General features: G+C 37.6%; 1 protein-coding gene across 2 annotated transcripts; it reads left to right on the plus strand.

Annotated features, from left to right (window-relative positions):
- The first annotated feature begins 1912 nt into the window (after positions 1 to 1912).
- On the plus strand, positions 1913 to 108867 carry PHIP (pleckstrin homology domain interacting protein). 2 transcript variants are annotated; one of them, XM_065833506.2, is made up of 40 exons: positions 1913 to 2105; positions 2244 to 2302; positions 2480 to 2509; positions 2655 to 2714; positions 13054 to 13204; positions 13315 to 13413; positions 21695 to 21855; positions 29552 to 29773; positions 30399 to 30499; positions 35386 to 35456; positions 36249 to 36349; positions 36467 to 36507; positions 37617 to 37715; positions 39793 to 39946; positions 40836 to 40970; positions 55948 to 56076; positions 61122 to 61347; positions 64351 to 64488; positions 65615 to 65798; positions 66474 to 66597; positions 74704 to 74844; positions 75595 to 75671; positions 76336 to 76567; positions 80545 to 80664; positions 84340 to 84447; positions 84851 to 84975; positions 85164 to 85246; positions 90492 to 90603; positions 90818 to 90879; positions 92431 to 92586; positions 94536 to 94656; positions 96147 to 96272; positions 98214 to 98286; positions 98687 to 98737; positions 99029 to 99178; positions 100770 to 100922; positions 102987 to 103150; positions 103627 to 103907; positions 104247 to 104408; positions 106482 to 108867. In XM_065833506.2, exons 1-40 carry the CDS (start codon positions 2060 to 2062, stop codon positions 107123 to 107125), a joined length of 5472 nt encoding a protein of 1823 aa, XP_065689578.2. In that variant the 5' UTR covers positions 1913 to 2059; the 3' UTR covers positions 107126 to 108867. The 2 variants fall into 2 exon arrangements, with proteins under 2 accessions (XP_065689578.2, XP_071662945.1); XM_071806844.1 differs by having other exon boundaries at positions 106485 to 108867.
- The last annotated feature ends 4058 nt before the right edge of the window (positions 108868 to 112925 follow it).

Genomic DNA, 112925 nt, shown 5'->3' on the forward strand with positions numbered 1-112925 from the left:
CGTTTGTGCAGTAAAGCAGACGGCTGGCTGCAGCAAGCGCTCTCATCACGTCAAGCACAAAGCTCAGGCAGTAAGCTTGCAAACTGAGTTCACGGACCTTGGAAACACACATATAAAAATGCTCAACTCAACCTTCCCTCAGGGGCACAGAAATACAGTTTAAATTGAATTTTGTTAAAAGTTATATAGTGGAGAGCTTTCAGGGTCTTTACACGCAGAATATTCTTTGTCTAGTTGCTATACAATTTCAAACATACTTTTGGTTTTTCTTCACAAATTACATTAGTTAATAATTGGGGCAAAATAAATATTAAAAACGTGAGAGCTTTTTCTGTTTATATCGATTCTAATTAAATTCATTGTCGTTGTTACAAACACATCTCGCAAGGCCCCAACTCGACCTGAAAAAGCATAAATGCATTGCAGACCATAAAGACAAGTCATTATGCTTATTTAAATCTCTTCTTCACCTGATACGTTTGTTGGTTTTTTTTTTTTTTAGAGGTAATTATCGGTGGATGTTTGCTTTATTTTCCTTTTTGACTATAAGGAGCAAGTAAACAGCTACAGCACAAATAAGAGCGTTTATTCGGTACCGTCGGGCTATCAAAGCATTTAATAAATAAAGGATTTAATTGTTAAGCAGGCTCCGTACAACACTGCAGCCTTTCAGGAACGTTCGGTAGGTTATTGATCCGATGAATTACCTCAGGCTCAGCCATAGGGTGCAGGCACCGCCAGCCCTCGCTCGTCCTCGCCTTGACAACGCTCCTCTCGCCACCGCTCCCGAGAAACCCATCAGATTCGCGAGTCCCGCGCGTCTCATCCGGTTGGCCGCAAGAACGATGAATAAAATCATTATTAGCCGTCTGTTTGTTTGGGTTTTAAAGGGAAAGTTCTCACAGCGAGCACCCTGCGCGCCCTTCGCTCGCCCGCCCTCCCCGTGGCGACACCCAGACCCGAGGCGGCCGCGCCGAACAACGGAGAAAAGCGCTTTTCTGCTCGTTTGGGGCTCGTTGAGGTTTCCCCCCCCCCCCGCCACCTTAAACCCAAGGCACGAACCGGGCCCAGGGCACAATGTTGCAAGAATAAGAAACAACAACGCGTGACACCGGCACTTACGCGCAGATGCCAAAGCCGCAGCGCCCCGAGGCCCCCGCGGAGCTCTGAGGGAGCCCGGGGCAGCCGCAGCCCCGCGTTCCGGAGGGGCCTGGCTACGGTGGATGGGGGAGCCGCGGCGAGCAAGTGGGGGGGGAGGTCGGTCTGGGCTTCCTCAGCCCGCCTCCCCCGCGGGGCCGCGCTCCCCAGGGGCATTTTGGCTTCGCTCGCTTCCCATTTCTGCGACACTGAAACTCGGTAACTTCCAGCCTCCCCGCCGCCGCGAATCGCCGCTGCCCCGCCGCGGCCCCTCCTCCCCGTGCGTCGTATCCCTCCGCGCGCCGGCCTCCCGCACCTCGCAGAGAAAGCGCCTTTCAGCCGCCAAGCCCGCCGCTTCCCGCCCACCCAGCCGCTGCCGCTCCGACATCTTCTGCCTCAGCCCGCCCGCTAATAAACACGTAGCGCTCGCCCTCGCCCCTTCTCCCCTCAGCCGGGCAGCGCCAGGGGCCGCCGCGGCGGCGGCGGCGGGGCGGGAGAGGGGGCAGGAGAGCCGGGCTCCCCCCTTCCCCGCTGGGCCGCCTCCACCGCCGAGGACCGAGGGGAGCGGGGGAGAGGGAGGGGCGGCGCGCTGGGCTCGGCACGAGGGGCCGAGAGGGCTGAGGAGAGGGGCGCGGAGGAGGGGACTCTTTCTCCGGGCGGAGGGATCGCGCTCGCTCGCGCTGACTGGCGGCGGCAGCAGCAGCAGCAGCAGCAGCGGCGGCGTTGGCGGCGGGTTGCTGTGAGTTGTTGTTTCCTCCTCCTGCCCGTGGGTTGAATGGTGGAGCCGAGACTCTTCCTGGTGAACGAACAGTGACAGCTACCGGGCGGGCGGACGCGTTTCGCTGGGCCCCGACGCTGCCGCGGGAGCGCGGCCCGAGCCCCCCTCCCCTTCCCCCCTCCCCTCCCCGGTTTTCGCCTCGCCATGTCCGGGGACGGCGGCAGCAGGCACACGGCGGAGCTGCGAGCGGGTGAGTGCCGGGGAAGCCGCCGTGCGGGGCGGCGGGAGCCGCGCGGGAGCCAGAGCGAGGCGGCGGGGAGGGGGAAGAAAGGCGAGCCCGCGGGGAAGGGGCGAGCTGCAGCCCTCACCGCCTCTCCTCTCCCCTCAGAGCTCTACTTCCTCATCGCCCGCTTTTTGGAGGACGGACCCTGCCAGCAAGCGGCTCAGGTAGGGATGGATGGATGGATGGATGGCGCCGCCGGGCCTGGCGGGGAGGGGGCGGCCGGGCAGGGCGGCGGAGCGGGTGACGCGCTCTCAGCCTCGTCCTCTTTCTCCCTTTTTTCTTCTTTTAAAACCGCCTCCCTTTCTTACCCCCCTACCCCCCTGCTTTTGTTGTTGCTGCAGGTCCTGATCCGAGAAGTGGCGGAGAAAGAGGTAAGCGGCGCCGCTCGCCCCGCCTGCGGCCTCCCTCCCCCTTCCCTTGCTCTCTCCCGCTTCCCCCGCCCCATCCTGGGCACTGCTGGGGGGCTCCCCGGGGGAGGGGAGCCGCTCACAGGGTATCCTCTTCTCCCTCCCCCAGCTGCTGCCCAAGCGGACCGACTGGACGGGCAAGGAGCATCCCCGGAGCTACGAGAACCTGGTAAGAAGAGCGGCCGGGGCCGGCCGCGGTGCGGCGGGCAAAGTTTTATTTTTCCCCTTACTCTCCATGAGCAGCCCAGTAAAAAAATTGAATTTCCCGCAAAAAAAAAAAAAAAAATACAACTAAAAAAAAAAAAACACACAAAAGTTGGGGGATTTTTTTAATATTTTTGTTAAATACAACCTCGGCCCCCCCTCCTCCTCTGCCCCGAGGGCAGAAGCAGGGGGCCCCGCCGGCGCGGGGCGGGCGGCGCGGGGTAAATAACAACAAGCGCCCCGATGCGAGAGCCCCGGGCTGGCCGGGCTGGGAGGAGAGGAGCGGTACGTCATGGACGCGGTGCGGGCGGGCGGGAGCCGCGCGGGGCGGGGCCAGCGCGGGCGGCAGCGGCAGTAGCGGCGGGCAGGCGGCTGCCGCAGCCCCGGGCCGCCGGCAGGCGGGGGCGCTCTCGGCCGCGCCGCCCGCGCACACAATGGCCCCGCGGCGCGAAAGACCCTTCGTCCCCCATCCCCCGCACAAGCGGCCGCGGTAGCCCCGCGGTGTCCGGCTGCGGGACAGCGGGAGAGGTTGCTCGGGAGCTCGGGTCGCAGGTCGCTGACGTTTTTTCTTCGCTGTTGTGTTAACTTGGGTTGGGATCTCCATCGGGGGGGAGGGGGGGATGGGTTTGTTTGTGGTTTCTTTCCTGGTTCCATGTGTGCTGGTAAGGTGCATTATATGGCTTTGCGTTTTTATATACAATGTATCTGGTGTGCAGGAAAAACTGGCCTTGCCAGGTTCACATGACAAATTTGACTTCCATGCTTTTATTGTTTTGTCCTTTTTTTTTTTTTCTCTAATTCTTCCAGTGGGTGCCTTTAATCTCAAGTGTAGATCAGTAGTAAAAAAAAATATTATTTACAGTGTTGTGTTTCTTGTTAGCAGAGAGGGGCCTGGATTTTTTTTCTGATATGTTGTGAGCTACAGTAGTTGGCAAAACAGCAATTAAGGTGTCTGAATTGTGTCTGTTAGCAACTTGTTGCTAGTATTGTTTTCATAACAGGTGCACTGTTGTACAACTTAGTGTCTGAATTTCTGAATAGGATTTCAGGGGGGACTGAGCCGTGCCTGTAATGTTCATCAAAGAGAGATTTCCCTTCAGGCTTTCTGGTTGATTATCATAGTTCTGAACTCTAGTATTTCTGAGACTTAGACATGTGGAGGGCTTTTGAGTTCACACTAAAGGAGACAGAACAATTTCCATCTGTAAAGACTGTAGGCTTATACGTTATTTTGGTTATATTACAAGTGTTACAATATCAGTCATAAGCATTTATTGTAGTTGGCACAGGTCTGTTACACTGCATTGGTTTTCTCTGAAACAACGGCTGGATTGGCCCAGGCATTTTAAAGCATGTGTTGTGGAAGAACGTAACAATACTTTTTAATTTTCCTGAAATCAAAGATCATGATGAAATTCAGCTAGGAATTTCAACATGCTGATACTTCTCTGTGATATATGATGCTATTCTTATTTATTTTTTCGTTAGTGAGACTGTAAGGCTGTATTATCTATTTTCAACAATGACCAGAAGTTGCTTGGTAAAACTTCAAATGAATCTCTCTTTTATAAATTATAAAGAATTGGAGGTACTGTCTTAGTGCGGAATGGATTTTTTTCTGTGTAGTCAGAATATAAAAGGATGTGAAGAAAGAGCAAGTAAGGAAAAAAACATTTTAAGCATTGAAGTAAGAAGACTTGAGAAATAAGTTCATTCAGACTCTTCTTTCTAAGAAACGTCTTTTGTTTGTTGAAATGCAGGTAAGGAATAATTCAGTCAGAATAGGTATGTAATGGCATAAGATGTACTTCCTCAGAATTTGGACTTGATCCTGGATACATAAATTTGGCGATGTGATGCTGTCTAGGTCTTTCCACTTTTCCTAGTTTTCTGTTCTTAACAAAGTTATCTTAAAGTTCTTGATATTTATATGGCCTTTTCCACCTTGTCCCTGCCTAGATGTTGGGAGAGAGGGGAAAATAAATTGGTTACTTTGTTCCTGATGTTCCTGATCCATCCCCTCTTTTGCTCCTCCTTCAGTTGTCAAAGATGTGTGAACTTAGTATTAGTTGACATTTTAGGCTTGTGAAAACTGACACAGAAGGACGTTTGCAGGGTGACAGTTACATTTGATACAAAATAAATGTTTTTCACAGTGTCGTGTTTCATTAAACAAAAACTTGTTTATCTCAAACCAAAGACTCTTTAGCTTTAAAGTTAGAGGCTGATGATGAGCTGACCTTCTCTTTCTCTTTTTTTTTTTTTTTTTTTTTAATTTGAAAAACATTTCCAGCTTTGAGATGCTGGCTCTCCTTTCTGAAGGAGGCATGTTTTATCATGTGTTGTTACCACTTCTCAGTGGTAACAAAGCCTTGAGCTTTCACCAAACTTTATACAAGGGCCTGAAAGGACGAAATCTAAAAAATAAAAATACCGGTAAATGTACTGTTACATGTCTGATTTTTACTCTAGGAAGGAGTAAAGTCTCTGTGTAACAAGGGATGGAATTTAATCCCAGGTGTCTGCATTGTTATTTGCAAAATCATGCCTTTTATTATACATCCTTTTAGGTGGATATGTTTTCAAGAGATTAATAATCCTGGTCGTGTCCTCATTTTGGAAGCATTAATTTTAGGAATTACTTAGTAGAGTTAACTTCCTGTTATTAGAGTGAGATTTACAGCCTTAGATGTTTTATTTCTGTAGCCTAATTTGTGTAAGTAATATTAAATCAAATGCAATTTTTATCTTGTGAATTACTTGCATTTTTCTGTTTGGTCAGTGATGGTAAATGTTTCATTTTCTTATAAGCTAACACCATGCTGTGCAGGCTTGTAATGCTACAGAATAATAGATGAGTTCAGAAATGCCATTATACTGTGTTTTATGTTCTTAAGTGATTTTTCTTGAATTCAAGTATTTTTATATTTTATTTTTCTACAGTCACCATTTGTGGTATAAACCACTGCTTTGAGAGCGTAGTATTGCATTTCAGAGTGCCAATCTTGTTTTTATATTGTCAGGATTAAGATTTCTATTTGTGCTGTAGCCAAAACCTTTCTGAGAATTGAGTCCCAGGTAGACCAGTTTCAACGTAGGTATACTAAGGGTGGTGGGACTCTTCGGTAACATATCAGAATGTTTTGTATTCTCTTGCATTTGTTGTGTAAACGTACTAATTGTAAGTCAGCTATTTTTCTCTTCTTTTTAGAAGACTGAGAATTTCTCATTATGGGGAACAGAAATTGAGGCGTTTTAACACTTTAGCACAGCAAAGCACCATTGTGAATTGTTTATAGATTGTGGTTAAGGATATTTAAGTGTTGTGTGTAGTTAGTCTTTAAAACACATTTATTAGGGCCTTGACACGTGAACAAGCTATGGTGCAGCAATTGACTCCAGGGTAATTATTATATTTTTCATGTTGCAGTAGCTGCTCTTAATTGTATGCTGTTGATGAAAGCCATGCATTTTTGCTGCATCCTTTGTGTAGGCACGAGTGCTTATCCAAATGTGCAGTCAGTTGGATAAGGGAGCTTGAACTGTCTGGAAAATGAACTGTAAAAAAATAATTTTCAGATGGTTTGGCTCTGCTTTTGTATGCAGCAGCATTGTGGGTCCTGCCACCACTATGAGGGAGGGAGTAGGAGTGCGTATTGAGGAACGTGTTGGGGTTCTTCCTTTTAAGAGGGGTGGTACAGCATGGTTGGGATTTTGTTGTTTGTTCGTTTGGGGGTTTTTGAGGGATGGGGTTTGTGTGGTGTGTTGTTTTTTTTTTTTGTTTGGTTGTGTGTGTGTGGTGTGTTGTGTTTTTTTTTTTTTTTTTTTTTTTTTAAGGTCTTGTAGGGTACAAGTGTTGTAGTGTATATGTTCAGAGCCAGCGTGGTTACTTTCTTATCTGAAGTATTCATACAACTGTCATTTTCTCTATTAAATTAGAATTTTTTTGTGGTTTTGGTGGGTGAGGAGGGAGAAGGCAGGGAATTCACAACAAATAGGAAGATGGTGCAATGGGTTTAGTAGGGAGTATGCCTTGTTGTTCTTTGTAACTGTTTACTACAGTTTTGCTAACTTTTTTCGCTTCCCCTCCCCACAATTGTTAAATATAGTTATAAGTGAAAATGACAAAATTCTGTTCTCAGGCCATCTCCTTGTTCCTATGTTTTGGTTGTGCAAAGGTACATTCAATTAAAAAGAGTATCTGTACAACTGGGACACTAAGTATGTTAACACTATTTCATTGTCCGTATAATGTCTAACATAGTAAAGTGTTTTAGGCAGCATTGTGATTATCGTTTAATGATTGTTTCTTAATAAGTAACCAGATAATAAGCGGTTTGTTTCTTCAGGAAATCTTGTGCTGTAAAGGTATTCAAAGAAACAGGGAGCCAAAATAAAACTTGCATTGAATCATTGAACTGTGTCATCACCCAGTTTTCATTATGAACAGTATTTTGGGGAAAGTCTATACATGTTTTGGAAGGTGGTCTGAAAGACTTGGCATTGGAGATAAGGAAGCCTGTGAAATGATTGTGATCCTTAGCGGTGTTTTTGGTCTCATTGTCAGTGCTTCTCTTAGAGATACATCAACATAAATCCTAAAAGACAAACATTTCTGTTCTACAGATTATTGCCATAACTAGGAATTTAGGTGGTATGAGAGCCTCTCTGTTCAAACTGTTACATTTTGATGAGGAGGAACTCAGCTGTGAAGTGCCACACATTTGTTCCACGGGTAATCAAGAGGGTTGGCTAAGTCAACTGTTCTGTGCTAGTTCTTTCAAACCAAGACTGAGAAACACTGATAAGAGATGGGCTAAAGAGGAATATCAAGTTTCTAAGGTGTACCTTTTAGTTAAAAAACAAACAACCAAAACAACAATGACAAAAAAACCCCAAACAAAACACACCACACCAAAACCAGGTTCAGGTAATCTAACAGTAATAGATGTAGTTGAACATCTTAGTCCACAAGACTGAGAATGCTACTACTTTCTATACCTTCTCATGTGGCAAGTAGCAAGCTTGAAGCAGTCTGTTTATACTAAGGTCTACTCCAGCCTCCTACCTATTAAAAGCATTAAATAATTGGAAAAATAGTATATTCTTGGGATGGCTGGTTTCATACAGGTCTGTTTCATTAGAGAAAAAAGTAATCTTGCATTAAAAGAGTAGGCATTCCTGTAAGAAATAGTGGCTAACTATCCATATACAGAAGTATGCTCAAGCATAATTAGAAAGTACATGAGAAATAAACATGTTTTGGGGAAAATAGTTAACTCTCCAATTCTCTCTCCCCGTTGTCTGTTGCCACTTACCCCACCAAAACAAACTGACAAACAAAAACCCACAAACAAAAAAGCCCCAACCAAACCAACAAACAAAAAAACCCAAACAGCAAAACTGACCAAAAAACCCACAAAGGAACAACAACAAAAAATACCACAAAGAGAATCAGAATGCTTCAGAGAAAAGTAATTGTACTTTATTGCAATTCTTAATCTTAAAGAGATAAGGCAGTGCCTTGTGGTACTGGGTACTCAATTAGATTGATGGTCTGATATTGTACAACAATTACTGTAATTCAATTTGGAGCTTGTTTTGGGTAGTGTGTTATGTAGCAGAATAGTTAAAGCTGGGGTAGCTGCTGGTATTAGTAAGATTGAGCTCTCGCATCTTGAAATGTGGGTAGCTGACTGACATAGATTTGGTTGTTAAATGTCCTTGGGTGGAAGTGTATTTTTCTGAAACATGTTTGCAGTCAAACTTGTATTTAAGCATATTAACTGTTAGCATGGGGGAAAAAAATCAACAGTACTTGAGAGAACATTTTGGTATGCACACTGGTGAGAGCAGAATCCAGAATAAGGTCATATTTTACTTGATGTGTAAAACACTGGCGGCAAATAACTGCATTATATATGACAAATTTAACTAAAGAGTTTGGGTCAAATCATGATTCTGTTGATGCATTCATTGTGATTCTGATGCTAAATTATTCTGCAGAGTCATGCCGAATGAAAATATAAGCACTTAGGTCTATTTCAAAGGTAATAAAGATTTGAATGTTAGTCCGAATGGCTGTGTAGCTGCATTTTGTGTATTCCCATGCTGTTTGTTTGGCATAAATAAAGCTGGGGTAGTAGGTAAGGGGTGAAGTTGAGGGTAATGCTGATGCTTATTTTCTAGAAAATATTATTTGTGCTTAAGATCTGAAAATTTGTACTTGCTAACAGTTCTGATTTTTATTACAGTAATGTTTAAGAAATGTTATTAACTTGTCTCATGTGAAAAGTCTACTTGAACAAAAAGAGGTCATTATTATACTTGTAAAAGCATATCCTCTGTGCCTTTCTGTTGGAAGAAAAGAGCAGAATTAGATGTTACAGAAAACCTAATAGGAGGAGGAAAAAAACAGCTAGAATTTCAGCTAGGTGGGACTGGTGGAGGAAAAAAATCAGTGCTGTTTATATACTGTTTGATATCACAGTTTTGGCATAAAATTGTTGTTTGTAGAGTCCAGTTTTTACTTTCAGTTTAGAACTGTATGAATTTTAAATACTTTTCCATCTGTTATTTTTTCCTTTTGCTTTTACTTTCTCCTCTTGGAATCAGAGATTGATAGCAAGCAAATTTCCATCATTCTATTCAGTTTTCATGAGCTTTTCTGTTTCTGACAAAGCTTGTAAAGTGTCCTTTTAAAAATTGTATTTTTTTTTTTTTTTGCCACTTAAATCTGACTTGAAAGTACTCTTGTCTGGGTTTTGTTGTTGTTGCTATTATTTATTTTAGAAGGACACAGGGTAGTAGATTACATTTCATGTTGGTTTTAGCTTCTTTTAATAGTTCATCGGTGGAGGAATTGTTTCCTGGTAGGCTGTACCTTAGAACAATCCAGAGAATTTTAGCTGCAAAAAGTTGCACTTTTGTAATTTAATGTATCAGTTGAACTTCCTTACCTTATCCTTTCTTGAGGTGTTGATACAACACAGTGGTTCTCTTTTCTGCATTTTTTTTTTTTCCCTTTTTCAAAAGGGATGAATTTGGACTAAGATGAATTTATGTTATACACTTTTTTTTTTTAATTCGTGGCTTCTACTGTGATGCCAATAGTCACACATAAAAATGAACACTGGACCAGGCTTTCTAGAGAGGTGTGTGATGCCCCAGGTCTGTCAGTGTCTGAGGCATTTGGATGGTGCCCTTCACAACGTGCTGCAGCTTTTGCTCAGCCGTGCAGTGATCAGACAGTTGGATGAGATGATGACTGTAGGTCCCTTTCAACTGGACATGTATTAATATTGTTAAAAGAAAATTATTTCTTTCTGATGGGGAAGTAAGTACTTCATCTGGAGAAAATTTACTTAATAGCCTACTTTTAATAAATTAAGTTCCAGCATTTACTACTTTATAGAAGAAGAAAAATGAAATAGAAATCCAAATCAAACCCCTAATGAAATAAGAGGGTTTTTTCCCTAGCAAATTTTATAGTGAAATGGAGCTTCCTTTATTTTTAAGTTTCTTGTGTGTGCTTTGGTCTTATATAGGAAAGTGAGAGCCAAATGTTGACTCTGTATGAATGATTAATGAAATAGTTTTATAAAGTTTCTGGAGCTGTCAAGTGTTTAGATGGACAACGTCGCTTTAATTTTTTTTTAAGCATACAGCACACTTAGTATTGTTGAATCAGTTTGTTAGTGAACTGGTTGCGAATGCTGCTTAGTGAAAAATGACTATTCAGACAAATGCTGTGGAGAAGCATCACAAAACTACCGTGTAATTTGTCATAAATACCTCCTTTCACGTAAATGGACTGAAATGAGGAAAGACTATAGAGTGGGTGTAAGGTATATATTAAGATAAGATCTTCAATAGATATGATCAAGAGTAGTTCAAATAAATCCCCCTTTCCAAAATGTTTGCTTTAAAAACTGCACATGGAATCGAGCCTACCTAGTTTCTGCTAAAATAATAAAGTGAACACATGGCTCATGGCAAATCATGAGAAGCATGACTCAAGATGTCAGCTGGCTGTAGTTTGGAATGCGTCAAAGCCGATTTGCTTCATTTACTTTATGTTTTGTGCATTTGTGAGGATGTGTAGAACTGAAGGGTCTTCAGCAGGATAAAATGACAACTGCGTTGCATAGGTAGTTCTAGTATTTGTGATTAAACAAAAAGTCACTAATTATTTACCTTTGCAGAATCTGAACTTGTTTCTTGGGTGTGGAGTCCATCTTCAGATAGGGTTATACAAAGGACAGTATTTGTTAAGATTTACACTCCTTTTCAAAGGAACGAAGGAGAACAAAAGCTGAGGAAATCGACCTGGGCTGTTGATAGCAGAAGCTGTACATAACTTTGTCGCTACTTGTGGCTATTCTGGTATTTCAGGGCTCTCAAGCTTACATTTTGACTGCGATTCCTACTTCAAATAGAAAACAAAACCAAAGTTTTGAATTCAGTGGATTATTTTTTGCCACTCTTCTGACAGGGTGCCTGTCTGATGACATTAAATTTAGTCATTTTATATGAATTGATCTGTACAATCAATTGTAACTTTATTAAAAAAATATTGCGAATGTTTTTTAAAGAAAAGCCTTTAAAAAAGGTGTGTGAATTTTGTAAGTCATATAAGTTTTAGGCATTCAAATTCAGACAGCTTGCAAGGCCTTCTACAGATGTAACATAATTCACAGAAGAAAAGCCCTGCTTTCCTGGAAAACACTAGGCTAAACATTTGCCTGTCAGTGGGAAGTAGTGAATGAATCTCTTATTTTACTTTGCTTGCTGTGCAGCTTTTGCTTTACCTATTAAACTCGCTTTATTTTAACCCACCAGTTTCTGCTCTTTTACCCTTCCGATTTTGTCCCCCATCCCACTGTTGGGGGGGTGAGCAAGTGGCTGTATGGGGCTGAGCTGCTGGCCAGGGTTAAACCGTGACAGAAGCAAAAGAGAAAACTTTTTCTCCTTCACTGGCAGGTTGCATTGGTGGTGGTGGTAATTACTGGTGTAAGCGAGGCCTTTCTAGAGCCTAGGTTTCAGACATCTGCACTCTTCATGTTAACAAACAGCTAGAACATGTGAAGCGATTACAGTGTGTCAGCAAGATAGGAGCATATTTCATGAAGAATGAGGTATATTTCTGTTAATTGAGCATAATACAGAAGTATCAGTCTGCCTGAAGTGTCAGTCACAGCCTTCTCTAGTTGAAGAATAAAAGAACATCATGAGCTTTTACTGCAGTACATTTATTTTTTTCTGCAAAGTAAAACTGTAAAGACGTATTTCAAGCTATATGAAGGATAAAACTACTACATGCTACGTTCTGTACAAGAACTGAAGAAAGCTGAGTTTCTATCCTCCCTCGTAATTTTATTTTTTTTAATTTTCTTTGTTGTAGTTGAAGCTGGTTATACCTGATGCATTTTAAAAAATGCCATTTCTTAACCATTATTCCTAACTATTATTCTTAACCAGCTATTTAATTGCATTAATAGGATTATACTGTAGTCATGTATATTTCAAAGCTTTTTTCCTTGTTATGTAAGATGGTCTTCTGGTCTAGAGTTATAGTAGTCCAAATGGATGAACTCGTTTTGTCTGCAATCATTAGTACTGGTTTAACACTGTTACAATCAAGTGGGGAGATGTGTTGCTGATAATAGGAGCTTGTTTTGGTACTGTGCAGTTGAAAGCTATGAGCAGTTACAAAAGCTGGCCATGTTCGTAGCCTGATAGAGGACCATGTATGCCAAATTTAAAGTGGTGTTACTTAAGTGAACATTTTAGTATAAAAGCTTTAGATGTAAAAAAAAAAAAAAACAAACACAGTTGTGGAACTTTGACGTCTTTTAACTTAAGTGAGATGAGGCAGAATGTTTTTGCATCGTTTTCTAGAAAGCTATAGTATTTATTGAGGGTATGTGAATCTTCCATGAATTCTGTAAGTGTTGCTGTCCTTACAATCTATGTCTCATCTTCATCTTGCACAGAGAATTGACCAGACTGCTATTTAAATATAATATTGAATATATACTTTATTTTTCACTGTCTGTGACCAACCATGCCTTGAAGTCAGAAAGTAGTAAATATCAACAGTTCTCTGTACAGTGTGGCATGTGCTGAATACAGGAATTAATTAGGACCAGCTGGAATGAATTATTGTACTTAAAGGTCATTATTTGTTTTTATCCTTAATATGCTAGAATTTCTTAAGAATTTGTGTAACCAGATTAAACCAGTAATTCTTCAAAAATATTGTGTTCTTTATCAGATGTGTTGTTTGCTCTTTCATAAAATAGGTGAAATACTACAGACACTTGGCACCTGATCACTTGCTTCAAATATGTCATCGACTTGGACCTCTTCTAGAGCAAGAAATTCCCCAAAGTGTCCCTGGAGTGCAGACGTTATTAGGAGCTGGCAGACAGTCTTTACTTCGTACAAACAAAAGTATGAAAATTTGATGAGATTTTGAGAGTTCTTGATTTATCATGCCTTTTCTGTGTTTTTGCATTAAAAAAATGCTTGCCTGTGTTTATTGTGTAATTCTTTTTAAACAGGTTGCAAACACGTTGTATGGAAGGGATCTGCTCTTGCTGCACTACATTGTGGGAGGCCTCCAGAGTCCCCTGTAAATTATGGCAGTCCACCGAGTATAGGTAAGTCAATTTTATTATGGCATTGCCATTGTGATACCTAGCTCCTAGGATTATTATTGTGATGATGAGACCTAAGTAGTAGTTCTGTTTGTATTTGTCCTTGTTAGTGTCATGTACCTTACCTTTAGTATTCTTTTTGTTGAGGTGTTGTAGTGTTGTATTTCCCAGTTTGTGTGTATGTAAAAAATAGATGTTGTAAATACCTACAGTAGTTTTGCTCTGAAGCTAATTTTATCTTTGATGTATGAAATGGAATAAAATATATTTCAACAGTGAATACAGACAAATACAACTCTTTAATAAAAAGATGTAATGAAGGGGTCAGTAGATACAGAATTAGTACTATTTAGCAACTTAAAACCAGGACAGCATGACGTGCTCACATAGTTTAGGAGAATAAGTCATGTAAATTGATGATAATTTTCTCTAGAAAGATTTTAGTGTCCTGTAGAAGTTATTCTTTTTCTTTTTGGTCCATTCAGTAATTTTGTAGCTGTGCTTTAGTTAGTTATGCTGTATCATGAAGCATGCATGTGATATCTGTACCACTGAAAACCTGAGAAGCTGGAGATCAGGGATATTATTTTTCATTTTTAGTTATTTTTAAGCTCTCATATGGTCACTAAAACATGTTCATTAGTTGTCAACCTTTTAACAATAAGATTTATGGTGGTTTTGTTTGTGGCTTTTTGTTGTTGTTTTTTGTTTTGTTTTTGTTTTGTTTTTTAATTGCTGAAAGAATCATGATGCAATTTTTGGCAATTCTTTAAGAAGCATTCTCTTCCTTTTGTTCTGGATAGGAAAATGTGCAAAATCACTTTTGTCTTTTCAGCTTTCTCCGCTGATGTCCAGGGAAGCAGGAACAGTTAAGACCAAATTACCAGTGTGGATTATAACCAGACAGTACTGGTTTATACCAAAATGATAGTTGCAGGCAGATGTGTAGTGTTGGATGAGAGTGGGTAGAGACTATCCAGTTGATTGGCTCCTGATCAGGTGCAGCTGCTGCAAAGACGAAGGTTTCTGTCTTGGCAAAAAAAGAGAAGATACATTGGGTGAACTAGTGAATAACAATATACAAATATATAGCCAGGTGCTTCTCAGAACAGAGTAATTTTTAATGTGGTGACTTGCCATTACAATTTTTCGATGTCTAAATGCCTTTTGGAGGCTATCGGTAGCCTGTAAGTTTTCCATGAATTGGGGTGTGTATATGTAAGTATATAGAAATAATCAAGAGAGTTTATTTTGGGCTGTTTTGTTTCTAATGTTGAAGAAACTCAAAATCAAATCTCAAAATGCATACCATTGCACTTTACCCTGAGAATTACAGTTGTCTCTTAACAGCTGAAATAGAAGTATGCCGTAGCTAAGAAGCTCTTAGGTTGAGCACAGCCGGTTTTGACTTGGCTGGGTGGCAAAGTATTTGGTGTCCTAGTAGCTTTTTGATTTTAAAGCACGGGCTACATGCTTTCCATATTTCTGTAGATACTTGGCATAAAGGAAGAAAACATGGTTCTGCTGAGTGTTTAGAGATAAGTTTTCAGGGCCTTCTCAACTAGTATGCATATTGGTCAGAGAGGGTTCACTTAAACCAGGGGTGTCAAACTCATTTTTGCCGGGGCCACATAGGAGTAGTTACATGTATACAGTCTGAAAATTACATTCAGCCCTTGGAAGGCAGTGGCGTGGCTGATGTGGCCCCTGGTAAAAATGAGTTTGATACCCCTGCCTTAAACCCTCACTGAGCACCTGCATCCATTCAGTGTGGTTTTGTTTAGAAATGCTGTTTTGGTATGTATGTATGTAGAGAGTTGTTCCTATGTTGTGTTCTAGATGTGGGGAAGAAAATGCCTGTTGCTGAATAGAATAATTCCCCTTGTGAGTGACTGTGCATTGGCTTGGAGATTGTGAACTTGGAAAATCTTGGGCTAGACTAGCAGCTTTTTCTGCAAAATAACTGGAGGACAGAGCTTTCTAAAAGCTAAGATTTCTTCAGTGGTTGCCTTATCTTTTCCTTGTTGGAGAAATCAGAGTAGAATGGGACTGTTTAGCATGGTACTGTAGCTTGCTCCATAGTATAGAGTTATTAAAAAGAGAAAGAATGTTGTATGAAATCCATGGCAGCTGAAGTTAAAAGAAAGTTGTAGAGTTGCTGTGGTAGTGGAATTAAATGTTAAGAAAAACTCTTTTTAGGGAAGAACAAGTGAGGCTTTCTAAATAAATGTTATTTTTATTGAACCTTTTGCAGAGCACTGAATATTTGCAAAATTACAGTTATTTCACCATGTAATTTTTTTTATGACCAATAATTTCCTTTTCCAAACATTGAGACAAGTGCTGGTAACTGAATATTTTCAACTATGAAATGTATTTGGATTTTTTTGATGTCTGGCTCGGAGCTGTGTGTTAAAGCATTTGGTTTTGATTTGTCCTACTCTAGTCTGATCCTCTCAATGAAATAATGAACTGGAATGACACTTCTTTTATAAATTGAACTAGAAAATTTTGTTGTTTCCTTAAATAACTTTCCCATTTTCCCCAGGAAGACTGTATTTTATGTATTTGCACCCCTCAACAAATTGGAACCTATTATTCTTCAGACTGTATGTATTTCAGGTGAAGAGCCCACTAATAGTTGAGGAAAAGATACTGCCGTATTTCTGTGTCGTGCAGAAAAAATTTACGTTTTGGTGAACATACAGAAATATTAATTTATTCCTTAGCCTGATGAATCAATGCAATTGTGATGCTGATGGGATATTCTTTAGAATTAGATTGTTGTGTACATTGTGCTAGCTGCCTTTTAGGTATCTGGTTTGTGTGCAACTAAAATACATCTGTACAAATATGTACTTCTCCAGAAAACTACAGAATTTCTGTAGAACATAATAGAGAGAAACAAAACTTGACTACAGAATAATTTTAGTCCAGTTGCTATCACTTGTGAAACGTATCTTATAAAAAGTTGCTGAAGAGCTTAATTAGGAAGAAAAGAACTATGTCATATGCTAATTTGTTTTGTTAAAGGTCCTGTCTTCTTGGGTGCAGGAACAGAAGAATAACTCTTTTTCAGTAACCTTCAGAAACTGCTGAAAAAGCACAGAACCAAAGCATAACACTTTGAGAGCTTTGAGTTCAAAGCTCTTGGAGAAGCTGGTCGCTCAGGTATGAAGACCTGAATGAGACTGACTGTTCGCCCCAGACAACAAAGGATGTTTTTCCTGACCAGTGAATATATCCGCCTTTCAGAAACAGTATTTCATGATCTTGCTGAAGAGTTCTGAGGCATTTTGCACTTCTCTCACAGTTCCTTTGTTAAATGATGATGCTGATTTTGTTGTGAAGAGAATGTGAGGTTCTCAAAGTGGTGTAGATGTCTGTTTTTAGAAACAAATATTTAAGACCTAAAAGTAACATCTTCTTACACATGTTAATTTAAGTCTAAAGTTAATTATACTGAACTAAATTACTTCTTGTTATGCAAGAAGAAATGAACTATAGAAGTCTTAAGGTATTTATACTTTATGTATTTTTCCAGTTTGTATTTTACTCAGTGAAAGCAAGTGGGATTGCGTTGAAATCAGGGAGCAATTTGGAAATGCTTGAGATTCTACAACTTTCATTTGTTTTACCTTCTGCCTTTCCAAATATCTCTTGTCCCACCTCCCTGAATTAGTAAGGGTTGGCAATTACTTTCATTCAGCAGATTAATATTATATATCAAGTTTGAGATGTATATAGAATTTTTGTATTTTCACAAACGTTCAGGTGAAGGGTCAGTATACATTTACCTTCATGAACTGCCCAGAGACAAGTACTGACTTGATCAAATTGCCAGTTTAACCACTTTACTTGGTTGACAATCATCTGTAAGCCAGGAGACTTCGAGTACTGTATCGAGTTTTGAGATCAAGCAGAAAAATGGTAGGAAGGTAGAAGTAAATTCAAACTGCCTTTTTGATCTTGGACGTATTTACAGAAGGGGAAAAGAGAAATCATCATCAACCCAAAGCTGAGTGCTTTATACATTTGGTCTTACTAGCTTGGAGACTGAAAGGAGAAGTCTAGCAGACTTTTTTTATTATTTACAACTCTGTATGTGTTGATATTCAGTAGAGGTGTGTCTGGCCTCCCAAGTTATGAAACTTAAATTGATATGGGTAAGAGTTTTCAGTGTAGTATGTTCTTCAGGTTTCTTCTGAACCTGGTTCTATTTTTGTGTGAATGGAAGGGAAACAAAGGTGGATTCTGTTCTGCAGCACAGAACTAAAAATTAGTTAAATACAGCTACAGAAGGGAAGAAAATGAAATAAGCCATAATGTTTTTGATGTGTACTTTTAAAAAACGTAACTTAGTACAAACTTAAATTCAGTTTATCACTGATAAGTGGATAAGGCAGATTACTATCCCCTAACTTTAAGACATATTTCATATTCAAGGATAAGACTGTAAAATAAAGTGATGGACTTGGTCACTTTTATAAAACTAAAATAAGAAAGCCAAGGGGGAAAAAAAAATCAGCATAGCTAATACTGATATACATTTCAGACTCCAAAATTTATTTTCCTTTTACATATTGCTATCTTTTCTCTTAGCTGCTTATTCTATTTTGAGCAGGGAGTGAGTTAGATACATTCTAAAACTTTGAAGGAATTCAGCTGGTCCCTGTAACATTCCATGGAGTGGGAGAAAATCTATACTCTTTCGTAAGTTCTGCTGAAAACTCCCACCACTTTACCTTCATCAGCATTATGTTTGATTCATAAATTGTTCTGAGAGAAAACAACCAAAGAAGGTGATCCTGACTATGTGAGATGTGTGGTTTTCAGATTAGAGTTGTTGGCAGCAATGAATTTTAACAGTAGAAGTGAGGTTTTAAAAAACAGAAGTTCTATTTTACGAAGGTGTTTTTAAGAGCCCAACTCTTCATTCACAGTTCAGGTTCCTGAGTGGCCCTTATAAAAAATGGAATAGAGATCACACCTGGAGTGCTGGGTCCAGCTCTGGCCTCCTGCTCAGAAGAAACATGTGGACAGACTGGTGCTAGTCTAGCAAAGGACTAGGAAGAGGATGAAGGGATTGAGGTATCTGTCATGCAGGGAGAAGCCGAGAGGGCTGGGCTTGTGTAGCCTTGAGAAGAGAGAGCATGGGAGCAGGGGGGTTGTTATCAGTGGTTGAAAATATCTCAATAGGAGGCTGTAATGAAGATGGAGTCAGACTCTTATGGATGTCTCCTGACAGGATAGAGGCCATGGACAGAAATTGAAACAGAGGAACTTCCAATGTGAACACTAAAAAACCCCACCTTTTGGGACTGGTCAAAGCTCAGGCACATGTTGCCCAGAGAGTTTGCAAAGTCTCCATCATTCGAAACATTTAAAACCTGACTGGACACATCCCTGAGGACTTGATTTAGCTGACACTGCTTGAGCAGGGGGCTCGGACTGAACGATCTCTAGAGGTTCCTTCCCACCTCAACCATTCTGTGGTTCTGTGATAGCAGGCTGTTTCAGTCTTCAAGGCTGGTTGTGTTGTGTGAAAATGAGCCCAGTTACCTAGAAACTAAAAGACAATCCATTTTTTTTGGAACCAATTGATAAACGATAGCAACTTAAATCATAAAAATTGTTGCAAAGTGTTTTTTGCATGTTCAAAACATCAATAAAATACATGTCTGTCTCAGACATTGGTTTCTACTGATCAGCTAGCTTCATTATTAAATATGAAGAATCCTGATTTTGAAACCAAAATATCGTTTGGAAGTGGTGGATTGTCATCCTGTATTGTGCAACAGCCACTCTGTAACATCTGTGCTTTTTTGTTTTTTTAAGCAGGATCTTATGTGTGAGTAGTAGACAGGCGTGTAAAGCTAACTTAATTTTAATTTCCTTAGTTGGTCGGGTGTTGGATGGGAGTTCTTTCTGTCCAGTGTCCCTTCCAGGAAGGTGCAGGCACTCTGTTCTGTTGTTTTCTTCTCTCTTCCTTCCAAGCCTTCTTTCTTCATGTTTGTTGACTTGCTGTAAGGCGCAGCCAGTGCTCTCTAACTCTTCCGTGGATAAAGTCTCATCCTTCTTCCCTCATTATGTGTGGTTTCTGGCTCCCACTACAGCTACTTAACTGCTTATACCTTATCACTCTTCCTGTGATTAACGCCTTCATTGGTACTCATTTGTGTGTGGCCAGGCAAAATTTAAGTGAAGACACAAAACTGCTAGTATGGCTAAAACCAGAGAGATATTAGACTTGCTGTCACAAGGCTTTCTAAAACAACTTTTTTCTAAATGCAGTTAAAATGAAACTAAAATAGATTAGAGACCACAGAAGGCTTGACAAGTGTTGATACTAGATATGGGTAACAATTGTTACAAAACCAAAGGCCCATAATTAGTACAAAGCTAAAAATAAATTCCTGCAGCCAAACAATGAAATTGATTTTTCTGGTGCAAGTGAAGGTGATAAAAGATATCTACTGTGGTTTCATTTGAAGGCATTGCTAGAAATTTCCAACAACTGTCTCCATTTTGCATTAAAAGCAAACTAAAGGTAATTTCTGAGCGGGTTGAGACTGTTGTGTATGCTCACTTTATTGTTACAGTGAGGGCTTTCCTTATTCTGCTTGTGTATGTGTTTAGGGGGTTTTGGGTGTGTGGTTTTTTTTCTGGGTTCTCTTTTTTTTTTTTTTTTTTTTAATTCCAAACTGTGAGATTATTTGTCAGAAACCAGAACTAGCTTTGTCTTGTGACTGAACTAATCTTGGTTTCCTGCTGTTCTAAAGTAGACTGTTGGCAAGGAAAAGCTTTGTCATAAAGCAAATGTAACTGCATCTTTTTCTTGCATAAGGGGAGGGTAAAGAAGATACAGTAGAACCTTAAGGCAGTTGTGGCACTAAAAGTGTCTGGCTCCCCAGCTAATGATCCTCCTCCTTCACAAAGCATCTTGAACTAGGAAGACTTCCTTGAATTCTTGGGCTATGTAAGCAGTTAAAAGAAATCATTCAGCTCTGTTCTTATGGCCTGAGGCCAGTGAGTTTGGCAATTGTCCATACCACTAAGTGCTTTTGCTCCTTATAGACTAGCTACAATCCAGTTTGCGTATTTAGTATAGTTTGACCTGTGCTGACTCATGAAACACTGTGTACCTGGTCTGGGCTAAAACCCAGAGATACAAGAGTTTTGCAGCCATTTCACGGCTGATGCTGGGGGGGGGAATGTGGTTCCACACCCAGATCTGTGCCCTGGTCCTGCTGAGTTCACTAGCACAGACATAGCCTTGATCATAAATAAAGAGTGCCTAACTAGGTTAATAATGGAAGTATCAGCTGTCTCTCTTGGCACAGATAGATCTCATTTTCCATGTGTGTGTAGTGCTGTGGACATTGTTGGGCATTTATTTTTTTCCTCTTCAGTTATTCAGAAGCTGTAGATCTGAACATATTACCTGCTGCATCACAATTCTATGGAATGCAAAATGTATTGCTGTTGCCATTCTTCTGTCTGATGATACAGGGAACTGTTTGACTAATGTCTGTTTACTCTGCCTTATCTTTGCATGAGTAGTGGTTTAAAATTGATAACGCTGAGCTTTATTTTCTTTACTGAAGTTCTTGATTGAAGATTTTCATTTTGTTAAAACCAAGTAGATATTGCTCCTGGACCTTAGCTTTTAAATGCATAAAAGATCCCAAACCCTTTGAACAACGTTCTGTTAGTCAAAAATCAGAATATTTATGTAAGGTTTTGGTAAGTATGCATGTACATTTTTGTTTGGTTGGTTTGTTTGTTTGTTTAGCTGTAGTGAGTAACAATATCTTAAAAAAAAAAAAATTGGTTTGCAAGTGATGGATAAATGTTTGGCTGTGTAGACCACAAAAAACTGGTTGCTGTGGAGAAGGTTTGAATGTTTGCTGATCTTCAGGTAATAGCACTGTGGAAGCTCTTATGCTTGTTAAATTTGAGGTAGTTTACTCCTCCGTGGAAACTGACTCAGTCCTGAATTTCTCACACTAGGTATAAAGTGAAAAGCATACATTTGGGCATTGAAAGTTGTATTGCATCTTTATGCTCTGCATTGCAGTTTGGTACTTTTTTGTACATTTGTATTGTAGGCTACTTTTATATAAGTTTTTCCCTAACTATGACAAAATGAGACAATTACTGTAGAAAGCTGTTCATACAGCAAGCGGTCCAGTGTTGAAATAAACTTTCCCTTCTGGAGAAGCATTTTAGTTTATGAACCTAATACAAATACTGTATCTTTTTTTCTTTCCCCATTTGGTAGTGGATACCCTGTTTTCAAGAAAGCTAAATGGAAAATACAGACTTGAACGCCTTGTTCCAACTGCAGTCTATCAACACATGAAGATGCACAAACGAATTTTAGGACACCTATCTTCTGTATACTGTGTCACTTTTGATCGGACTGGCAGACGGATATTTACTGTAAGTATAATTTTTTTTTTCGAGTCTGTATGTCTAAATATACTGATGTTTTGTATCAAGAGCAGATAAATACTTTTCTCCTGTTACTGTCAAATATGCTTTTTAATAACCAGGCTGATTTGCATGCTAAAATAGTTTTGGCATACATTTTTTAAAGCTAGATGTGATGGTGATTGCTGATCTTTGTAGTTCAGTCAGAAAACACAGGTTATTTTCAGTAGAAAGGCATTACCTTATGTAGATTGTTTCTTCTGGACTTGTTTTTTCTAGCAAAAACATAAGCGAAAGAATGCACCACCACCACAGAATTTGATTGGGAAGTCAGAGAGGGCAATCAATATGTAATTAAATATTATTTTGACTCTGTTCTGTAACTTTTGTTAAATTTAAAGCATGACTCTGAAGTTTAACAGTCTGATATACTTAGATTTGGTACAGCATGTTGTTTCAGCTAGAAAGCTGAAAGTTCACATGATGTGTTCTAACAAATGATGATTCATAAGGAATTGTCTTTATGACATCCTAGGGACTTCTTTTTTGTATGGTGTTCTTAGTATTTGTAACTGGTTTTTTTTTCGCCGTTGCTTGTAAAAAAAAAATATACATATAGATATATATATATATACACACACACATATATATATATGTAGGCTGTTGAAAATCGGTACTGAAATTGCAAGTTTCCCAAGGAATGGGCATCGTGAAAACAGGTGTCAGTGTAATTTGGATTTCTTGGTAAGTAGTCAATTTTTATAGGGGCAAAGATCTTGTAAACACACAGTTTGTACCTGTCTGGGACACTTTAGTTGCATTTATTGCCTTCTCACAAGTGATGGATGTAATTGATACTTTTGCGGATCCAGGACCTTGATTGTGTCCTCTCTAATCTCATGGCAGACAACTTGGACAATGCAGATGGAAGTGCAGTTGAGTTCTACTTTATGTATTGCAGTCCTAACTTACAAAATTCTTTCAAGGCGGTTTTAAATGTATTTCACCCTTTTGCCCATGTAGAGGGATGTGTGCTTGCAGGAATGAGACACTTAGTGTTTTAAACGGACTTCTGTTTATTTGTTCACTTGTTATCTTCAGGCATAGCACAGACTTTCTTAATATTTCTTTAGCTTTCATCAGCAAGCTAAATCCCTCACCAGTCATAGCCATTAAATTCTTATCTCCTGTAGTTTATGCATGGTTAACCTATCAGGAAAAGAGATCTTTGTTGTGGGTTTATTTTACATGTGACATGGCAGAATGGATTAGAAATTTTTATTTGTGCAAGTATAAAAATTGCCGATGCTCATCCTGTTCAACTCTAAATAAAAACTGTGTTTCCTAGATGAACTGCATAAAACTCCTTGCTAAGGTCTTCTGATTTTTAATTTTCCTAAAACTTTCTCACATTCCTCAAATCTTTCCACTTCCAGGGATATTCTAAATTTCCTCTGAGTGCCTCTGCAACGATCGTTCCTTGTTCCATGCCCTTGCCCTTTAAAAGTGATTAAGGAGAGAGAATTCTCTTGACCGTAACAGCAGTTTGTTTCCAAAACCAAAGGAGAAGAACCTGAAATAAAATAGGGGGAGCAATATTACTTCTGCCACTCCAGAGCTTTGCTGGCCATCCTTTGCTGACAGATACAGTGCGGTGTGCTGGTATGATTGCTTGAAAAAGGTCCCAGTTTAGATGATGTTTACTTCAATCTAGATTTAAATAGTGTCCACAGAAGTGAATTGTGGCTGGTGAATTTTCATTTTGGAGGGACTGGGGCAGAACTTCTTACATCAACATTCTCAGGTAGATTCAGTGTTTTTTGTGTAGATGTGTAAGTGGTCGTTGGGAAGCAGAAAACCAAAGGGTTATGTTTGACATTCCAGTGAAATCCAAGTTGCTGTAGCTGGCATGATGTAGTCAGTGGATAAACCGCCATGAACTGCCCTGTTGTAATTGTGTCTGTATAATGGAATGGTGCCAATTCTTTTTGATCTGGACTACTGCCATTTCTAAAAAAAAAAAAAAAAAGTGTAGTGAGTAGGAATAGGAGTTTATAATCAGAAGTAAGTCAAACTTCATTCCACGTCTGTTGGCAGCATCTAAATTTGCATGTGTAAATAGGGAATATTTATTATTCTACAGTTTTACTCTACAACCTCCTGCATTCAGTGTGACATTAACTAGAAAAAAGGTTGGTTTAGATTTGTTAATGATATGATGTAATATAATATGTTGTAGAAGATGCATCATAACTGTTACCTTTCCTTCCTAACCTCTGAAGGACTGAAAGCCTCTAAATTCAAGTTCTGTTTATGCTCTGGTTTAATTTAAAAGGAAAAGACAGTGATCTCAGCACGTTTTTGAGGCGTACTCTTCTGGGAGATGTTATCTTTACTAGGAAGAATGTGCTCTTAGTTTGCCTACTTCATTTTTATATTATTTTATGGATTTCACAAGATTTCTGAAGATCGACCTCTTACTGTTTTTGTGTTGTTTTTTTGTGTGTGTTTTTTTCTGAATATACAAAAAAATTCTTAATATACAAACTGTTGTCTTGGTAATTTTTTTTAAATAACTGCAATTAAGGCATTCTCTTTACTTACAAAGGTACAGTTAAAAGACATATTAGCCATCAGTGAAAAAAATGTAGTTATTTCTGAGACTGCGTATTCTGGATCTCTTGAAAAGCGTGACTTCTAGAACCCAGGCAGGGTACGAGAATCAGGCATTGCCTCTTCTGGTTCCTGCACTACTTACTATAACTTTCTGACTGCAAAGAAAGGTGGCTATCTCCTTTTCCCCCACCTTTATCATATTCTCTCCTCTGAGATTATTCTTTCTAGGGAATAATAAACAATGTTGTGTAAGATTTCCAACCCAAAATTAATTTATTTCTTGGCAGTTTCGCTTCACCCAAGTCTCTGTAATGGTAGGAAAGTGAACCAGTTTTACTCCATACCTTGGCAATGCTGTCATCAGCTCTCTCGTGGTGCTGAACTTGTTCTAGGATTCACTTTTGACAAATGATTCTTAATGGGCACATAATTCATAGCAGCTGTAGACATAAAGTTGGAAATGTGAGTTTTGGATAAGCCAATGCCCTTGCTAGTAGAACTGCAACAGTATTATAAGAGTTGGGAATGGTCCTATTCAATTCAGGTGGAATCCTCTGAATTGAACTCTAATAACATTATCTTGCCAAGATGCTGCAGAGTTTACAATTTCACCTTAGTATATTTTCTTTTCTTGCCTTGTTTTTCTCCTTTTTTAATTTTCCTTTTTTCTTGTTGAGACTTGCTAGCAGTTATTTTTCTTGGCAGCGGAGGTGTACAACACATGCCTCTGTGGCTATGCTATAGCCAGCTGGTAGGGATAAGGCTGTTTTTATGCTGATCTTCTTTCTGTGGTTTGCTGTTGTTAAATAGACCTCTGAGGACCGTCCAGGTGGCATTAGGTCCCAGAACTACCTTTTCGTCATGACCATTTTACATCTTTGTTGTTGGTGTGCAGATTGTTCTCCATCAGTTGCGTTCTGCAAGCAGCATTTTAGGGATCTCATAATGCAGTGTTTTGTTTATTGCATGTTTTATTCTTTTTTTTTTTTTTTTTAATTTTTTCTGTACTTTAAGCAATCTGTTCATCCAGTAAAATGACAGCAGACTGTAAGCTTACTGTGAAGTCAGTAGCTTATTCATAACATTGATCTGTACAATGTGAGAATTGTGGAAGCGTGTTTTAGGTATTATAGATAGTTCTGTAGACAGAGGTGATGTGTGTTTTGGGTATGTGGGTTTGTTTTTGTTTGGGGGGTGTGTGTGTGTGTTGTTTTTTTTTTTTTTAATTCATTTAGCTCCAAGGAAAACGGGACCAGTGGTTTGAGATTTCTAGACTATGATGCAATTAATATTAATGGCCTGATTCTGTTCTCATGCATCTACTGCTTTGACAAAGAGATTAATCCACGTGTGAGTGATTTCTACCCCCTAAAGTGTTCTGGAAGTTTTAGTTTCTCTATTCCTTTCCTCTACTTTCAGATGTCTCTTGAGTGGTGAGGCTGCTATCTGTCAGCATCAGTTTTACATGTACACATGCTCACCCTCTTTGTCTCTTCCACTTCTTGGGGTTTTTGGTGGTTACTGCGCTTTCTAGAAGAATACACAAGATTCTTCATGCTCACATTATAACAACGGAACAGAATGAGCTGGTACTATTTTTCAGATAATAATTGCATCAAGTAGATATAGTGTTTGAAGTTTTTCGAAGCTTTAGATGCAGAATCTAGAAACACAGGAACAGTTACGGCAACTTACTAATCGAGTAGCATGGGAAAAAAACAAACAAATTGGAGCACTTTGTAAGAACATTTGGATGTTTGTTTTAAAGAAGCAAAGGGATTAAAACTGAATCTGCTTAGAGCTTTATAAGCAGAGTTTAGAGAAAAAAGGGTTCCCTGCTCATAAAGCTCTAAACAGCAAGTTTGCTTGTTCTGTTGTAAACCCATGTTAACTTGTTCCTTGGGATTGATTTGGAAGTGTGTGTTACTGAGCTTGTTTACCAACTTTTTCCTTTTTCCTTCTGCTTAGCTTCTCAGCAACTTAGTAGAAGCAAAAAAATTGAGCTATAAGTGAAATTAGCCTGTGTGTATGTGATTGTCAAAACCACTCTGTGACTGAGCTAATAATTTAAACTTCTCTTTTTTCAACAAATAACACAGTGTCTATTTCAATGTATTTAATATAAATGGGATTTGGAGCCTTTTTCAAAAGCATTCAACTACATTTAAATGCAGTTGAATGACTATAAGAGATCTTTGAATCTTCTTTATTCTTGTATAAGTTCTGGGTAGGTGTGCATCTTGGACGTCCCAAGTTATGCCTATTAATTAAAACCTATTCCTGAAGGTGGTTTACTTTCTTTTTATTTAAGTATTTGAGCTGAGCTAAATACAGCAATAAAGGCAGAATAAGATGCATAGTAGGTTCATTTATTGAGTCTTAGTTCAATGGATATGAATTTTAAAAAAAGTCAGTGATCTAAAAGGAAATGGCCATTTCTAGGGTTTGATACAGATTTTTGAGACAATAAGAGAAGTAACGAAGTTAGAGTCCTGAGCACTTGGTTTTCATATTAATGAAGTCTGACATGATGGGGCAGAGCGCAAAGACTGCAAACACTTGTTACAGTTTTGTGAGGATACGTTCTGAAGGAATTCTGAGGTAATTCAGAAGGACTTTTGAGATTCACGGCAAATAATTGGATTAATATATACTTAGGTTGCTGTGTTGTGGTTAAAATGACTGCTGAAGTCTTATCTTAGATGAAATTAAGAGAAGTTACAGAATTTGTGTTGTACTTGCTGCTAGACTGCCCTGATTTCTTTTAATGAAAATGCCCTAGGGATATTGGAAAAATTGAAGATTAATCCTCAGGAGGCTTGTCACATTGTCCAAAGCTTTGGAAAACAATGACTCTCAGTAAGGTGCTCTAGCACACTATGGAACTTGTAGTGTAAAAGCGAAGAGGTGGTTTGATCATTACACAGTTTTGTCTATGGGGTACTTTTTTCTTTGGATCCTGTTACAACTGTGTTAACAGAGTAACTTCCCATTAAAATAACTGTATCAAGGGCTTTGGTGATTCTAACTTGTGGAGGTGCTGAAAGCCTGCAGGAGACAGGAAACTTTTTTGGTGTGGATACTGAGAGATGTGAAAAGGAAGAGGATAAGAGGCAAATATGGGGCAAAAACATCTTTCTTAACAGAGTAACCAACATGGTGAGTAGAGTGTTACAGCAGGAAAGATGTGGGATACAACAAACCCCAATCATGTGAGGAAGTAGTAAACCAGGTGGGTAAGTGAAGAAGGTGAGGTGTTGTAGACAGGAGAAACCATGAAAACAACAAAAGGAGCTGGGGGGTGCCCATCCCAAGTGTACACACACAGCTCAAGAAGTGCATTATGGGGAAAGCTTTCACACTTTGAAAAATCAGCCTGACCAGGTGCCTGTACAGTAATGCATGCGCTGTGGAGAAAAGCCGGAGGAATTGGAATTCTGTGTGTAGTTGCAGGGCTATGATCTCGTTGGGACCCAACAGGTGGGGTGGGGTGGGATAACTCACAGGGCTGGGGGGCTGCCCTGGACGGATACAGGGTCTTCAGGAGGGGCAGGCCAGGATGGCAAGAGGTGGGAGGAACTGCAGGTATGCTATTCTCCTCCTTCTCCCAGATAATAGTTTTGAATCTGAACTAGTGTTTGAGTAAAATGTAGCTACCTTTTTCAAGTAGAGAACTGAGGAGTTTTTAGGTACTAACAACATAAAGAAGTTAAGGAAACGAGTAAATAAGTTGTCTGTTCATCAGCATTAACATATGTAAACAGGCTAATATTTATTTTAAAAAGAAAAAAAACAAAGAAGCTTTCCAGATCCTTTAATGCATTCCACTAACTGCAGGATGTGTCTGGGTTTCTGTTGAAAGTGTTTCCTGTAGCGTTTGCCTGGCTGTCCGGTGGGACAGCTCTGTTTCACACATAGTGACTGTGTTGGTGAGAACTTCCCAAGCTGGGTGTTGGTGTCCTGGGACTGGGCTGCCCAGAACAGTAGCTAAATTAAACCATGGCACTGTGAGACTTCTATAGTTCCGTGAATATAGACCAAAGAGTGTACTAAATAAGGAAAATATGTCATTTACCTGTTTACAAAAGCTATAATGTTGACAATAGGGTCATAGCCTCTAAATATTTTTAAGATTTATTGTTAGATGCTTACATTCACTGAAGGCTTACCAGTCTTTTAAGAATCTTGCTGTTGGTCCCTGTGCTTTGGATACCTTTTTTTATAAAAGGTGGATCATAGTATTGCCCTGCCTTCTGACTTTTTTAAAGAATAAATACTAGATAAACTTGTGCAGAGGCACTGTAAGTAAATGGAGAGGAAAAAGCCAGGTGAAATTTTATAACGATGGTGTCACATTGTAATGTGCTGTGGCTCCTGTGAGTGTCCGGTAGATTGGTGCTCCAGATGTTAAAACCCAACACTGAGCTTTGTATTGCTTCTGAACCTAAGCAAATGAATGAAGTGTTTATAGCAGATCTTCTCTGTCAGTGTCTCCATGAAGCGTTCAAAGGTCGTTGTGTTCAGTGAGGTGCAAAGACTTTGAGACTTTTAGGGGAAGTGCAGAAATGTGATGAAAAATGAAGGGCTGAGTTCTGAAATTTTTGCTGGGGCTGTGAATTTGTTGCACACAGGCAAGCAGCTGTTACAGTGTTACTAACAATGCTGGTAGGGCATGAAGATCAAACTAGAAAGATAAGGAATGTAAGTGGGTATAACGCTACATGCCAAACACAGTACCAATTCATAATTCATTTTCATGTTTAACGTAAATTTTCATTTTAATGTATTGCAACAGCTTCTTCAGTTTGTGCTGGCGTTTTGGAAAAAGTGTCTTACTGAAGAGCATAAATCCAACTTGCTGTAGGGTTTGTGATCGTTATTATAAATGCGTCATGCTTTGTATATACCATCGAGAGTTAGCATAATCTCATGTTGTGTTTTGAATGTAGTGTGAAAAACTTAAAAGCATGGAAAGGGAATATTTATCTGTGTGTGCCGCTGGTTCTGTTTTTCAGTTCATTGTGTTACTTTAACTGTAACATCAAAACAGCTAATAGTGTGGTTGAAATTATTTCTACCTTATTTCTAGGGATCAGATGATTGCCTTGTAAAAATTTGGGCAACAGATGATGGAAGGTTGTTGGCAACCCTGAGAGGACATGCAGCTGAAATATCTGATATGGCAGTGAACTATGAAAACACCATGATAGCTGCTGGAAGCTGTGATAAAATGATCAGAGTTTGGTGCCTTCGAACTTGTGCACCCTTAGCAGTTCTGCAGGGCCACAGTGCATCTATAACATCATTGCAGGTAGGTTTTTGCTTTGTGAACTCACCTGAGCAATAAAAAAATGCATATTTGACTGAAAAAAGAACCACCTGAGAATGTTCTATGTAATAAAAATGCTTGCCTGGCAACTTAAGCCAGTGAAGCAAGAAGGAATTTTCACAGTACGCATTGTGAAATAATATGTGTTTATTGTCAAAATGCCTGACCCTTGAAAAATGCCAGACATAATCCCTGCTAAATAAAATTGCATGATGCATGTGGGCAGTTTTGTTTTGAAGTGTCAGTCCTTTATAGGCTGTACTTCTGAGCTCAGGTACATTGAGTAAGAACTGCAGTCAGTGGTGAATACTTTGGCTGTTTTCTGATGAGAGTTACATGCTGTTGCACAACGAGGATAGTGGGGAGGGAGAACCCAGAGTGCTTTGGCAAGGAACCCAGAAGGGTTGCTCTGAGGGAAGAGTGACGCTGAGCAGTATCATGTTATTTTAGTGTTCATTGCAATTTATTTTTCTGAAGTATGGTTTGATACTAGATTTTGTTTGTTTGTTTGTTTTCTTTGGGAGAAGTCAATGACTTGAGGAACTTCTTGACGCAGCTGGAACAGATTAACAGGAGACCTTTTCTTTTTCTTCCCTCACACCTCCAGTTCTCTCCACTGTGCAGTGGCTCAAAGAGATACTTGTCTTCAACCGGGGCAGATGGAACAATATGCTTTTGGCTGTGGGATGCTGGCACCCTTAAAATAAAGTTAGTTGCTATTTTATTTGTTGCTATCTCTTTATTTGTAATTAAGAATGATGTACAAATGTTGGAGAAAAATTTGACTAAAACAAAACTTATCACTGGCTGGTTCACTATGTGATTGTTGGATATGATCTATTTCTGATGTAGCTATAGCTTGCTTGCTTATCTTTTAAGGACTAAGTTGATCATATAGCATTTTGTGGAGTGAAGTAAATAACTCTATACCCAGTTTTGCTGTATCTCTAACATTTATTTTAAAAGTCTAATGATTTTTTGTAATATGATGTCAAAGTTGGTGCTTTCTTGGTTCTCATCTCTTAATCCTAAATAAAATGAAAATTACGTTGATAAAATTATTGCAATTTAAACCTGAAAATCCAGGGGTTTATAGGAGACAGTAATGCTCTAGTATAAATTAGGTTAGGGTAGTTTTGATATTTGTTATTTTCTTATCTGTATTGCCTTTTTCATAGTTGCTTTTTACTGTAGCATGGCAGGAGGCAGAATTCTTGGGCAGCTGTTTATTTGTGGCTGAAGTTGAGCCTGATGTTTCTACCTTCAAGGTATAAGACAAAAATGTTGTCAGGACCCTCAAATAGAGCTACTTTTGAAAATTAACTTGTTCAATGGCTTTCAAATGCTTTTTGCTCCTTTTCCTTTATCACAAAACACCTGTAGCTTACAATGGGAAATAGTTGTTTTAGTAATCATTAGTGATTTAGCTTTGGGGATAGGATGTGTTCTTACAGGTATATTCTTGTAGCAGGCAGGTTCTGTTTTCTTACAGTTTTGGAATTGCTGTTAGAATCTCTTTCTTGCACTGTGCCAAGATTATGCAGGGCTTGTAGGTACATTTGCCTAGATACTCCTCTAGTTATCTGGACCTTCACTATTTTGATGCTCTGAGTGTTTTGGCTGTTTTCAGTACTGCAGATGAAAGTGCTTCTCAGGCTGTTAGTCCTCTGCTGCTCCTGCATGCTGTAATCAAAGAAAGACTCTTCTTACGGAGGAGAGGAGGAGATGGCTTACATGCTTGTTTTTAATGTCTGAAGGAGTTGCTACCACGTTGTTTTTCTTGAGATCTCTGAAGTCTGAGCTCTTGCTGACAAGATGAAATCCGCCTGATTTGTAAACCTTTTGAGCCCACATGCTTCTCTCTCTCTCTTTTTTCCTTTCTTTTTTCTTATTTTCCTAAGTAAAGTTTGAGTCTATGGAACTGAATTTTGAAACAAATTCTGTCATTTGATAATAGTGGAATCCATGAGACTTAAGTGGATTGTCCTATATAGGAACTTGGAGATGAATGTTTAGAAATCATGAATGTTTGGATGAATCATGGGGTTGGGTGGGATTTGTCTTGAGGTGAAGCTTAAGGACTGAGAAAGGTGGCATTGGTTATGGTAGGGGATTCTCAACTAATTCCTTTCTATGGTGATAGGTAAACAGTAGAATAAAAATTTTCAGTGAGGTGCACTCAGCAAATATTAAAGGAATAAAAGTTTTTTGAGTAATGACTTCATGCGTAAGTAGTTGCAGCAGACGTGATCAGACAGCGGCACTGAGAAAACAGAATAGTTCCTTAGCTCATGCAGCACAACAAGGAAGTGGTCTGGTAACCCGAGTCATACACGTGATTCATGTTGCATGACAGAGTGCGGAGTAGATTTTGAGACTGGAATTTGTACCATCTTTACCTTCTGTTCTGGAAGTATTTTATAAGTTGTGTTTGAGAAGGCAGTGGAACTGTTTAAGCTGTGTTTCTTCAGTCTGGAAAAAAATGAATGCGTGTCGATGAGACACGTACAGTCATGAGTGTCTGGAGGAGGGCATAGGATGCGTAATTGCTTGTTGGCTGTTATTGTACTAGAGAGTTCAAAATGAAGGTAGCCAATTCCAAATTGGAAATAGATGTTTTTTTACAAAACATGCAGTTAAGTTATGAAACTCCTCGACACAGGGTATTATGCATTATATGAAGATATTAAGGGACATCGCTGTGTGCTTTTTCTGCTCTTACACATCCAGTTTTGCCTAATTTGGAGGCAGGATGCTTGTCTTAGATTTTTGTTTGAACTTAGTAGAGCTGTTATATATTTGAAGTAACTAATGCTTTTTGATCCAAACTGAAGCTTGATAAAAATATGATAAAGTCTAAATAAGAAACAGATACGTATTTTAGGACTGGAACCTAACCGTGTCATTTAAAATAGCAAAATAGTTGAACACCCAGAAAAGTCTTAATGTAACTTTCCTGAATTGAACAGTATATTGGTTCAGGGGAATTTGTTAGTCACAGGAAGTTTTACTTAATGTGCTAATTGTAAACGTCTCGAACTGTGGTTGTCATTGCATGGGGTGATTGTACTTCCTTAGACCTTTAGATCTGAATCTGCTTCCAGAACTGCAGAAACATGGCAAGTTCCCTCTACATCGGTTCAGTAATGTGCCGGGGAAAACGAGTGCCAGCAATATAAAAGCATCACAGGAAGGAAAGATTAATGTTAATGTTTTTCATAAGGCCCTTTGTGAGGTTATTTTTTAAAACATGATGTATAGGCCATCTGGAAGAGAGAATAACTGGTGGGGTGGGAAGTGTCCTTTTGTCGCTGTAGCAAAAAATACAGGCTTGCTTCTGATCAGTATCTCTGAAAAGGAGGAAAGCTGGCAGAGAAAATCAGATCCTTACCACAGTTATTCAGGCTCTGAGCTTGCTGCCCTCTATCTGGGTTCCAGCACCACTCCCATCCCAGGAAAGAGAAATGGGAGCTTTCAAGCAAGACCAAAAGACCAGGCCCTTCTCATGTATGCCTGAAAGCAGTAATATTCCAGGTAGATTAATTTGGTTTCCAAATAGAAGAACAGTAAGGTTGGTTGTTGCTGCAGGTAAGGAAGTCAATGAACGTGGCCCAAACAAGATGGGAAATCAATTAAAAATTTAGGCAATCATGACTTTTCTTGATATTTACTCTCCCTGTTGCTATTCTGGATGATGGTATAAAGCACATGAGTCAGATCCTGTATCAGCTGACAGTACGTATAAGAGAGAAAAAATCAGCCTTGGGTCATCAGAAATTGAAGAATAATCTGTCTCAAATTTAAGGGAGAGTTATTACAACTAGTCAGTGCATCCAAGTTAAATTAGTTGCACTGCAAAATATTTGCTTATGTATCTCTGAAAGAGATGCTTAAGTTTTCTTGTTATTCTTCTGCCACCTGTTTGGATCACAAGTTTCCAGTGTTAGTCTGTTATTGGTAGACCATATGAACAAGGCAGCAGAACTGTCTCACAGTTTTGGGTAGAGGAGCTTAGAATGTTGCTTTGTTTCTTTTCTATTTTTTCCTCCCCATAATTTTAAAAAGAGGGAAAAAACTTAAGAAAAACACATGCTGATGATTTTGATGTTCCTGTTTTGGACAAGGTGTTGATTCTTAATTGTCATCAGTGTGGTTTTCTTAAGCAGAAGGCACTTAATCTGAAAAAAAAAATAACAGACATTAGCGCCTTATAAGTTGGAGAATTTAATTTGGTTATTCAAACTAGAATGTAAGTGCATACTTGCTCTATTTTGCAGTTGTCCTATCTCCAAAGGCAGAGTTCACAAACCACAGTGGAAGAAAAGAGCAGCCTATTTATCTATTTACACTTGCTCCAAATTATGTAAGCTGCATATTGAATCATCTGATAGTTCTTTTTATGTTAGTATCTCAGTTAAGAAGGGTTTCAACTGTTCTGTAGAGTGGATCTTTGTCTTGTTTAGTGTAACTTATTGTGAAGTTTCCTTGTTAGGAGTCTGCCGGGAGTTACCTTAAAACTCCTAGAGGAAGGTTCACAGAGACAGCCTATACTGAATGGACAGTTTGTAGAAAGATTTCTTGTGGTATTCCTAGTTTTTATTACTTTGTTTTGTGTGTAGGCACCCCCTGAAGTTTAAGGCTTATTACTTTATTTGAGATAGTAATAGCTGATTAGTGGAGAAAGGTCTCATGCATCTGCATTCAGCTGAAATGAATTATATGGACCATTTTGCTTTAAAAAAATGGATAAATTATGAATATTCATTATTTTATGTAAAGACAAATCTTTAGTGATGACACTTGTGGGTGTAACACTGCTGTGCTCTAGTAAGCTTATTCTTTGAAGACTGCAGATGGCATACTATGCAAGACCACCTACTGATTTGAGGTTGCTGCAGTGCATGAGCAGAACTGAAGTAATGACTGAAGAACCAGATCTGATTTTTTTTGTTTTGTTTTTATACACAGTTATAGTGTATAAAATTCATCGAAGCTTTAGTTGTGCTTGCACACCAGGTTTTGAAAAGCCAAAAATGAAGCACAAGGCCATTAAGTTAAATTCCTTACAAATTTCTAACCACTAGCCTGACATTCTTTGGGGGCTATTTGAAACTAGCCCACAAATAATATATGTCTTCTAATACTGTGAAACTCTGCATTTATTTAAATTTGTTTTCTATGGAGAGCACCAGGCCTTGTTTCTCTGTTGTGAAAGCTGCAGTGTGCTGCAGGACAAAACAGAGTTGCAGTTCACTCAGCGGTTTAAAACTGAACATTCTGGACAGCTAGTGTCTTCTGTTCTACTTTGCTGATGACTTAAGAAGAGTGTTTTGTATAGCAATATTAGAGGAGAGATGGGAATGGGATTGAAGTTGTGATACAACTCGCCTTGATACATGGATTACTTAGTCCATCTCAATGTCTTAGTTTCCTAAAGATCCAATCATGAAGCACAGTCACATGAAATTGTTTATAGTTGGGCAGCCATCTGTTCCTTCATATTTAATTTTGTCCTTCTGTGATTTATTTCTAAGATACTAACTTATTTTTTGAAGTTCTATTAGGAAATCATTTAACTGTTTCTTTGTTTGTAGTCCAAGGCCAACAAAGTTTACAGAACGCCCTCGGCCTGGAGTCCAAATGATCTGTTCTTCTTTTAGTGCTGGTAAAAGAATTTTTTGTTCTTTTCCTTTGTCTTTTCTCTATCAATAGAAGAAGTCATTTGAAGAGTTAAAATGAAGTGTAGTATAATTACTGCAGCATATTGCTTTAATAAGGTGGAATTGAGTTAAAGTAGCTATGAAAAAAACCCACATATTTAAAATAGAAATTCAGAATATATGCATTAGTTCTTGGTGATATGGAAATTCTTGAAACCAGTTAAATATAAAATGTTGAAAGTAAGTCTCTTGTGACTACAAGTCTTCTAAAACACAATGTATACATTTTTCTCAGAGTGATTCTGAGAGTCAGCTTTGTCTGAGATGGAATTTGGGACAAGGTGTTGATTACTGGGTTCTCGTGGTCTGTATGTGATTAATTCCAGAGCTAGCAGTTGAAGAATTCAACATAAATAATTGCATAAAATATCAAAATGACAGAAACATACTTTCAGAAAGTGTACTAGAGCTTTAATTCCATTCAATTTTTTGTTGAGACTGAGGCTTCTAAGGGCTTAGTTGAAGCAAATAGCTGTACTTAGCTGATCTTTCAGATCTATCTGCAGATGCGTATTTCTCTGACAGCCAATGTGAGGTAATTCAACTCCAGTTAAACTTTTGAGTTTCTAAATTTTTTTTTTTTTTAACTTTAATGTCAGTTACAGGTGTATCTGAAATGAGATTCGGCTATAAATTTAAGGGAATAAATTTAAGTGTTGATGTTACAGCCATTTGAAAATACTGAAATACTATTAGAATGCTATTTTTTCTTAAGACTTATCTGTTTGTTTTCTCAGGTGGAATGTTTTTGGCCACTGGGAGTACAGATCACATCATTAGGGTTTATTTCTTTGGATCAGGTCAGCCAGAGAAGATATCAGAGTTGGAGTTTCATACTGTAAATACTTCTTTAAAATTACATATGTATTTGGTTAAAATAATAATTTGAATAAATCTGGATAATTCAGAATAATATTTGATAATTTTTTTTCTTTTGCTACTCTTTTTTATATAGGACAAAGTTGACAGCATTCAGTTTTCTAATAGCAGTAGCAGGTAAGTGCACTCTTTATTCAGAGCTGGTTTTTTTGATCTTGTGGACATTTGTAAATACCAGTTTCTGGATGTAGATATTAAAAATGCTTTCTGTTTTGAGGTTCATCTAGTAAAATCATCTGTAACTATTGGATTCTCACTTCTGGTTTAATAATATTACTACTTCAGTTTTACAGTTGTTTTCATTGTAATGGATGATCAAAGTATTTTGAATTTGTCAAAATTAAGGAGTATAAAAATACTTGAAATTTCTTCTTAAGAAAAGTATGTATATACTCATATAAAATACAGGTGTTTTTAGATATATTTAAATATTTAAACCTTATTTCAGTTAAGTGACTTCTGGGTGCAGGAAAGCTGTCAGACTAGATCTAGCAATATCTTGCTTAACTAGCCTAATGTTTTTTAATGTTTCACTTTAAGTTCTAGGTGTTGGATGTGAAGGATGCTAAAGAAAACAGTTCAGTTTGTTATAAAGTTTCTGACACTTCATTTAATTGATGTTCTAATGTATACTTTTATTGTGATATAAATAGTTGTAAACCAAGTTCCGTTGTGCTCCCTCCACCTCTCCTCCTTCTACCCCTGCACCCAAAAAGGGGGAAGAAAAAGGTGAGGGAGAAACTCAAACTGGGAGATAATTATTCAGATAAGTATTTGCTACTTATTTGGACTAGGCTTTGCTTAAAATCATGTCTGTACTTCTGCTTGCAGGGCTCTCCAGGCCCTTCAGCTATTTTTACCCCTTAAATTTTTTCCTTAGTTTTACCTGGTGTTGTGATAGGGTCAGTTTCTCAGAGTGTTCGTGGGTGATGGTGTCTCTGTGCCAGAGCATCACAACTCTGCAAGGTGCACCAAAGGTCAAAGTCCAGCTAGTTTGGAAGGGGCTCAGGATAGGGAAGCAGGTTCTGGTTTTTCCAAGTTTTCAGTGTTTTGCTGGTACGTGAAGTGTTTTTCACCTCAAACCGGTTATACAGCATTCTGACACTGAGCTTCTTACTTGCAGCTTCCTTTTCTGAGTTCTAAGTTCTGGAACATCAATTTTGAAATGTCCTTTCTGTACAGATCTGCCTTTGATCTCTGAGTAACTTTTTTTTCCCTTTTGTTAGATTTGTGAGTGGAAGCCGTGATGGAACAGCACGAATCTGGCAATTTAAGCGAAGGGAATGGAAAAGCATTTTGTTAGATATGGCTACTCGCCCAGCAGGGTAAGTGATGTAAAATGTTTTGCTATCAGACAGATACTTGAAAGGCATTAATATAATTTTCTGATTTATTAAAAAAAAAAGGAGAGCACAAAGAAGAAAGTGAGGGGAAGGCCATCTTAAATTATTATTGCTTTAAATGCACAGTATGCCTGTCTAGCTCTTGAAGTCCAATGAAAATAAATATTTGACTACATATTCAGCTGTGGAAACTAACATGTCCTGATAGTAGCTCCACTAGTATTTCAATTAGATTAAAAGACTAAAAGATACTTAAAAGCCACTAAAGGTCAAATTTATTTGGCTTTCTACGTAGGTATTTATTTCTGGAGCAAGAAAACCAGATCAGATCTGTTCTTGAGACTGCTTGCCTTTTAGTAGTACTTTAAGATTTATTGTGATATCTGCATGCCCAGAAAAGGAGTGTTGAGTTTTTTCATACCACATGCCAGAGCAAATAAATCCCTTCCTATGTAATGAGTCTTATTTGTTAAAACAATGTGAGAATTTACATGGCTTTGTAAGTCCGGGAAACTTCGTTACGCTAGAACAAGCATGAAAGAAGACTCGAAGATGGAGAACCACTTAGGAAATTGTGACTTGCACCTCTTTAGTTTGGTATGGAGGAGACGTTTTCCAACTGACATACATTAGAAAGACTTATAATGAGTTTGAGGGTAAACCTTTATTCCTTTACTCATCATACTGAGTGGTTTGAAGGATGACATTTAAGAGAAAGAAAACAAACAAACAAACAAACAACAAAACAAAACTCCAGAAATCATTTCCTTTTTTTTAATCCTGTGGAAAGATGTCTGAAAGACCAGGACAGGGATGGAAGAGAAGGCTAAATAAACTATAATTTAGTTAGATGCCTAGATCAGAGGATATCTGTTAGTTATGGGCAGATGTAACAAAACATAAATTTAAAACTATTGTTTAAGAGTGTCTAAAACACTGACACTTTGAGAACAGACTGAATTACTCTCTCTTGAAATGCGGCCTGTAAAAATTCAGTTTTAACTAATTCTGGGAGAAACAGGAATGGGCTCTTCTTCCTTGTGGTCACAAATGATGAACTTCTTTGAGAAACTCGACTGCTCATTTCAGTTAAGCACCTTTAGCTGAATTCTGTTTTGTCCTTTTGACTGGAGGGTTAAGTACAGTTCCAAATTTGATCGTTTCTGCTCAAGCACAATTTTATCGAAGAAAATGAAATTGCTCTAAAAGGAAAGAGTGAATTCAGCTTATGAAGCCTCCTGGGTTCTGTATTGAGTCTAGAAAGGAATCTGGCTATAACTACATTTTCTAATATTGAGTTTTACAACAGATACTATTGTGTAATGTATTGTAGTGCTTACTATATGGAAGATTTTATATTTTGTCTGCCTACTTGGTGGTAACATGCTATTGTTGAGTTTGGTTGATGTTTTTTAAAAATTAATGTGCTTGAGAATGCAGTGGTTATTCCTCTTTAAACCGCACTGATAAAAATGTAATTTTGGAGTATTCTTATAGATTATATTACAGATGCCTAGTGTCTGGTTTTCATAGGGATAAAAATAAAATATATGCAAGGTTAAGTGCCATTATTACTCATAGTAAAGTGATGTAAGGGTGGTGGTATAGTACTAAATATAGCCTGAGAATTTAACTCATTTAAAGATACCAAAATACTTCTCACAATATTGAGAACTACTTATTAAAAATGCTCTCCAGGACAAATCACTGTTCACTGGTTGACCAGTTTGGGTTTTTGCTGTTCAAATGTCACAACAAATAATGCAGCTATCAAATTTAATTCGGTGAAGTCATGTATCAGAGGGCACTTTCTGGAAAAGCAGATAAACATATTAGCTCTAAGTCATTAAGAGGACCCTGCAGTCATTGTATAAGCATCTACAATTCTTCTGTTGTTGTATGTGCTACATAATGGAAAATATCTTTCATTTCTCTAGTTTCTAGAAGTAGTAATGTTTCTATTCTTAAGCAAAATACATAAGTATTTGCACTTGTTAGGGAAATAAAAATATTTTGACAAAATGGGATTGCCTTGAAACCTTTTACCCTTTTGTTTTAGACAAAGTTTACAAGGAGTTGAAGATAAAATCACAAAGCTCAAGGTGACCATGGTGGCATGGGACCGACATGACAACTCTGTTATAACTGCAGTAAATAACATGACTCTGAAAGTTTGGAATTCTTTCACTGGTCAGCTCATTCATATTCTCATGGTAAGGTTTTCCATCTTGATTTATAAATCCTGAATGCAAATTTTATGTATACATCATCAAAATTCTCCTTCTCCTTCTTTTTTTCTGTTTGAAAACTGCCTTACCAGATGTTTTCAGATAATTGAAGTGTAATAGAGATGTCTCTCAGCTGCTTATTAGAAAATAAAACTCTAAAGTTACAAATAACCATTTCTCTTCAAGATGTCTGAAACTAATCTTGGACTTCTTTTCCTAAAGTGTTATCTTGAAGGAGAGAGGGAAACAATTGTTTCTTTTTACCTTTATTTAATGTGACAAACGTTTTGAAATACCATTCATGGATAAATTTACCCTGTTTAAACAGACGCTTCTGCAACCTAATCATTCCACGAATACAAAAAAAATAGTCTTCTAGCTAGAATAAATCGAATACTCTTTTTTTAACTGAGAAAGTAGGTTGACTCTAGGTAACTAGGCACTCTGTTAGAGATGGAAATATTTTTGCAAAGCTTTAAAATTTAGTATTAATTTTGGGGATGTTTCTAAATTATAGTCAATATTTGATTCTGTATGGATCTAAATGAAGTTGCTAACTGCTGCTCTGCCTAAACAAATTGAAATCTGCAGAGCATTAATAGCAAAAATACTGAATGTTGTGGACTCTAATCTTTTAAAATCATGGTGGAAGTATTAGGACATACTTGTTGTGAAGGTGACATACTTGGCATACTGATTAGGAACCTAAAATTGCAACTGGAAAGAGTATGATACACTGCTAAAAAAAAAATTCTCATACTTTGTTGGACACTTTCATAGGTTAATGTTGTGGTTGCTAGTGTTAAAATATTGAATTGCTGGGTAAGTATTTGAGACAATCCTCTTGTTTGTTATCTTGTATCTTTAATTTCAGGGACATGAAGATGAAGTCTTCGTACTTGAACCTCATCCATTTGATCCAAGAGTTCTCTTCTCTGCTGGACATGATGGAAATGTCATAGTTTGGGATTTGGCAAGAGGGGTCAAAATCCGGTCTTACTTCAACATGGTAATTATTGTGCTTTACACAGCTATGCCACAGCAACCTTTCTAAACTTTTTTGCTTTTAGTACAGTCTTATGTAGGCCATATTGAAGTATGTATTTGTGTAAAGGGCAAGATCCAGTGAAGTCAAGAGAAATTCCTATTCAGTTTAGTGAAGCAAAGATTAAATGTCTAAAGTGTAACAAGTTGTTGATTTGGCTGTATTTCATAGTGTCATCTTTTTATTCTTCATCCACATGAAGTTGGAGTGTTAGTTTACATTGTCAGAGGTCATGCATAAGAGACAGGGTGACAGAGACCTTCCTTTAGTGCTCTGTTTCCTGCCTATAGAACCAAGGTGGAACTTGGTTTATTTATGCAGTACTAATTATTAATCAGAAGTCACCTGATCTCATACAATGTTGTATGCTGCCTTGGCCCATTGCACTGAATACTGTCAGCCTTTCTGGATAGAACTTTTCCATACACAGGTTTCAAATTTGTTGTGCACTAAATTAATTCTTCTGGAAGATGGATACAACAGGTATTTTCATCTGTTTCTTGATGTTAAGTGGATCTTTGTGTGTAACTTTTTCCTCAAAAAGGTAATGATGTGTTGTACAATTCAGACTTTGTCTCCTGGAGAAAATTACAAAAGAATATGAGGGATGGTTGAGAATGCTCAGAGTAGGCGAATGGGCTTCCTCCAGCCTTCAGTCATAGTGGAATGGCAGAAGAGACCTGTCATAGGTGTACTCACAAAAAAAGGACATTTAGAAATAAAGTCAAACCAGGAAGGTCCCTCTGAACCTAAAGAAAGATTTTGAGATGTGCAGTGTGTAGTGTAGTTCATAAAGTCTCTGAGGAAATTCTGCCAAGCATAATGGGAGAGAGAGCAGCCTAGACTCCTTCAGCACTGACCTAGCTTCAGTATCATTCCCTCTGCACTGATTTCTGCAACTAAACTGTTGAAGGGTCCAAGTCAGTCATCTTGAAGCTATGAGTACAGATCTTTGTTACTCAGTGCTGTTTACTGTTAGCGGTTGGGGTGTATGTTTTCATTGCGTGGTTAGGTTGCCTTTCCACTGCTGCTTACGATGGATGTATTGATATGATAGTTTTCATGGAATTTAAGGTCAGAAGAGGCTGAGCTCATCTGCTCTTTGTAAGACAAGTTCATTCAAGAGCTACCAGAATCTAAATTGCAAATGCCTGTGACATTAGCAACCCCCTGAAAGACTGAAATATTTATTTAAAGGGTACAGCATAACAAACACCTAAAAAGAGTAAAAATCACATACATTTTAAGGTCTTTGGAGTCAGAGAAATGTGTATCAGAAAATCTTCAGCAACTAGTAATCTGTACTTCAGGTTAGAAATACCTGTGAGAAAGTCTGCCTGCTGTGTGAGGTAAGGGGAATTGTAAATCTGGCAATCAGTTTGTCTCAAACCATTGAATAGGTCATATGAGCCAGCTTTGCAACAAAGGCATCTCTCTACAGTCTCTGAGTATTTCACTAGCCAGTCTTCCACATCTGATACTTCAAAAGACATGGATGGAAATTAGAGGTGTTCTTAGGTGATTGCGGTGGCAGGGGGATGCTTCTAGGTCATGAGACTTGATTGCATAGTCATCTCTGCAGAACTGCAAATGTTAAGTGTCTGGTTTGCTAACGGAGGGCATGACTACATACAGAGCTGCCAGTCTTCTCCCAGTTTCCTAACTGGCAGATCGGCTGGCAACATCGTTAGACTAGTCACTATTAAATTATTCTGATAACTGCTGTGACGTTCATTGACTTGCTCAATAAGTCATCTCGTACTTCTGAGAAACAGTATTTTTATTCAGGGCAGGGAAATTTTTAGAGATCTTTTGGATCAGACAGGGAAGATCATCTGAAGGAATCAAACATGAGAGCTGAATGACATGAGATATCTACTTTACCGTTCAAGAACCTCATGTTATCATTGCTTGACAAAACAATCTCTGTGGTACCAAAACTAGCACTGAATGACTTTGTCATAACAAGAGCTCCTTAAAAAAAAAATTGCAGACCTTGGGGGTGTTGGTCGAATTAGCAAAATCTGAGAGAACTGTTAGCTTAATGATAGTCCAGTCAGGTATTCCCAAATTAGATGGATTGCTTGGTACATCTAAAGCCTTGTGGCAAACTCCTAAAGTAGAGTTGGGTATTTTATTTCTTCCCCTGCCCCCAAATTCCTTCATTGTCAGCATCAAAAAAACAAATTCCAAGGAATGCAAGTGATGTCAGTCAGCTTGAAACTTTTCCTTTTATCCAGTCAGTGAATGTGAAATTGCAAAGTCATAGTTACCCAATACACTTTTTGTTCTGTATTTAACTTAAATGGAGGAATTAAAGTTTACTTATGCCTTGCTGGTGACAGGTGCCTCTAGGAGACTCTGGTGGTCCTACAGAACATTTTTTGCCAGCTTTTTAAAGTTAAGATTAACTGTAACTGTGCCAACTCATTTAATAGTAAATTTGAACCGGTTTTGGTCTGTTTGCCAGATTTTGGTCTTTATAACTAATAGGAAACTCAGTCCACTAAGTGACTGTCTGCACACATGGGTTTACTCTCAGAAAGTATATATATATATACTTTATATATTCCACATTTTCACCCGTAGTCTTAACTTCATTTGGCCTAATTCTGTAAGTATCGTATAACTTCGTGTAAGAGTTCACGAGCATTCAGAACTAGTTTAATTCAGTGGTTTGAGTCAGACAAACTCTAGGAATGTATTCACTGCCTCAGAGAGTGAAACTTGCCATAGAAATGTCAAGAGTGTGAGAGGCTTAAAGTTTTTTAGGCAATTTTGAGATGCAGCAAATGAGTCTCACGTGTAAATACAGGTACTTGTTTTGTGGCCTGTGTAATATCCCTGCCAGTCTTGACTTAATACAGCTGCCAATGAAAAACGCTTCCCAGCATATTTTTGTCATTCATTTTTCCAAGGAATCCATGAGGCTGTGGCTTTGGTGTTGTAATATTAGGACAGTTTCACATGCTGTATTTTCCAGGTACAAATAAGCATTTAGCAGACTTATGAAGGAACAGGGTAATAAACCTTAAGTGGTTGCTGCAGCGAACTGTTTCAAAGCATATGTATTTCAAAAAATAATGAGTTTGCTGCATAAGGACCGGGCAAACTCTTGTAAATGGTTAAATTGTGGCTCATTACCCAGGTCTTAGGTTCACTGAAGCCCTTGACTGCTGTGGCACTTAAGTTATTGGGGACCAAGGTCCTTAATTTCCAAGGTGGAATGCAGTGTCGTACCAAATTCTGAGTTTACTGAGCAGTGTATGAGATTTAGGTGTCATTGTGGATGATCCAGGAATGGTGAGCTGTCTAGCAAAAACCACTGTGTGATAATGTACATAGAGCTATATTTGAAATGCAGTTTCTTATTAAAAGCTGCAATGAGGCATCTGTATCCCTTCTGTGCTAAGGCACCTTTCCAGTAACTGAGAAGGGTCTCTGCTTCCCTAAAAGGAGGGCACAGGAGCAAGTGGCACTCATCATTTGGGGTTGTCTTAACTAATGTTGAACTGGGAAATGCAAGACCTAGATTCTCTTCTCTCGGTGACAAGGTGTTCAGTTCAACATCTGCCAGTTACCCAGGAGGGCATCTCAGCTATGAATGTCTAGACAGGATTTTTTCCTGACTTTCTCCTGGAAGTTTTGCCAGTGTGGAGAGGTGTGATTCCATAGCCTGTGGGTTTAGGCACTTCTGCTAGGCTTGTTTTCTTGGGTATGGAATCATGTTCTAGGTAAATTAGAAAGTGGGCTGTGGCGTCAAGCTTCAGGCAAGCTCTCGAACTTGCAGGATTAATGCTCTGTTGGGTCATAAATAAAAGCTGTATACAACTTGGTTGTTGTCATGTTTTCTTCAGGTCTTCTCACTAAGTTACTTCTTAATGGACCTGACACTGGTGGCTTGTTAGGAATGCCAGGGACTTCAGAATCTTCCAGATTAAAAAGGGGGTGTCTAGTAATGTGAAGTGGATGCATGGTGGTTTGGTTTGGTGATTGTTTGGTTTTTTTTGTTGTTGGTGGTGTTGCAATTTGGCCATTAAGTACTGGCGTTCTTCAAGTCGGACTCTATACAGGCTTGTGTTGTTATGGTGCTGCACTTAATATTTAGTTTTTTGAATTTATGTAGTTTCCCGTAAGCAGTACTTGTCAGGGTTGAGCTCTGAATTGAGGCAATGACATTGCCAGGGTTAAGCTCTGCTGATTCAGACTGCTTGCGAAAGATATTCTGTCTGGAGCTTAGAGTGTAGGTTTCTTCTGTGGTAAAGCTGATAGTTCTTGTCCCATGGGTGGGCTGATAAAAGTTTCCTGAAAGGTTTCAGGATATGTACAGGCCTGTAGCTCTGTTCTTTTCTCTCCCCTTTTTTTTCTTTTTAATGATTTGGTTTACAGCATAGCTTTATGAACAGTTGCAGGAACATATGGTGACTGCAGTTACGTAAAAGTATGAAAACTGTACTATAGTAACAAGAACTAAGGACTTGGAGTAAGCAGGCATTTTTACAATCTTTGTCACTGTAGAATATTGGATTTTTGTACTGTCTCTTTGAATGCAGTTACTTTGCCTGAATCTGATACCTGACTGGTCGGATTTTGTTAGTAGGCATTGCAGTTATTGCACCAGCCAACTTATGTTTTTGTTGATAAAAAACAGCCTTATGACAATTAAGAAATGCTTGTGTAATGTAGAAATTAATCAAGTAGGAACACTGATGCCTTTACATTAAAAAAAAAAAAAAAGGTTCTGGTCAACAGATTAAAAAAACAAAACAAACAAAAAACAAAAACAAAAAAAACCAAAACAAATAAAACCAAAAACTGAACAGTCTTTCATGACTAGGTGTTGCTCTTGATTCTCATTGCAAGTTGCATCTTCAAGAAGTCAGTTTTCTTAAGTCTGACACATTCATGCGTCTCAGGGGCCTCCTGTGTGCCAGTGCATGTTAAGGTCAGACTTTTACTTGCTTGTAACCTTAATGTGCTCCTCCCGGTGGCTGTGGAGAGATCATTTGGACGCATGTGTGTTCCCTGGTGCTGAGCAGTCTTTCTGAGCGCTGTCCGGTATTACACTGTTCTTTGCAACATGCTCTGGGTGGGTGGTAGTTCTGGAACCCACTTTACACTCAATGCAAAGGTGGCTTTAGTCCTTTCTTGGTATTCTGAAGAATGCTTTGAAATACTGATACAAAAAGTATGTTTGTATTATCTTGTATTAAATTCACAGATCCAAATGCTTCAAAATCCTCCTACCTTTGTGACTTAATCTGACTTGCTGAAAGGCTAAGCCACCTTAGCCTTTGGCACTTAAATGTCATACTAGTATGTCCAGCTGTTGCAAATTTGATGATGAGTCTTTTTTTTAATGCCAAAGCACATTTCATCAGAGCATATAAAGTACCGTGAGCGTATTTCAGAAATGCATTAGAACTCAAGCTCCGTAAACTAATGATTTGAAGTAAACTGATTCTTTTTGAGGAGGAGGAAGAAAAAAATTGTTCCCCAAACCTGTTCTCCCCCTCTCTCACCTTCAGCTTCCTTTGAAATGACAACTAATTCTGGTAGATTTGTGAAAGAAAAGCTTTAATCTCTCCCAGAAACACTGTCATTCTCTTCTGTGTCACTGAATACATGTTGCTTGCCCTGGAAACCAGATTGGTACTTCAAGAATAGCGGATGATTTCTTACAGTAGTGTAATGGTTACTGCTTGAATTGGTATTTGTTGCTCTTGTGCCCTCTGTCCCACTTTTATGGAAATCAGCAGGGAAAAAAGAAAAAAAAGGAGAGAGAAGAAAAAAAATTTAAAATTGCAAAGCCTGAGGGGAATTGCTGACCTCCCTGTTGCATCAGTGCTGAAGAAGATACAGGGTACAGTTGCATTTCTTGGCTCTTTTTGAAAAACTCTGGTTCTGGGGCTAAGGTTTGCTCTTTCACTGAGACCTAGAAGGACAACAATGTCTTTGATAGCTGTAGTTGCTTTAAGCAAGAATGAGGCTTCTTACAGGTTTTCAGGTGTCCTAGAAAAAAAAATTGTGATTTTTTTTTTTTTTTTTTAAATTTTATTTTTTTTTAACTGGGGCATATTTTCATCTAGATATGTCTACCAGATTCTTAGCTGTTTGCATTCATTCTAGGCACTTTTCTATTGGCAGGTCATGATGAATATTCCCACTCTTTCATGTAAAATATATTGCTTACATTTTATGTAAGTAGACATTGGATCTAGAACTGGGAAGCCTGTGACTTACTTGCTTGTGTTCTTTCCAAAATGCATATTAATTACCAACAGATGATGAGACTTAGACTATAAATATGAACATTTTCTAAACAAAGTCAGGACTTAATCGCTTTCATGATTATTTCACAAAATGTTAACTAGCATATTCAAAGATTTGGCTCCTGGGATGAGTGTGGTTTCTTCCATCTGTATTAAAAGCTGTACATTAAAACAAATACACTGTAAGCAGCTGAATTGAAAAGTAATAATTTTCTAAGAAGTTACAGTTTTTGTAGTTGCAATTTTAATATCAAATTAGTAATATGTGATTTTGTCCAACTTCATTTAAAATTGTGAGCCAGATGCAAATTACTTGAGCTTTTAGGATAAAGTCTGGATTTAACTGCATGAACAAAGTTATATTTCTTTTTGTTCTTTTTTTCTTCTAAGAATGTTTGTGACATCTAGAAGAAAAATGGGTACAAAACTTTGCATTCTTGGAGTTTAGAAATTAAAGGACATCCTACTGGAACCTTAATGTAAATAGTTACAGACCCTTTGAGCAAGATGAAGTTATTTTGACTTTGCATCATACTGCTACATCAAAACTTAAATGTAATCATTCTCCTTAACAGGTACATTAATGGGGAGCAGCAAATCTAAAGCTCTTGGTACTGCAAAACTTTTCAAAGTACTCAAATATAAACTGTTGTTGAATATATAGTACAAACAGGCATAAGCTCCTTGTAGGCTGATGTTTTTCTTATGTCCTTGATTGGAGTTAGGAAAGTATTGCAGAAGTTAATAAACTTTCAAAGAAAAACAGAACAAAATCAACAAAAACACACACAAAAAGCTTGTAGCATTGCAGCAGGGTAAAAATGTTAATGAAACTGTGAACTTGTTAGCTATTGAGTTGTTTGAGCTGTGACATCTTTTGCACAGTACTGAATGTCTTACACTGTCTTACCAAGTTGACTGGGAGCTTGGGATGGCTTCTCTAATGAAGTCTCAAATTTAATGGGGCAGTGCTTGTTATCTGAAATAGAAAAATGAACAGCTGTACTTGAGAATGCTGGTCAGGATTTCTTAGCAAGACTTAAGACCAGCTACTTAGCATGACCAACTTAATACATTTTTTTTCTACCACAAATTAAAGAGAAAATAGATGAAGAGGGAAGAAGTGCCACAGTTTGTTTATGTAGTTTTCAAGCAAACATGCATAATGACTTTCTCAGCATTTAGTTTTTAGAGAAAGGACTATATATATTTTGACTTTAAAATTCATTATAAATGAATTTTAAATTTCCTTTAAATCTCTATGTATATATCTCAGGTACATGAAGCGAGGCAATTATGTAAATAAAGCTTGATAGACATTTTTGAAAAGCTGTAGTGGTTATGTCTGGGTGTTCCTGAAGTAATAGTTGTCAAGAACAAAAGTTTTACTTGATTAGAAGATCTTTCTCCATATACTTGAGAAGACAAAACTCCAGCATCTGCTTTTCACACTTAGAGGATTGCAACATGGCCATATTTCTAACAGTTTCCAATAGGAAAGTTAGCTAGAAGGAAGAGTGTTGGAAGGATCTTGTGATGATGCAAGACTGCTCTTCAAAATGTTATTTACTTATTACTCTGCTAGAGTAGCTTTCATTAGTTCGTGTTCTAACTTTTTATGCAGTGGAGTATGTAATGCTTTCATATGATCAAAACAGTAGAACTTGTTTGTGAATACTCAAGAACTTATTTTTAGGTCCCTTGATTTCCTGACCAGTTTGAAGTTTATACCCAAAGTCTTGCAACTGTGCTATAGTAAAGAAAAAAATGTGACTCTTTTTGGTCCTTAGTTTTCTTTTTCAGGTTGCTTCTTTCTTGTGAAGCCTTGGGCTGAGGAAACAAAAAATGGATTTGATATGCTTGTTTTGAAAGTGATCTCTGAAATTCTTTTACTTAATTTGATTGCCTTTGAAAGCAAATGGGGTGGTTGGATCAGCAAGCAGATACTAACCTACCTTGGAAGGCCACCCTCTTCTTGGTTACATGATGATTGGAGTTGTATGGCTCCAAAGTGCTGCTGCTATTTCAAATGATGTCTTAATGAAACAGGTTTTGCTTCTAGAAATGCTGGCATAAAATCAGGAAAAGTAGTGGTATATATTATAACAGAGCAATAGTTGCATTTAAAACATACAGCTTGTTTTTTAAAATTCAAAATGTGTACTTTTGCACATCGAGGGAGAAAGCTTGAAGCAAGCGTTTATGTTCGTAGTGGTTTTGCTTTACATTCGCTGTGTGAAGTACCATGGTGAATATATGCCTTTTTATAGCCAGATACTAGTTAATCTGTGTAAAAGTGTTACTACAGGTAAATGTTTTATATTAAAAAACCAAAACAAATGTGTTGATGTTAACGTTGAAAGTGGAGGCCACAGGCATTAAGAAATAAGGGCAAGATTGCTCAAGCTAATGTCTGAGTTTTTGTCCCCAAGTCTGTAGCTAGCTGGTTGTCTAATTAATGTAAAATCATCTGGTACTGTTCCTGGTTTCATGCGTTTTTCCCAAGTGGGTCCTTAATTACTTTTATAGGATGTATGGTGGTTGTATTGCATGGTCCTTTTTCAAGCTTACATGTTTTCCCTAACTTTCCCATGTTGGACGTATCTTTTGAAAATTCTGGATAGAAACACCTTACTAGCTTTGTGAGCTTTGGGTATATTGTAGATTTATTTGAAGCTACTAGCATAAGCAGTGACTGAAATTGTCATATATAAAACTTGACCATAAAAAGATCAAGTTCAAGCAGCCCATAAGAATCTTCCTGATTTCTGCAATGGAAATTGTAGAGGGCGTAATATTGACCCTACTTGAAGTTAATGGAAAGTCTGCACGACAGTTGAAGAAATCGGACCATCTGGATGCGGTGATATGTTGCTTGTCCTCCCCCCACACCCTGGTCTCTCTGCCCTCTTCCCACATGTCTTATGTTTTTATATAAAATCTGTGAAAAAGAAGTTGGGAACCCCCACAGAGGTGATAGTAGTAATGTATTTCATAATGGCGATGTCTAATTTTTGTGAATTTGGACACATACATCCCTTGTTAATGACCGTTTTAATGTCCTAGTACAGTTTAATCCCTGTCTTGCTTAGAATTTACTGTCAGTGTTACAGCATCAACTGATTGAGGTCAAAAGAGTTTCTTCCTGCAAATTGTCAATCAAGCAGAGACTACTGAGTTGCAATCAGGTTTTTCTGTGTACTGCTCCTTCAGAGAGCTGGTTGTTGGCTCTGTCCTTTATTTTTAGCTCTGATTGGACACTTCGTTACAGGCAGTTCCTATGCTGTGCCTCCTTATGTTTGCGTATTTTAATGTTTTTCCTGCCCCCTTGTCTGAGGTCTGATCTTTCGCTGGTCTGTGCGATACGGTTCCTTACTTTCTAATGCTACTTCTGCCTTCAATGCAACCTGATAAACTCTGAAGCTCTAACAACATTATCAGATCGCTTACAACATTGTTTCCTTTTTGTTAATCAGTAAGCTTGCATGGCCTACCTAAATCTTTGTTTGCAACTACTTGATTAGTTTTAGCCTAAATGACATACCGAGCAATTGGAGTCCCTGTCAGAAGAACAAAATGGAAGATCAGGTTCCATCAGCTCAGCAGAATGATCTGTGCATGAGTTTTCTGCCACGAGGCGATTTTTTTTGGACTGATGTCTAAAAGGCATACTGCTTGCTCATATGGCCAATGTATTGCAATCTCTAGTGTTTACTAGAGAGTTAAAGATAGTTATTTCTGGTGTTGTGGCCTTCATGAATTCTGAAGAGACTTCCAGTTTTGCTGAGATGATACGGGATTATATTTTAAGACGCGGTTTTGTAGTCATCTGAAATATAGAATGACTTACAGTAAGTTTATAGGTGGATTATTTTTGAATCAATCTGTGTATAGTCCTACTAAAATGTTTTTGAAATTTTCTGGAGGTTCCACCTTTGGATTGTACATCAGAGCAGATCCTGAAGGGCAAAGCCAGCAATACTCTAGTGGTCCAAGTAGGAGCCAGTACTGAGTTTGCAGGATGTTTGTTAAGAAAAATTTTCTTTAACAACAGAAAAAAGAAGCTGTAGATACTTTTTATATAACCTTTCTATAACTTCAGGCATCAACAGAGTGGGTGATCTGTTAGATCTTTTCATTCATATGTTTATCTTTCAAGACAATAACGGCATTTGTGAATGGAGAATTGACTTGAATGGCAGGACTACAGAAACGTTTTAATCAGTTCTTGTTCTTTTCCTACCATTTGATACTTTGTTACTATTCTAGAAGCAGTGTAGGAACCCCTTTGATTTTGATATTTATTTATTTATTTTTTAAACTGACTTACAAATTCAGTGTTCTTTTGCACTCGTACAAATCTACTCCAAGCTCTCCTACCTTTGCAGAAAGTCTGTAGGTATTTTTTGGCTTACCATGGAAGCATGCTGTGATCCAAGATTGTTACTTAAAACAAGGACAACATAAGCCTGCAAAGGAACTTCAAAATGTTGGAGACTGATTTGACTTGAGCAGATATGATGTAGTTTCATCACTTATGAAAGAGGTTATATATTTTAATAACAGTTAACTTTGCTGTTTTGCTAGTTTTAAAAAGTTGTTCTAGCATAGCTTTGCGATTGTTAGAATCTAAATTTCAGTTTTCAAGTCCGAATGTTGCTTGTAACTAATTTTTGGTTGTTCCTATGCATTTGAGTAGTTCTCTTCCTGCTAAAGGTCTTTTTGTATAGGTGTACACAACAGTCCTCTTTCCTTAGTGTCCATGTGAAGAAACTGACCTCTTAGGTTTTCCATTGTTATGATGAGTGGAAACATTTCTCTGTAGCTGTTGCGCTTTGAATTTACTTATCTTGAACATGGGAAGCAAAAACTCTGTGCATTCCTTGGAGGAGTTTGTGCTTATCATTGTCTGCTTGTCTAGCACCTGTGTTCTTTCTATTCTGGATACACCGCAGGTATATTTTAGGATTATAGTTTTCTTTTTGTTGTTGCATCGTATGTGATGCATTGCAGTAAATATGCAGTGATCTTTCTGCCTGTGTTTCCAACTAAATGCATCAGACTCAAGTGTGAAGGATGGGAGAGAATGTTACCTAAGGCTGGTAGAGGCTCAGTTCACTGACATACTAAAACAGTGCTCATGACTTGCGTTGGAAGGTGTGGTAGAAATACATAACATTATTGTGCGTAGACTGAATTCGGTTAGTTTTTCTGTTAGTGAGTTATTTCTAATAATCTTACTAGGTTCTATGCCAATTGCATCTTGTCCTGGTGGTTTTTAATTGCTTCAGTTGATATAGTTTGTGCTGTGTCAGAAATCTGTTTTCAGTGTATGATTTTTCTAACATTCATTTCATCAATGGGCTCTTATTTTTTTTCTGTAGTCACTAGTAGAAAGGCCTGGTTCGAGGAACTTCACCGTTAACATCATTTTAGCTCTGTATGTCTTTCCAAAACCAATAATCATTATCCTTTCTGAAGCAAGTTTACCTAACTCTGCATTTCTCCTACTGATCACAATCTGTTCCATTTGAACTAAGTTTTCAGTGCCACATCATGGCTGTGAAGTGTAGCGAAGTTGACTGAACTATATTTTCTTGATATAAAAATTCAGTTATTTTACTCAAGAAAGTCTGTTAAGTTTGTCTTGTATTCTCTACTCTTGATTAATTTCCATTTTACTTTATATTTTTCCCCTCCTCTGTGTCTTTTGGTTTTCTTAAAAACTAGGTTTTCAAGTCTTTCATACTGCCTTTTGATAACAGGTCAGAAAGGCTTGCTGTTGAGCGCTCTCTCTGTAGGTGGTACTACTGTTTTCATACAACAAATTATTTTTATTGACCTAAGGCATGTTACTTTGTGTACTAGTTTCAAAACTCCAGTCTCCCTATTTTTTTGGGAGAACAATAAGCTCTCTTTAAAACTAAGAGGAAAAGAATACATTCCTTTTTTCATTCTCTTATTCCATCAACATTCCTCCCTTTGGGATGTATCAATGTCCATTTGTTTCCTTGCTCATGAAAATGTGGGCAAATAGCTTAATTCTTGGGGTTGAGACTACGAGTAATCTCAATTTAGTTCTCATTGTGTAGCATCACTTTTTTTCCCCCTTCTTTGTGGCTGAAGAACTTGTGCGACTTGCTTTGCTACCAGAAGCATCATAACCTGTTCACTCTTGGCAGCCCTTTATGACATCTCTTAACTGACCAGTGCTTTTTCTGTTCTCCTGAGCGGTCTCTTCCCATCACCATTGATACCCTTTCATGCAGCAAGGAATGGTTCCAGACACAATAAACAGTTTATCTTCTTTGGGATATGGTCTTCATATAGTTATTGCATCTTTGATTTAAAAGGGATGGAGTGGGGAAAGCAGCTTCCTTCTTGCTCAAGTCCCTTATCTAATTTGCTGAAGTTGCAGCTTCAGTGATTTACTACAGCTTCCCCTTTTGCAACTTAATATTTAGTTTCTGTTTCAAATGACCAAGTCCTCTGTGATAGTTTTATTTAAGAAATTCCATTGTAAATTGTCATTTATTAATCCCCAAATATTTTTGTTTACAAAAATTCTACTGGGTAGTGCACACTGTCAGACTTTGCCCTTTAATTTGTAATAGTAATTTTATCTTGGAAAGTTATGCTGAACAGTAATTTTTGTTCTTAGAATACTAAGCATATTTATTTCCAAGTAATTGTACATCAGACTTGACAGATGGTACTAAAAGGTCTTACTGCTGTCCTTTCCAAAAGCACTTTTTCAAACAGATTCTGGCCACATTCAAGCGATTTGCACTGTGCTGATCACTGAATAGTAGATCATTATTCTTTTCCTTTACATATGAAGGCAGTGTCTTCCAACTAACACTCTTAATTCCCAGGGGTTTCTTGAAAATTGTCCATCCAAATAATTTATTACTGGGAGGGATTACAAACCCCAACCATCTTAATAGTCTCTTTTCTTTTTTCTCTTCTATTTCTTATTTTTTGCCTTGCCATGGTTAGCAAAAAGTTCTTCCCGCAACATGTCTTGTATTCCTTGTAAAGCAAAAAGAGTTCAAATCTTAGGCTCTAGGAGAACCCTGAAATTCTGTTGATGAAGGACTTGAATGTTAGGAAGCTAGATACTTTCATGTTACCTTGACTGGAGGAAGGGGAAGGGAACAGAAATTTCTCTGTAAGTACTCCTTTTCCAGATTTTTACTATAAATCTGCAAAGCTTATTCTTGGGCTGAAGTTCCTCCCCCTTTCCACTTACCTCCGCAAAGTGTCTCCCTTTAATACAGTGAGCTTTCTACATACAAAAAGCAGCACAAAGTTGTAACTTTGCCTTGGTTGTTGGATCTTGCTTAGTAGTCTAAACTAATTCTGCATTCTTAGCTGTTGTGATGTTAGTGTCACTTGCTTGAAACTCTGTTTTTATTTTCCATCCCTTTCTATAGGATACTTCTGTTAAGAATTCATTTCTTCTGGAGTAATGGGCAAAACAGAACATAAAACTTGCGTTGGGTTATGTTCCTCTTTTGCTAATCTGGAAACTCATTTGGCTTTTATGGAAAGTACCTGTAGTAAGAAAGACCTTTATCAAATACCTGAAAGCACTGATACTAGATGTAGCAACCTCTGCCACTGGGGGGGTGTGCAGGGATGTGGGTGTGCATGTGTTGTAAGACTGTGGGCAAAAGATTTAGATTTCTTGCTTTTGTCTCAGCCTGTAAGACAGTGAGAACAGTACCTACCTCACAGGTCTTTTGAGGCTTAGTTTGTTAACTTTTTAAAAATAATGCTGATGGGCTCTGGAAGGTGCTACAGAAGTGCATGGTGCTACTGCCTGCAGCTGAATACTGTTGTTTTTTCTGGCAGTATATAGGCCTGCCACGGTTAGGGAAATAATTGTTTTGGTGTCTCTTTAAAGAAAATGCAATAGTGCTTTGCTGGGGAGAATAGAAAGGGGCTTTCTGAAGAGGTGCTGAAGACATGAAAATTCAGAGTGGTGATTGGTCACCTCTGCTTGATTGACAGGTTGCAGGGAAAAACAAAAACCCATTTGTTCTGGCTTAATGGAACTGGAAAACAGAAAATGAGTATCAGGTAAAAATTCCTTTTTTAAAATCTTTGCAGTTCTTTAAAAGGTGGAGTTTTTACACAAATCTACACCTCCCCCACTCCAATAAATTAGGAGTAGGAATGACAGAAACAGGCAGTTGCTAAGCTGTGTAATGTGGGTTGTCTATGTCAGTGCGTTTTCTAGTGGGCAGGTGTTCTGAAACACCACAGCAGCCAGCGCTACTGGGCTAGCTCAGCAAAAAGGCAGAGGATGGAAAGGGTGTAGCGACTAATTCCCTGAACTGGACCCAGCTCTCTGGTTAGGCTTATTAGCAGGACTTTGAAGGGGAAGCTTTTATTTTCACTTCCTATACTGTGCCTGCTTCGTGGATAAAGTCTGTCAGTTTCTACTACTATCAATTTGGCATCTTTCACGAGCATTATTACAAAATTCACTGGAAAGTGAGCAGCTAAAAAGTAAACAATGTTTTAAAGTAACTTCCATCTAGCAGTATACTGTCTTACAGATTTTTATAAAAAATTTCTACATCGGCACCAGTTTTGAGAATCATAATTGAAAATGATTTGTTTCTGGTAACTTAATTATTTTATTTGTTACTGTATTTCAGATTGAAGGACAAGGACATGGTGCAGTTTTTGACTGCAAGTGCTCTCCTGATGGACAGCATTTTGCATGTACTGATTCTCACGGTCACCTTCTGATTTTTGGCTTTGGTTCCAGTAGCAAATATGACAAGGTACAGTGCAAGATAAAAATCAAGATGTTTCTCTGTGTTGAATGCATTTGTGCAAACTCTCCTTCAGAGCTTCATTACAAGAAAGTGTATCTTAACATAATTTTGAGCCTCTAAAATGGGATATTTCAGATTCCTGTTGTTGACATTGAGTTTTCTTTTACTGTCTTTTTTTAAACAGCAGAAATATGCTATTAATCTATTGTTTACATGGGAAATTTAAAAGAATTTAAAAAATAATTAGCCAGTCGTTGTCTGCTCTCTTAAGTGATGAGTTTACAAAGTGTCTACTAATGGATCCACATGGATATGTGAATAAACTGCAATGGAATTGATAGTAGTTTAACATTTTCCTTGAAATATTTTTCTGATACCTAAGTAAGACTGAAAAAAAGGAGGGAGGGTGTAATAGAACTGTTTTTGCTGTCTGTATCTAAACATTACATAGCCTGGGAGACAATTGTTTGCAATAAATGTACTATAACCTTCTAGAGGTAAAATGTTATGTCTGCTAATAAAGTTCTGCTGTTGTGGATGCCTTGATACTTACACAGCAATGTTCTACCATTACTGTGTAATATAAATATTACATCTTTATTGTAATGTCGTAGTCTGCATTGTGAATTCTAAGTGTGGGTGTCTTGCCACAGACCCTCATGACTATAAAGATATGTGGTGGTAGGTGTTTTTTTTTTGTCTGGTGATGAGCATGCCCTATGAACCATACAGGTTACCTAGTCTGGAGTGCCCACAAGGTCCTAGTTCTTCTTTTGCTACCCAGGGAAGAAGTGAGGTGTGTCTCCTCTCCCTCTTTCTGAGACTTTAACAGACATATCTGCTCCAGGATTTTCATCTCTGCTTCTGGCAGCTGATATGTGAAGGTTCTTGGTGAAGTGCTGGCTTCTGGATGTTCCTTTCTGCTTTGGATCTTTGGACTCAGGTTGGCCTTGAAAGCATTTTGGCAAACAGCAGCACAGAGGGGCCTGAAAGAGAGGAGAGCAAAAGGAATTTTAATCTTGTAAGCCACTGCATTTCTTTCTGTAGTCTTCCAGCTCTTATTTTCATGCTAGTTGCAGCAGCATTTGTATATTGGGAATTTTTTTTTTCTCCTTGTCTCTCGACTCTGATTTGAAGTACTCAGTACTTGGCTGCTGTTGCTGTCCCTCAGCTATTACTAGCCGTGCATTTCCCGTTCCATTCCAAAGAAGACAAATAAGCAGAGACACCACAAGCAAGGAAAGCCAGGATCATCAAATCATGTTCAAGGTCTTTGTGTTTCAGAGTTTTTACTCTTCCAAACGTTTAAAGCGTGTTGTATTAAAACATTTTTCTCACTGTGTCTGTGGATTGTTCTACGTTAATTTTCTCTGGTCATTTTGGAAGTGTATAGTCCTCAACTGCTTAGAAATGTTGGAAAGGAGATTGAAATAGTGAGTCTTTGCTGTGAGGGACCAGGAGCTTCCTTTACACTGCCTTTTGAGAATTTACCTTGTGAGGGATTAGATCTGTTTGAAGACTGAAGACGATTGCTTTTCACTTCTTGAATTCCACAGACTCTTCGTTCTCTTGGGGTTTTTGCTGCAGCCTCTGAGAGAAGGTTATGTCTAAAATTTTTCACTTATTTGGTAATTTAAAACAATCCTCTTCAGCTGTTACTGTGCCAGTGGTAATCTTGGCACTCTTGACCATGTAAGTAGTATTTGCTCCCATTTCTTCTATTTGTTACCTTTTTAGGCTCAGTCTTTAGCTGTCAGAAAACTCAGTTTGGAAGTTTCCCGTCTCTTTCTTGTCTGGGTCCGTCTCCTCTTTCATTTTTGTCTGACCTGCTTTATTGTAAAATGTAACTGCAGGTAGGTAGGTGCTGGAGCTTAGGTGTTCCTTTTTCTGTACTCCCACCCTAATATACTTAGGTTTTTTCCCAGACATATTGTGAGCATGTACTCTGGTAGGACCTGCTTTTTACTTTAAAGTGATTTCCATCTATCCTGGGGAATTATATTTACAGAAGAAAGGAGCATGGTAACCTGTTCTGTATTCCAGCACTTGGGAGTTGTGTTCAGGACAGTGATTGTAGCTGAGATAGTGGTAGCTCTGCTGAGAGAACAAGCTCTTGGTTTTCTAAATCTGTGTTTCCATGTTATGTTTGGATAGCACCTGTTTCCTAGTTGACTTGAACCATTCTCTGGTTCTTTGTTTTTTTTTTTTTTCCCCACATTGTGATCTTGGCCATGATGAAGGTTGAATGGGTGTTTTTGGATTGTTTCCTCTCAGCCCCAGTCATTTTTTTGTGTGTGTGGTTTTTATTTATTTTATTTTTTTTTTAATATTTTTTTGTGGAGTAATTATTTAGTGGGGGGAACAAAAAGAAAATGCATTTGCTGCTTGTTTTGGGCTCCTTTGTTATCTGACCCGGTTAAAGGAACTTTGAGTCAGTCTCAGCTGAGATTTCTGAATGTGTGAACATCGTCTGAGATAAGCTGAGCCTACTGTCAACAGGGCATGTGCACTTCCGTAGTTCTTGCTTAGGTGGAAACTTGTCCAGGAGGCATAAGAGAACTTTCTGTTGATTTTGGGTCTTAGATTGGACTAGATATTTCAGCTTTCTATGCCTTTAATTCCTAAACACTGCCCAAACCACAATTCTTTGTTGCAAGTTGACAGCTCCTGTGTGGTGAATTGGTGCACTAGTAGGGAAAATCTCTTTGCATTTGTGTAATTGTGGAGAAACTCAGCATTCTGAATGTGTAGTGTAATGTAGTTACTGAAGGAGAGTCTATTTGTAGAGCTCAGACCTTGTGGAAGACTTTCCCACTGAAACCCAAACTGGGTTTGTGAAGTCATATGTGCAGAGGACTCATGTCCTAATGGTGATGTAGTGTTTTCTTATTGCCATGAGTTTAATCTCTAATAGTATATCAAGAAATAGATCTGATTATTGGTACTTTTAACTGATCATCTACTGAACATAAACATTTAAGATTCTCTGGAACATCTAATTCTTCTGATTTTTCTCAGGACTTGGAATAGCCTGAGGATAAGATTGCAGCCCTGGGACATTGCAGCAGTTAGGGACATTCCAGTGTTCTCCCTGAGACTAGGTTGGGGCCTGGGTTCTCCATGAAATGCCGTTCTTATCTTGTGGAGAAGAAAATTGTTGTTTATTCTCTCTACCATACTCAATTGCAGTACGGAGTACACAGAAGGGTAATGACAAAGAAGTCCCTCATGATCTCGTACCGGAGGCTGTGCTGGTAGGGGTCACTGAATCTTAAGAAAGGATTTTCAGGTCTTCTCTTTGATTACAAAGCCTGGGATGCAGACAACATTGTGACAGCCAAATCACAGCACATTAAAAGTCGCAGTCTGTATGATCATGCCATTGGAATCCCTTCTTTCTCAGTGTGGGAAGTACTTAATAGGAAAACTGACACTAGGTGAAAGTACTGGATAGTCTGCTATTGTGATTCTAGGGAAAATTCTCAGTCTTCCCACAGGACCTGCATCTTTATCATATTCAAGCTGAGGAAACAAAGTTAAGCAGGCCTTGATTCATCCAGTCAGACACATAAAAGTATCTTTCTCATTCAGCACCTGTTAACAGACAATTTGGCAATAAGACTTCATCCAGTCAGGGCTTCTTACCTCAGTGAGACGTCACCTTGTCCATATGCACTTTTTCAGGGTAATCTTTTGAATCCCTGAAGGAAATTCTTTGCCATTGTATCTTTCCAGTTTTCTTCCTGTTGTTACTTTTCTGAATTTTGTGGGGTCCGGATCCCATGATTCCTATGAGTTTTTAAAAAAAAATTGTCCGCCTCATGTACTGCATGTAGACACTTTCTGATGTTGTAATTGACAGGTGTTTGTTGTTCTCTTTCTTTCCTGGTCTTCTCAGGACAGGAGAACTTCTGTTATTGAGAGATCAGACCTCTGAGTAGATGCTCTAACCTCAACCTCACTGATTTCTATATAACAAGTTGCTGGAAACTATGTTATGGATTGGTAATGACAGAGCATGCTTTTCAGAAATCAGAGTGTATTCTATGTCAACTTAGGCATTCCTTTGTCTGTGCTCAAATACCTGTTTTTAAGACCTCAGACAGGATTTTTTTTTTTTTGGAGATCTCTTTGCCTTGAGTCAATTGTTTAATCTTTTTAGTGCTGCACTGGAAATCTAATTTGCATGAATGTTGATTTTATTATTTCATTTCTACTAGTTCAAAGTTAAAATTAGTATATGAGCTGCCAGGGGCTTTGCTTGCCAGTAGGTAGTGCTGGGATGTGTAGTATAGATGTCAGCTTCTATTCTGTTTTCTTTCTCTTTTCTGCTTACGGTTCACTACCTTTCTGAGTGTACGATATTGAGATGCATGTGCCAGTGAGGGATGGAGCACACTATTTGGACAAAATTAATTCCTCAGTCTTGAGTGTCTGTGGAAAGTCATCTAGAATAAATTGAGTAGGTGGACTGAAATAAAAAACTTTGAGCCTGAAGAATTCAACTTTAGATCAGCTTTATTTTATCTACTGTAACTTTTTCACATATCTAACATTATAGTAAGAGTATACATGTTTGGCTGCTGATGTTGAAATATTTGGTGATGATGTGATGTGGTATTTTCCTATTCCTCTTCTTCCTATACCACAGCTCCTAAGTCTTTGACACAGTTTTCATTATCAGACTATATATTCAGAGTATAGGAAGAAAATTTGTAACCTGTTTAATACGTCCATGCTGTGTTCTGTCATATGTCTTCAAGGAGTTAAATATTGCCCTATTCTCCTGTTCTTTAAATGCTCCCCATCATCACACATGTGGATTATTCTCCTTGCACTATAATATAGGAGAGGAATACTGGGGAAAAAAATAATAATGGAGTAATTAAATTTTCCCTTTTAAAATGAGATAAACAGATCAGCTTTGTTTTTGCAAAAGTGACCACAAGTAAAATTGTTAAAAATACTTTTGGCAGTTATCTACTGTATGTTTTTTTTTTTTAATAGGTTCTTTAAAAAAAAAAAAAATTACAAAATGACTTTGTTTACAGATAGCAGATCAGATGTTCTTTCATAGTGATTATCGGCCCCTTATCCGTGATGCCAACAACTTTGTCCTGGATGAACAGACACAGCAGGCTCCACACCTTATGCCTCCCCCATTTTTGGTTGATGTGGATGGCAACCCTCATCCTGCAAGGTATCAGAGGCTAGTTCCTGGTCGTGAGAACTGCAGGGAGGAACAGCTTATTCCTCAGATGGGAGTGACATCTTCAGGTATGAAAAATTTTGCTTCAGTACACAGTAGCCTATCTAGTTACCTCCAGGTGTTCTACACTTTCCCTTTCACTTCATTGTTTTTCTACGTTTCTGGACGTAGTAGTTCATGTAGTGTGGAAGAATTGTGATGTCTTTGGCACCGATTGCTGGTGACAATTTGACTTACAGTACTGTGATCGATCAAGTCAGTACTAGTTGATGCTACAGCACCAGTTAGTTTGGAGTTCGTTTCATTATTGGAACAGTGTATGATGCCGAGTGACCTTGCAGTTAATCTCTTTGGGGTAAGATTTCCTACTTCAGAAAACCTTAGAAATATACTGATCTTCCACAGATCAGTTGGAACAGGTAACACCAACAAGAAGCGAAAAATGAGAGGACACTTGAAATGTGCAAAATACTTTTCCTATTTATATGAAGGCAGTCATTCAACTTAAAATTTGATTGTTTGGTTAGAGAGCTCTGAAGACTTGATGACGATACAAAATTAGGAAATTCCTGAAAAGTTGTGTTCTCCATGCACAAGACACAGGAGGAATGTGCATATTTTGTGCCAATGACTGGCTGTTGGAAACTGCCTAAATGTGGTCCGCATGGGTGGGGATGTAAAAATGGTGCCTACTTGTTGTGTGTCACTAGTTTGATGTTAGTATGGATGAACAAACAGTGACTGGTTAAAGTAGCTTTAAATGTTTTAAAGATAAGCATTGTTAAGTATTTGGATATTGTTGAAAATATGGGAAAACTGACTGTGCCTGTAGATAGTAGCCTGTATGTACACCATAGTTAAGCTTGGGGTGTGTCAGACATTCCAGGAAGGTGAACTGACTCTCTTATTACCAAAAGATCATCTGACGGTGTTGTTACCAAAAGATCTCTTTATCCTCATTTTTAGACTTGAAGATTATAAGCCAATGAATACTTAAATAATAATTTTTAAGGAGTATTTCCATATTCCATCCAAAATTACAGGAAGAAATGCTACTTATGAAGCAATTATAAGAATTTTAAAATCCTTTCTGATGAATGTATACTTTTTAGCTAGTAGCTTTGAAGCTAAATTCTATTTCCAAGGAAGAATGCAGTTCTGCTTCATTGTTACAGTTACAGCATGGATCCATGACATGCTGAAATTCTCCAAATTTGAAAATGTCCTGGGCGTATTCTTCAATATAATATCTTGAAACAAGTCAGACTCTGCACACAGACTCAACAATATTAAATTTAATGGAGTGGCTGTGTGACACATGAAATGTCTATACGAAGATGATGTCCACAGCATTTGGTTTAATAGCAGGAAGCCATCAACCAGGTGGACAGAGACAAGAGAGATTTTGGAGAGAGAGGAGACATTTTTCTACCTCTTTACAGTTTAGCAATAATATATGCAGTCTTATCCAGAGTGAAACTATGTTCATTTATTTATTATGTTTCCTTCCACTAAAGAAGCACCGTTTCTTTCTGAAACGTTATTGAGGAATTTGATGTATCTCCCTCAGAGCTCTGACAGATTATTTCTCAAGTTTTCTATAGGGGCTTATAAGAATAGGTGGACTTCAGATAGTCATGCTTGATTTACTGCTTAGATATACATGAAGCTCCTGTAAACTAGATGTTTTGAAAAAAATAAATACTAGTGTCTTTACTATTTCATGTTTTTGAAAACTTGCTGTTACTTGCAAAAGCAAAATCTCACAAGCTAGATACATAAAAAACATTTCATTTTGTTTAGGTAGCAGTTTCCTTATTTAAGATCGTTTTTGTGTTATTTGTAGTATTTCTCATTGTTTCCAGTAGACAGAATGTCTGCTCATGAGATACCAAATCTGACTGGCTCACTACATGAGTCAGAAAACATCCAGCTGTGGTTATACCAGAGCTCACTGCATGGTCTGAGTTGCTGCTGCTTTAGGGAAGTTAACTTCAACTACAGTAACATTGAAACCCTGAGAGCACTGTCTTAAATATATTCTTTGTGCATACAATCATCTAATAAGAGATGGCTGCTTCTATGTAGCCACATAATCCAAGTCCTTCATTTCATAGCACAACTTACTGTAATACCTTGTCTTGGATCTTGCAAAGTGCACTTTATACTATGATACCTCTTTGGAATCACCCTGAAAAAATTATTTCTGTACCCTGTTTCTTTGAACATTGTCATCCTCATTACAAAGTTTTACAAGTTCTGCTACTTTTGACTAGAGCTTCCCATCACTCTACTGCACCATCTAAATATTCCGTGCGGCGGTATCTGACTTCCTTGTCAAATCAGTACCATAACCCTTGCCGTTTTCTCCATACATCTCTAATTTTATTGCAACTGTTGTATGAGAACAGATTTTGTGTTTTTCATGCTTACATGCTGTGTATTTTGCTTGCTGCAGAGAAAAAGCGTTATCACCTTGTAATCACTTCTGTGAGAACAATTTCCTGTCTTTTACTCCAGGGACCTACCCAAAAGGAGGTTTTTTTGCTGGTTTTACATACCAAAGAAAATTAGCAATACTTCCTCTGTGTTATCATTACACCTATGTGGAGCTCAATCAAGCATTTCACTGCTTGGTGTTCCCCAGTGTAGATAATTCTCTTCTAATTCAGTTAGACCTTCTTGATGGAGTATTGTGTTGAAGCTTACGCTAAAGTGTTGTATAATGCATTTGGAGCACGCTAAGGATGCATTTGAACAATTTACTTTGAGCTGACAAACAACAGTTGTACTAAGCTTCTGTGACTTGCTGGCACTTGATAAAATGTAAGCTTTTATTAGGAGTGGCATGTGATCATCTTGACTTGGCTCCAGAAAATGCGTTCTCAGTATATTAAGAAAAAAGTTGTCCTATTTAAAAAAAGGCTGTTACAAAAATGTGTTAGTCTATACTTCCACATGTGATTCTGTACTGTACTTGTGAGTTTCAAAGCTAAAACTTAGATGAGATGTTTGTAACATTTGATTCTTCAACATTTATGTGTTGTTTTCCTGTATGTTTTAATTCACAGGATTGAATCAAGTTTTAAGTCAACAAGCAAATCAAGAAGTTAGTCCGTTGGACAGCATGATTCAAAGACTTCAGCAAGAGCAGGACCAGAGACGTTCTGGGGAGGCAGGAACCAGTAGTACCAGCCGGATAAGCAGAGGTAGATTACTGGCGGATGGGCATTGTGGCTTTTCTATTGAAACAGCTGAGAGCTGGAAAACTTAAATCACATTATTGTACATGATTTGTGCACTTTGTTTAACTATTAGAAAGGAGGAATGGAGCCATAGAAAATAATACATCTTTCCCATGTTTTTCACCTTTCTGCAAATCTCAGGATTCTTAACATTACAAACTTATCTTTGTTATTGTCTGATCACTGAGGGAACCTGCAGTAACTACATTCCTTTAGAAGTGACTACCCTACTGTTTAATGTAGAGCTGGCGATTTACTTGACTGAAGTCTGAGTTGTCTCAAATAAAGAAATGGGAGGGAAGGAGCTGCTTATTTCTCAGCACCACTGTTTCATATTTTAGTGTCTTGCACTAGATTACACAGTAGTTCTTAACGCTTAAAAAGTCATGGTTGGCAATCTACTCAAGTAAGCAAAAATAGTTTGTGTGTGGAAGAATGTGGAAAAATGTTGAAATTCTGCTACAACATAGGTGTTTGAAGGATCTTGCATACATGTTGTTTTTTGGTTGGGTGTTTGTGTGTGTGTGTGTGGGGGTTGTTTGGTTTGGTGGTTTGTTGTTTTTTTGTGTGTGTGTGTTTTTATGTGTGTACATACATATATATATATATCTACATCATTACAATTTCTTGCCTGTAAATTTTACAGCTGAGCCTCTTAATAATTTCCAGTGTTATGGCTTCATTTTTTTAAAGGTAGAATGTTTAAGGAATACACTGATTCAGTGCGATATAATGGGTCACTGTGATATAATATGCATGTAGAGTGCAGTAGCAGTAATTGTCTTCACATAAATGTTTTCAAAAGTATTTCTAAAGAAAAGCAAACCAATGAAACGTTGCTTCACTTCAGATTGTTGATACGTCGTTTTCAATGTGAACTTTTAAACAGAATACTGCAGCCTTGTAGCTGTTTTAAGTGTGTGTGTTGTAGTGACTGTAGAAATTACTGAAATAGTTACATTCAGTTAAAATTTGATTTCTTTTGCAATAATAGATCAAGTAAAATGTTTTTTCTCCTTTCATGTTGAGTTTTTAAATGCTTCCCTGAGAGTTTCAGATCAAGTACAGCTATCACTTTTTGACTTTTTAGGATCTATAAGTTCTACCTCAGAAGTACATTCACCACCAAATATAGGATTAAGGCGTAGTGGACAAATTGAAGGTGTGCGGCAGATGCATAGCAATGCACCAAGAAGTGAAATAGCCACTGAGCGGGACCTTGTGGCTTGGAGTCGCAGGGTTGTAGTGCCTGAACTGTCTTCTGGTGTGGCCAGGTAAACAAAGGCCAAGTTTGCAATGATTTTTAGTTTGGTGAACTTAATTAAATTGAACAGTTTTGGAATTCACATTGTCTTAGAACTACGTGTAGTATTTATCTATTCTGTGGTCTCATTTTTTTTATAAAATCATTTTCAGTCTGAAATCAGTTGCTGTTGAAAAATCTTGGGATTACAGACGTATTATGAATAAAAATTGACCGTTTAACTAATGATGGAATAATATAACTTGCATATGTGATGGGATCCAGCTGCCTCAGTGTTTTCTGACTTGCAGCATAGTATTGCGATATATTTTAACTCAATTTGTTGCTGCTAATTTATGGCATTTTATGGCTTAGACACTGACTTAATCCATTAGGTGCCTGAGGTTAATTTTTATTTCCAAACTGGAAATTTATTTTGTTCAGTAATTAACTCTTGTGATGAATACTTAAATCAATAAGTCAAAAAACCCTACTAGCCACAATCAAACAAACTGATTTAGCTTTTTGAAATAAGACTGAAATCTTACTTTCTTCGGAAAGGGTCATTTTGAAGCCACATTCTGACTGTAAAAAGAAGTATTGTTCAAAGACTTATAAATATTGAACATTTATACCTTGATTTGGAATAGATCCTCTCACTTGTAGTATTTTGCTTTAAAATAAACATCTCAATTATCTTTTTCAGTAGGCAGGAAGAATGGAGAACAGCAAAGGGAGAAGAAGAAGTAAGGGTATATCGGTCAGAAGAGAAAAGAAAACATGTCATAAGTCACATTCAAAGAGAAAACAAAATACCGACTTTCTCTAAGGTAAATAGTCACTTGCACTAATAAGCATAAAAATTAACTCAGTGTGTTAGACCACGTAAATTTACGTTGTTCTTCTCAGTTTTAAATTTAAAAACCAGGGGTACAGGAATGTGTTTATCTCCCCAGAATAAGAAAGCATGTTTCTACTGATGTTTCATTATGTTCTGAATAAACAAAGGGGGTTGCTTGTAGAACCACCTGAGTGAGAAGCCCTGTGAATCTAGTGTTAGGGAAAGTCATGCTCTTTGCTGGAGCTGGAGTGCATTTTTCGATGACTTAACTTGATGTGTTCGTGTAACTTGCAAAAAAACGTAATTAATGTTTTTACATTGCTAAAAAAGTGTGAAGGATGTATATTCTATATATAGAAAAAATAATTTTATGCCTTGTTTGTTAGAAACTCGTTTTACCTATGTATCTGACTTGCTTATCTGTGCTTCTCTAGCTAAGTAACTAACTCTATTTTGTATTAAAGGAAGTAAATTTTAGGCCACTGTAAAGGAGAGTCCATACTCTTGTTTTTGTAGTAAGTTTATTCTAGATGAGACTGTTTCACCCTTAAACAAAAGCTTAGTAAAATATAGACCTTCAAAAATGCCTGCAACTTGTCCATGGAGAAGTAAAAATCACATGCAGTTCAGGGTGGAAAAATGAAGAAATGAAATATTAAGAACAGGCGTACAAAAAACTGTGCAGGTCTTAACTTCATCAGTACAATGCTTAATGCCTTTATTATTCATTTTCTTGGAGAGGAAGGGATTGAGATCAAAAGCAATCTGAAAATAAGAAATTTCAGATGCTCTGGTACTGCTTCAGTGGTTTTTAATAATGATAAATTAATTTTATATGCAGTAGGAAGAATACACTTGAGATGGACAAGTGTTTCTACTTGATACTAAATTTGAATGTTTGGTTTTGCTTCTTTTTCATACTCAAAGAAAAGCTTTCAAAAGAAATGAGGTGAACACTTCCTCACTCCCAAACAGTCTCCTAATAATTTTTAATTTCTTCACTAAATTTCTTAATTTTTTCTTCAGTTTCGTCCTTGTATTAGAATTGTGTACATTGCTGTCCTAAGAAATGGTATTGCTATGCTAATTTCAATGCTTCAGTCACAAACACTGTGTTTGCCCAGGATAAAGTGAACAAATATTTTTTCAGTGTATCTGCATTTATTGTACAGAGAAGGAAGAAGCTCTGTGCCACTTACAGTTTTGGAGGTGGCCATGGCAGGGCTCATTAATTATATATCAGGGCATCAGAAATCTTGGTAACTCCTATTTTTCTCTCGGAAATAATAGCAAATGGGCCTCACTCACAAATTAGAAATTAACAAAGTTATTTCTTGCAGGGATGTATTTTTGTGCTGAATTATAGATTTCTGGTTTAATTAAACAATTACACTGCTCAGGGTTTTCTTTTTTTTTTTTTTCCTTCAGCTACAGCCTGGTCAAAAGATCCTTCCTGGCAATGTGAATTCCTACCAACTTACCATTAGATTTCTAATTGGGTTACAGTTTTCCTACTATAACACTAGGACATAAAAAATAGCAGAGTAGGCTAGTTGGTTAGGCATTTTGGTTTCAGCAATTACCTTTATTTCATGTTTTTGCAAATCTTTACTCAGAGGAGAAATTTTCAGTCTCCAGACTTTAAAGACAGCACTGGATCATTTTGAGCGCCGTATTTATGTCCTTAAAATCCTACAGAGCAAAAAATAGCTTAGGAAAGCCTTTCTTCAGTTTCATATATTTACCCAAAGGAGTGCATCCTTCATTTGTCTCAGTCCCTGGAGGCTGTGTGATCTGGGTTCTGATGCCCGGAATGTGCACGGGAGAGAGAACTTGGAAAATCCTTTAGTCGCTTCCCATCTTCGTCCTGAGGAAATACAGCAAAAAGCAGCCCTGGTCTTGAGTATGTCAGTAAATTTTCCATATAAGAATTATTCCTGAATTCAGTAACAGTTTCAGAACACTTAAATAAATCCTTCTTAAACCCTACAGGATATTTTTTAATGGCAACTCAGGACAAAAATGACATATTCTTCCATAGTTTATTCTGCATTAGATATGTTCTTTTTTGCAGGACTTGGGTTGCTGAGAAGTACAGTAATTCATATCACTTGAGATAAATCTGAGGGATTCAGAAATTAGTAGGTATCACATGGGCTTTAAATAAGCAAATTTGCAAAAAGAAAATGATACTTGATCTCATGTGATTGAGACTCCCAGTTAAATGAACTACTCAGTTTTTAGTGATTGTTGCTGTTGCTTATGGTTGGCATGAGCCACACTTTTTCTCAGTAGTATCTGAATAACAGGAATGGTGAATTGGAATTGTCAGTTTTGGTAGTGTCCATGCTAAAATCGAACACCTGGGAAGAGAAGCAAGACTGACTGCACTCCAAAACCTGATGTGTGATATTTTAAGTGGGTTTTTTTGTGTGTGGGTTTTTTTTTTGGTTTTTTTTTGGTTTGGTGTTTCTTTATATATATAAAAATGAATAATTATAGCAGCTCTTCTATTGCTGTTCTATACAGTGACTGTGTGGCTTTAAATACAAGCTGTGTTAGACTGAAGATAGAACTGGAAAGTACTGTGTAAATCTTTTCTGTGAATGCATGCAGTAGGTTTTGATACTGATACCGTGTAACCTATGTTACAGTAGTATTGCAAGAATACAGTCCTTTTGTGTTGCATAGTGAATTCTTAAGGGCTTAATGAGAGAAGTTATGATGTAGAGGAGATGGGGAACACCTCAAACAAAATACAGGGGAAAATGTTATCTTCCAGTAATCTATAGACCTAAGAATTAGTGTCAGGAATTCTAGGAAGCGTGTCATTCTACAGTACTGTCAGCTGGTCTGGGAACAGAGTAAACAGGGCTTGTATTAAAACACTGTCCTCATATGCAAATTCAGTTAGATTCATACCAGTAGGAAATACTAATTTTTCTCTCAGCTTTTGAAATGTACCAGTTATGTTCATATAATAATTATAAAATAATATTTTCTTCCCTTCCCTTTGAACTGAAAGGAGTCAAAAATACAAAAGTAAAATGAAAAGGAGGGCAGGAACAAATGTTGGCATTTTGTATTACAAGCTAAAGTGTAGGTCGGTAAGGAAGAACACAGAGCAGCTGTAATTACTTTTTGAGGAGATTCCAAGGTCCTATTACTGATTTTTAGTCCACGGTCATTATAGAGTGTGTTAAAAGTAGTACAGAATTATAGATCAGTCTTTGTTCTTTTAACAGTATCTGCAGCTTAATGGAAGTCACATAAGTATTCTGCTATTTGAAGTTTCAAACGCCATGTTTCTTAGACATAGGTTGTGCTGAGAAGTGTTTGTATGTGATTACTTGAGGGATAATGGAGTTGTGTGGGAGAACCTGTTGGGTATTTTGACCTGAATAGTATTTAGAATCACTGATCTGCCTGTGGAATGAAGAACTCAGTTTGACTTTCAAAGTAAGTGGTGAAGAATAGGATTTTCTCTGATTATTATTAAACAAAACCACTTATATATATATCTTTAGGACCATGCCGAAGATGAGAAGTGATATAAATAACATGCTTAGGTAAATGTTCCTGGTCCAAGTAATTAGAGTATTACTTGATTAAACTACTGGGTTTACAGAGCATTTTAATAATTACTAAAGAGCATGGAATTTCTGTACACTAGAGGGTTGATGTGGTGTGTATGTGTTAGTAAAAAAATGACAAAACTAGAAACATTTCTCATCACCATTAAGTGGACATTATAAGCAGAAATTTCAAAGAATTAAGACTGGAGATAATTATGGGGGGACAAAAGTAAGCAAAGTCCTCTGTTGTTACAGGTGCACATGACTATTGTAAACTAACAGGAACCAGTAAGGAGGAATGTGTGTTTTGTTTTGCTTAGTTGTGTTCCTCGAAAGTAGGTATTTTTCCACTTACCATGTTATTTAAACACAGCTTCCAGGTAAATCAGCAAGATGTTAAGAGGAAAATAATCTAAGCCCCGATAGATTAGCACTTAGTGTCCATTATCTTCACTGCTTTTGGAACAGTTCTCACTAATTTCTTACACGTATGTGATGTGGTAAGAATGAAAACTGAAAAATTACAAGCACCGATCCAGATTCAAGGGGAATGTGGAAGGATACTCTTTGGCTAAGGAGGAAACGCAAGACAAGAGACAGTGGCCACAAACTGCTGAAATGAGGAAGGTTTTACCTGAACGTCAGGAATCACTTCATTGTGAGGGAGACTGAGCACTGGCACAGGCTACTCAGAGAGGCTGTGGAGTCTCCAACCTTGTTGATACTCAGGTGTTGTCTGGACATGGTCCTGGACAACTGGCTCTAGGTGGCCCTGCTTGAGCAGGGGGTTGGGCAAGAGGACCTCCAGATCTCCCTTCCAACCTCACCGTTCTGTGAAATAAAAACTGCTTTATACACCAACAGTATGGGGGATTTTTTGTATTTATCACCTGGGGAGAACTCACGATCACTCAAGAATGTTAAACATGGACTAAGGTATATATTATCAACCTGGCTAATGCAAAAGTATCCCTCTCCAGAAAAAAGAACTGAAATTCAATAAGGGCACATTTAAGTGCAGAGATAAATATTGAAGAATTTGAAGAGCATTTCTGGTCAAGAATGAAAACAGTTATGTGTGCTGCTTCAGAAATTGTGTGTTGTTTGTTTTTTTTTTTTTTTCAGCATAATGTTTCAAATGTAATGTTGTGAAAAGCATATGCAGACCAAAAAGCCAAAGATTCTTTTCTTTGTCTTAAAGAGGCTGTGAGCATCTATTTAGTGTTGGGCTTCTGGTACTGGACATAGACTTGTGCCTTGTCCCTGTTAAACTTTCTAGTAGCGACTAGTTCCTTTTGTCTTGAGGAAGGAGGATCTGATTTCAGATAAAGAATAGATACTGCTGGTGAGGAAATTCTATGAAATTGCTACAGCCAAAGCTTTCCAAAATTGCTGCACCCTGTGTGAAAGCGCAGCAAAGCTGTGCTTCCTGGTACAGTCAGGGTCATAGGGACAGTAGAATGCAGTGGTCTGAGTTGTCAAGACACCACTGCGTTTTCACTGTGGCTTTCACAAATGATGTTACAAAGACCCTCAGCAGTGCCCAGATGACATGTTTGTGTATCTATCCCTCTCAAATACAGGAAATGCCATCATTCGTATTTCACAGAAAAACTGTTCTGACAGCAGCTCTAATTTCTAGTGTATCTATAGATGTGCTCTGATATTGACTGGAAGCCTTGGATGTGATACAAGGTACTTGTCAGTGTGTATGACTGTTCACCAAAGGGTATTGAGAGAGACTGCTGATTGAGCATCAAATCATAGGTTATCCTGGCTTTATTTCCAAGCTTTCTGTTAGAGTTGAGAGTCCAATTTTAAGCTGTTTCTTTAGGATATATATGGGGCTGGGGGCAAAGACCATTAACTGTGTTTCCTTAGTTGTTGTTGAAAATTTTGCTGGTATATTCTGTTGTCATAAGAAGTTTGTAATACTTTATCTTTTTAGTCAAACTTTCACACTTGAAACACACCCCCCTCCTGCCCCTTCCCCCCCAGCCCCAGCTTCCCCCAAGTAAATAAAGATTTGCCTGACCTGCAGCTTCTCATCAGATTTTGGCAAAGCTAGGTTAAATAAGAGTGCCGTTAAAATACTTTTTTTCTTTTTTTGTAAGATGTGGAAGCTATATACCTTGTGGTTGCTTTTCTGGTCCCTGCTTGAGTAGTGGGGTTGGACAAGATGACATCCAGAAGTTGCTTCAAACTTCAGTCATTCTTTTACTTATGGATGACTACCTGTGGTTCTGGTTTTATCTTTTTTTTTTTTTTTTCTCCATTCTTGTTTAGGCATTGCATTTCCTAGAGAAGTTTGTTATCCTTTGGCATCACTATGGCACAGTATTTATACAGTAACGTTACTTCCATAAAGGAATGATATTTTGGAGGGGTTGTGGGGTATGGGATAAGGTGTTTTTTTTCCTCAAGCTTTGAACTACCAAAAGAGAAGAACTCTTCCCGAAACCAAGGAGTAATGCAAAGCACTTCAGTTTTCCAAGGATCCATAGTTCTAGTATAAGCATGGAAAAGTTATATTTACAATACCTATTTGAGAGAAATCTCACCTCTGAATAGAAAGGGGATGTGAATTTTTAGGACTTTTGTTTCTAGAGCAAAGAGGAGCATTACAGTCGGACTGTAATGAAACTCTGCAAAATACGTCCTTGTTATTGTACAGGATACTTTATTAATTTGTTTCATTGGTCTTATGTGATTCTGTTCTGTTGTCCATGTTTCATGATGGTAAGAGGCAGATGGGCTTTAAAACACGTCACAATTCAGCAGCAGAAGCAAGTTGCTGTAACGCTAGCTTTTGTGACCTCTCTGCTCCAGCAATGAATCTTGAGAGCTTTATGAGCAGTGAGCAGCCCCAGAAGGCTGAGGGACAGCAGGCTGTGTGATGGGCTTGGTCTTAGGGCTGCCTCTGAGCTGCTCTGAGTTAGGTCAGAGCAACTTGAGGAGATCATGTGCTGCCAGTTTGAATCCAGGAGAAGGAATGCCTCAGGTCTCAAAAGCCTTGGGCAGTGTTAAAATAGCGATTGCTGAGCACTCCCATCAGAAGTGTTTCTAGTAGCTGTGCTGCCAGTGGTAGCTTCCCCAACTAGAATTCACCAAACAGAAAAACAGAAACACAGTGTTCACTGAACAGAACATAAAGCAGGTTGTGTTGGTTCTATGTGCTTCGGTGAAAACTGTGATGCAATTGTACAGATCGGCATGCTGGCCTGCTCTCCCGAACTGTTGCAGTCACACCTGAAAAAGGTGTATCTTCTGGCAGGAAGGATAGGAGAAAAGCTCTAGCTGCCGGAGTTCTTCATTTTAAGGAAATTTGTTGTGGCTAAGGAAAACCAAATCTTAGTTACTGCTGCTTAGCCAAGTTTTAGTTTTCACAAAAAAGTGTGGTGGTTTTTTCCTTAATGAGAAATTTTTACCTCATTAACCAACTTTGATCGTACATGACAGGAAAGATACTCTCCTTCAACAGAAAAAAAAAAAAAAGAGAGTAATAGATACAAGCAGTGTTCCCTACTAGAAGGCTTTGGTAATATGAGTACTTTTCTGTGGTTTGCTTTGGTTTTGTTTGCTTTATCTCTGGGTCTGGTTTTTTCAACCATATCAGCACCTGACAGGTATCTGAGGCTTCCTTTGTGGAAGAAAGAGAACACCAGGAAAGTGTACCTTGTTTTGTGGCATCTAGGAATGTGTCCAGAAACTATGTTATTTGGTCTGAGCTCAGCTGAAGTTTGAATATGCATGCCAAAAAAATTAGTTCAAAACTCTTGAAACTGTAGCTCTTGATTTTTTGCTGGGGGTTGGGGGACTAATGCAAGATTACACACTTCGTGTTGAGAGCAAGTGTTTGCATTATGTATGTTTTGCAGGAGGAAAAAAAGTCTCTTTATGCTGGGATGTAGAGTGTTTCTTAATTATAACCTTATTTCATTCTTCTAAGCTTCATAAGAACTCAGATTCCTTCCAACTGACTCATCCATTTGAACTTTTCCATGCATCACTGCACCATTTAAAGGCCTTTACTTGTAACAGTCATCCGTGTATACTAAGGGATGTATTATTAAATGGGCTTCCCTTCTAACAGATCTGACCCCTCAGTTGCAAAATAACACACTGTGGAATTCTCTGTAAGAGTCCCCTTTCCTCTGATGGCTGTTTTTAGTGTAATTTTGAGCTACAAGCTCTTAGCAGCCTATCAGTAGTTAACTGGTATGTACCGTATAAAGACTGAAGAGTTTTAATAATTAAAGATGAACATCTTCTGTTCTATCTGGTAAGAAACCAATTATTTCCAGAATATACTGAACTACTTAGTGCTAGCATTCAACTATGCATGTGAATTGTTTTCTTCAGCAGCTCTTTAATTTTGGACTTGTGGCCTGTTTTGAATTTTGTGATGTTGAAACCTGTATCTTTTCGCTACTGCAAAAGTTGCCTCCTGGAATGCTATTATTAAAGAAAATGCTATGTGTTAATAAAATGTATACTTTTTGACTTTTGTGTCTTCACAGAACCATTCTCATGAACATTTACTAGACACTAGTGACTCAAGAAAACAGCAAGCTAATCAGCACACCTACCGTACAAGATACGCAGTAGAAGAAACTGCAAGGCCTGCTGAAGAGTTAGAAAATGGACACAGTTCCTCAGATGTAAGATCCTTATTCATGAGCCAAACTTTGTTCCATTTCTGCTCTTTAAGATCCTGCTTCAGTTAATTAAACGTTGTTTCTAGTGGAAACTCAGCTAACTTAACTGTGCATTTTCTCTCTTTAAAAAATGGTGTTGAATTAGGTTTTCACATGCTGTTGTATGTGTTTAGTTTTGCCTAAAAAGTAATTGACAGAAGAGAGAAATACTAATTTGTAAGCACATTTTTCAAAGTGCAATGTTGAATCTTCCCTATATTTGTAAGCCTAATCAATGTGTCTCAGATTGAACGAGGAGGTGGGATAATACGACTTCCCAAGGTCTCCTCCAGCCTCAAACATTTTGTGCTTCTTTAGCTACAGTGGAGAAATTAGTAATACGAGTAGATAAAGTTTGTGCTAGGTTTTTGTTTCATATTGAGAAGACATGGAAATACTACATAAAAAGAACAGGAAATAATTTTCAAAAAGGTAAGCTAACCTTTTAAAATGGAGGTTTAGAAGCACTGAGAGATCCACTGGCTATATGTTAAATAAAATGTTGCTTTACACTGTGTGTGTCCAGGCATAGGTATTTTCATTTAATTAAGTTCATTAAAGTAAAGTAACTATCTGCAAACTGAAATTGTATAGAGTTCATTTAAAGCCTAGAAGAGTCCTAGTCATATTGTCATGTATTATAACTTTTTTGAGTTCCAAAGAAAACGTTTTCTTTTCCCTTGCCTCCTCCTCTACACCACCCGTCCTTCTTAGGAAGGGGAAGTTGTTGTTGCCAGTGGTGGAACGTCAGAAGATGATGAAAGAGCATGGCACAGTGATGGCAGTTCTAGGTAAGTGACATTGTACCTTACAGAGAGAAATCCTGCTGATATATTTTAAGTAATTTTCTCTGTAACCAGTTAATGAGCAATAACTTAAACTTGAGCACATTTAGAAGAAAATACTAAAAAGGACTTAAAACTTTATGGATTTAATTTTCAGCTGTATTGCTAACTGAAATTTAGGGAAGGTGTCATCCTTATTTGCCAGAAGCAGAATTGTTTCTGGTTGGTTTTGCAGGAGGGTAATTCCTTGCAAGCACAGACACACTTCAGGCATGTGGTAGCAGTTTCCTATGACTGTCAGTCTGAGTTGTGTGACTGCCTCTGCTGACCCTTGGCTTGAAGTTAGAGGGCAGAGATTGAGATAGCACCCACACATTCTTTGTTTCTTCTTTAGCAGATTTTTTTTAATAACTTTTGTTCAAAGCTATTCATAGCCAGAAGTCCTGAGAACAGTATCCAGACTTTAACATGTATCATCTTGAATTGACCACCAAGTAAACAGTGGATTTATTATAGCAATGCTAGAAGTTAAGCTTCTTGCAAGATGGTCTCAAGGCTTTTGGTTTAGTACCATTTAATTTGTAAAGAGAATTTAGGGGTTTAGGCACTGGTCGTAACTATTAAAGTATTTTAGTTATCTGGACAGTTAACTATAATCTATCATACGCAGTGACTACTCCAGCGATTATTCCGACTGGACGGCAGATGCAGGAATCAATTTGCAACCACCAAAGAAAATTCCTAAAATTAAAACAAAGAAAGCAGAAAGTAGTTCAGAGGATGAAGAAGGACCTGAAAAACAAAAGAAGCAAATTAAAAAGGAAAGGAAAAAGGGCATTGAGGAGAAAGATGGACCATCAACATCACCAAAGAAGAGGAAACCCAAAGAGAGAAAACAAAAGGTTAGAGGTTCTTTATATATTACAGGATGCTCACTCCTGCTGTCTTAAAAAGAATTAGATGAATGATTCAGTTACAACTTCATATTGTCTAATTTGAAAACACATAACTTTCACTCAAAACAAATGATAATTACTGACTCTTCTAAGTCAAATGATAGGTCACTGTAATGATACAGTTTCTAGATTTGATGTGTTTCACTTAAGGGACACTTAGAATATTCTTAATGCCATTTTTCTCAGACCACGAAACTTCTGTTCTATGGATGTATTGAGTATTGGTATAACATGTACCTGTATTTTTTCAGCTGTACTGCAATTTCTTTTAGGTCTGCACAATCATGTAGTCTTTTTTTTTTTTTTTTTTTCCTTTCAGTTTGTTCCATGATGTGTGATATTTGCATTATGCTTGCCACTGTGCTTCCTTCCTGGGGAATTTAACTTCATCAGGGTTTTGTCTGTGTTTTGTTTGCTTACTAATATAACCTTGTCAGACCAGTTCACGGAAATTTTCAGTCATTTTTGTTATTTTCAATGTATTCTTGTTTTGGAGAGGGTTGTTTTGTTTTTAATCAAGTGTTAGATCAGAAAACTTGGTTTCTTCATTCTTTTTTTACAGAGACCAAGAATAATCTATGGTAGATGCTAATTGCTTTCATAAGCTCATAGCTGCTCTTTTGCGATACCCAAGGAAACAAACCGTATCATCTAAGTAACTAAACTGTATTTTGTTTATTTATAAGATAAGGAGTCCTCAGCATTCCTTGAGATCATTATTTCAATATTTTGTTCCTCATTAGAAGGTAGAATGACAAAACAGCTGTTTCAATGTGCAGGTTGGCATAATACCAGCTTTACTGTGGATCCTGGGTACAGCATGCAGGATGTTAGGCATGTCTTTACTCTTCAGTTAGGGTACTTTCTGTTGATTGTACACAGTCATTTGTTGTAGTGTCAACTAATAGTATCTTGATATTTACACAGTCTGAAACCAGAAGAAGGTATGAGATCAGGAAAACAGATGGTGTGGGTTTGTTGTGTGTTGTGGGGTTTTTTTTGTTTGTTTGTTTGTGGTTTTTTTTGTTTGTTTGTTTGTTTTAATGGTCAAAAGCTAGTTTAGCTTTTTATTATAAAATATAGTACTGGCTGACAGCCAACTATTTCCACTTAAATTGAAGCTGACCTGAGTGTTTTTGGGAATTTTGTATCTGCTTTGGTCCCAGTTATTGAGATTGCAGGAGGTTTTTGATACGAAAAATGTAAGACTTAGGTATTTCATATTTTTAAAGATGTCTTGCTCCTTTCTTGAATCACAAGAAAATATTAGGCTGATAGGAATACCAGAAAACGATCCCTCTTCCTTGTGCCCCTAGGTAGAATTAATTGTACCTGTCATTCCTGACAGATGCTTGTTTTTGAAGTTCCTTGTGGTAGAGATTCTGCCTCCTTACTGGGCAGAGAGCTCACAGCCCTTGCTCTGATAGAAGGTTCTTCCTGATTCCTGAACCTTGAATCAAATTAGGACTTTGAATTGAGGAAGAAAGAAGTTTGACCATCTTTGTAGCCAGGCACAGAATCTGAGGAATTAAGAAAGGAGTTATTTTTCTCTGTGAATGATTGGACTGTTGAGATCTTGATGGTGTGTACATTTCTAATGCCCATCCACTAGAAATCAATCTAAAAACTGATACAGCAGTGAAGAAGGGCAAGAAAGGAGCACCCAGGAAGATTAAAGGGTACTGAATATTTTTTTTTTCTTTGGGACAGACACGAAGAGGCTGACTCTTAAAAGGGAGAGAGTTTGGAGGAGATACAGTAAAAAGCTTTAATAAAACTACGAATGGTTTAGAAATGAATAAATGAATTATTTTGTTCCTTATTTTGTTATGGTCAGATGTAACACCCAATGGCAGACATGAAACTCAAAAAAAGAGCCCTTTGCCCATTCCACTCCCATCCCCTGAAAGCAAACAAAAACCCCAAACCAGCCATGTAATCAGGTTGTGGAACTAATTACTGAAGATGTAGTAGACTGTCAGAAATGATTAGACGAATTCACTGAGACTAGTCTCTTCCTGATGACTGAGTTCAGGCTTGGCTTTCAGAGGGTCTTAAACTGGTGATTAATGTGTGAAGTTATAACAAGGGAAGATTTTCTGTTTAAAGGCTATTTCTTGTTACCTTTCCACAATTTACCAATGAGCTAGACCATCTTTGCTTTGGGGCACTGCATCAGTTTTTCCCGAGACAGAGCTGCTTGAATCTGAAGATCTACAAGGTGCTTCTCTGTTAGTGATATATTGCAATGGAGAGGTTCTGGTTTGATTTTTGTTTGGTTTTGACTGTGTGTATGCTTTATCCTGTGCTACTCACCAGTGCTCCAGGGCTGCACTCAAAGCAGTTCCCATCCTGGTGAAACCATATTTGACTTAGTGCAATGGGTCACACTTGGAGGCTCCCATTAGCAGGCTGAGGTGCGGAGTCTTCTATCAGTGACTATATATGGTAGATTTCTGTACAACTGTCCAAGGTTGTTTTCTCTATGTGCGCAAGATGATGTGAATAATTTCAGAGCAACCTTGCTTGGACGGTTGTACGAAAACCTGCTTTTTCTGGCCTGTTAGATACAGACCTGCAGTGTGCACCCAGGACCTGCAACTGCAGTGAGCTTCGTTACTCAGAAATATATTATGTGGACGTAACATCTGAAAATGCAGTTCCACAGCACATGATAGTAAAAAAGCCAGTAGGTCACGAGGATGTACCCATTTGGTATCATTGCCACATGCTTTACCTCTGTTTATGTTCATAAATATCTTCCTCCTCATTTTGCAGGGTTCCTTAATTGGAGGCAGCTGTATAGTTGTAATGTCTTATGGGCCAAGTCTACTCTATCAATTTGGTTAAAGAGAATGGCATGTTTCAGTTTTGGGCATGAGGTGTGGTTACTGGAGTGTCAATAAATTCAGGCTTTGTTAGAAGAGCCCCAACACCACCACTGCACTTGGGTCATAACAACCCCAGGCAGTGCTACAGGCTCAGGGAAGAGTGGCTGGAAAGCTGCCTGCCAGAAAAGGATCTGGGGGTGTTCATTGACAGCCAGCTGAACATGAGCCAGCAGTGTGCCCAGGTGGCCAAAAAGGCCAACAGCATCCTGGCTTGTATCAGGAATAGTGTGACCAGCAGGACTAGAGAAGCAATTGTGCCACTGTACTCAGCGCTGGTGAGGCTGCACCTTGAATCCTGTGTCCAGTTTTGGTCCCCTCATCATAAGAAGGACATTGAAATACTAGAGAGAATGCAGAGGAGGCGATGAAGCTGGTGAAGGGCCTGGAGTACAAGTTTGATAAGGAGCAGCTGAGGGAACTGGGGCTGTTTAGCCTGGAGAAAAGGAGGCTGAGGGGAGACTTTATTGTTGTCTACAACTACCTGAAAGGAGGTTGTAGCATGGAGGGTGTTGGTCTCTTCTCCCAAGTAGCAAGTGATAGGACAACAGGAAATGGCCTCAAGGTGTGCCAGGGAGGTTTACACTGGATATTAGGAAAAAATTCTTCCTAGAAAGGGTTGTCAGGTGTTGGAACAGGCTGCCCAGGGAAGTGGTGGAGTCACCATCCCTGGAGGTGTTTAAAAGGAATTTAGACAAGGCTCTTATGGACATGGTTTAGTGCCAGAGTTAGGTTATGGTTGGGCTCAATGATCCAGAGGGTCTCTTCCAGCTGAAATGATTCTATGATTCTAAAACCCAACAAACTAAAAAAACCTAAAAGAACACACTTAGTTTTCCAGATTATTAATGTTTTTGGTCTTGGTGATGTAAGCTGTTAAGTCAGATTTATTTTCACATGGGCAATTATTTTCTTTTTACATTAAATATACTTAAGAAGAAATGGCAGTTGATTTTAATAGAACACTTTCTAAAATAAAAGGGTTCCCCAAATGTTAGTTTATTTGTATTAATCTTCTGTGTGCATTTTCTTCAGAGGCTGGCTGTAGGAGTTCTGGCAGAAAATGGTTTGACACTGGAAGAATGGCTGCCGTCAGCATGGATTACAGACACTGTTCCTCGTCGGTGCCCATTTGTGCCACAGATGGGGGATGAGGTATTGTAGTTTTTTATTTTCCTCTGTGTTCTTGCTGCTTTCCGCTTTTTTTTTTTTTTTCCTTTTTTATTTTAATATCTTCATTTTTTCCAGAGACTTATTATCAGAATATTTTGGATTTTCTTCAAAACATTCTTTGATCTGGCTAAAATTTGCTTTCACTTCCTTTAGTCTTTCTCACACTTAAAAAATATTCTGTATAGTGTTTCTTTGGTTGTTTTTTGTTCCATGCAGTTGAAGTAATATTCCTTCTCATACTGTGTTCAGTGTGTTGATTTCTTTATGACAGGTGTATACAAGCTGTATGAGATGCTTTACTTAGTGAAACTAGTCCTTAGTTGTGGAGCTTCTTGCATGCTGTAGAAGAGGTGAAAAATCAAATAGGAATTTAAGTTGCTTGGAAAACTTCAGTTTAGGACTGGAAGTAAAAACCAGGAAATAAACCTCTTGGGGGGAAGGTGTATGTTTGGTTTGGTTGGTTCATGGTTTTTAATTCATTTTTCTGAATTAAAACTGATATTGTCCTTTTCACTTATGTTTCTGATATCAGAAAATTTGTGCTGGTCTCTTACAACAGAAAACCACAGAAGTTTTGTGTATATATATATATATTTTAGATTAATTAGACTGTAAACACTTTGTATTTTATCTGGGCCATATTTACAGTAGCAAAGGTACACCCACCAGTTTTTACTGTGGAAGGTATAGCATGTGAACATTACAGTGAATTGTATGACTACATAGTATCAGATAGAAGGCAATCTTGAAAATCACAATCTGTGCGTGTTTCCTAAAATCCCCTCAGGTTTAAATAAGAGGAAATAGCTGGCTTGTGCTGTAATGTGTCGTGCATTGGTTCTTCAGGTAGCAGTGCATTTCTGAGATGCTGGACAGAGTTCTTGTACAGCTCACACCTTCAGAATGCAGTTGGAGAAATATTTGATGTGGTGGCAAATTTGATTAACTTTGGTCCTGAGCTAGAGCTGTTTGTAGGCACCACCTTAGAAATGGAATCAGAAGCAGAGGTTGCTTGTGCCAGCAGTTCTGTTTTTACTGGATCACTTCATTAATGCACTTCACAGGACAGCTATGCAAAAATTAAATCAGCATTGCTAATCAGAGAGGAAAGGAACACTTCAAGTTGAGAGTTGCAACTGGAGAAAATGCTTATGTATTTATGCCCTCCAGCAAGCATGTTTTGGAGGCCGCTTTTCAAAAGATCAAGTCTGAATAAATATATTTGGTGTCCGATACCATCTGGATACAGTGAAGCAGCCAAGGATTTATCTGTACCCGATTACTCAGAAGACTTTAACATCGTATCGGTTTAGTAAGATAGACCCTTGTGTTTGGTTTGTGGCACCTTCTGAACAGCTTGTGCAGTGTATACTAGGAATATCTAACTAGACTGCATCCTTTTGCTGAAAACCTATTGGTGGACAGGAAATTTCCTGTGTTGTGCCTAGAAAGCAGGAGTAGTTGCACCACTGGAGAGTACGTTTGTAGTAAAACAGCTCTAAAACTCCATCTCTGATACTCACCCTCCCCAGATTTGCTTAAGATGTGAAAAGAAGCTATTTATCTAGAAAGTTACTTTTGGGATCCATAGAAATAAAATATCAGTTTAATTAGAGAAATAGAACAAGAAGAGGTTTCATGTGGCCTTCAAACATTATGGTGGATAGTTGGTATGTTTTACAAAATTTGGGAGGAGAGATATTTCAAATTCGTTCTCTTGCAGCTGTACAAACAAGTAAGAAAAAAACAGTAGTGCTATATTTAGTTACACTTGGTGCATAAGAATAGCACATACCATCCTTTTTCCCTTTCTCAATATTGCCATTTACAGACCTTTGTCATGTGTCTTGAGGAACAGTGGAAACACATCAGAGAGATGGGACTGAATTTCCCTGTCTGATTATTGAGATACAATGCATATTCGCTAGAGGATTCGGCCATCAACACAATAAAGAACCATTTTGTCTGGGTACATAAACATGCAGAAGAAGGAATTTATCAAGACTAAAAATATAATTTCCAGGAAAAAGGCATAAATTATTTTTTCACAGATATCTTTCTAATTTGTTCTTCTGACAGAGGATGTAATGCTTAGAGCCATTTACAAAATAAAAATGTGTCACTTCTGTAAACAGTGGGTTGAATTTTCAGGTAGAGGTTTAGCAGAAGCAGTAAGTGTAGGAGGAATTGTTTGTAGCCTGTGCCACTAAGTGGATTTTTTTTTTTAATTCACTGGAAGGTACAGGAAACACTTGTCACAATGTTGAAAGTGGAATTGAAATTGGCATTATTTTAGATCTGTCTCTCAGTAGCCCTGATTCCTTTTCCTGCCAATTGGATTCTGACAGTGCATAGGAGATTCTCGCTGCTTTCGTGCCTTCTGTAACTACTGTGTGTTTTTTTCCCTGCAAGGATATTGTGCTCATAGCATACTCTGAAAAACAAGAGTTTAAAAAATTGTACTGAGTCCTTCTCCATTTAAGGGAAAAAAAAAAAAAAAAAAGCACCATGTGACATTAAGGAAGTTCAGTAACTGTTAACGTAGAAACTTGACAGACACTTGTTCATGGTGTTTTATGATACAACAATTTTGGAAAGCACGTGGCAATACAAATATTAGTGTATTTATTTGTATAAATGTAGTTTAAAACTTACTGAGGGCTTTTCACTCTACTTTTTTTGTTGTATGTTTACATTTAAACCATTGTTCCCTATTCCTCTTTGATAAAAATCCTGTGTTTATGGTGTGGGGCACTTTCAGAGGTGTGTTTTTGTTTGTTTGTGTTTGGTTTTTTTGTGTTTGTGTGGGTTTTTGTTTGGTTTTTTTTTTTTTTTTTTTTAATTTGGAATGCATTGTACCTGGGATACAGTTGTTCATCAGATATTTGTTATAATTACTTTGAGGAACCTCTGTTTTGCATTTCAGATACATTGAGTATGTTTAAGGTTTTCAGCTTAGTACGTCATTACTGTGATGGTTTATAATGAAAACATTCATCCATGTGGTGTCACATATGACAGGATCAAAGTAAAATAATAGGCTATGGTTGTCTGAACCATGGAAATTTATAGTGGAAGGATTTGAAAAACAATTTAATAAGCATTTGAAATATCTCTTTTCAGTTTGTTCATGTCTTTGTTGGGCTGTTTGTTCACTGGTACAAAAGCAAACACCAAAATCTTAGCAGAACAATAACTGCTAAATTCTTCTTCTAGGATATATTTCTTGTTCCAAAAGGATGTGATTAGCCTGATAATGAATTTAGTGATACTTGATTGTCATCTCAGGGTTGTTCTACAGTGATAAATAACTGGATGGATTAGTGGACTTCATGCTGCTGTCATTGAATTGTTCTATAGTATGATGATAAATAGATGCTTTTGTTACTGATTTCATTTTGTTCTCACATGTAATTTAGGATTTTTTGCTCAAAGGGAAAATAGTGTTCTGAATCTTTCCTATTTTTCTGTAAATGTTTCTATGATACCTGCTTTAGTTTTCTACCACTTAATTGCTTGAGAACCTATGACTTCTGCAGGAAAACAGTGGAAAAAAAGTTGATGATAAAATAGAAAGTGCAAACATAGTATGGCAGTGATAGACTAGCATTTCAGCTCCTCAGAGTCTTTTAGATAACTGTCACATTTCACTTTTAGGTCTACTATTTCCGACAAGGTCATGAAGCATACGTTGTAATGGCTAAGAAGAACAAAATCTATAGTATTAATCCCAAGAAACAACCATGGCATAAAATGGAATTACGGGTACGACTTCTTTTTCATTTTTGTTTGTATCTTAAAAACAGTTTGGAAACTAACTGAAAAAAATATCCTTAATACAGATGTTTCTAATGTCATGCTCATAGTATTTCAAGATAAGAAGGAAAAGTTATCTTAATAAATAGTCAAATGCTATCAGACCTTAAACTGTACTTCTTTTTGCATCTGTTTGGGCAGATGAGGTGGTTACAGTTCGTAGCAAAATATTTTTCAAACAAGTTACGTTGTGAAATAATAGCTTGTTTTGAAAGACTGAAGTTCAGATACTTGATTTTGATGGTTCTGGCAGAAGTCTGGTCTTTTCAGTATACTCATACTTTCGTGTTTCACAAAGTTGTTATAGTGTTCCTAACCTCAGTGGTGGTACATAACATTCTGTTTCTTCCAGGAGCAAGAGCTGATGAAAATAGTTGGGATTAAGTATGAAGTGGGCTTGCCTACTCTCTGCTGTCTTAAACTGGCTTTTCTTGACCCTGATACGGGTAAACTAACTGGAGGATCATTCACCATGAAGTAAGGAAGGAAATATATTCAAATCAGGGAATGTGTGGGGATGTGATGTTGAAAGTTAAAAGATAGTATTAATATCGTGACTTTGCTTTTGAGGTGTTGAATTTAAAGTAATAATTTTTTACTTAAGTGCTTTACTTCATGCTTTTGCTGTTTTATCTCTTAACAGTTGTGTGTTCTGTTGTAATTAGGTACCATGATATGCCAGATGTCATAGACTTCCTCGTCTTGAGGCAGCAGTTTGATGATGCAAAACACAGGCGATGGAATATAGGTGAGTTGTGGGGAGTTTTTGGTGTGATTTTTCTGCTTGTTTTTCAAAGTGTCTAAATATTTCCATGATAACTTATTAAAAAGTAGATTATGGTAAATACAATTCTAGTACTGTGCTGAAACTGGAGAACAAACTCCCCCCATATGGGATATGGAGTCCTGCTTTGTCCTTGACTGAAGCTACAACAAGCAAACAAAATACCAAAGGTGATTTGTAAAAGAAAGGGCAAAGAAAATCTCAGTTGTGTTTGCAGAGAGGAATTAATACTTTTTAGAAATATGGTGTTTATTAGTAACTGATAATTTATTGTAGCTTACATATTGCTTGTCTTTTTGTTTGTTTGAGGATCTTCTCACAACTGCATTGTTATTAGAGTTTTTTTAAATTATGATTTTTTTTAGTTTCCAGAATTTCTTCTCGAAATACAGAAACACCTTCTCCAGTATTTGAAATACCCTTCTCATATCTCTATACTTGTTTTATTTCTGTTCTAAATCCCATATAGTTTAGCTTCACTGAAGTGTATATAATTATAGCTCACTGCTGTGCGATGTGGGAATGTTTTTGATTCATTTTACTTTGCCCATGCTAAGTTACTTCAAAGTGTTGGATACTGGAGAATGTCCATGACAGGTCCATTTCCTAGTCATCTTTTCTATATGATGACAAAGATCATCTTTCAAAAATGAAATCTAACTTGGGGGAGAAAGCTGCATTGCAGGAAAATGATCCTCTAAGTTGGTTTTGTTTTGTGTTTTTTTTTTTTTTTTTTTTTTCCCCAGAGGTCAGGAAGTATATATGTTCTCATTTGATTGTCCCTGATACTTAAAAGGTTGAACAAGTATTACTGATCCTTCTGTTCCCCTAAGAGAGAAATTTGTATATCATACCATATTTACAGAATGATAGGTACTGTTAAGTCCTTTCCAGTGTAGCAGTATATTCTGTGAAGTGACATGGTCCTGAAAGTGAGATGTTGGTAGCATTCCTTTTTTTTTAAAGCAGGTCTCATTGTTAAACACATTTTCTGTGAAGTAGCAGTGAGTACTGTAACAACTCAGTTCGTGCAGTTCTTCCATTCAGGAGCCGTGGCTGGCACGTGCACAGCTGATGTGCCAGCATTTCTTGCTGCTTTGGGGAAAGCATCATATCACAGAATCACAGAATGTTAAGGCTTGGAAGGGACCTCAAAAGATCATCTAGTCCAGTCCCCCTGCCGGAGCAGGAACACCTAGATGAGGCTACACAGGAAGGTGTCCAGGTGGGTTTTGAATGTCTCCAGAGTAGGAGACTCCACAAGCCCCCTGGGCAGCCTGTTCCAGCATTCTGTTACCCTCACTGAGAAGAAGTTTCTTCTCAGTTTTAAGTGAAACCTTTTGTGTTCCAGTTTGAACCCATTACTCCTTGTCCTACTGTTGGTTGTCACTGAGAAGAGCCTGGTTCCATCCTTGTGACACTCACCCTTCGTATATTTGTAAACATTAATAAGGTCACCCCTCAGTCTCCTCCAAACTAAAGAGACCTAGCTCCCTCACCCTTTCCTCATAAGGGAGGTGCTCCACTCCCTTAATCATCTTTGTTGCCCTGCGCTGGACTCTCTCCAGCAGTTCCCTGTCCTTCTTGAACTGAGGGACCCAGAACTGGACACAATATTCCAGATGTGGTCTCACCAGGGCAGAATAGAGGGGAAGGAGAACCTCTCTGAACCTGTTAACCACCCCCCTTTTAAATGCATCCCAGGATGCCACTGGCTTTCCTGGCCACAAGGGCACAGTGCTGGCTCATGGTCATCCTGCTGTCCACCAGGACCCCCAGGTCCCTTTCCCCTACACTGCTATGCAAACACATGATGGCGTATCTGATTACCTATGTAGAAACAAGTGATATGACATGTTTCTGCAAATGTGCTGCCTCCTTAGTCTGTATTTGCTGTTTGCCAAGTGCTATACTCTCCTAAGTCTGTTGTAGCTAAGTAACCTGAAGAAGTGGCACAGCTGGATGTTAAAAACTGGTTTTTAAATTGTTCCCTACCTGAGTTTTTGGCCAGGAAAGAAGAATTGAGCTCTTCTACATCATTATATCCTTGCTTAGGATGTGTGTGCCTTTAGCAATAGATGTATAAATTACATGATGCGATATTAATAAGTTTTGTATCGCCTCATGCTTTACGTTGTCCAAAAAGACAGCTAGTCTTCAGTTCTGTAGGGAATGTGGTAAAGACCCGAGGCTTGTGATTCAATAGGAAATGTGAACCTTGATATCTTCTTTAAAGATCATTTCAGTTTAAAGATCCCTTAAGAGACAAGATTGGTCAACATCTAATAACATGTCACCGAGCTTTGCTCTTTCCGATGGTTATGGATCTGTGGTCTTGTCCCCCTCTGCCATGCCGTACACGTTTTACCACAAGATCATGGCAGCAGGAGCAGAATGACTGCTGTACCTTGTATGTGAACAGCCTGGCCAGAGGTCACATCAGCTGTCATGATAGAAATCCAGGAGTAGAGGAGGGACTTGTCAAGTGTCACCATTGCTGTTCTCAAAACTATGAGTGCAGGTAGCACCTCCTTCCTGGACCAGCAACTGTATTTCTAGATGCTTGTCATGTAGAAGGCACTGGAGCTACACAAAAAGTATCAAAAGTGCCAGAACCTTTTATCAAGCCTTCAGTGTAAGTAATGTGAGTTTCAGGCTGATAGTGTCTAATGCCAGCTTGTAACTCTGACAAGTGTGTATTAGACTTCGTTCTTCAGTTCCTCTTTTGGGTGGTAAAAATAGTGGTAAAATAGTCTTTTTCTTTGAGACAGTATGAAATGCTAAAGCAGAGATAGCAAAGACAGTACCGTTAAAAATGTTACATCTCTTCCAGGAGCCTTCTGGAGTGCTGCCCTGCTCTCTGCATTGTCACTTGGAATATTTTACTGGTGTATGCTTATGTACTTGGAACAACTCATGCAGTGTTTTGTTGCACTGTGGGACACAGTATAAAAATGTTCTTTGAAAGCAGATGGTATTTTCTGCCAGGATAAGGAGAAATGCCTTAGAACTGTATGTGAAACTGTTCCTCAGTATCTAACTATGTGAATCTGGGATCCCCAAGATTTATCTGACATGCTCATGTCTTCCGAACTTTCACTGAAGTTCTTTGTCAACAAATGGATTTTTTTTTTCCATGTCATGCAGTTGCTGGTTTGTCTTCTCAGGGACTACTGTTACTTCCTTTTCTTATTCCTCTATGATTTCTGGCATTTAGCCTACAAGTCAGTATTTTTATAGCTACTGTTTGGAGAGTCACTGGATATTACATTTTCAGACTCCACTTTTAAGTCATTAAAATATTGATCTCTAACCAATAACAATCCTTGGTGGTTTTGGTATGGGGTGTTTGGTTTTGGTTTTGTTGTTGGGGTTTTTTTGTTGGTTTGCGGGGGGCAGGTTGTGGTGTGTTTTTGTTGTTAGGGCTTTTTTTTTTTTTAAGGGAAGAATATTTGCTTATCTATTTTATTTTTATTTTTAATATTAAAGTATATTAATGTATTAATCCTTTCAGAAAGAACAAATGTAAAGTTCGAGAAGTGACAGGTTCTTATTTCTACCCAGATTTTTATTCTATATCTTTGTCTTATTATAGTTTAACTGCAAGATTAACACTTGTGTTAAAAGTTATTCCAGTAGGATTCCTGCAGTTTTAGCTGTATGTGTCAGACAGGTGTGCATACCCGTCTCTTACGTAGCAACCACTTTAAGTTCAACACACATTTTATATTTTCATCAGGCTGATGTTTTCTAGTAATAACACAGTTCTGGAAAATTATGCTAAGTCCTTCTAATAAGAATTTTTGTGCTGCTGTCCACATAGATGAGGGAACACAGATGACATTGGAAAAGCGTGATTCAGGAGGTGGTTCTGTGGACATTTTCAGTTGTGTTTTCTGCTGTAGTGTTCTGTCCACAGGAATGCTGCAGCTCTTGAGAAATCGGGAATGGCTGCCAGCACACACTCCTTTCAGTGGTTTTGATCTGCTTGATGTTCAGCCCCATGAAGGCACCCACAGTTGGAACTATGCACATTTTTTTGTAGAAATGATCACTAGGGAATGCCATCTTGGGAGACTGTACTTTAAGACCTCTTCAGAATTATTTATTCCTTTAAAATAAAGCATCAGCCCTTATTTATGTTTTTGATCTTGCATTTCAGATATTTCTGGTATACTTGGTTCTATTACATTTAGCACAATTGGGACTATTAATAGAAGCTTTGTAATTGTCCTAGAATTACTTGCAATCCATTAAATTTTTTTTAAAAGTGCTGTAAAGAAAGCAGAACATTTTTGAAAATATATTTACTCCCTATTAATTCAGATAACTGCAGCAAACATTTGGGCAGCATGGGGATGTACTGAAATGGAACCAACTACAGCAGGTTGAGAATTTGTGTGTGTGTAATCAAACCCCATGAAAACAAACATGCAGTTCGTGGAATCTCAGACTTTTATTACATTTGTTCTCATATTGAGCGAGCTGAGTACTTTACTAAAAATTGTTTCTAAATTCCATGGCACGTGTTAGAAAACGTTAGAATTTATGATGGCCTATAATACACGTATTCTCATGTGTAATATTTTTAATAATGCTTCTGACCTTTTTTCTCAGATAGGCAAATGCTTTGCAATAGTGAAACCATTTCAAGTCACAGTTTAAATTACTTTGCTAACCTTTTGAAGAAGCTTTAATAAATTTTATTCTTTTATCAGTCAGATTGCCTCTATAGTAAAGGGAATGAACCTCTGAGTTACATTTGTGTAGCTGAAAAAGCACTTCAGAAACAGAGGAGTTGCTCGGCAGCATGTAAAATATTCCCCTTACAAAAGTGTCACAATGTTCACTTTATTGTAGTTTTTAATGCAAGTAGATTTCAGTTTTAAACTTACTGCATTGAAATGTCTTACCTTCTACATGAAAATAATAAATAAATTTATATATAAAGAACATGTAGATAGATTTGCCAATCATTAATTGGTTTTTTAACATCATTTTTAACTTTATTTTTGTTTAAAGGCAACCTTCAGAAATCATTTAATAATTTTTCTTTTAAACTGGGTATGACTCATGTTTGCCTGTTGATGCTACAAGTGTTCAAAAGGATTTCTGTGTTCAAAATCAAGCCAAAGGTATCTAAAAACTACTTTTCCTGAGAGGAGTAGGATGCCTTGCATTGATGAAATTATTTTGTGTTCTTATCTAGGTGATCGTTTCAGGTCAGTGATAGATGATGCTTGGTGGTTTGGAACAATTGAAAGCCAGGAACCTCTTCAGCCTGATTATCCTGATAGCTTATTTCAGTGCTACAATGTCTGGTGAGCAAATTTGTCTTCAATCTTTTGTTTTTAATTAGTTATTTCATTTGAAGTACTGACTGAGCAACTTGCTGTTATTAAATTCAGTCTTGCATCTCACTGTACCAGTTTATTAGAATATTTTGTGGTATATAAGTAAGCTACATTACAAACATTAAATAATTACATTGTTGAAGCTATATTAGTAGATAATGTAAATGTGGTTATTTTAAAGCTGGGACAATGGTGACACTGAGAAGATGAGCCCTTGGGACATGGAGCTGATACCAAGTAATGGTATGGTACATTAATAATATAATTTGCTTTAAGGGTGTATTTAAAGAAGAAAAAAAAGTTGTATGGTTTTACCTCAATAATCATGTTTCTCTTGGGGAGTAGGGGGAAGGCCCATAAACCAGTTGCATTTGAACATCCTTAAATCAATTATTTAACTAAAAGCAGATCATGATAAATGAACTGTGAAAAAACATACAGCCATACTTAGACAAACTAGTGTATACTGAAAATAGACAAAAAAGTTACAAAAACTTAGAAGAGATCGTAGAATCACAGAATACTTTGGGTTGGAAGGACCTTCACAGGTCATCTAGCCCAACCCCCTGCAATGAGCAGGGACATCTTCAACTGGATCAGGTTGCTCAGGGCCATGTCCAGCCTGGCCTGGAATATTTCCAGGAAAGGGGCATCTACACCTCCCTGGGCAACCTGTGCCAGTGTTTCACCACCCTCATTGTAAAAAATTTCTTCCTCGTGTCTAATCTGGATCTCCCCTTCTTTAGTTTAAAACCATTGCCCTTTGTCCGGTCATAACAGGCTAAATGACTATCCCCATCTTTCTTACAGGCCCCTTTTATGTACTGAAAGGCCACAATAAGGTCTCCCCTGAGCCTTCTCTTCTCCAGGCTGAACAACTCCAACTCTCTCAGCCTGTCTTCATAGCAGAGATGTTCCATCCCTCTGATCATTTTTTGTGGCCTCCACTGATCCCTCTCCAACAGGTCTATGTCTCTCCTGTACTGAGGGCTCCAGAGCTGGACGCAGGACTCCAGGTGGGGTCTCAACAGAGTGGACCAGAGGGGCAGAATCACCTCTCTCAGCCTACTGGTCAGGCGCCCTTTGGTGCAGCCCAAGATACGATTCGCTTTCTGGGCTACAAGCACACATTACAGGCTCATGTCCAATCTTTCATCCACCAGTAGCCCCAAGTCCCTCCCTGCAGGGCTGCTCTCAATCCCTTCATCCCCCAGCCCATATTCCTACTGGGGATTGCCCTGACCCAGGTGCAGGACCTTGCACTTGGCCTTGGTGAACCTCGTGATGGCACTTTTAATTTGCTTCCTCAGGAGCTCTGGTTTTAGCATTTGAACTCATAAAACTGACAAAGTAGAACCACTGTCTGGAGAATGTTTTAGCATCAATATCTCAAACTCCATCTGAAAATCATCGATTATTCATTACCAGAATCATTTATTAACAAGAATTCTGGGGTAAAAAACCAAACCGAACAAAACCCCACAACAACAAAACACAACCACAACAATCATGAACTGATAAACGAGTGTCTTACTTGGTTCTAAAATAAATTCTACAATTAGATATATGATAGAGGATAATTTATTTTTTCATGGAGGACTTTACACCAAAATGCTTTGTAAGGATTTAAATTTAACCGAACAATGTACCAAAAGGATACTGGATGCATCCAGTGTGTCTTTAAGCAAATCAAGAATTATGCATTATGATGTTACATATCTTTGAATTATACGGATGTATGTTACACAGGATACAGAGACTTATGTTTTATTTAGTTTTCGTGTTACATTCTAGCTGTATTTCCAGAAGAACTGGGAACTAGTGTACCTTTAACAGATGAAGAACGTAGAACACTGCTCTACAAACCTCTGGATGGAGAGTGGGGCTCCAGGACACGAGATGAGGAGTGTGACAGAATTATTGCAGGGATAAACCAACTCATGACTCTAGGTAAATCATGAATAATATTGGGAATGTTTTTGTGTTATATTTTTCAGGCTGTGCTCATGGTACTTCTGAAATTACCAAAATGAATGTGATAAAATACACTCTTTTACCTCTTAAACTGAAGAAAACTTTCTCACCACACATATAGTGGGTACACAAAAAACTATGTTTTCTCCTGTTTTCAAAGGTCATTCTTGCTTTTTGGTAGATAATTTGATATGTCAGGGGTTTGGGTTTTACATGCTAAAAACTTGATTTTTTTTTTTTTTTTTGCTTTAGCTACTGGAATCCCTTGTTGGGGTTAAAATTGCAAACTTTATGATAAACAGAATATTAACTATATTACAGGCAGATAGGTGAAAAAAAATCTTATAAGTATTCATTCTCTAAGTAATTATATATGTTGATTTCCCCTGTGTTAACCTTTTCTAGTTCCCATTTTCTCCCCCACATTTTCTTGGTTGTGTAAAATGTTGAGGAAAAGGCAAAATGTTGAGAATAAAGTAATTGATTGACTTATGAAGAGCCACTTGCTATTTGGTTGTAGAGCAATTACTCTTTCCAAGCAGCTTCTGAAAAGGTAATTGTTAAAACATTTGACATATCGCTACAACATTTACGTGATCAAAGATGGGTGTCTGAGATGGAGATCCATCAGTGAAATACAGGCTGAATCGTAAGTCTTCCGTATATTTTTTGACGAGCAAAGTGTGTCAGTCAGCACTCTTAGTTTTTTGGTCATAATTTACATAGATAAATTGTCGCAGACAAGTTTCTTCAACTGATTTTTGAAGTACATGAAGCAAGGTAAGACACATTTAGAAACAGCCTGAAAACTTAACTCTTGAAATACTTCTGATACCTAAATGTCTCACAGTATGACTTCTCTGGTGACACACTGCATAAAAAGCTTCCCTTTGCTTCTTAAATAAAGGAAATATCCATATGGTGTAGTAATACGAATTACAGAATTAAATTAAACTTGTGAGAAACTGAAATTTTAGTTGTTGTCACTGTGTTGTCAGAGAGTAATGGTTTTACATTTAGCATTATGTTGTATGGCATACTGCTTAGTTTGGGTTTTAACTATGGCATATGTGGTGCGTATTGGTACAAAGTAGCAGTTGCTAGAACATTCATAAGAGTAAGTAAACAGCTTTTAGAAGAAGAGCAATCTGTTTAACAGCAACGTATTTTCTGTTTTTTAAAGACTTTGGAGAGACACTTCAAAGGGGTTTTATGTTTCTGTATTATTGCATTTTCTCTTGACATGTAAAATATAGGCATGATGTGTCTAGGAACTTGTGATGCTTCTGAGCACAGGAGGAGAAAAGCAAGTTTGTGTAGGTGCACAGATTTAAATTGCTCAGCAGTCTTCTAGCATTGTGGTGGGTTGGTTTTAGAAGGCTTCTTTGCTCTGAGGTAGGGACAGGAGGTTGTGTTTGTATTTTATTTTGATTCTGGATTTTGCCTGTATTTTAATGACATTGAAATGGTACTTTAAGTCTTATGATAAGAATTTAATGATTGCTTTGCTTGAAGATGAGAGTGGCAATATAAAACCAAATGAATTGAGCCTGTGTTGTAAATAACAGTACTGAATTGCGTATCTTCAGATATGTATAATTTATACATATAAGTCTCCTTTTCAAAGGTGTATATTTTGCAGACACTTGCTGGTCTCTGAGGAGTGTGGTGCTTCATGCACAACAGAATGGGTAGTCACAGCAGTGATTATATAGGCAGCATACACCTCAGCTGACATTTTTATGAGTAAAAATACCAAAAATTGTTCAGAGTATCTAGTGTAGTTATTTGTGTTATTTTGGGGAAAGTGCTATGTGTTTCAGAAGAAATAGCATATCTTGTGGCAGGGGTGGAATCTTGAAACTGCTATAAGCTTTTTGTGCTATATAACTTAGATTTATTTTTTTTTTTTTAATTCTATCTAGATATTGCTTCTGCATTTGTGGCACCTGTGGATCTTCAAGCTTACCCAATGTATTGCACTGTTGTCGCATATCCCACAGACCTCAGTACCATTAAACAAAGACTGGAGAGCAGATTTTACAGGTTAGATCCAAGTCTCCTAAATTATTTACCTTGAGATCCTAAATTGTTGGGCAGCAACAAAAATAAGCTTTAACTTTTTGACATTGTTTTGATGTTTTCCTAAACTATGTTTGTAATTGCTACGTTTTGCAGTATATGTTATCACTTTAGAAGTATGATCTTTTAAGAAGTATGATCTCTTTCCTTTGGTTCTTGGGATGTTTCTGGTTTGAAAATCATTGTTCGTGTAATACTTGTTTTGAATAAACATGGATAGCATTTTGTTTTGGGCCAGATTTCAAAGTTAATTTTTAGTGCTTTTGTGTACTAACCAAAGATTGAATTCTAAACTAAAATAACTTTTTCATGTTCAAAAAATATCCCTGTTTTTTATACACTATAATTTAATAATGCACATTTATTGTTCCATGTTTAGTGTGTGATTCAAGATAATCCAACTTTGACTTCTGTAATGTATTGCTTTGAAATCAGAGTTGGTGAGGACTTCTCACTGGATTTTGTTTCTCTTGTCAAAAGAGTAAGCAGTTACTTTCTGTAATCAGCCTACCTTATTCCATAAATCTGTTTTTATTAGTTTGTAGTATTGCCAAGGCCCAGTTAGATAATGAGCAGCCACCTTCTATTGTGTTTCCCAGTGAAAATGTTTTCTTTACCTGCAGAAGCAGGAGGGACTGTTCAGATCCCTTGTAATTTTAGTAGCTTTTCATGAGGCATTTTTTCTCTTCTGATCCAGGAATTTTAGCATGTCCATATGTTTTCAAAAAATACAAAACAAAACAAGGTAAATATGGTCTTTCCCGGTCACTGCTGAACCCGTAAACATGATTAAATTCCATCTAAACGGTTATGCTACACTAAGCATTTTAAATGATTCTCCAGTTCACTCTACAAAACACTTGTGCAGCATTTCTTTTTCATCATGTTTTGCTAGTATGAAGATAGAAAACTGTATATATTTCTAACTTCCATGCTGTCAGAGTTTTTATTTTAAATAGAACATATTTTTTCTTTTTTTGTTGTTTGTTTGTTTGTTTAGATTTGGGGTTAATTGGGGTTTTTTTGTTATTTTTGCTTTTGTACATAATTTTTTCATAATGTTGTGGCTACTTAGGTCATTAAATCAGAGCTATGGGAGGAAATCTGATCATTGTCTATCTGTCAGAAAAAATGTATACTCTTAATTTTTATTAGTATTTTGTTAATCCTCAGCTATGACTTAAGAGGAGGTGATGGATTATGTATATCATAAAGGAATAATAAAAGCTGAAGCATCACAACTGAATGTGCCTGAGGGGCATTGGCAGTATATTCTTAAAGCCATTTGTATGAATTACTGCAGGACATAATGTGAGAGCGAGAGGCCTGAGGAAGCTGCCTTCTGCTGGTCACATAGGAAACATACCCATGTGTATGTAAGGCTTCTTCTTCTGTTTTGTATACAAATTCGTATTTGTTTTTCTTTCCCCTCCCCTCTTACTTCTCATACACAGGCGCCTTTCTTCATTAATGTGGGAAGTCCGGTACATAGAACATAACACTCGCACATTTAATGAACCTGGAAGTCCTATTGTCAAATCTGCCAAATTTGTCACAGATCTCCTGCTGCACTTCATGAAGTGAGTAGCTTAGTAGGTCTGTTGTTATTCCTGTCTCTTACAAAGGTATTTAGTCTTTTCAGATCTGAATTTTCAAGTGAGATAGTTCTGCAGCTTCAGTAAGGCCTATTTTTTTACTGTTGGGTCAAAACAGAGTAAGGCTTGTCTTGACAAAGGATACTCAAGTTTGCAAAACAAAGTGAAGTTTTATAATACATTGATTTGTGTGGCATTTTTCAAGAGACTTTCTGCTAAATGATAAAAATGGGTCTGAGTGTCTTCGTGGAGTGATATATTTATAGGTAAGTTAGGAGTTCGAGTTTCAATACTGCCTGTGTTAATATAATTCTGGGCATTTAATTCTAAAGTCTTTACAATTTATAATGTGATTGAAAATGGTGTTTGATACGCAACATCGGAAACTTTGTAGTTGACAGAAATACTAGTTGTCTTTCAAGTGTTCTTTTTTTTTTATTATTGTCTGTAGAAAAACTCGTTGAGAAATGTTTCCGATTTCTCAGTCAGTTGACATGTCTGCAGAGCTGAAGTTTGTAATAAGAATTTACTGCGTGTCCAGTGCCCTGATTTGCTTGGACACAGGGAATGTTGCTGTTCCCACCTTGTCAAAATGGCAAGATACTTCAATAGTTTAATAAAAACTCTAACATTTTTAGTGATTTAGTTTCTCAGTGTTAAATTGAATCTTGTTTTTTATTTCATCTATTCTTAAAAACACTAGAATTGCATTATGTATTTGGAAATCTAGGACTTTAACTCCATGCATAAATCTTTGATATCTTCAGTGCCTGTGATTTCTCATACTGGCTGGGAAGTGAAAAATACTTAACTGCTTCAGATATTGAAAGTTTTCATCAAATACATCTCTAGGAACAGATATGTATCTAAAGGGCTTCTCTATTACTAATTTTGTTAACATCTTTGTTCTATGTGGCTTTTTTCTGATTAATTAAGGAGCTCAGGGTTTTTCAAAGTGTGTGTTTTTAATTGGCTTAGTAAAATTAGTGCAATACATGGATATTCTTACTTAATAATGGCCTGTAGTTTGTGTCTGTTAATATACTCATGTAAGTGAATTAGCAATGCATATATAAAGCCCAGGCTTTTTTTTTTTTTAGTTCTAACTGTAGGGTAGAATGTTGAGACCATGGAAAGCAAACCACATGGTTCCAACAGGAGTGAAATATCTAGATGCCTCTGGGAAGCTAAGATTTAGTCTCCAAGTTACCAAAGTCTTTTTAAAAAGCAGGAAACTGGGTGGGGGTGGGTGGGTTCTTGACGTCTTTCACCTTCTCCCCTAGCTGTTCTAGTGCTGTAGCCTGTATTATGGATTAGGATTTTAGTGCAGAGTTACTAAATATTTACTCCCGTTTTCTGGTGGTTTGTATTGCTACATAGTAGAATCCCTTTGGGCTTTCTTTTGTGTAGGGGTTTGCTGTTACACAAGAACTGAAAATTGATATTTGTTTTGCTGACTTAATTATGCAAGTTTATATAATAACAGTGTTAGGCCTTACACAAATAAACATTGCTTTTCAAATGTCTTAAATTGTAGATGCTAATGTGTTTGCACTTTTGTACATTAAATCCACAGTAATGTTTCTTGCAAAGCTAGATGGGCCCCAAAGCCCTTTATGTGGTATAGTGTTAGGGTTTTTTTAATGCTAATAAATTAATGTTAAAGGATTAAGATTTTTAATTTTAAAGCATTAGCACTGTTAAGTGGTCTATGTGTTACACAGTGCAGATAACATCTTGCAACTTTTGAGCGGAAGATTAGCTTTTCTTATTGCTGCAGTCCTCTTGGTATTCATATAGCGCTGAACACTTTGTTGTTTTATTTGGGAATGGCTTCATAAACATTTTCCTGCCATAGGCAAAATACAGTTGATTCCACAGGTGAAGATGGAAAATAAATGTTAGTGTGTATTTCTTTTGACACAGAGACCAGAGTTGCTATGACATAATTCCATTATACAATGCAATGAAGAAGAAAGTATTGTCTGACTCTGATGAGGTAAGTGGTTGTGCCTTAGACATTTCCATTGACAGACTGGAGAAATGGGATCACTGTCTGTGTCCTCCTGCTGGATGCCAAAGTAATATTTTTGTGACTATAAGGGAGTGGGGTGTACTTTTCTGTCAACTAAATGTTTCTTTTTGTCAGCCATTAAACTGGGTAAAAATCCATCCTCCTCCTTTAGTACAGAGAGCTTTAACAGTTTATTGGAGAAGTTAGATTTTTTTTGTTTAGACTTTGGAGAGGTTCTCAAAACTGACAGTAACATTAAATGCTTCCCAGAGGGACAAGGATAGAACTGTAAGGACTCAAATTGTAAGTGAAGTATTAAAGAACTCACCTACTCATATATGCTTATTTTTTAACCTTTTAATGCGGCTCATTATCTTGCTCAAAGGAAGAAGAGAAAGATACAAATGTGCCAGGAACTTCCACTAGAAAAAGAAAGGTAAACTTTTATATATTTTTAAATGATTTTTAGTGCTATACATCATTAGAAATGCATTTGTAAACAAATGAGTGTAAAACTGAAAACGTTTTTATTATTGTGTAACTTCAGCTTTAAGCTGACTGAGGTAGTGTTCTTCTAAGCTGTTCAATGTAAAAGCATTTCTGTCTGTGCTTCTGTGTGCTACGAATTCATTAATTAGAATTTATATCCTGCAGAGTAACTCTTCCATTATATTTTGTATAAAAACCTAGTTTGTTTAATATATACCAGACAACATTGTCATTTCAGGATCATCAACCGAAGCGGCGGCTACGTAATAGAGCTCAGTCATATGACATTCAGTCATGGAAGAAGCAATGCCAGGAGCTGCTGAATCTCATTTTTCAGTGTGAAGACTCTGAACCATTTAGACAACCAGTGGATCTCCTTGAATATCCAGTGAGTATTTTAGAACAGGAAGGCTGGTTATGATCCAGTTGATAGGTGGATTTTATTTTTCAACTGTGACCATTTTCCCAGCTTTTTTAATTGAAACTTCAGGCAGCTTTATCGACATATTTTTTCAGTGCCTCATTGTCACCTGATAATAATAATGTTTGTTGTCTTTTTCAAGTAATTTCGGAAGAAATTGTACTTCCCTGCTCTCTTAAATTAGCTGCAAAATGTTTTATATTCAGGGATGCCTATGGTTATAAGTAAATTACAGCTTTTGCGGTTATGATGTGTCTTTCCTTTTCTGGGTGAAAAATAGTCATTTGAAGGGCATATGTTTGATTGTTGCATGTGACAAATGTCATGGATCAGGTTTTGTTTTCATTTCAGAAGTATACAAGCTAAAAGTTTTCATACCACAGTCATCTGGGCTTGATGCATAAAAAGTACCCACTGAAGAACTGCAGTGAAACATTAACTGTAGTAACAATGACTCTCCCAGATTTCACTTTCTGCCTGGGTCATTACCCTGGAGTTCATATTGCTGTGATCAACCATTTGTAACTATAGAATATTTTAACACAGAAGTCTTGTTGCCTTGTATCTCTTTTAGCTTTTCAGTCTAGTTTAAGTAACAAAGCAAAGGTTTTGCGTGCTTTCCTTCAGTTTTTCTTTAGAAGATCACTCTGAGGTGATTAACTTGGAGGAAATAATTCATCCCAGTGGGAGAAAAGAAGTGCTTCTCTTTTGGAAGTCAGGAGCAGGTCTGTCCTGACACTTCTACAGCCACTGGGGTACCATTATTTTTGAAGTAACTTAAACTTGATGTTGTGGCTGAATCTAGTGGTCTTTTATGTTTGAGATGCTCAAATGAACTGATGCATGGAACACTCTGCTCCCTGGCGTCACAAACCTATTTAATATTCAGAGGCACTCGCACAGTTTCTGTTTGCTCTGATGGACTTGGTATTTAAGCTTTTTGTAATATGGATATTCCTCTGTTTCTTCCATAGCCTAGAAAAAAAGTTTTCGTTGGTTTGAACAGGGTCCTGTTTAAGCCTGTGAAGTTTTCATTATTTTAATATTACTTGCCTAAATCGTCAGGTGTCCGTTTGGGAAACTGCTCAGGTTTCAGCAGGGATGTGCTAAATGTCTGATCAGGTTCAAATATTCAAACTTCATATTGTAAAGCTAGTATGTAAAAACAGTGTTAGGCTTAGTACCAAGCTTGAGCTGTTAAGCCACCCAGGAGAGCTTGTATTCACACTTCCATGTATCATGGTTATCTTTGTGACAGTGTCAGTAACACAACCCTTAGGATACAGAATTTTGAGCTCTGTATTTCAGTAAATCTGTTTGCAAAATGAATTAAGTCTCATATCAGTTAACTTCTAGCCTCGATCCTGGCAGGTCTGTCTGTGAGGAGTTATGTTGTGTACAAGTAGAAAGGAGCAAAATGTCTTCCAGCAGTTTTCCAGAACTATTTAAAGAGGACATTTCATATAAACAGGTTTATCAAATGCATCCTAAAAAAAAAAGGATATATTAAAACTTGGAAAAAAGAATTGTAATACACTGCTTTGCTATTTCTTAACAGGATTATAGAGATATTATAGATACTCCTATGGATTTTGCTACTGTTAGAGAAACACTGGAAGCTGGCAACTATGAGTCACCAATGGAGTTATGTAAAGATGTAAGACTTATTTTCAGCAATTCCAAGGCCTACACACCAAGTAAAAGATCAAGGGTAAGACTTTTGTTTGAAAGAGTACTTTCAGCTGAAAAAAACAGAACAGAAAAACAGAGAGACGGTGTAATCGATTACTTGAAAAACAAGTTTAATAATTTCTGATACTAAAACATGAATATTTCTGAGAAAGTAGTATAGCTTTTTTTAAAAAAAAATAAAGGAACATTGGCTGTTTAAATGCCTAAAGTTCTGATGTTCTGCACATGTGTTTTGATAGTGGATCTGAAGGGAGAGCCACATTGAAGGAAAGATCTGTAGAAACATGATTCTGGGTACAATAGTGGAATTTAACTGATATTTTGGGCAAGAAACCAAATTTTCAAAACACACACAGAGCCTCAAACTCCTCCACTTCAGAGGTTGCCTGAAATTAAAATGTCCAGGTTTAGAGAGTAGAGGATAATGATATTGTATGCTCTTCACTGGTATTCAGTGAGATTGTAAAGAAGGACTTAAGATTTCTGGAAAGCAGAACTGTTAACATAAAGCATGAACCTACAGAGCCGTTCTTACTTAGCTGATAGGAAATACCCTGCCACTAGTAGAGTTAATGATGTTTTCTCTCAGATTATCTTGCAGGTGCAGTATCTGCTAGAAGTGAAAGTTATAAATATATATTTACACATGTTCAAGGCTTCTGTGTAGCTTTCCTTCTACTAATATGCTTTAGGTGTTAGACTAGAATTATTAATAGTTTTTTATGTTTGGCTGTTCTAAATAGCAAATTAATCATCAGGACTTTACTGTCTTAAAACGCGGAGACAAATTCCAGAAGGAATGATGAGTGATTGGTCTCTCTTCAGTCAATAATAGACAATTGCACTCACTGTTTGGGCTACCTAAGAATCAGTCTTCTGTCTTTTGGTTGCACCAAAGGGCAGGGTATTTTGGGCAGGTCTGGATTCTTTCGTGGTGTTTCGTTCTCATCTTGATCTCCTCAAACCGAGGTAGAATGCTTGACGTGATCTTAGCTCCAGTGTAGTTTCACAGATTCTTCTGATCTTTTTGTATTTCTTCATGTTTCTTCCAGACAGACTGGTATAGTAATAAATTTGTAGCTCTTTTTTATTTTATGTAGAAGAGGAAGGTTCTGATGTCAAGAATTTTAATATTCCAGAACCTCTGTACTCTCAGTGCATGCAACACGTAGTTAAACGGTGATGTTTTCACTCGTTATTCTTACATGACTGATGTTTACTTGAAGAGTAGACATAAACCTATAAGCTTTTCTTCTCCTTGGTACATTAGACATACATTTTTGTATCGGTTTTTTACATGTTTTCTTAAGAAATGTCTTTGGATGTCCTCTCTGGTAATGCATGCAGGGTTGCTTACACTTAGCTGTTCAGTCTGCTGCTCAGATAGTTTTTCTGGTCTGTCATTAGACAGGCAACTGTTTAATATCGTCTTTCTGCTTCACATTCTAAGAAGGTGCTGTGTCCCCTCTTAAAGTATCTAGGCAGTTCACTTCTGTGTTTTTGTTTCCAGAATTAATAGCAACTGTACTCAAATAATGAGGCGTGATCAAAACTGAGTTTGATTTGGTCTCTGTAAATCATCCAAAGCTAAAAGCAGGGGGGAAATGTGCACCTACATGATTCTAATACATTTTTGTACCTCTTGCAACCAGCTCACTGGTAGTATCAATTCATCTGTAAGAGGATATGAGGAAGCAACTTGATATAGAAGAAAATTAGATTTCTTGACCCTAGATGTGATACAGTAAATTTCTGTTAAGGATTTCTCTGTGGTTCCTGTTGAAGCTGGAAAGGAATGTGTTCTGCAAAGGCAGTTGAAAAAGGGCAGTTAAAATAGTGGCTTTTCTAATTTTTCCTTCTGTGTGTGATCTTCAGTGGTAATACACTTTGCAAAACCATGAAAATAGTTAAAGCAAATGTGCACATGGATTAGTGTAAATTTCTTGAGACAGACTGTAAATTTCCTTAAAACATTTCCTTATTAATCAATTTACTTTTCTAACTGTTGTTCAATTATAAATAAGTGAAATGAATGCTTTGGAAAAGTGTAAAACTTGCTTGTTTACTGGCTTTTCTTTTTCAGATCTACAGCATGAGTTTGCGCCTTTCTGCTTTCTTCGAAGAACACATAAGTTCTATTTTATCTGATTATAAATCTGCCCTACGCTTTCATAAAAGAAATACAATAAAGAAACGAAGGAAAAAAAGAAGTAGAAGCAGCTCAGTTTCTAGTAGTGTTGCATCCAGGTACATTATTCCTTTACAGTATTCATGAAATGGTGTGCAAGTTTGACATTCCTAAACAGTAGAATTTAGAGTGGTTTTGTTTGGTTTTTTTTCATATTACTTCCTTTGCTATTCCTTATATTACAGAATTATAGCTTTGACATGCAAGTCCCTATGATGTGGAAGAGTTTTAAACTTAGAGCTATCCTAGTGTAAGTGCTTAAAATTCAAATAACTGCTAAACATGCACAGCAAAATAGCATTGTTTAGGATTGCGATGGCATGATGCTTTGTCATACAACTACAGCTTTTATTGTAAAGGTTCACTTTTCAGAGGCTCTCAGCTACGTGAATTTCCACAGTAAATGTCATATTTTTAACATCATACAGAGATGATTGTTTTACTCCTATGATTTCAGACACTGGTATTCAATTTTATTTTTTTCTGTAAAAGAAAAAAGTGGTCAACCAGGATACATATTGTTCTTCCTTTTCAGCCCTGAAAGGAAGAGGAGATTAATAAAACCTCAGCTGAAGGCAGAAAGTTCTGCCACCTCTTCATCTTCTGCACCTGCACGGTCAACAGCACTGAGACATGTTCCACCTCAGATGAATGGAAAAGCAGCTGAAACCTCTTCCCTGGTCCGGACTAGAAGCAATAGGGCAATAACAGATCTGGCTGTTACAGAGCAACCATCTACTTCTTCAGGAGCAAAGCCTTTAACAATAAAGCCTTTAATTACAAAGCCTAATACTACTGCAGGGTCAGGAAAGTCAGGCAAGTTGGGGTATTTTGTTTTGCCCTTTTTTTTTTCGTTGTTGTTGTATGGGGTTTTTTTGTTAAGCTGTGAGTATTTTTTAAACATAAAACTTACTTTTTGGAAATATTAATGTATTTGTTAAGACTGGTTCTGTTTTCAAGCTGTTGGGCCTTTGAGGTACTTTGGAGGAAAACTGAGGCTGTTACTTTATCCAGGAAGCTTTCTTGCTTGTAGATCACCAATTCAAATAGTTTGTTTTTAGTCGAACATGACTTGCGTTTTAGCCAGATAAGATTGAATGTGGAAAAAACCACTTAACTTGAATAATTGTTTGTTTTTCCTTTTTCTCCTTCCAGTACTGGAGAATTCAACCAAACATTCCAAGAACCAGAATATTGTATCAATCCCTAGTCAGTCTGATTACAGTCATAACACCAGGAATAACTCCACAAGAGAAAATCCCGAGAAAGAGAAGCAAATCAAGCGCAAAGTAAAATCCTCCACTGTTAATCAACAAGGTACAGAGTTCTTTGGAACTCCACCCCCCCCGCCCCCTCCCCAGTTATTGATGTGGTGGCTGTATTCTTGTACTTTATTTGTGATAATGTGGGGGTGGGGAAATTAGTATGCATTATGATTTAGCAGAATATGGAAGTCTAATGTAACAACTCAGTCACAGTTGTTTTCCTTCTTGATAAATTAACATGGTTTTGACTGCTCGTAACACCATGTCCATGGTGTGATAACTGTGTTCTCTAGCCAGTTTTTATATGTTAATATATCTGTACATACGAAGAAGATGGAGACTCCCTTTTTACAAGGAGTCATATGGAAAAGACAGGGGGTAATGGGTACAAGTTACTCCTGGGGAGATTCTGAGTGGGCACAAGACAGACATTTTTCACAATGAGAACCATCGGGCATTGGAATAATTTCTCCAGGGAAGTGGTGGATTCCCCAGCATTGGACACTATCAATATTCAGCAGGACAGGGTGCTGGGCCATCTTGTCTAGACTGTGCTTTTGCCAAGAAAGGTTGGACCAGATGATTCTTGAGGTCCCTTCCAACCTGGTATTCTGTGATTGAAGTTATGACAAGGATCATGTTATGAGTTCTGAGATTCCAAAGCAGACTTCTGTACGGTCACACTTTAAACCCTGTGAGTTTTACGTAATAAAACTTAACATGGGTTATATTTGGCTCAGTAATACTGAGTGTGATGACACTCTCCACAACCGTGAGCATAACGATCAGAGCATCCCAGCTGCAACTTTGTTCTTTCATTTTTTGCCCCAGCAAAACTGAACTATGCAGTGTTTACTGCTTCTGCTTAGTATATTTGTATGGATTGATCAGACGTAGATTCATGTAATCTTCTGACTGAACTTGTTTGGTCTTTTGATGTCAGGATACCTTAAAACTCAAAGCTACTGGGGAGACTGAAATTAGATCTCTTAGTCATAAAAGCTTTCCTGTTGATGAAGGAGCTTTGAACTGTTATGAAGCTGCTGTGAAGCAGCTAGAATCCACTAAGCAACTTTACTCTGAAGATGGAGAAACAGTAGCCTGGAAATTGAGCCTCACCTGATTAATCTGTTTACTCATTGTAATCCTCCTCTCCCTGAAGATTATCTGGCCTTTCTTACTCTTCCATGCTTCTGAAAAAGCAGCTTGTGATCTGATAAGTTAAATCATATGTCCATTCCTTGCAAGCTTTCTCACAAAGGCCTCACTGCATGGCTAAATAATGTGCCATTATATGACTGGATGGTTGGTCATGTCAGAAGTCAACAATCTGCACGTTGTTGATGTGATACCTTCTCCCCTGCATATCTATTCATATGACAGTGGAGGCCTGTGCTTTCAGTGCATGATGGGCCACATCTGAACACAGCAGAGGCTGTGTATGGATGTTCCATCAAAGGACTGGAGGTACTGTCACGCTGACTGCAAGTCTGCTCCTGGTCATGTTACAGGCAAGGGCTGTGGTATCAGAACATCTCCATTGGGGTCCCGTGACATTCCCGACCGAGGAAGCTAGGTACCACTCACCTAAGAAAAACTCATAGCCCATAAAAGTCTTGAAGCAAATGCCTTCTGCCATGTGTCTGTTAATATGAGAAACCTGTGCAGATTGCGTGCTTTTTTTGTTGTTGTTGTTGAAGTCTCATGTTTCTACCCTTTTCCTTGATTGTTGTTGAAATAACCCTGGTCTAATGAACTGGCTATAATGAGATGCTGTCTCAGGCTGAAAGAAACTTCATTTCTCCAGAGACTACCTGGTGTGAAGCATTTCTAGTCCTTTCAGCAATGCTTCTTGAGCACCTGCCTTTTTTTTTTTTCTTCTCCCTGTCGTTTTTGTGGTTTTTTCTTTCCTCAAGCTACCTTGAGCTAACACCAACCAGAAGTTAGTCCTCATTGCCTACTGGCGTGAAGTTTTTTGAGCTCGACTTCGGGTTCCTTAGATTTTGACAGATTGGCAGTCACTGTGAATCCATTCAAATATTTTAGTAAGAGTTTTATTAAGGCAGTATGAAAATGGATGTAAATGCAAATCTGTTGTGTGATAAGTACTCTCATTTCTTTACAGCAGATTGCAAGGATAATGCCTTGGCGTCAGGAAGCATTCAGGTAAACGGACATGGAGGACAACCTTCAAAACCTCCAGTTAAAAGAGGTCCTGGACGGAAACCGAAGGTGGAGACTAATAACAGTACCTGTGAAGTGGTGCACAAGAAAAGAGGCAGAAAACCAAAAAAGCTACAAATTCTTGAACAGCAAAAGGTTGCAGAGCAGAATACCATCCAGACTGCAAGGGACGTACCAGAAGAAGCCTCTGCTTCTACTGCATGCAATTCTCTTTCTGAAAATAATACGAAGGAAGACTTGGTACAAAAAAAAGGCCGTGGGGGTAGAAAGCCAAAAAGAAAGATGAAGACCCATCAGGCGGGCTCGGACCTTTTAGTTCCTGCGAATGTTAAAATGCAAACAAGAAGCAGGAGGAAAAAGATAGATGAGCCTATGGAGGAGGGGTCTGAAGAGCTTAAAGACTCTGAACCTCACATGAGAACTAGAAACCAGGGTAGGAGGACAGCCTTTTACAATGAGGATGACTCTGAGGAAGAGCAAAGGCAGTTGTTGTTTGAAGACACCTCCTTAACTTTTGGAACATCCAGCAGAGGCAGAGTCCGAAAGTTGACTGAAAAAGCAAAAGCTAATTTAATTGGTTGGTAATTTTTACCAAGGGTTTTACTTTGGAATGCTATGAAGCAGGTACAATAAAGGAACAGCAGAACAGACTTCTGCTTCCCTGCTGCTATTATGGGTTAGAAGAATATGTTCTGATTTGGGGAGAAAAATTTAGCAAAAAATGAACTGAAAGAACATTCTTTGAAAGAAATATATATTTTAAACTTTTGCTATTTATTGCCCTCCAAATAGGTTATGCATTTCAACAGTCATTTTGTTCACAGTTGAGAATAATTGAAGCAATTTCTGACTGGTGTACGGAGTTGAGAACTACTCTGCTCAAGTAGTACGTAGTATCTCTACACGTTTAAAAAAAGGTGATAGAACTTTGAATGCCACAAACTGAAAACAGAAGTCCGTTTTTGACCAAGTAGGTACACTTTGATTGTAAAGTCAAGTTGCCTAGGAAGGCAGATTTTGGCGAAAAGTGGCAGTAAATTCACTTACGTTTGTATTAAACACAAAAATACCAAACTTTGCTAATCTGAAAATGCTTAATTTCAGTTGTGATGGAACATTGAACTGCAAAAGAAGCCTAGCCCAGGCTATTGGTTTATCCAAGTTCTGCCAAACATAGCAAAAATGTAATCACAAATATATATATGTATCCACATTGGAAAAAGTTTGACTGATGTCTAATTTTTCAGACCTTGATTCTTGTATCAATCACTAAATCTCTGTTTATTGTGCCAAAGACTGAGAATCAGTGCAGTGGAAAGCCTTTTTTTTCTTTTGGAGTGTCAGTACAGCATACCATTTGCAGTGATAAAGCTGTGTATTGTTTTAAATAGTGAGTTGTTAACATTGTTCGAAATGTATCCTTTTTGGTACTTTTGGTAGAAAATAATGCACTGGTGGGGTCCTTTGACAGAGATGTTTTAGACAAAATGTATAATTGGTTAAAGGATTCAAGGAAACTACAGGACAGGTGTGGAATTATGATGTTTACTTTCTGATCCAGATTGATTGTTGTTTCTACAACTTTAGACATGCTTAAGAGGCTAAAATGACCTACAAAGAAGAGTGTATGTGTATATATTAATATATACATAAACACGTACATATAAAATATTACCCAGGTATAAATTTTTTTCAGGATTTTTTAGATAGCACTAGAATTGAAAATAAATTTTAAAATGTCATACTTTATAGTTTAATTTTAAGGGGAAGATTGGTTATTTTCAATTATTAAGGTTAAAAGGCCAAATCACTTTTTATGCAATCATGTTTTATACAGTGGTCTCATTGCACATTGTGTTTTTCTGCACTTTTTATGGTATATCACGCTGACATAAGTCAATATACACCCTAAAGAAAAATTCCATTTAATGATTGTGCCTTGTATTCTATTATTTCTTGCATCCTTAGTAAAATTAAGTTGTCTATTGTAAATGATAACTATATGACTTAGGGGAATGTATTGTTATATGTACTGCTCTGGAAAAAAAAGCAGTTATTTATTTGTTTATGGTACATTTAGTTGTTTGATACCTTTACAAACAAACTTTAATACCATTTTCTATCACTTAAAAAAGTATTGTCCAGTTTTAAGGAAAAAAATTACAGAAGGAGTCATATTTTTTGAGATCTGGTATGGTACAAAAATGTAACCAAAACTTTCCGGTTATGCATTGTTTTGGGAGTTTGGGTAGTGTGAAAGATTTTTTTTTTTTTAATTGGTGTGACCCTAACTTAGTTGAAAAAATAAACCTGAAATGAAACCTCAATTCTGTACACCCTTAATATTTTTTTTTTTTTTTTTTTTTTTAACAAATGTCATCTGCAATATCTGGAAGGGAGGGCATATAGAATTAAGTCCTTAAATTTGCACATATTCTGGATATGTATTTGAGGCCTGATTCTTCACCCTTTATTTTCTGTTACCAAAAAAAAAAAAGTTGCATGTTTGAACAAAGATCATTGGTAACTGGCACCAAGAGGAATAGAAATATGCTACTGTGGATGGCAAGTTGTTATCCACCATACCTGATTTTATGTAGTTCATTACGCATTTTGCTACCAAAAAATGACTAAACTGTTTTCCAGATCCTCTTTGAATTGTTATGTATATGAATTCGGGTAACAGGGATTAGCTTGCATTTCACTTGTTGGTATATTTATTTTTTCTAACAAGTATTTCTTTATCATTCAATTGAATTGGAATCACTAAACACATGGAAAGATAACAAGCGATGGTTGTACAGTTGCAATACAGCTTCACAATTCAAAGCTCATTGATTCTACTTGGTAATTTTGTCAAATCTCACTGATGAAGGCAATCATTTGAAAATGTGTAATTTCCTGATGTTATCTGCATTGTAATATAAGAAATAGATTATATCTAAAATTCAGCTTCTGTATTTACTCCATTTGTAATGTTTTATATGGCATGTTTATGTATGTATTTATATATCAAAAATACCTTGTATTTAAGTTTGGGAGACTGAAATAACATGCGTTCCCTTAACAGTAGGTAGAAAATTTTACATCTTAATTTTACGAGAAGGCCTTACCTGCCAAACATGGATACTGCTTCTCACCCAATAACATCGGTGACTTTAGCCAATCATTTCTTAATTCATATTAGACACACTAATGGTTTTCCTTTTTACAATAAATTGTGGATAATTTGGGTCATTTTTTTAAATAGAATCAATGCTAAAATTTTATTAGGAGTTAATACCAGATTTATTTAAAAGTTATATTTTTATAATTTAATTTCTCTAGGTTGGGAACTTTATTTATGAGACTTTAGTCACCATCAGACTGTGCATTTTGGTTGGGGAAAAATGTTATTTGAAGTTGTTGTGACATGAGTGTATCAACACAGAAAAAGAGCTTTTGATTACAAAGTCTGAAGTTTTTAAATGTGAGCAATAAACTATCGATCAGTGCTCTGAAATAATTTTAAGAACTATCGTTACATGCATGTTTTATAATGGCATCCTAAGTACCTTTCAACTGGTTCAGAAAATGGAGTATCAAAATCTCATGTGCTTGTTTCACATATGCATTGTAAATATTACATCGTTTCATAGTCATATACACTCAAATAATCTTACAGACCTGGCAGCAATTAACGCAGTTTGGTTAATTAAATTCATTTTTATTTAATGTGGATGTGAGGATACTGTTCTGGTATTTCTACTCTATACTGAGAAACATTAAAATTGGTATTTACCAGTGAGTGGTATCTTACTAAGTGTGTTCTCTCACTACCGCTGAGGAAATATCTTCTGTTTCTGTGCTACCGGTGTGCTCTCAGTGTTTAACAGAAATCACTGTGCCTGTGCCTACATACTTAACAACTTTTTAGTCTGTTTCTGTTGTTAGTATGTTCTCTGGGAATAGAACTTAAATTTTACCACTATAGTGTTCATTATTGTCAATATTGAACTAGAGCTTTTTGTCACTTGGCAGTTACCAGTGATACAGCTTTACAGACAAACGTCTTCCTCCAGTGATTAGACTGCTGTGATATAGATTTACGTATGTTTATTTGTACAGTGTCCGGTTTGTACGTGTGTTCAGTTTGTTGATAGACTTGTAAGACTGAGTTGGTTGAGTTAAATATTACTATGGCTTAATATTTGTAAAACTATGAATTGAGAAAGGACCCTGATGCAACACGAAGGATATTAATATTTATTAAACAAATAAATTGTAGTGTAGAGACAACTTATTCACTGTATTGCTGTACAAATATTTTCAAGTACTAATTCTGAATCTGTGCCAGAGGCGTTTGCCTTACCAAAAAAAGACTATACATAACACAAAAAATACCATCCATTCAGTAACTTCAAGCTCGTTACAATTTTTACACCACATTGTTAAATCTTTTGCTCACATTTGTTGGATCGATGACTACAAGTAAATGCTTTAGCATGTAATTTGAATTAAGGCGCATGTTAAGTGGTTGAATGGTTCTATAAAAGCAGTAGGCTGGATGGAACCCTTTCACCCTGCACTTACATAGTAGATTGGAGGTTAGGTTTTTAAGCTCACTTTCATCAACATTTGCATTTAATTTGAAGCATGCAAATCTTACTGAGATAATTTTAACATATTGCTGGTTAATCAAGATATAGCCAGACCACAATAATTACACAGTGTCCTGAGTCCTTACCTTACTCTAAAGTAGTGTATTTTTGCCTGCAGTAGTTTTTCAAATGTATCTTTTTGCCTTTTTTTTTTTTTAACACAGTTGTGTGTTTAACAATAATTTAAATACAATTCTGCAACAGTGCTGTGTTACAGGAGGTAGAGGGCTTTAAAACCCCACCTAGAAAAAGCAAAAGCTCGTTTTCTGTTTGCTACCTAATGAAGACAAATTAGCTGTGTGAAATTACTACATAATATGCTTTCTTTTATCCCTGAAGTTCTTGTAACAGATTGGTTTCCAAGGGGACCTAGACATTCCACTGATAAAAGGGCTGTCAGTTTTCTGCTGTAAATTATTGTATATACATGCTGGTTCACATGCAGAGGAAAGTGTATTAAATTTCATAAAATTGGCCAAGGCTTGACAATGTATTTCCAATAACAAATCTGGTATTGACAGCTTACGTAGTTCCCAGTTTTTGAATCGGGGATACAGCCTGTACACTTCCTGCTGTGTTTGGGGGAAATAACAGGCAGCTTTTAAACTAGTGCTAACCTCTAGGTGCTTTTGCATTTCTGCTAATTTAAATGTGGGAATTTGCCGTGTCATTTTACAGTGTGGTACAGGAGGAAACACACCAGGAAAGGGAGATTAAAAGACATCTTAAATTGCAGAAAAAGGTGATTAGCACTGCTCTTTTTTTTTTTTATTTTCCTCAAGGTTATAACAGCCTCAAGGTACTCTACAGAGAAACCTTATATGCTACAATAAAATCAAGGTGAATAAATTTAGCTTTTAGGAGGTAGGTAGTGAGACAAAGAGTCATGTGCATCCTTTTTAATGCAGATAAATACATCAGGAAATTCACTTTGAATAATGCAAACAATACACTTTTAGGGATGAAAGGTAGTACTATATGATGGATTTCTACCCTGAAAAACAAAGCATGAGGTCATACAAATTAGGAGTAGAAAGAAATACGAGTACTTATCACATCCACATGCCTGTATGATGTACATGTACTATTTTGTGCTTACAACTGTGTGTATTGGTTTGCTAATAACATTGAGACCCTACAGAAGTTACATTTTTGGACCATACTAAAAGTGCAGAAGTGTAGCAGACAACTGGATGATGATCTGGTGTGAATTAAATTGTCATAATGTTTTACGTATGTATAGAATGAAGCTCAACTTCAAAGCAATGACCTAGAAAGGTTAATTTTGAAACTGACACATTTTCAGATTAAAAATTATGCCTATTTTGTACAGAATTATGTAAACCACAAATCTGTTGTATGTAATGAGTAACAGTTTTGAAAACTATAATTCTTTAGCTTTATCAAGGCTTTTTCCTTCCAGAAATCTGGATTATCATGTTATAACCTGAAGTATCTCACCAGGATAACAGTGCCCTTTCTTTTTGTACATATGGATTGGAAATTTCTTTACTGTTATGTGGACACTTTCTATGTTAGTTTTGATGCATAATACTTTGAATCCTTTTATACAAACTAGAATGTATGTGTAAGAATTACTGTCACTGCAATGTAGTAACTACAAACTTATTTTTAAATAAATAGAAAACATGTTTTTCTAAGCTGTCCAACAGTGTTTGTTTCTATCTAGTGATTTACTGTGTTATGGGACAATTCCTTGTGTGCTCTTCAGAACAGCCTAAAAT

Source organism: Patagioenas fasciata, chromosome 3, assembly GCF_037038585.1.
Source record: "Patagioenas fasciata isolate bPatFas1 chromosome 3, bPatFas1.hap1, whole genome shotgun sequence".
Classification (NCBI taxonomy): Eukaryota; Metazoa; Chordata; class Aves; order Columbiformes; family Columbidae; genus Patagioenas; species Patagioenas fasciata.

Coding starts and splice junctions, on each gene's coding strand:
- PHIP (XM_065833506.2), top strand. CDS start 2,060: ATGTCCGGGGACGGCGGCAGCAGGCACACGGCGGAGCTGCGAGCGG. Junction 75,672..76,335: donor CACAGTGATGGCAGTTCTAG/GTAAGTGACATT, acceptor TATCATACGCAG/TGACTACTCCAGCGATTATT. Junction 84,976..85,163: donor GGAGGATCATTCACCATGAA/GTAAGGAAGGAA, acceptor TGTTGTAATTAG/GTACCATGATATGCCAGATG.